The sequence below is a fragment of the Dermacentor albipictus genome, chromosome 5 (assembly GCF_038994185.2).
Source record: "Dermacentor albipictus isolate Rhodes 1998 colony chromosome 5, USDA_Dalb.pri_finalv2, whole genome shotgun sequence".
Classification (NCBI taxonomy): Eukaryota; Metazoa; Arthropoda; class Arachnida; order Ixodida; family Ixodidae; genus Dermacentor; species Dermacentor albipictus.
Window position 1 is genome coordinate 86,856,003 of NC_091825.1, and position 132,539 is coordinate 86,988,541.

At 46.2% G+C, this 132,539-nt stretch overlaps 2 protein-coding genes across 3 annotated transcripts; both read right to left on the minus strand.

Annotated features, from left to right (window-relative positions):
• Positions 1–13,210: 13,210 nt before the first annotated feature.
• On the minus strand, positions 13,211–57,526 carry LOC135906901 (peroxynitrite isomerase THAP4-like). 2 transcript variants are annotated; one of them, XM_065438534.2, is made up of 3 exons: positions 57,342–57,526; positions 34,575–34,946; positions 13,211–13,549 (listed from the first exon to the last, which is right to left on the minus strand). In XM_065438534.2, exons 1-3 carry the CDS (start codon positions 57,402–57,404, stop codon positions 13,448–13,450), a joined length of 537 nt encoding a protein of 178 aa, XP_065294606.2. In that variant the 5' UTR covers positions 57,405–57,526; the 3' UTR covers positions 13,211–13,447. The 2 variants fall into 2 exon arrangements, with proteins under 2 accessions (XP_065294606.2, XP_070395773.1); XM_070539672.1 differs by lacking the exon at positions 57,342–57,526 and adding an exon at positions 57,121–57,291.
• Positions 57,527–68,117: 10,591 nt separating this feature from the next.
• On the minus strand, positions 68,118–91,013 carry LOC135906903 (uncharacterized). The gene is made up of 9 exons (XM_065438535.2): positions 90,661–91,013; positions 89,831–89,906; positions 87,898–87,983; positions 86,032–86,073; positions 79,354–79,458; positions 77,525–77,605; positions 76,218–76,280; positions 75,025–75,254; positions 68,118–69,823 (listed from the first exon to the last, which is right to left on the minus strand). The coding sequence occupies exons 1-9, from the start codon at positions 90,715–90,717 to the stop codon at positions 68,773–68,775; spliced, it is 1,791 nt and encodes a 596-aa protein (XP_065294607.2). The 5' UTR covers positions 90,718–91,013; the 3' UTR covers positions 68,118–68,772.
• Between the last annotated feature and the right edge of the window lie 41,526 nt (positions 91,014–132,539).

Here is a 132,539-nt window from a genome sequence, read left to right on the forward strand (position 1 = left end):
CAAACGCTGCGTCTCAGAGACTGATGCTATCGGCAGGCGGGAAAAAATTCGCGCATGCGCACGAAGGTTCAAGGTCAGCTGATGCAAGCGCGCTTCTTTCATATCCATCAGGTGTTCGCAAAAAAAAATAAGATCGGATACTTTTCTAACAGACCTGGTACATCTTCATCAGCGTCGCCACAATTGCATTGCGCACAATCACCTCTTGAAATTTTATGTAGGAAGTGCTTTGTGTACTCGGTACCGAGACGCAGACGGTGAATCAGTGCTTCAAAGGCTCTGGTTGTATTTAATATGGACGAGATTTTAAATTGAAGTGATGGGTCAATCAAAAATAAATCGCAAGATTTCGTGTTCTGATCACACCATGTCACTTTGCAACCACGGGCTGATATCTGTCTTAGTATGTGGCGCAATTCGCCTTGTGTTAGAGGGAGACCATGTACGTGTGGCGTTAACATGCGCTTGTCCCGCTGCCTTATCTGCTACAACATTTCCAGGGATATTGCAGTGGCCAGGTATCCATCGTATCCATCCATCGGTTAGTGTGCGATTTTCTTCACTTGCTTTTGTGAGTTTCATAAGTTTCTCGTCAACTAACGCCATGTTTTGTGAATTGCCGATGTCACTATGAAGTAAGACAAAGCTGTCTGTGAGTCACTAAGGATGACCCTAATTCCCCATTTTTCATCAAATTTAAACCCAAAGAGGCAGCGCATCATATTAATAATGGTACGGAAGGAGCATCAGAAGTAGGTTTCGCGGCTTTGCAGCTATTCCTTCCTGTCTACGTCACTCTTAATATCCATCTCTCAAGGACGACTGATCCCATTGATAACAAAAGCCCCTTGATAACGCGGCCGAAGCGCCGCTCTGACCACGCACGATACGCGAGAAGCAATGTAACGGGCATATCATGTTTCAATATCCTAGCTTTGCTCCCACCGCATCGACAGAGTGCGCACACAGCTATATTTCAAGCCAGAAACTTGCTTAAAGTGATGGTTTTAGTTTTCATGAGAATTATACGTGCTGCAAAAACAGGTTCGTGTCAAAAAATAAAAGTGAAAAAAAAAAAACAGACCGAGAAGCGAACCACGTGTAGAGAAAAGGCAAAACCGATGCGTTCAAGAAAGTAAATAACCACTTCTAAACGAACCGAACTGGCAATCAGAACCCTGCACAAAAAGATACATCAGATTTCAGTGTGCTAGCACACTGAAATCAACTCAATTGATTTCAACGGCGCTTACGAATTCGTAGATAATAAGAGCTCTTATTATCTACGAATTCGTAAGCGCCGTTGAATAGCAGATGCTGCCTAGAGGACGTGTTCGAATAGGTGTATTTCTGCAGCTATATACGCAGTACTGAGTCCGCTTTATCACACCTTCAGTGGCTTTCTTGATGACCTACCCTCGAATTCTACGGCAGACATCTGTTATCCTTGTTTTGAGCTAATCTGACGTCCGTCTCGACCATGTAAGCAGGATCTTTCACATAACCCCAAAGAAAGAAATCGAGTGGCGAGAGGTCAGGTGACTTGGCTGGCCAATTTACAGGCCCGTGCCTTCCGATCTATTGCGCATGAAATGTCGCATCCAGCCAGTTTCGTGCTCGGCTGCTACTGTGTACGTGCTTGTGCTCCATCTTGCTGATACCACAGAAGCGGAAGACGTGTCAGCGGGACTACACTGAGAAACACATCCACCACTCCTTCAAAGATTTCGTCCACGTAACGCTGTACAGTCAGTGTGTGATCGAAGAAGATGGGGCTCATTATAGCACCGGCGGAAATTCCGCATCCCGCATTGAACGACCACTGGTACTGGTGCCGATTGCGCTTTACCCAGTGTGCATTGTAGTAACTCCCATAGTGTCGTCGTGACGACGAAATGTCTTTTGATACAGCGCTGTTCTGTCTAGCTCCGGTTTATTTATGTGAAAATCTGAGTTCATGCGCTGGTCCTCGCTCCCTGCTCGGTCGTGATGGAAGTGGACGACGCCGCACGTCTGCCCACGACGGCGGCGTCAGCGGTGGCCGCCTCTACGAAGAGGATCGGTCACCAGAGCGACAGAGACAGCGAAAACACCCATGTTTACCCTCTCAGCAGTGAAGACACTTCCGATGACGACTTCCAGATTGTGCAGAGCAGGAGAGCGAAGAGATGTAACACCAGGACGTCCTCATCGTCAAGCACGCAAACAGTAAGGGCCCATTCACACCGACGACTGACAGTGGTCGCGCGACCAAGTTGGACGCAAAGCGACCAGTCGCAAATGGTCGCAAACGGTCGCCTTTCTTGAAAAGCGACCATTTTGGGCCAGTCACTCTCTGCGCGATTTTTCAGTCGCGCGATCGTGGTCGCAAAACTGATAAACCAATCAGTGGCGCACCGGAAGTGATCTTTCATGTGTCTACATCCGGCATCCTCCCGCGTCGCGTTCAAATTCCGCGTAGATTCCGAGAGTTCTCGCTGAGAACGATAATCTCCGGGATTGCGACTTGCGGGTCGCGCTTAGCCGGGCTTGCCGGTGTGAACATCAGTCGCTTTCGGTCGCTTTTTGATTGCGAGTCGCAAATGGTCGCGCGACCTCCTCAAGTCGCCGGTGTGACTGAGCCCTAAGACAAATGCAGAGGCCGGACGCCAATACCATCATATTTGTGCCCCTGCTTACCACTGTCAACATGAAGCTACTTAACAGGCAATCTTTGTCGATGTCACTAGAAGTCCTGGTGCCAAATGAGAAAATTGGAGGACGCTTAAGCTTCGCCTTCAAGAGTGGAACGCGATAGCGTTATCGCAGCCTGTTCGCACCGCCCACTCATTCGCTCGCCATGCTCTTGACGAGACGAAGGGGAGAAGCGGGCGAGTGGCGCACCACCTGTCGGGGCAGCGCTGTACATTGCGATGAGGGGGTCTTCCGTGTTTGCCGCTAGATGGCTCTGCGTGTGCGCCAAGTGCAGAAGAAATGTAGTGGAAACGTACTTCGCTACTCGTTTACCTGCGACTTCTGTAATTTACATGCCCATAATTACCGATGTACACCGCAGTATAACTTTATACGGCGCGTTTCTAAGGCAACACCGCATTCACTAGAGGCGCTTTTGTCCCTCTTTGGACCATCGAACTCAAGGACCTAATTGACACTATGCTCCCTGTACCGATTTACCGTATGTCTAACCGTGGAGGCCCAGGAGACGTCCTCAAAAGGGTTAAAAGAATGCCAGTACACCCTTCGGTAAAAACCTTTTTCTTTAAACTACACACTAACACATTATCAGTTAAAACATGGATGCATAACAGGGGTATTTTTGTCCCGTGGTCCATTAACTGCTTCTTATGCAAAAAACCTGAAACGATAGAGCATGCGTTTCTAGATTGCTGGGATCCCATCTTTTTCTGGGATGTGCTACAAAGGACTTTAAAAAAAGAGTTACCTTTAGATCCACATGGAATAAGATTCTTACCGGTAGAAACGGAGGCTTTTCCCTATGACGCTATAATGCTCCTGGGCCTCCACAGTTTGTGGAAAGCTCGAGCGCAGTTCAACAATGCTGATGTCAATTCGCGACCTACACGTGATCACTTCATTGAATCTGTAGTACGGTTCAGGGATGTCCATCGGGCACTCCCTGAACAACCAACATGGATTGACATGCTAGATAAACTTGCAGCATTGAAAAAATTTTGATATGTCGTGCCAGCAAAATCCTTGTTGACATATTTTTTTTCCTTTTTCTGTATTGTTTGTGTGTGTCAAAGCCGGCAATAAAGAAAAAAAAACTCATGGCTGAGTGGCAGCGCCTCCGTCTCACACTCCAGAGACCCTGGTTCGATTCCCACCCAGCCCATCTTGCAAGTTGTTTTTATTTATGAATTGTTTTCCGGGATATTTCGCTCACGGCCAACGCCGCCGACACCGGCTTTTCTGCGACACGAGCTCCTTAACGCTATCGCGATAATATCAGACATTCGAGTGAACACCCGAAAAAATCTGGCGGTTGATGTCCAGCATACGGCTGCTATGACCACTCTACGCAGCGTAACGAACCTCGAAGGCATTCAGATGCGCTCTTACATCCCTCTGAGATCTGACGTAGTCACCAGTGTTATCTACGACGCAAACGTGGCCATCCTTTATAACGACCTGCCGATTCTTATCAAGCCAGCCATTGATGAGGTCATTGTTAATGTTAAGCGGCTAGACAACTCACGCTGCCTGAAGATTACATTCAAGGGTAAATATATACCCTCGCATGTTAAAATGAGACACTTCAGACACGCAGGGCGGCCTTTCATTGCGAAACCTCTTCAGTGCCGCAGAGGCATGGAACTGGGACACGTAAGCAGCGTCTGCGAAAATCAGGCAGCATGCCCCCGCTGAAATGAGCCCCACGCTGCAGATAAATGTGGCGCGACTGTAATGAAGTGTTCAAATTGCAAAGGGTCACATGAAGCTTCATCGAAGAAATGCCCACATATTAGAAAGGAAATGGCCATCTTGAAAGAGATGGCGAGAGATCATTCATCGCGAAGCCGCCGATAAAATCAGGAAGCGACGTTCCCATTGCCGGCGCTTCTCAGAAAGGCTGTTGCCTCTGCGACGCGCATGCCAGGTACTGCAACACCACCTCCTCCGATACCGCCTAGGCCAGACACTGTAGAAAGTACCGCGAAGAACAAGGCCACTGAAAAGACCACATTAGCAGAATCTTGGCCAGCTCTACCGAAACGACAGCATTCACGAACAGAATCACAGCAAGCTTTTCCTGTACAACCCCCAACGTTTACTGTCGGTGATTTGTGCGACAAAGACAGGCAGGTGGCTGATATGCTGCAATCCCTAATTAATACAATGCGCATCACACTGAACAAGCTGCAAACACCAGCAGCTCGAAGTGGTCTGCAAATACTGGACGCACTAAATCCAGTGCTTGCGAGCAACGTATAAGCATCGTGGCTCGACCAACAGTTCCCTTCCGCACTGAAGTTAAAAGAGAGTTGATCTTTCAGTGGAACGCCAGCGGTCTAAGGACCCGTATAGCATACTTTCACCAATTCATTTTTACAAATCGCTTTCCCATACTGGTCATCCGCGAACCAAATACATCAACTCCACTCAGACTGTCCGGTTACGAATCTTTCGTCTCGTCCACATGCGGTGTGAGCACGAAAGTGATGATCTACATCCGCACGGACTTTACATATGTCGCTAACGCGGTAGAGCCTCATGACAACCAATATGTCTGCCTTAATGTACAAAAGAAGGATGTGTCATTTACACTAATTGGAGCCTACATATCCCCAGTTGGTCACTTTGATGGCGAATGACTTAAGAAAATATTACTAATGAACAATGGCCCCTGGGTCATCCCAGGTGACTTTAACGCCTATGATCATCTATGGGGAAGCACTAAAATTGACTCCAAAGGCAGGAGTCTTGCCTCCTTTGCTGCCAACCATGATTTGTGCTGTGTGAATGACGGAAGCCCTACATTTCTGCGAGGCACAACCTATAGTAGCTCCTTGGATTTAACTTTGGTGTCACGGCGCTTTGCCTCAAGCGTCCAATGGTTTACGGACATAGAAGCACACGGAAGCGACCGTATTCCGACATACGTAAAGATTAGAGGGGTTGAGCAACACTCCCCTACTGTCTTGCGTACAGTTGATTGGTCAAAGTTTAAGAAGTATATAGATGACGCATGTTGGGAAGGCCTTTCACACACTGTCGAAGATGCAAACGCCGAGGCATTGAAAAGATCCATCTGCTCGCTTACAAGGTCAGCAAGGCGAACAGACTTGGACATGGAACTGAAGAGGCTGGGTGCGGCACGCCGACAGGCGGAGAGCAGGTGTCGGCACACGAAGTCTGTCTTGGATCTGAGGGCTTCACAACGCATACAAAAGAAAGTCCAGCGTCGTATGGATAAATTGCTAGACAAGCGATGGGAAAATTTCTGTCAGCCGCTTGATCCCAGAAAATCACTCTCGCACATATGGAGAACGGTTAGGGGTGCATCTCCGCATCAAAGGAAGCCCTTTGCTGGTCTGGCCCTCTACCAACTCCTCTCGAAACTTCAAGTGGCTGAAGAGTTCTGTGCACATGCAGGTTGCTGGGTCCATGGCCATCATTACTGACGCACCACTGAATGACATCCCTGAGGCACGTGTACCAGAAATAAACGTGCTCTTTTCACTCGAAGAGTTCGATGCTGCGTTGGCGACCTGTAGGCGTTCTTCGTCACCAGGACCTGATGGCATCATGTATGCTGCCCTATGCCACCTTGGACATGACGCACATAATGAGCTGCTCAACTACTACAATGAGTCTGGGCAGTACGGTGCTGTTCCTAAACAATGGAAATCGAGCCGCTTGATCCCCATTCTGAAACCTGGATAGTCTCCGCTTGAGCTCTCATCATATCGTCCGATTGCGCTTTCGAGCTGCGTTGGAAAAGTGATGGAAAGGATGATTCTTGCTCGCTTGGAATGGTACCTAGAACAATTCAACGTCTATCCGGACGCCATGACGGGCTTTTGTCGAGGTCGCTCGTCCATCGACGTCATTGACATCGTAACCTGGGTCCAAAATCAAAAAAGCCTCAAGCGCCTACCAGTTGCACTTTTTCTAGATAAAAAAGGAACATATGACTACGTCGCCCATGAGGCCATACTTGACTCACTTGAGGCAGTTGGAGTTGGTGGCCGGATGAATAAATGTATTCGGGACTATTTGACTGAGAGATGCTGTTTCTTACAGACCAAAGACGGCCCAACTTCAGAATATTACATCTGCCATGGTGTGCCGCACGGTGGAGTGTTGAGCCCTATTTTGTTCCACCTCGTCCTGGTAGCACTAGCGGAGTACCTACCGCAGACAGTTGATGTCTCAATATACGCTGATGACATTTGCATCTGGGCCTTTGTGGTGACTCGCCCTCAGGCTTCAGCGGGTGGCAACCATGACGGCGTCTTAGTGTGTCTCCTGAAAAGTGCGCTTTGGTTTGCTTTACGCGTAAACAAATCTCACTGTATCCTGTTTCAATCAGTGGTCAAGCTGTCTCCTACGTTAAGATGCATCGCTTTCTGGGTGTAATCATCGACCGCAACCTGTCGTGGAGCCATCACTGCGTCTATCTGAAGAAGAAGTTAGTTGCCATTGCTCAGGTCTTCAAATTTCTCTGCGGGGAAAACTGGGGTAAACCAGTCCATTCTATGATGCAGCTGTACAGGGTACTGCTTCTCGGACTCCTACACTACAGTCTACTAGTGTTGTCAAATGCATGCAAGACGAACTTTCGTGCTTTGGAGAGCATACAAGGTCAAGCCCTATGCACGTGTTTAGGGCTGCCTCGGTGCACCTCAACAGCAGCAACAATTGCCATCGTGGGAGACCATATAATCCAGACACATGTAGCTGTCGACTCACTCAGAGCGCTCATTCGCCATCTGTCAAGGATCCTGACCATCATTTGGCATCCCTACCAGCCGAGAGACTTCAAGCGGCCTTTTCAAGAGTGATTAGTACTCATCAAGAGTGCATACTATCATCTTTTACACTGGCGGCGAAGCCTTCATCTCCGCTGTGGCGCCTGCGACAGCCTCAAATGAATTTTGCTATTCCTGGAATTACAAAAAAGTCCGATCATCCATCACCGGCTCTAAAGCAACTTACGCTTCTATTACTGCACGAGGCGTGTCATGACCACATACATATATGTACCGAGGGTTCAACCTCACTTACCAGTTTAACTGCCGCATTCGTCGTTCCAGCTAAGCAGGTTACAGTTAGATTCAAATTGTCATATATGACATCTACGTCGGCAGAACTTGCAGCTCCCCAAGCCGCTATGACGTAAGTCACTGAAGAGCCAATAGAGAAATGGGTCGTATTTTCTGATTCTAAGGCAGCTCTTCACAGTAGCAAGTCTGCATAACAACACAGAACTTACGAGCAGATATCTGACATCAGGGAAGTGCACCACCATGCTCTGGAAGGAGGGCGCAACATTATATTTCAATGGATTCCTGCTCACTGTGGCATCGTCGGCAACAATCTAGCTGACAAGGCTGCCGGTGTGCGCACAAAGATACCAAGACGCGTCCAAGACCTTTGGCGAGGTCGGACGCTGCCAGAGAAATTCGCCTACTTGCACACAAAAAGTCGCAAGGTCTCTGGATGTCATGTGCCTTCCATTGCCGATTGCATAAACTGGACCCCACGCTACGGCTACAACTGCCATCTAGCCTTTCCCGCGGCGAAACAATCTTGCTGTGCGGCTTGAGGCTGGGAGTGGCGTTCACGAACGCATACTCCTATCGTTTGGGAATGGCTGAGAGCCCGATGTGCGACTCCTGTTGGTGCGAGGAAACCATCGAGCATCTATTGTGTACCTGCCCTCGCTACGATGTACAACGCCTTTCTCTGCAGGCAACTTTACACCAACTGGACTCAAGACCGTTAACCGAGTCAAAGATATTCGGACCGTGGCCACACCCGTCATTGGCACAAAAGGCAATTCGTGCACTAGTGCAATACTTGAAGTGCACCTGCATAAGCGACCGTTTATAGTGCCCCTGTGTATAGCGTCCCTCCTACACGCACTCATGCTTACTCTCCTCAGTGCTTACTCTCTCTCCCTTTTTCCTCTTTCTATTCTCCTTTCCCCCACCCCCAGTGTAGAGTAGCAAACCGGGTGCTCTTCTGGTTGACCTCCCTGCCTTTCCTGTCCTTGCTTTCTCTCTCTCTCTCCCAATAGAGTACATTATGAAAATTTACTTAGGCGTTTCTGTGAAAATTGGCTTCATCTGTGCACATGATATTGCTCAAGAAGACCGGTGGCTCGTCGGCTTTTGTGAGGACTCAATTCGAGAAATTTAGAAGATTCTACAGGTCCCTATCTTCCAAGCATTGGTGCTGGTTACGGTGGTACGGGTGAATGGCCATCGTTTAGAACCCTCCAAACTGATGACTTGGCAATTGGTACCTGGGTGGCCCTGTCTCGCATGCTAGCACGAGGGTTTGAGGCCATAAATGACAGAAAATCCGTGCGTAGGCTAGGACTCAAGGATGGAGTCCTACGCCGCTTGGTCTACGCCACACTTCCATGACTGATACATATTTGTGGCCTTCCTCTTGTTGTCATTTGCAGCTACCAAGGCAAGGAAGATTTTTACCTTCTGCTCATTAGAGAAAGACATGGAGACTGGGACGAAACAAAACACACCTTTAAACATTTGCACTGATGTTGTGAACAAAGCGGGCGTGAAAAATTCGTGAACAAGGGTGCGATCTTGTACGCGTTCCAAAATAGAACGGACGCGGTTCGTTCTTTACGTCACGAAATAGGCGGTATGTTCCGTTCCGTTCGTCCGATAGCAGACGACACAGAATGATTGACAGCAGATATCACATCACAATTGACGTCATGGCGTTCGGCACGGTTCAAATCGACGAATCGTATTTGGCTCGGCGGAACGAACCACCTCCGTTCTATTTTGGAACGCGTACAAGATCGCACCCCAAATGCGTTCTTCGACGTGCACCTCAGGCGCTTTCACGTTTTGCCCACATGGAAATTTGGCTGCAGTGATCGAACCCGTAAGCTTGCGCTGAGCAGCTCTTGGCTGCTAAGCAGTCATGGTTGGTGCAGGATGCATGCACATTTCGATGGCGTATGTAACAGTTTATTTATTTATTTATTTAAAAATACCTTACAGGCCTCAAAGTGAGGCATTGAGTAAGGGGGGCAGTACATAGAAAATACATTGAATACAAGGCATCTATAAACCGCGTCTTTTTACAACCTACAACCAAAGTACAACTGAGATGAAAAAAGAATTATTTAGATCACGATTCACTAGGGAAAAGAAGAAACATAAAAAACATAATATAATAACAAGGAATAAATCACACAGATTTTTCAGTTGTGAGAATAGTTATGCATAGTTTTGGAATGCTGCAACCATCTGGAAAGAAAGTTTGTATAAATAAAAACGTTACTTGGCTCCTTGCAATGCAATATCTCATGGAATGTCTCACCGCTAGAGTGTGTTTTGCATAGGAGTTCAACTGAAGCCGACTTGGTACGTAACGATAACGGCGATTTCTTAAAGGTTATGCTTGCTCGCGAAGCAACCAATATACTCGTATATATATATATATATATATATATATATATATATATATATATATATATATATATATATATATAATGTGTGTGTGCCAGCTTTCCATAATTATGATGCAGCATACGTAGCATACGTCTGATTAATCTTTACAGTACATTAAAACGGCTACTATATATCTATGAAAGCAGTCATCGAAAACGCCTATTGGCAGAAAGCGCTGGCGCAACCGAAAACCGAAACCTCGAGCGAAAGGTTCAGCCTACTTGGCGCAGCAATACATGTACATAGGCTCCACCCACGTAGCCTTTGCGGCACTGCCAGAGGAAGTTGTCGCCAGGTATATACCTCTACAACATAGGAGGCCCTCGAAGTACAGTACAAACCGCTGCAATTGAAAGTTTAAAGGACAGCTGAAACGAAATTTCAATCTCACTAAATTTGTTGTAAGTGAGTAGTATATACCAATAAAGCAATCGTGGCAAAGCCACAGGGCTGGTCATTGCGTAGCTTCCTTGTTAGCAGCTTTAAAAAGCACGTAACGAGACGACGCGTGCAGCTGGTGGTGGTGACTATATGTGACATAAGTCTCCGCACGCCGCCTCCAAAATTTTATTGCGATAGCAATTATATGGTCACTCCAGGCGCATTTCCGTCATCGTCGTCGTGATGATCCACAAAAAGTTCAAGTGCGATAACATTGTCGCCGTGCCCCATATGCTTCATGTACGGGTAAGAGAGTGCGAGGGTAAGCCGATGGCGGTGGCTCAATCTCGCGCGCGCAAGGGAGGAAAGCGGGGATATAGCGCGCAGTCTTACATTGCGCACAAGGCACAGGAGATTGGGGAGAAAGTAGGGGGGAGGGGTAGGCAGGGCAGTGGTAAAGCCCCTTAAACGGCGGCTGTGTATGGCGCAGCTGTGTGGGCCCTATATCGAAAGGGGTCTACGATGGGGACAGAGTGCGCTAAATGCCGATATCTTCGCGTGCGCTGTGTTCTCGCCGCTTAGTTCGCGTTGATGTGAAAAGCAGCACGAAGGTCAACTCGCTTGCTGCTGGTGCCGCGCTTCCTCACACCAGCAATTTGACATCGAGTGTGCGCGGTCACCTCATTCGATGTGTTCATGTTTGCTTCTGCACGTGACACGCATGCTTAAGTTAGTAAGCGAATGTTTACAAGTTTATACGGCTGATAGATCTACGACCCTTAATTCGTACAGCTGTCTACTAATTTGCTATCGCAATCAATACTTCGCTTTTCCAGCAAAATTGCGACCTTATTTTTTTTTTTAAGCACGCTGCAGGCAGCCGCAGATAGCACCTTATCCGGAAGATGACGCCAAGCAGCCGCGCGCTCTTGGTATTGCGTCCCTTCTAGCGAGCGGAAATGGCAGCGATTTTTTTTTCTTTCAGTTTCGATATTTCTTTTTCAATTTCAATATTACCCGCCATGGTTGCTTAGTGGCTATGGTGTTGGGCTGCTAAGCACGAGGTCGCGGTATCGAATCTCAGCCACAGCGGCCGCATTTCGGTGGGGGCGAAATGCGGAAATACCCGTGTGCTTAGGTTTAGGTGCACGTTAAAAAACCCCAGGTGGTCTAAATTACCGCAGTCCCCTACTACGGCGTCCGTCATAATCAGAAAGTGGTTTTGGCACGTAAAAACCCCATAATTTGTAGTTTCAACATCAAAAACGTGTTTTTGAGAGCTTTTCGTGACGCTTCCGCTCGTACTACATACGCCACACTTCGCATGGAATCTTTCCTATATCTACATTATCTTAAAATGGGCTTTTCACGCGTTCCAAATTTCGTTGCAGTTGGCCGTTACGACAAAGCTTTAGCTCGGCACCTCTATTTGAATACTTATGAAAACCGTGAAATTGCTTTTCTTGGCAACCACTGCTCCGAGGTTATGTTTGTTGCATATACTTAAAATCCAGTGACTTCACGAAACTAATTTTTTATTTACGCTATCAATATCTTCAGAAAAAAATTCATATTTGCAATATTTCAATAAACTCAAGTACCAAGTATTTACTATTCGTACTTAACAATAAGAAACGATATTGCAATTCCGTAAGCGGCGACTAATCATACATCTAAATAAAAAAAGAAAGGAGAAAGATCAATTATATGCGTTCTGAAGTTTACCACTGAAGTGTGAGTAGAACTTTTGCAGAACCCTCGTAAGTATTGCAACACATTCCTGTAAGGCTTGAACTCGCATATCAAGTCCGCCTATTTTAGATTCTTTAACAGACGCAGTTTCATAACTGTGGTATTAGTTTTGGGTGCAGTATTAGGGATCTTAAACTTCATGCTTAACTTTTTTTTTTAACTTCCCATTCTTGGAAACTTTTGCAAAAGGTTCCGAACCCCTAATTAAGTACCTGCTTTCTGGAGTCATTAGAATTTAACTTTCCCTTTCAAATTCAACTAATTTCATACTGAAAAAATTTGCGCCAAGGTACAAAGACAAGCCGAGAAATAACAAGGACGATCGGGAGTTTCAGTTATTGGCCAACTCGGGTACACAGGGTAACACGTGATGTTCAATATTTGTTCTCTTTTGGTTTTCCTATTTATATGTGCCTGTGTTTAGCGCTCGTCTTTGTGTCTCCACGCAAACTTCTGGAGTCTGCATTTCAACCAACTAGCCCTAACTAATTTCATTCATATGACTTCAGTGGCTGTCTTATAGAAGCACTTCTGCATTTTACATTACTTAAATATGGAAATTGCAGTTGGCCCCGAGCTAACAAGCTTCTTAATGCTTAGCAAGAAGTTTTTTACAAGGTAATATACTGCGAAATGGACATGAGGAAGGAAGTGATGAAAGTTGTTGAATATTGAACCTTCCGGCTGCAGCAGATAAGTAATAGGCGTTAAGCTTTGAGACAAATTGGATTGCATTTCAATGAATGGCCTTAACACGTAGTGTATTAGACGCTTTGTTCTAGAGAAATGAGAAAATGGCTTGCAACAAAATGCAAGAGCTTGCGAGCCTAACTGGTCCTGAATGTGGCATGTCATATGTATAGCTTGTGGAGCATAGTTTAGACACAACTGGCAAAGAAAATGTGAACACATTTTATTGTTATAAAGATCTCTAACAATGAAAGATCCTGAGTATGTGCTTCATCTGTGCAATCACTCAGGGGTACTGTATGCAGCAAAAGTAAGTCCCGCGCTGACAGAGGTAGCGATGAAGGCACTGAACTTTGCACCACGTTTGTACAGTCTATCACACTCACACATCACATAACTGTAAAGTTTTTGGAAGAATAAAAGAGTGGCACAGCAGTCAGTGACTAGACAAGCTCACACCACTTCTCCAGTGTCTTGAGCGTCTCGAGGCAGAACTTCTTGGATGTCACCTCGAGTTCAAAACACTTGTGCTCTAGTCGGCAGATCTGAAACAGATAAAAAGAAACTAGAGGATTGCTGAATAGATAAATTACAAGAGATGCTAACTGAAGCCAAAAGGCATGGATGAGGTAGAATGGCCCACCAATTCACTTTTAAAGGCCTATTTATTTAATTGTGCAACCAGAAGACTACAATTGCAGTGCCTAGTGCTGCAGGAACAGTGTTAAAAGCAGCAGAAAATATTTTTGAAGAACTTTTCTAACCTGTGGACACACTTTGGTTTTTGTGGAAACACTAAGGTTGCACAATAGTGACACCTAGCCTGCATAAGTAAGAACAGGAGAAAAGTTCTAGTTTCATCAAGAAGAAGTCATTTGTTTGGTTTATTAAGGCGACTGTAACTGTGGCTTACACCTTCTGAACTATTAAACTATTTTAAGCTAACCTACATATGTATTTACTGGACATACAGAGGGAGAGGCATAAGCCATATAGGCAGCTCAGCAAAAACACAAAAACCTTGCTGATCATCCTCTTTATTGCCCAGCTGGGTGCCTTCATCAGCCCCCGTGTGAGAATGGCCCGAAATATAGTATGTATAAGCCCTGGCAATTGGAGCATCATCCTAGCAGTTAAAGAGGGGTAAGGTTGTTGTAGGGGAAGTAGGATTTCAGACAAGCGAGATGCATGGACTTTAAAAGAGGGCATGGCAGTTAAGCTATAATCTTACAGGTGACCGTGGTGAATTGACGTAGGGCCTTAGAAGGCCAGGTGTAGGGGGACGGAAGCTTCCAAGGCAGGCAAACATAATGGCAAAGCATCTAAAGGACTAGAGAGCAGGAGGTGAATGAACAGATATGTGGTTGCTATCGTGGCATGCCCCCTGAGCCCCAGCAGTGGTGTCACAGGCATACTTTGTAGCAGCATAGGTAGCCAAATTAGGTAGGGCCTCAATGGGCAAAGCAGGGTGGCGGCCAAATGCTCTCAGCCCTAGAGGCATTTCGCCATCATTGGAACATGTTAGTGGCCGAGTGCTCAAAACAGTGTTTTCAGGTTTGCTGTTATCTGCCTGTGTACCACTCTATTTCATGTATAATTTCTGTAATCTTTTGCTCTTGGTTAGTTTGTGTTATTTGAGGTTAAAAATGTGCGCTTTGTATATTATTTCTATTATAAGTGATGAGTGTGTATACGTTATAAACATTACAAGCGTGTTGTTTACAGAATTTCAGCTCGGCATTCATCCCCAATTATAACAATAACAATCGTGCATGTACTTATACAAAAATACTCATCAAGTATTTATAGATATAAAAATTTTGTATTGTGAGAAAGTGTTGCGTCCTTGAGAGGAATGCTACAAGTGTCGTCTGCTACGACGCCTGCTTGCTGCAAACGCAAGACTTTTCTCGCAGACGACAGGCACTTGCAAACTCTCTCCCTCTTTCAAAAGGATGCGTCAGCTGTCACGATTGCTGAACGTCTTCAAGTACTTTTAAGCACATCTGCTGCAGTGATAGCTAGGACGCTTGTGGCCTCCTACGAGTCATCATCATCATTAGCCTGGTTACGCCCACTGCAGGGCAAAGGCCTCTCCCATACTTCTCCAACAACCCCGGTCATGTACTAATTGTGGCAATGCCGTCCCTGCAAACTTCTTAATCTCATCCGCCCACCTAACTTTCTGCCGCCCCCTGCTACGCTTCCCTTCCCTTGGGATCCAGTCCGTAACCCTTAATGACCATCGGTTATCCTCCCTCCTCATTACATGTCCTGCCCATGCCCATTTCTTTTTCTTGATTTCAACTAAGATGTCATTAACTCGCGTTTGTTCCCTCACCCAATCTGCTCTTTTCTTATCCCTTAACGTTACTCCTATCATTCTTCTTTCCATAGCTCGTTGCGTCGTCCTCAATTTGAGTAGAACCCTTTTCGTAAGCCTCCAGGTTTCTGCCCCGTAGGTGAGTACTGTAAGACGCAGCTATTATACACTTTCCTCTTGAGGGATAATGGCAACCTGCTGTTCATGATCTGAGAATGCCTGCCAAACGCACCCCAGCCCATTCTTATTCTTCTGATTATTTCTGTCTCATGATCCGGATCTGCCGTCACTACCTGCCCTAAGTAGATGTATTCCCTTACTACTTCCAGTGCCTCACTGCCTATTGTAAATTGCTGTTCTCTTCCGAGACTGTTAAACATTACTTTAGTTTTCTGCAGATTAATTTTTAAACCAGCTCTTCTGCTTTGCCTCTCCAGGTCAGAGCATGCATTGCAGTTGGTCCCCTGAGTTACTAAGCAAGGCTATATCATCAGCGAATCGCAAGTTACTAAGGTATTCTCCATTAACTTTTATCCCCAATTCTTCCCTATCCAGGTCTGTGAATACCTCCTGTAAACACGCTGTAAACACGCTCCTACGAGTATGCTTCATATTTTCTATTGATGTACCGCTTCCGAAGCATTATGGCATAGATTTTCACTTACCCATATTGTGACACTAGATTACAGCCAGGAAGCAGCAATCTTTCCTACCACAAGTAAGTTTGTGTTCTCAAAGTCCTAAAACGCGCATTTCAATGAGAACATAAACGAGCAATGCATAATGATGCCTTCAATAATATGTGATTGTCAAGCCACGAGAAGTACAACCGTCTATGTATTGTATCAGCAGTGCCTTCTTTTTAATATTCTGAAGTTTCATAAATCACGTAACGCTACAGCGCCAACCTAACACACTTAACAAACTAAGGTCCAAACGGTCAAAACATGTTCTTTCAACGTTTACGATGCCGTCGCTTTCTCATCAGGGCTTCAACATTGCAAAACAAACATCGTCCCAGTCACTAACCCAGCATGCTATCGCCACTTCGAGCAACAGAACAAAGGCAGAGAGCTTTGTGTTCCACTGTCCCACTGCAGGATATAACAACTGCACTTAAAGTGAAACCAAAACTGCCAAAAAATACTTGTTGACTAGTTTGCCAGTCAACAGAATGCCAATCCGTAGCCTGTACTTCCCATCATTCCCATGATGGTTGAACGATCGCAGCACCAGATTTCCCTCTAGTTATACTAATATGAAACTCTATGACGTCAAGCAAATAAAGTTATGCTGTGCACCTAACAGCTTCAAGAAAGATGCCGACAAGAGGACAGAGCTGCTCTGGGGAGAACTACTCCCTAATAGCTACCCACACCAAGCCTCTTTGACCATTAAACGCTCACTACCAATTCACTGTCGAAGCTGTTAAGAACTCCATCAATCCGAAGCCATCCAAGCTGTATTTGAGGTGCGTCTTCTCAAAATGAGATCAGCACGACAGTGAATCTGCGGCAGACTAAGAGCTACTCCCTGATAGCTACCCACACCAAGCCTCTTCGACCATTAAACGCTCACTACCAATTCACTGTCGAAGCTGTTAAAGGGAAGCTGAAAGGCTTTCCAGAAAAAATGAGTGAAGAGCAGTACGCCGTGGTTTTCAACCTTCTGAATTCGAATATCGCATCGAAATTGAGTGAAAGAAAGTGCAAACATATTTTATCTCGACGAAAAGTGCAGCAGCAGACACGCCCAGCTCGCGTGCCTCGTTTCCGCTTGTGATTGGTCGGGCGCCTCGTGACGTCAACAATGGTTCGGCTTGCAGACGACGAGTGAACGCGCAGCCATCGCCTTGCTTGCAGCGCTGTTGCTGTCGCGTGCAAGATCACTTGTAAGGGGTTCATACTTGTACATACTACACGTACGTACATACTTGTACATACTACATGTACGAGCCGATTGCGAAGAGCCGGCCTCTCCAAGAAGCAAAAAATGCTGGTGCAAGCACTGCTTTCCACGCGAACGAAGGCGAAGTGTTAGTATCTCCTTGTATTGGAAATGTTCTTTGGCGAGTATGTTTATTGCTAAGCTGCATTCAGCGTTCCAGTAGGTACGTTTCCGGGCAAACAACTGTAGTGTTATGTTCCTGCATGCCCCCTCGTAGAACATAAGCGGTGATGCGATCTTCAGCATTTGTGCGCTGCCCCAAAGCTGTCGGCAATCTACACAGATGGTTTAAACGCGGGAAAAGTTTACCGGCTGTTGTAGCACATGTAGTATAGAACCTTCATCAGCGCGCCATCGCACGCTACTCGTAACCAGCGAATTCCGTCGGCTACGTGAGATGGTCGGTTTCTTATGTGTGCGAGAGAAGGGGGAATGCAGTGTCTTGGCGTGAGCGGGCTTTCCAACACATGCAAACTTTACGCTTGCACTGCGTTATGGTAGCTGCATGCAGGCTGTTTCACAACACAGGTGCGAATAGAAAATTCGCGGCGCTTGGCGATGAAACCTGCGTCAAGGGTGGGCGATAAACATGCACCTTCCATTCAGCGTGCTAACAATATTTTTTTTAGGAGAACCCAAAGCACGCATTATTGATAAACTCCGGTAGTAATCGTCACGGAAGTGGTTAGAGCACAACACTTGTTCTTGAGCGCTTGAAGTTGTTTCGCTTCACAGCAGCCTCCCACTTAGCTGAAAGCTTCTTGTCTTGCAGGAACTAATGGAACATCGGAACATCGTCGCGACTGCTAGTGTTCGTGCAAGCGTAGGCTGCACAGAACGCTGGCATGATCGGCCTACAAGTTCAATTGATGCTGCGCACGTCAACTATCACTCCTACATACACACAAATAAAGGAATTTAGGGTCGAGCGAAGCAGATTAGGACAGCACGCACGCAGAAATAAGCCCAGTCAGGCACAGTCGCGGAGACTGCAAAGGAGCAGAACACCAGTGTTGACGTCACTAAGCCGCGGTTTCCGGTCTCTGCTTGCATCGTCAGCGTCAGCAGCAGCGCGCGGCGCTCGATGGGGGGCGGAGCTACAGCGCAATTTTAACTGATGACTGCGTCGCTCCTAAGTGAAAAATCCCCCCCAAAATTTTACCTTCATGGTTTATAAGGTTCCCGCATCCGTATATGAGCGTCTTCTTGAATTCGACAGACTCTTCAGCTTCCCTTTAAGAACTACATCAATCCGAAGCCATCCAAGCTGTGCTCGAGGTGCGTCTTCTCGAAATGAGATCAGCACAACAGTGAATCTGCGGCAGACTAAGTTACAGCCTGATGTAATCTACCCTTGAACTGCGGATTCAGTGACAAGCGGCTTCCACTCAACAAAATGCTGATGAATGGGTTGGTTTTTGGAATCTACGACAGCACAGTACAGCAATGCTTCTAGGGAGAGAAGAATCTGACTTCTAAACAGCTTCTGATCCAGCAGTCACAGCTGAATCTGCTGCAAAGCATCAAAAAGTTATGCGCAGTCAGCATCAGGAAGACCCAGAGATAACAGCCAAAGTGGAAATGCAATGTATGAAGTCGCATGAAGAAAGGCAAGATGAAAAAGCATCAGGTGAGTGTTCGGAACGCCATTGTTTTTGGTGCCTGGCCAAGAGCATTGTGTAATGATGAAAGTTTAAAAGCCGGGAAAGGACATTTAGCCAAAGCATGATGGAAAAAAAACAGAGGGCAAGTGAACCATCAGTTGTAAAATGCCTCAAGTTTATGCCAATCAAGAATGATGATTTGCTAAGTGATAGCCAAGTGACTAGTGGTTGCCGCAGGTTTATCATTATCATAAGCATTGGCAGCAAAATAGTGCCCATGGAAGTGGATTCAGGAGCAGGCAGATTGATTAGTATCAGCGAAAATGTGTCCAGAAATGTGAAGGTGGTGAAGGGAATTACTCCTCAAAGAATGAGACATATAAATACTGGAAAAAAATTCACTTTCTGTAATAAATAGGCCAATCTAGTTGAGGATAAGCATATTCTATGAAAAAAAAAATATTCGCGAAAACTTTTTCAGCAATGGGAGGTGGGGGGGGGGGGGGCAACACCAGACAGAAACCTGGAAGTAGGCTTTAGCCCAAGCTATCTATGGTTTCATTTGGAATTTAAACAGCTCTCGGCGAACGTGAACCATAGCTGTACATTGCATTTGCTTTACATCACATGTCCGATACTACAGCAGCCAGATATCTTGCAGTGGTATTCTTGTCTATGTTATCTTGTTACGAGTGGTACCTTGTCTACCAGGAAATCTTGTGTCTCCTCTGAACATGCTATCAAAAGAAAGCAAGTTGTCTTGCTCATATTGTATTCCTGCTCTAAACGAATAAATGATGCTTGCTGCCTGTCATTCAGTGATGGCCAAAGACACTTAGCCAGAAACTTTATGCTCTATAGAGGAACTCGTCAAGAAAAAATTTTCTGGTATGTTGCCTGTAGGCAACACTCATCCATAAAGGTTTAAGCTTGAAGAAACTGACGTTCAGCTCATAATCTGGGCCATAATAGGGCTCAACATCGTCGGGAAGGCCACAATTTCAGTCAAGTTCAAAGAGCAATACTTTCAGCTGCCGCTACTCGTAAGAACCAACGGTGGCATATTATTGAACCATGACTGGTTCAGGCCCTCGAGCATCAATTTAAATTAAGAATTTTTAAAACAATTAAACTTTTCTGGACGTTTATGGCGTTCCATTTTCAGGCGCCACTCTACCACCAGTGCACATCAAACTGAAGCAGGATTCACAGGCAAAGTTTCTGAAACACCACGGTATTCTTTTCGAACTCAAGGATGACTTCATCACTGAGCTGGACAAACTGGAACATCAAGGTGTTCTGCAACCGATGCAGTACACAAAATGGCCCTCTTCTGTGGTCACTGTGTGAAAAAAGAATGGTTAGTTGAGAGCATGTGGAGGCTGTCACAGTATATTCAAACAGGCAGTAAGGAGCAACCTTTACTGCTTACCTACTAGTAAGGGAATATTCACAAAGTTGTGAAAGGACTAATAAAATTTAACACAAGCGTACCAGCACCTTGTGGTTCATGATGCTTTGGCCATATTTGCTCACAATAAATATATTAAAGGGCCTGTACAAAATGCTATGTTTACCATTCTATATTCTGGTGACACCCTGACTCTTCCAAAAAGAAATAGATACGGTGCTTGCCAGTTTACCCCAGGTAGCTGCATACCTCCACAACATCCTGGTCACCAGCGAAAAGGCCAAGGAGCACCTAGGCATCCTCAATGAAGTTCTCAACCAACTGTCAAAAGCAGGACTGCATGCTCTAGGCACCAAGTGCTAGTTTTTTAAAGAGAACCTGGAATATTTGGGCCACTGGATAGATGCATAGGGAAACTACCCGTCAAAAGCTTAGGTCAAGGCTATTACCGAAGCCCCTGCACAAAAGAACAAGGGACGGCAAGCTTGTCTATGTAAGCTGAATTCCTACAGTTGCTACCTCAGGAGTCGTTCTGAAGTGACTGAAGTGTTGTACCACCTACTGGACTGTGACCCTACGTGGATGTGGGCAAAAAGCAGCAGTGAGCCTTCAAAAGGTTCAAGATGGTGCTGACATCAGAGTCGCATATAGTGCACTCAATCCTGATGTATTGTTATTTATGTATTGCGATGCATCAAACATGGTTGTGGGAGCCATATGAGCTCAGTGCAATGCAGAAGCATGCAGGCAATCTGTAGCTTATGCATTAAGAACCCTAACAAAGACAAAATGCAATTATGCCCTGACTGACCATGAGACTCTAGCTATTGTCTATGACAATCATCAATTTCACCAGTACCTTTGTAGGCGAAAATTCCGCATCTTTACTGATAATAAGCCACTCGTACGCCTGTTTCACTGCGGAAAGCAGATGCCAGTTGTACTGTGACCGGGCATGTTGCTATGGTCTTTGATGTTAATGGCTTATGACTACAAATTGGATTATAGAAAAGCACTATACAGTCGACTCCCGATAATTCGAAGCTGCTTAATTGGAATTTTCGGTTAATTAGAAGTCAAGTGCTGGTCCTGTCAGTTTTGCATGTAATCCTATAGAAGAAATCGCTCGATAATTCGAAGTCCTCATCCAGTAATATTGTTTAATTGGAAGTTAATTTTCAGCCGGGATCCTCGAGGTGACCGTCATTCTTTGGTAGAATGTGCAATTTTTCAAGTGTTGCAACAGGTCCGTGCTCCGCGTTGGTGTCATCGCCACTGCAGCCGCTCGCAACGCCATCCTTCTTGGAGCGGCGCGATTATTCATTGCTACGGCTGCCGTGGCCTCCGCGATCAACTCCGGCGGGAGGCGAAGCGGCTCCCACGCGGGTGCCATAGGTCACGCGTGCTGCATACTGGCAGTGGCGAGATTGTGCGAGATTAGTCTTGCAGCGTGCGCAACGTATGTCGAGGCATGTGTTGGTCAAGCGCCTTTGTGCGGGTAGCTCATAGGCTAGGTTGTTCCACGGTTGATTCGGAATTGACTGTACCTAGTCGCGCAGTTTATAGCCATGGCGAACCGTGGCTCCTATCGCACGCTCGACCTGGCAACGAAAGTCGAGGTTTTGAAGGAAGTTGAGAAGGGAGGTGCCGCCAAACAAGACATAGCGTGGAAGTACGGGATCAAGCCGAACACGCTCTCAAACTACATCAAGAACAAGCGCACAATAATGGATGCATTTGAGAACTACAAGTTCAAGACTTCTCGGAAGCGAATGCGCACCGGCACTTACCCAGAGTTGGAGAAGGCTCTGCTGGTTTGGATTAGGGAGGCCAGGAGCAACAAACTTCCTCTCAGCGGAGACATCGTTGCGATGAAAGCCCGAACGCTTGCAGCAATGTTGGGGATCAATGACTTCGTTTCGTCAGATGGATGGCTGACGCGCTTTAAAGATCGCCATGACCTGGTTTTCAAGAGCGTGTGTGGTGAAAAGGCGTCCGTTAACCAGGAAACATGCGCCACGTGGAAGGACGGAAAGCTGCGTGAATATCTCGCCGAATACAGACCAGAAGACATCTTCAATGCAGATGAGACTGCACTCTTCTATCCGCTTCTACCAGAGAAGACCCTGACATTCAAGGACAACGACTGTGCTGGGGGCAAACACAGCAAGGAGAGAGTGTCGGTGCTGATCGCGGCAAACATGACTGGCACGGAACGATGTCGGTTACTTGTGATCGGGAAAGCCGTGAAGCCGAGATGTTTTAAAGGCGTGAAGACGCTGCCTGTGGACTATGAGGGGAACAAAAAAGCATGGATGACGGCCAAAATCTTCAAGAGCTGGATAAGCAAATTGGACCGCAAGTTTGCTGCTTCGAACCGCAAAATGTTGTTCCTTGTCAACCACTGCAGTGCTCATGTGAATGTGCCAGCCTTGAGTGCAATACGCCTCGCATTTTTGCCTGCAAACACAACGGCTGTTTTGCAGCCAATGGACCAAGGCATCATCAAGAATGTTAAAATCCTGTACAGGCGGCACCTCCTCGAGCGCATGATTTTTCTGTATGGATAGTTCCACAAAGTACGAGGTGAGCTTGCTTAGTGCCATCCACATGCAAACTGCTTCAGGGCTTGCGGTTTTGTGGCAGCTTCTTTGGAGGACGCCTCTGAAATTTCAGCGGAGGAAGCGTCAACAAGCGAGCTTGACGGCACTGATTTCGGTGATGCTCTCGGGGACGTCAATTTTGAAGATTACGTTGCCGTAGACAAGGCGGTCGAAACGTGCGGTGCGCTGACGGATAGCGAAATTGTAGAGATTATTCGGCCCCAGGAAGCGGCCCAGGAAAGCGACGATGACGTTGAGGGCGAGCCGCAACCTAAGGCTGCCGATGTAGCTGCGGGCCTTGCTCTAGCGGAGCGCTTCTTTGCCGCTGAAGGTAACGCGGAAGAAGCGTTCCGCCACATCTACAGCCTGCAGAACTTGCTTTCAGCAGCGTGATTCGGCAAGAAGAAGCAAAGCAAGATGACCAACTATTTTTCTTAGAGAAAATACTCGATTTCGCCACAAATAAAGTGCTGTTTTTTGTGTTTTGTGCTTAATTGGAAGTTCGTTTAATTCGAAGTTTTTTGCGGTCCCCGTGAACTTCGAATTAACGGGAGTCGACTGTATTATGGTAATGCTGACTGTCTAAGCCAGCCACCAATACTCGGAGACCAGTGGAACACTGAGGCTCTAGGCAACATCATTCTGCTAGAAGCAGTGGAGTACTCCCCTGTGAGTGCAGAAGATGCCACATATTCACTGTTCCCTTCACTGTCCAAAGTCAAAAATGGGTGGTCATAGCTGGCTGGCCAGAAGAAGGTGTGCACCTAGAATATTCCTCCAAGTGAGGTGTGAAAAGTTGTCTCTTCACTGTCACAGCCTCTTGTTGGTAACTGAGTAATATTACAAGAACTACAAAAAAGTTCTTGTCATTCTGCATGCAAATCACCCTAGCTTAATGGGCATGAAAGCTCTCCAAGGTCACATGTGTGGTGGCCAAATATTGATGCCTAGATCAAAGAACTTGTGCGTCCTTACAAGCCCTGCCAGAGAATAGGCAGAGCGAACCCAAGATGTCTACATTTTTTTCGGATTCCAAATGTCTATGAAGCAGAATTCATACAAATTTTGCAGGACCTGTTAGGGGCCTTTGCTTTTGTGTTGTGGATACCCTATCAAACTGTGCTGACTGAAATACTGTCATTGCTTGACTTGTCAGCAATGACTGAAAAACTTTGCAGAATGTTTGGCTCATAAAGATTGCAAGAGTTGGTTGTTTCTGATAACGGCACCGCATTTTCAAGGAAAGAAATGCCATCCTTCTCGAAACTAAACGGCTTCCTGCACATATTCACAGCACCATACCATCTTGCAAGCAATGGAAGGCATAAACGCATGGTTTGCAAGCTAAAGCAGAGCCAGGGTACAGTGGCGTGTAAAGCCTGTCGTTTCTTTATTAAAGCAGCACTCCATGCCACATTTGGAGACCAGGAGAGTGCCAGAAGAATTCATGCTGGGCAGGGGTATCTTGTTGTTTCACCTTGTAAAGACTGCGGCCCGACGTTGATGACACCAGGTGTAGCAAACTGCCCCCCTTGAAGAAATTCCAACACAGTGATTCTGTGTACCTGCGGGACTCCTCTAATGCTTTGCAGTGGCTAGCCGCACAGGTGCTAAGGTGTGTAGGTCACGTTATGCAGGAAATGGACACATTGGATGGGTGTGTACATTGAAGTCGTCGCAACAGATGCAGAGAGCATGGGAAACTACCTCGAGCCAAACACATCAGCCTCTACTTCAAGCTTGCAGCAACACAAACTACAGTGTATCGTCTGGGCCAGAAGCTCTACAAGTGTGCTGCAGGTCTACCCGTGAACGTCGACCTGTGCTTCATTATGGCATTGACTACTAGAGGGCAAGGGATGTGGTAACTACCTGAATCGGCTGGATAGCCTGTGCACTGCTCCTCTTTTCTTAAACGCATCGTCCGTGTGCAGATAAGCAAGCCACTGTACCTACACAAACCCATGTATTTCACAGAATCAAAGTTGTCTTACAAGAGATGCTGCAGCGTTAACATTGGTGATTACACATATATAGCAGCCTGAGGTGAGTCAAGTGTAACGGAAAGCGCATGCAATTGAGGCACAACAGGAATGCAAGGGAGACAAGGCAGGTCAAGCTGAAGCATATCACTAAATGTGGAACAGGGAGAGAAAAAGCCCAGGTCAAGAACGATTTTGTGGGAGCACTGTTCAAGAACAACAAGTGCAATATAAGCTGGAATATAAGTCAAGATATTTTTTTGATAAAAGCACGCTGATGCCGCTCGGTCTTTAGCAGAATGTGCATCCTCGTCTGACAAACCATGGCATGCACGTCGGTAAATGCATAGGCAAAGCTGCATTCATATTCAAGTACTATTGCTGTCATTTTTTTTTTCTGTTGCTGTTGCTGTGTCTTCTTGTATGCGCTCTTCCAACTGACCTCACTTGTGATTTGTTTTTTGTTTCTTGTCTGGTGGGCAATGAGTTGTGGCACGAGAAAATGAACACGTTTTGAGTATTTGTTTTCGCTTTTTTTTTAATTACACATAAGGAGTTAACCTATATTTCAGCTCATATGGTCCAGTTTATATGGCAATAGAGTTGTCGAGTGGCCAGCAGTAGGCCCAAGGGTAAATGCTTCAACATTGGCGACCTATATGACTGGCAATGTTAGTCATATCATAAGAAGCCAACAAACACTGACACGGAGGACAACACAGGGGAAATTACTTGTGCTTAACAAATGAAATGAAGAAACGATAAATTAATGGAAATGAAAGTGGATGAAAAAACTTGCCGCAAGTGGGGAACAATCGCACAACCTTTGCATTTCACGTGCAATGCTCTACCAATCGAGTTACTGCGACGCCGTCTCCCCATCCACTTTCTTGGGTATTTATGTTTCCTAGCAGAACCCTGGTAGTGCTAGCCAGCATCACCACTCACAGACCTTGTCGGCCGACGTGGAACATCCTTTATGCCACAGGCATCACGAGAACGTGATCTTTTTGGGTGAAGGCAACTGGTCAATAAAGCCACACATGCTACCTGAAGGCATCAATGTTGCCGCATTCGAGACCCTCGTTATGTAATAAACGAGAAGAAAGGAGGTTAACCAACAGGCCTGATTTTTATTAGTCATATGTTAGGGGAATGTTGGGAGTATAGAAAATTGTATTTACAATATATATATATACCATACAAAATGAGTCAGAGTAGTTAAGATGGCTGACCACCAACAACACGCAGCAGCCAGCATCCCGCAATCTTCTTCTTCCTCTCTTCTTTGATTCTTTCCTCCTTCCATAACAGGACCCCCAGGTGGGGAAGCCCCGTCTCGGTGCATGGTAGGTGAAGAATTGCGAGCAAAGTATGGCTCCAGCTGCAAAACGTGGACGACGTCAACAGGCATCGGACTTGAGAATGCATCAAACTGTAGCGGCCCAATCTCGTAATTTACGTCATTAACTTGACGTAGGATTTCATAAGGCCCTGTGTAGCGAGAGAGAAGCTTCTGGGAGAGGCCAACCCAACGACATGGTGACCAAAGGGGCACCCAAGCACCTGGCACAAACTTAACATCGCGATGGGACCAGTCATAACGCTCTTTTTGTATATGCTGCGAGGCTAATAAATGAGATCGGGCAACTTGACGTGCCATGTGAGCGCAATCACCGACTTCACAAGCGTACTCAGTTGCAACACATGGCACAGAAGGGAGGATGGTGTCAAACATACAAAAGACACAAGGGTGAATATCCTGTGGTGTCATGTCGGGAGGAGTTATACGCGAACGTCACATAGGCCAGCATGGCATCCCAGTCTCGGTGATCGTTCCGTAAGACCACTCGTTCGTGAGTGGTAAGCGGTGGAGAGCTTGTGCTCAATGGCACAAGAGCGGAGGAGGTCTTTGACAACTTGAGACAAGAACGAGCGGCCACGGTCTGTAAGTAACTGTCGAGGTGCACCGTGGTGGAGAATGATGTCGTGAAGGAGAAAATCGGCGACGTCTATTGCGCAACTAGTCAGCAACGCCTTTGTTAGCGCATAGCATGTCACATAATCAGTAGTGACAGCAATCCACTTATTCCCTCTAGTCGTTGTTAGAAAAGGGCCAAGCAGGTCAAGGCCTATGCGAAAGAACGGTTCAGAGGGAATTTCAATTGGATGGAGTTGTCCAACAGGTGGCAGAGGAGGCTTCTTCCGGTGCTGACACAATTCGCAAGTTGCAACATAACGATGCACGGAGCGGTAGAGACACGGCCAGAAGGACCGACGTCATATGCGGTCATATGTATGCAAAATGCCAAGGTGTCCCGCCGTCAGTGCATCGTAAAGTTGTTCGAGAGCGGCCGATCGCAGATGACTAGGAAGGACAAGGAGCAACTCAGGGCCGTCGGGGTTTATATTGCAACGAACATGCGGCACGTGGTGTCAGTGCTGCCAGATTGCACTCCGGCGATGATGGACTGTAAGGATTCATCGCGTTGTTCAGTGCGCATGTCGGTCATGTCAGTAAAAGCCAACACGCAGGTCACCGGATCATGCGCAGCAAGCTCAAGGGGATCCACGAGGTGATGAGAGAGGCAGCCAGTGTCCTTGTGCAGACGTCCAGACTTATAGTTAACAAACGAAAATTCCTGGAGCCGCAAAGTCCAGCGATCAAGCCGTCCTGTCGGGTCCCGGAGGGAAGACAGCCAGCTGAGCACGTGGTGGTCTGTAACGACCGAAAACGTGCGGTTGTACAAATACGGCCGGTACTTGGCGACAGCCCAAACTAAAGCCAAGCACTCCCGCTCGGTGATTGAGTAATTTCTCTTGCCAGGTGACAGCAGGCGGCTGGCGTAAGCTATCACACACTCAGTACCATTCTGTTATTGTGTGAGAACAGCGCCGATGCCATGGCCGCTTGCGTCAGTGTGGACTTCGGTCGGTGCACAGTGGGCAAGTATTGGAGGAGTGGTCAGAAATCCGATGAGAGCAGCGAACGTGTGAGCCTGCTCAGGGCTCTATGAGAATGGCGTGTTCTTCTTTATAAGATCTGTCAGGAGCCGAGCAACGTTGGCGATGTTTAAACGGCGAATGTAAGAACACAGGCCGACGAAGCAGCACACGTCAGAAGCATAACGTGGCACAAGGAAACTGAGTACAGCGGAAACCTTTCCCGGATCTTGTTGGACACCGGATGCGTCAACGAGGTGTCCCAACACGGTAATCTGACGGCACCCGAATCGACACTTCGAGGAGTTCAGTTGGAGGCCAGCTTTTCGGAAGACTGCAAGAATGACAGCGAGTCGGGTAAGGTGGCTGCCGAATGTGGGAGAAAAAACAATAACGTCGTCAAAATAACAGAGCCAGGTGATCCATTTGTAGCCTCGCAGAAGAGAATCCATCATACCTTCATATGTCGCAGGAGCATTGCACAGGCCAAAGGGCATGACTTTGAACTGATATAAGCCATCCGGTATGATGAAGGCTGTCTTCTCGTGGTCCATTTCATCAACTGAAATCTGCCAGTTGCCGGATCGAAGATCGATGGACTAGAAGTATTTAGCTCTGTGTAAGCAGTCCAAGGTGTCATCGATGCATTGTAGTGGGTAGACGTCTTATCGCATGATATTGTTTAAGTGGCGATAATTGACGCAAAAACACCAGGTACCATCTTTCTCTTTTTCACAAGGTCGACAGGCGAAGCCCAAGGACTGGCTGATGGCTCGATGACCACTTTGCGGAGCATTTTGTCCACTTCTGATTGGATAACTCTACGTTCAGCATGCAATACACGATAGGGACGCCGACGAATAGGATTCGTGTCTCCAGTGTTTATACGGTGCTGAACAACAGATGTTTAGCCTAAAGGCCTGTCACTGAAATCAAAGATGTCACTGTACGATTCAAGCAGGTGACGTATGTCTGTGGCCTGCGCAGAGGTGAGGTCAGGTGCAATCATTTTTTTCAAAGTCATCCGTTAAGGAACCAGAGCTGTGAGCTGCAATTGGCGCTAATAAGCCACTCTCGGCATTCAGACTCTCAATGTCACATTTGGAACCACCAGAAACGCTTGCCAAGAACATGCCGGCCAGAATCACTTGAGGGCACAGGCTGAAATTCAGAAGCGGTAGAAGGACGTCATTGTTAGTAACCGTGACCAACGCATGCAGGGCAGCAACATTCCGGTTCAAAATCACGTCGATGATGGGGCGAAGCACATATTCACCGTCAGGAACCTGTGGCTGGGCAGTCAAAGTGACGTAAGTAATTGCCTGGGGTATTAGACGCACATCGTGAAGTGAGCACAAGTGCGGTGGGGTTGTGCACAGAGCATTGGTGAGTTGAGGCAGTTCTAACTGAAGAACGCCGGTCGCGCAGTCAATGAGAGCAGAATGAATGGATAAAAAGTCCAGTCCAAGGATAACGTCGTGAGGGCAGTTGTCAATCACAGCAAAGAGAACAGAAGTAGGGCGTCCGGCTATACTTAAATGCACAGTAACCATACCAAGAACAACCAGCTTGCCGCCGTCAGCCATACGAATCAGTCGGGCAGGTGCTGCGGTGAGGACCTTTTTTAAACGTATACGTAGGCTAGCACTCATCACAGATACGAGGGCTTCAGTGTCGACGAGTGCTTGAACAGGTACACCGTCTATTTTAACGTCAATTATACTTCTCCTTGTGGGCACAGACAGAGGATTTTCTGCAGTTGTAGGCAATGCAGCACCACCTCTGAGGGCTGCATTTCCTAGTTGTCCGAAAGGGTGCGGCCAAAAGCCACAGGGGTCGAAAGGCGACGTGGCTGCGGTGAACAGGAAGATGGGCGACGTGTTTGCGTCGAAGGAGACTAGTGTCCACGTGGCAATGGTGAGCGGCTGTACCACGCGTTCCAAGCAGAGTTGTCGGCGCTGTTAGACTTAGCAGTAGGCAAAACATTGTGGGCATTTCCATTAAAACGGCTCAGGTTGGTCGGCGTGCGAGGTGTTGAGGGCCGCGAGTTGCGACAGCATCAGGCGACATGACCAATGCGGCGACAGGTGAAACATATCGGCTGGTCGTCCACAGTTCTCCACTCAGTCTGGTTACGATAACGCAGAGAGAAGTGTCGGGGTGGAGTGAAAATAGTAGAAGGGCGCTCGTTAGCTCTGGGATTGGCAACAGCACACACAGACTGTAAACAAATGTTTTCAAGTTCCTGGAGAACGATGGCTTGTACGAGGGGAACTGAAAATGTGGTAGCATCAGGGCTACGCGAACAGAAAGCTGCGGGCGCCCATTGCATCCAGTTCACGTCTAACAATTGGCACCACGTCCTCTGATGGCGACACATGCTGCTGCGCGGGTTGATCTTCACATGTCGATGTTGCGGCAGTATCGAGGAGTCTGGTGAATGGTTGCACGACGCGTCAGCTTTTGGCCTGCTTGAATTGGCAGCACTCTTTAATGATTGCATCAGCTGTAGAGCAGCTCTTGCACTTGAGCAGATTAAAGGCATCATCAGCAATACCCTTAAACGCCCCTGAAACGGTTCGGACAAATTTTGTAGGCGCATAGGGTACAGCTTAAGTAGAACATTCGCACCACAATTTAAGTGAAGTGTTACGTATTAATGGAGTTACAAGCGATTAGAAGTTACCCTCCTCCCTAGCCATGCCTTTCCTCCTCAACTCGCTCGCCGAGCGAGCGGCGCTAAGCTCCGCCTTCACTGGTCCTGCGTCACGATGCGACGTCACATCGTCCACTTCCGGTTGTTGGAGCACGCCTCCACCCGCGCGAGACCTCTCCGCTGGCCGCTTGGCCGTCGACCGAGAGCCATCGAAGCAGCGTGCGTTGCGAGCATTCTGTCGTAGCGCCAAAGGTGGCCGGTATTCCGGTAACCACAGGCAAGCTGGTCATTTCGGCAAATGACTGGAGGCATAAACTCAAGCTGATGAAGGAACTTCAGAGTAGACGTACGTGAGCAGCCTGATCGGTCTGCACTGTCCAGACACTTGTTGGCGCAGCGCTTAACCAGTCAAACGAAGCGCTAATACTGCTCTAACCAAGTGTAAAACATTTTAAACATTTATAAGAACAACGTGTTGATGATTACACTCCTGCGAAAAATACACACCAGCAGCAAAGAAGAATGCACTTCGTTGCTGCTACTGTGTATGGTGGAGCTCTGTGCCACCAGGTGGCTGCACCGTGCAGACCGTTCACATTTACATTTCTGCTCATCTCATGGCTCATCCCGGCGCAGTCAAGCGGCCAGACCCTGTCCCCTTGCGCTTGTGTTTGCCCTAATACCGGACTTGCAAAACGCTATTGCGTTAGTAATATTCCGCTGTAAAGTGACGGACACAAACGCGCAAATCCTGGCGCCTATCGGATAGCCGCAGTCCGATGCGCAGCAGCCAGTTCGCTCGTATGCTGCCTTGCAGAGAGACACGATTTCGCAACTTCACATCTTTCCAGTCGCTACGTCTGCAGCCCACAACGCAACAAGGGTGATTCATCGTGCTCACGAAAAGACTGATCGACACTGACGGCGAAGCTCTCGTCAAAGACTGCGCACGTTGTAACAGAAGCAGACGACACTTGCTATGTGCCGGAAGTGCTCAAGTGTACTAAAAAACTATTCTTGTGTATTCTCTTTAAGTTATTTTCTTTTTACAAAAACAAAGTAACTAACATTCCAACTATTACGAGCATCATTTGTTCACCATAAAGTTGGAAAAATTATCGACCACGCGCCCTGGTCAGCCAATCAGATAGCTTGCCCATGTGACGTCATATGGGTTATTTGCATCATATGGGTAGGGGCGGCTTAAAATTCCGCCGAGCAGTGCGCTGCGATCGACAGCGATGTGCATTTTTAAAACCTTATAATAAATTATACGCTTTACGCAGAGCACTTAGATGTGTCAATTAATGATCAGAAGGACCTACTCTAACGACTCAGTACGTTTGCAGAAAATCGCCAAAATCGTTTCAGGGTCCCTTTAAGCACGTGCCCGACCTTCTCAGCTTCTGTCATGTCGTGATCGGCTTTACAACAAAGTGCCAGCACATTCTGGATGTACGAGACATGGGACTCCGTGGGGGATTAGGCACAGGAGGCCAGTTCCTGCTTTGCAGCAATTTTACGGCTGGCTGGTTCGCCAAACAACTCCGGCAATTTCTCTTTGCATTGGTCCCAGCTGGTTAGCTCCTCTTCGTGGTTTTTCGTACCACACCTTTGCAGTGCCTCTTAGGTAGAACAACATGTTAGCTAGCACAAGCATAGGGTCCCATCTGTTGATTCCACTCACGCATTCGTACATGGCCACCCACTCCTCTACGTCGGCGCCATCAGTCCCGCACAAAGTTCCAGGATCCTTGGGTTGCACAACGACAACCAAAGGTGACAGCGACGTAGCATGCAACGGTGATGTAGGAGGCGGCAACGACGTTGATCCCGAGTGCTCACCGTCTTTCATGGTGCGGACAGTGATGCAACGTCCACTGCGGAGCTCCGTTTCCAGCCGTGGTACTACGCACCTCCCACCAATATGTTACGGGGATGTTGGGAGTATAGAAAATTGTATTTACAATATACATATACAAAATGAGTCAGAGTAGTTAAGATGGCTGACCGCCAACATGCAGCAGCCAGCGTCCCGCGATCTTGTTCTTCCTCTCTTCTTTCATCCTTCCGTAGCAATATCATAACAAGCCAACAAACACTGAAACAGAGGACAACATAGGGAAAAGTACTTGTGCTTAATAAATGAAATAAAAAAACAGTAAACTAATGGAAATTAATGGAATGCCATGCAAAAGTACAGCACTGCACTAGGTGCATATCAAACTCCCGTTCATCACTACATTCAATATACTGAACGCTGCGTCGCATTGTGCCCCTGCAAGAGCACTTCTCCCAACAAGGGTGCTATCCTTTCTTGCTTCATCATAAATATTCACGTTAATAAAACGGCACTGTTTTGACATGCAGATGCTGTCAAAGCATTGAAAATGAAAGTCAGTACATGCCATGGACGAAAAATGAGCAATGTGCATGTCTCAAAGTAGGGAGGGCTTGAGCAGCAAGGGTCTTGTTTACTCTCCGTAAAGCCGGAGTTACTTCAGTAAGCTTACCCACATCACAGCCGTGTATTGCGGCGAAGCGTGCTACCAGCAGATGTTCATTATTGGAAGGAGGATTGCCACACTGCTTCAAGAACAGAAAAGGCACGCTGGCCCGATACATGCGCACCACAAGGAATGGATGGCACTTGATCTTTTCACTGAGTGGCTCCAGTCATGAGATCAGTAAATTCCCGGTTTTCACATTCTTTGGAGAGCGCCCAGGACGTGCGGGGTTTTCAGATAAGCTTCAGATATTTGATATTTTTGAATTATCAATATATTAGCACTATTTCACTATCCACTTCAAGTTCAATGTATTTTGGTCCGACTGTAGCACAAGTGCATTCTTCGTGTCACTGTTTAATCATGCTAGCTGTGCTTGCGTGCCTTTACTTGAAATGTGCAACAGATATGACATATCTGCTGCACATTTCAAGTAAAGGCACGCCAACACATTGTGTTGGGCCGATTTCACTGTTGTAGTTTTATATGCTATATTTAGCAAGAGCATCTACATAGTAAGGTATTCTAAAGAAAGTGGTTGTACTAAGCTGTACAACTGGTTAGCTGATGGACGATTTGCACAATGAACATCAAAGAAACTGAATGATTGGTGTACTGATGGTCCATTCGCAGAACAAATCAGTAGTGATGGGAGTGAAAACACCTTGGGCAGAATTTTGAAGGCTAGGGCTGTGCAGAGATATCACTAATGGTGAAAAAGTTAGTCGAATGTCCGTGCACACGCTGCATAAGTTCCAAGGAAATCTACTGAAACCTCAATTTCACCAAAACAAGCAGTGAATCTGACGGTACAGTACAGATACCGAAGCATAATATATCATCCATTCTGTCTTGCATGCGGCACCTAAATAATCCACAGGGAGATAAATATATTGCTTCGAATCAAATTATTACTGTAGGCAAAACATGTCATCTAAAACAACAACCACGAAAAAAAAGTTGTGCTGCAGCCAGTATGGGATATGCCACTATGTTAATTTTCTCCTACAGGTCTGCACACATAATGAAGTTTGCCATTCGCATTTAACAGCAGTGTTGCTACCTAAGTAAGCTTACCACTAAAACGAGCGGAGTTCTAGCTTGGTTTACAGCAAATGTGCTCCTAGCAGATCTCACCAACACCTCTTATGAGGGTTTCAAATTTGCAAGAAATTTTAGTAAAGCCTAGAGGATGTAAAAAGCCAGCAATTAATCTCAACGTCTGTTTTGCTCGAACGCACCCGCATAATTCTACAGACAAAGGCTGAGCTTACACACATTAGAAGTGGCCACCATGCGTAAAATAGAAGCCAGGGTTTTCCTTGCAACTGTCATAGATCATAACTCGTGTTCAGCTAAAATTTTTTTTTTGTATGTGTATGAAGCACAAACATTTAATGAAGACACAAAAACAAGTAGACACGAGAACAAGTGTTTGTCCAACCGCCTTCTCGTTTCTGTGTCTCCATCAAACATTCACACTTTGCACAAAAAATTATGCAGCACTAATTAGCCCTCAGTAACAATCAAATTATCTGTCACCCCCATGCCCACGTAACTGGCATATTAGGTCTTTCTCTGGTAACCAACCAACCTGCTGCTGTAGGTTCTCAATGATCATGTCCGAAGCCTGCAGCTGGTCTTTCAGGCGTGCAATCTCCTCGTCCTTGTGGCAAAGCGCCTCGACTTCATCTTTCGGCTTGGCCACCTCCTGACCAGAGCTGGGTGATGCCGTCTCACCAAGGTACCACTTAACAGTACCATCATGCTCGTTGGGAAGGCACACCTGCGGCATTGCTGTTGGGAGGAGCCTGCGGCCATGCTGTACAGTTGGCACAAAGTCCTGGTCTCTGAAATGCCTCGAGCAAATTCGTGCTTTGGTCCAGTTTGAAGGCTGCTTCTGCCCCAGTGCAGCCAGCCACAACTTGCGACGGCGGGAGTTCCTGGGCAGTGCATGATAAGACACCTGCGAGATGATTAATTGAGAAACAATTATTAAGTTATTACAGTGAAGCCTGTTTACAGCAAACTCCATTCTACCCTAACAAGCAGTAAGAGGAACCAAGGGGCAAAATACTTTATCACTAGTTTGAATAACATGAAGAAAGCATACAGGAAACTTACTGTTCTTTAATTTAAACATAGAAATAATAAGAAAATGGAATTTAAAAGTGGAAAAGAAAAACAAGCTGCCACAAGAGGGAGACAAACCTACATATTTCGTATTGTGCATACAATGCTCTGCCATTGAGCTTGTGGAGAAATCCGAGTTGTGAATCCCGGCTAGCTGGTACACGGCCAATTTTTGTCTTGCACTTCCAATTCTGCCTCTTTCTTGCTTGTGATGTCACTACTACTGTTCAGTACAGAGGCTTAATGGGCACAAGTACAGACAAGCTGCCATGCCCATTTCCCAAGCCACTATTTTGGGTATTTGTAAATTTATTTGAATAGCAAGATTTAAAAACGGTACAGCGGGTTACGAGGGATGTCATAGTAGAGTGACTCCAAGTTAATTAAGACCATCTAGTGTTCATTAGAACGTACCCAAAGCACACTAAACGAGCGTTTTTGTAAGTATTGGTGCAGAACTTACTCAAGCACAGCTTTCTTTCTCTGGCCATCTATTTTTATTGCAACATTGTATTGTTTATGGCAAAAATGAATTCTGTGGTTGGCTAATTGTTAAAAATCACTATGCTATACTTAAATTTAGACTTGGGAGTGTTAACCAACATAAACGAGTGTTCACTACAAGAGAAGTTCATCATAATTACACCTGTTGTATGAAAGCTGCTGAAGGATTTTTTGGTTATGTTTCCACATGACTACATTAGTGAAACATTGCTTATTTGTTTTCCTTGCACTGTATGTATGTTTAGTTTCTTGTTTTCACTTCCCTGGCTTTCCACATGCTCCTCTAATCATTGTTAGTATATATACATGTGCTTTGATTAGAGAGAGAGATACAAACTTTAATGATAAGCTGGAGATGTTAGCCTGGCTAATCACCTGGAATGCTGCTCCAGGTGCTCAATGGTAATTATGGTATACACAGTGATCACGCAAACACATAACCAGCACACACAATCAGAGACACACAAATGCACACTAAAGATATTCACACAGCTTTGTTAAGGCCTGTGGCTCTCAGAAGCACCAGCAGCACTTTCATGGCAAGTAACGCGCAGGTGGTGCTCTTCTACGGGCTGAGAATGTATTGCAACTCTAAGCTCAAATAGAGCTGCAAGTGAAGAGTGGCCTTCAAAAATTGCTTCTTTAAAAACTAAAAGCAATAGCCACACAGAACACGTTGCATGTCCTCAAGAAGGTTACATGCCAAGCTCATTGGCGAGCCTATTGTATTTTGCACTTGAGCTCATTTATGTTGGCCATATTGGGTCTGACGCAGCGAAGGCATGCTTTATCTCACCTATTGAGGCCTTCTTGCAGCACAAAATCACAAGATGGGTTTTGAGGCGTCTGCACTGATAATTCCCAATAAACCAGAGGGATTGCTGCAAATGCTAGCTGCAGATACTAGAGTCTCCACATCTTTTCTCCAGCGCAGCATTTGGATCAATCCTGTCAAAGTGTAGCATGCACCTCTGGCGACACAGTCAGCCTAGACATTGCCTTTTAGTATACACCAGTGGGCTGGTAGGCACTGCAATATATTGTGATGCAGACATAGTTGACAAACATCACTTTCTTGGGTATCACTTGGCTGTGTAATGTCTCGTTTGTGTTCAAAACATCGTCGAAACTTTTCAAGATGCATATACTGCTGAAGTTTGTCATTCCTGCCATCGTCATCCTTTGATCAGTTGGGAGCCGCCACAAACATTTCTGCAAGCTATCACCATCACAGTGCAAGTGTTTCCTGCAAATGATGAATTGTTGAGCTTAACAACACACAACCATGCTGTAGAAAGTTATACCTTAGTCGGGAAATGAAAGTGCATCGAGAGATAGCCTGCACATATTACATGGTGCTTAAATTTGCACATGAACTACGTAGATGTTCTATAGCAACACAGCTCTTTGTGTACGCAATCAAGATGAGAAATAGGATAAGATGGCTAGTTATGAAGGCTAAAAAGGAAGGTTAATAATGAAAGTGGAATTAATGGAGAACTCAGGAGAATGAAAAGGGGTTAACTGTCTGGAGTAGTAGGTATCTCAGAGAAACCTTAGAAGGCAGAAGAAGAAAAGAATATGGGATAATGATACTGTAGGACCTAATGCACATGACATTTATCTGGGAAGAGTAATGCTTTGAGATAATGGAAATACAGCACATTCATTCCACCCTATAGTGAAATGTCAGTGGCTACATTCTGTGCTTCAACATCTACTTTGGCATGAAGCTTATGTCACAATATTGTTACGTAGGAAGACAGAACGTAGGGCAGAACTTCACAATCGCCTAAACTAGGGCTAGACACTCACGCTCAGTGATGGAATAGTTGCGCTCCACGGGTGAGAGGAGCCTGCTGGCATAAGCGATAACACAGTCGTGGCTGTGCTGGCGTTGTGCCAGTACTGTGCCGATTGCGTGACCGCTGGCATCAGTACGGACTTCAGTAGGTGCAGAAGGATCGAAATGGGCCAGAACGGGAGGCGTTGTGAGAAGGTCGATTAGATGCGAGAATGCAGAGCCCTCATCATCGCCCCACTGGAAAGGGGCGTCTTTTTTCAAAAGCTCGGTTAGTGGTCGTGATATGGCCGCGAAATTTTTCACGAAACAGCGGAAGTACGAGCAAAGGCCGATGAAGCTGCGCACATCCTTGACAAACTTTGGAACAGGGAAGTGCGTAACACCATGGATCTTGCTTGGGTCCGGTTGCACTCTGTTTGCGTCAACGAGATGTCCAAAGAGGGTAATTTGGCGACGGCCGAATTGGCACTTCGATGCGTTCAGTTGCAGACCGGCTCGACGAAAAACGAGCTGACGAATGCCGAGATGTGCTCGAGGTGCGTAGCGAACATTGGGGAGAATACTATAATGCTGTTCATGTAGCACAGGCACATGGACCATTTGAAACCGTGAAGAAGGAAGTCCATCATACGTTCAAAAGTGGCAGGAGCATTACATAGACCGAACAGCATAACTTTGAATTGATAAAGACCATCGGGTGTTACAAAAGCAGTCTTCTCGCGGTCGAGATCATCCACGGCAATCTGCCAGTAGCCGGAGCAAAGGTCAATAGAGGAGAAGTAGCGAGCACCGTGGAGGCAGTCAAGGGCGTCATTAATCCGAGGTAGGGAATACACGTCCTTTTTGGTAACCCTGTTAAGGTGCCGATAATCCACGCAAAAGTGCCATGAGCCATCCTTCTTTTTTTACCAGTATAACAGGTGACGCCCATGGACTACATGACGGTTCAATAATGTTCTTGGCAAGCATTTTGCGAACTCCAGCGGGAATAACTTGACGCTCAGCCAGCGACACTCGATACGGGTGGCGATGAATAGAAGGGGTATCGCTGGTATTAATGTGATGTTTAACAGCTGTAGTTTGGGCCAAAGGACAATTATTAAAGTAAAAAATATTGTGGTAGGAAAACATAACGCAGTAGAGCTCACAAGCATGCTTGTCGGCGATGGTACAAGTTGCCGACTGCGATGGTAGAGGAGGATTGACTGAATTGTCGTCTACTGCAATAGATGCTACTGAGTGATCCTCAAATGAGCAAAGCTGGGCCAGAGACATCCCGCGTGGCAGCACTTGTGTCATTAAGCCAAAATTGACCACTGGCACGCAGACGCAATTCACCGTAATAGATAAAACTGTATGAGGTACTGTGATCCCGTGTGTAAGGAGGACATCTTGCATAGGAGCCGCGATGTAGTGACCATCGGGGACTGGTGGGGATGACACTAACTCAACGTAGGTCAGTGCCGAAGGTGGCAAGCGAACGAAGCCGACGGAATTGAGGCGACTGGGATGTGGTTCAGTGGGATCCAGAACAGGCAGGTCAAGGCGGAGAGTACTGGCGGAACAATCGATGAGAGCAGAATGTGCAGAGCGGAAGTCTAAGCTGAGGATGATGTCGTGGGGACAGTAGGCGATGACTGTGAATAGCACGACAGCGGAACGATCGGCGAAGGAGATGCGTGCGGCACACATACCAATTACAGGGGCTGTTCCGCCATCGGTAACATGAACAACAGGTGTCGTGGCGGGCGTGATTATTTTCTTCAGCCGGTTATGAACGTCAGCACTCATTACTGACAAATGCGCCCCAGTGTCTATAAGAGCAAACATAGAAACACCATCGACTTGCATGTCAAGAAGGTTCAGATGAGTGCACAACGTCAGTAGAGGATTTGGCGGTGTAGGGAGCAATTCAGCGTCACCTCGAGGCGCTGCATCGTCTAGTTTTCCGGCTGGGAGCAGCGTCCGAAGGGAGTCGGCAAATGGGAGCGACGGGGCTGGGGAGAGCGAGATTGTCGTCGTTCAGGTGAAGGCGAACGAGAATTGGGGCAGTTCGGCGCAGGAGAATCAGTGGCGGCATTATCGGAGCGTACGGCATGGGAACGAGAAGGGCCACCTGGGGGGCGAGAGCAGGCAGTTGAAGTAGACCAGGTCGGGGAACTCCAGCAACTGCAACAGTGCCGAGGAATGTGCCCGATTCGACGGCAGTGAGAACAAATGGGCTTGTCATCAGCAGTGTGCCATTCAGATGGGTTGCAGATATGTGGTGGGTAAGAAGATGCTGGACGGGGCGGAATCAAAGAAGCCGGGAGAGTATCGGGGCGATGGTCCGAGCAGATGGTGTGAAGACCCATGTTTGTGAACTCCTGGCGGACAACTGACTGAATCGGGGAAACCATGACTGCAGGTGCGTTGGAGGGGCTCGAGTCGAAGGCAGCCAGATAGGCGGCCTCAATCTCACGCCGGACGATCCTGGTAAGATCGCCAGTGTTGTTGGGACAAGGAGCATTGCCACAGGAAGATGTCGCTGGGGTGTTGGGCAGACGGGCAAACTGCTGGTCGATACGTCGGCACTCTTCTATAACTGCATCCACCATCACCACGTTGTTGAAAACGAGAAAGTTGAAGGCATCATTGGTAATGCCTTTGAGGATATGGGAAACCTTGTTTGACTCAGACATGTGTGCGTCAACTTTGTGGCACAGAGCCAAGACGTCCTGAATGTACGTGACATAGGGCTCTGTTGCCGTCTGCACACGGCAGGAAAGCACCTTCTGCACGGCAAGTTGGTGATCGTAGGGGTTGCCAAACAAGTCTCGGAGCTTTTGCTTAAGCGAATCCCAACTGATGAGCTCATCTTCGTGCGTCCAAAACCAAGCTCGAGGTGTGCCACCAAGGTAAAAGACTACGTTGGCGAACATGATAGTAGGGTTCCACTGGTTATTGCGGCTGACGTGTTCGTACAGGCTGATCCAGTCCTCAACGTCTTCCCCATCTTTGCCCAAGAATACGCCAGGATCACGTGGAGCGGGGAGAGCGATGTAGGTCGTCAGAGTGGCAGCAGGTGTCGGAGCCGGCAGAGTCGAGTTGTTGCCGGGAACCATGAAGGAAGGCTCGACGTACCGTCCACTGCGAAGCTCCGTGACGAGGTACAGGGAGCGTCCACCTCTAGCAGATGTTACGTAGGAAGAGGCAGGCGAAAAGCTATATACAAGTATATTTACAAGGAAATACGCCGCACTTGGCCAAGAGGCAACAGCCCGCGCTAGCCTCTAATCGCCATCGTCGTCTTCACACTGCTCACCTCTTCATCATCGCAAAGACTGTTCCATAGCAATAAAATCTTCAAAAGGGCACTGGACAGACATTTTCAGAGCAAGGCAAACCCTGCACCTCAGCTGCTGCCATATCCAAGAAATTGTGCATGGGCAGTGCACACATTGGTTGTGGTGGGTGCTGATAAGTCGTGATGCATGCAGCTGAACTGGAATGGGGACCTTGAAAGCTTGTGCAGTAATTGCACTTTTGTCTTGAAAGGGCTAACTCCAGCGTGGATCCATCGGGACATTGGGAGAGGTCACAAACTCCCCCCTACAAAACAGTAAAGTCAACTGCCTCATTTAGGCGAGGGCAGAGGAGCATCAAAGTAGACATGCATTGTGGTAGGCACCGCAAATTCAGCATGCAAGAAAACATGACCCACGTGAAAGATCATGCGAGGGCAGACTGCCGGCTCTGCATTTAGGCAATTGCAAAGCTGGCAAGTATATTGTCACGTGGTCATGATGGTGAAGAAAGCAAAATGGTGAATGGTGAAACTAGCATTTTATTGGGCAAACTTGTGCCCACAAAAGCAAGTTACACTCAAAGGAGAGCAATGGCGGGAAACACGATCGGCGGTCGTCGAAAACTGATCAGCGGGTCAAGTGCGTCGGCTTTTATACGTCAATCATCGAATGTTCCAGAGTAATCGCTGGGACTCACGTGTCTTCAGCCAAGTTCGACATTATTTGCGTCGCACATACATGCAATCGGATTACACAAGGTTCGGTCACAGACAGCAGATGGAACCATCGATAACATTCCAGAAACTTCCGCAACATGCAGGTGCGTTTTGTGCTGTGCCATAACATTTGTTAGGCAGTGAAACGTGGTCACCCGATAAACAAGTGCATGTGTCAATATCAAATATCTCTGTACAGAGCATCCCTACCAATGAACTTGGTTTCCACAAGGTAGGTGCCAAATTGCTGATCCATGAACAAAAGCGCACGCATGAACAAAAGTACATGCACGAACAGAAGCACAAGTATGCACATCTAGAAATAACCTGGAGCTGTTCAGAGTAAATTCTGTGAACTTCATTGTGTGGTATGTGACTGCTGACGAAATGTGGGAACATTACTTACGTTCAGAAAGTAAACTGCTGTTAAAGCAATTTAAACATGTGCCTCCTCAACACCAAAGAAATGTCAGTCTGTTCTGTCCACAGGCAAAGTGATGGCTACCATCTTCTGGGAATTGAAGGGCCTATTGCTTGTGAATTTTCTTCAAAAAGGGGGCAGACGATCACTATACAATACTATGCGACCCTGATTAATTGCCTGCAATGCACCATTGAAGCTAAACAATGCGATATTCCTTGAAGAAGGGTCAGTTTTCACCAAGACAATCCACCTTCACACCATGAAGCTGTGGTGACAGCGAATACCCATTCCTGTGACTTCTCTGTACCTCAACGCCCATTGTACTCATCAGATCATGCCCCTTCAGACTTTCATCTTAAATGAAGAAGGAACTTTCAGGATCCATTTTTCCAGTAATGTCATTCAAGCCACAATGCTATTTTTGGAGCACAACGTTATCAATTTCTTCATCCTGTGTTCCAAGATCTGGAAACACACTAGCCCAAGTCTGTGGACCATGTAGGGGACTACACTGAAAAGCAAGATGTGGTTAGTCAGGTAAGCCACTTTCTTCTGGTTAAGGCCGATAACTTTTTTTACAACCCTTATAAATCTGGATATCTGGCTTTAATTCAGCACAAACCAACAAATCGATGGCCTAGGGTTAGTTTCCTCAGAGAAGAAACAAGTTGAAAGTTGAACCTCACTTTAACATACACTACGAATTTAACAATCTAGATAAAATTTGGTATACAAGATTACATTATAAACAAGTCTAAAACAAGCACAATTCAATGAACTGTCAGAACTGCCAGACACTTACTTGAACAAAGCCAACTATTGAGGTGGAAAAAACAACTGCTTCTTCACTTCTTTTTTGAAAATCAATAACAAGCCTTATTAAACCGAGGTTAGGGCAATCCATGACATTAAAGGAACACTAAAGAGAAAAATGATTAATAACTGTGTTAGTAAATTACCCTTTCACAAGGCCAAAAAAGCACTCATACTGCAAGAAGACGCTTGGCAAGCCAGAAAAGACAAAAGAACGAAAGACTACTGGTGCTGCCGCCTTTTAATTCCCACACCGCACTGCCATAGATTTTTACGCCATCTGCACAACCCTAGTTAAAGTTAAATGTTTGTTGTTAAAAATGGACTGCACTGCATTCTAAAACAACCAAAGATTGAACATTGGAAGTTCCAAGAACTTTTGCTGAACCACAACAGCCAAAATGGGAAAAAATACTTTGCAATCTGTGACATCACCCTGACGTACCAGCCACAGGGTTCCAGCAGAAAATAAAAAAATGAGACTGACAGCCAGTTTCTCTCCTAATGTTCAACTTATTACTGCAATATCAAAGAAAGTAGTTTTTCAAGAATACTGCATCAATCTAGACCAATAGTGTTTCTCTTAGGTGTCCCTTCAAGTCCAGGATAGCATAACATCATGGTCAAGGCAAGTTAAATAAAATCCAGGGTTTTACGAAAACTAATTCGGTCAGGGATGATCACGGTGCACATAACAGGCACCGACCAGAGAAACAGAAGTTTAATGTCATAAACGAAAGAAACATTGTTCCTTTTAAACCTTTATTGCTTTGGCTGGTGCTTATTTTTCCATGCCACAGTATTGCAAGAAGTTGGCATAGCAACATCCATAGGCTGTTCATGCACTACCTCCTCAACAGTTGACACATCACTTAGCACGACCACCGTAGTTTCCGACATGCTGTCATAACCGAAGAAGTTGATTCTTATCGCTTCAACCAATCACCCACAATACATCATAATCTACACTGCCCTTGAGCTCGTGCAGCTCAATCACCTGGATACTCAGAACCAGTGGAAACGGCACAACACAAAACCACACTAACAACAGTTTGTATCACCCGGCCTGAAGCAGCATTTTGTGTGCTCTAGACGTGAAAATTGCATTCATGTTAGAGAGCAAGTCAGAAGCTAGCTCCTGCGCCATGATCGTTGATTATCAGTGTGCTGTGGAGAAGCCTGCCATATGCGTCCTGAAGAGTGAACGCTCTCGCAATGAAGAATTCAGTGTGTCAATTGCCAGCTCAAGAAGCATGTTCAGGATACAAAGTTTAACATGCAAGTAATCCTTATAAAATTTTCGCTATCAATACAGCCGATACAGAAGTGGGACAGATAGAACTGCTTTTCGAGCAATTTTTAGAGCAGAAGTATCTTCATTTTAGAGAAGAATATTTAGAATTTGGAGCAGGTTGTGAGGAAAAAATGGACATTTTTGTAGCTACGAATTTCCAATTTGGAGCAGCTTATTTGTTGAGGAACAATATAAATCTCTAGTGAATCACTTAATAAGAAATTGCAATTTTTCCATCAACATCAGTCCATCCTCCTTGGACTAAAAGTTCTGCAGTGCTTTTTGTAATTTACCTTACATTTGTCATAGCCCTTTCAAAGGACAGAAACAACACTGCTGTGTTTCACTGTTTAGTTTTCACCAAATACATTAAGTCCCAATAATTCAGAGGAGTGAAATTTTGGACCAGCAGGTGATGCATATTTCTGTCAATGAGGTGCGAAAGATGGGAAAATGTGAGGTGACACAGACAGGACATGTGCTTGTCCCATCTGTCTCACCTCACATTGTCCCATCTTTCACACTTCATTGTATTAAAATATCCTGATAATCCCAACTACCACAAATGAAACCAACCAATAACTCAAACTCTATTTTCTGTCCTGTCACGACGTTTCAATAGGGAAAAACAATCGGTATTCAAACAAATACAGGTGCATGATGGTTACTTCAATCAACATTCCCATTTCCGTCTGCTGCTTATCATGCAAGTGTGATGCCCAAACACAAAATTAATTTCTGGTTGAATGCCAGCGTGTGTGGTATTCTTTTGTTTTGTTTTTCTGTGCTATTATCAGGATTCTTCAGCAAAGGTCTGGTGTATTTCTGCATATAGACTATTGGTGAGGACTGCATGATGCCCATACAGCAGCAGAATTGCAGCACCATACGTGTTTCACTAGATGGTTACTTTTTATTTATTTATTTATTTATTTATTTATTTATTTCAGTACTCTCAGGGCCAGAGGCATTACAGAGAGGAGGGGCATACATGCATGCTGTAGACATTCTTTCAATAATTTAAAAGATGATTTGTTTAAAAAAAATCTATGACTATATAGGGCCGAAATAGTCATATATGTTACAACCTAGTAAGGCTTCCAGTGCGAGTTATATTGCATGTATAAGACTATATCAGCACAAACATGTCTCTACTCTTTCGGTGCATTTCTACATTAAACATTTTATCTGTAATGGCTTACTGAAATAGATGTCGTGGCCATTGCGTGGCCAATAACTTTGCAAGGAGCATCCACTAGCCTGCTTCAAGTGCAGTTAACAAACTTGCAATCCAGAAATTTGTAGATTTCAGGACAGCGTTGCATCAAATGTATTCTCGTTGGATAAAACTATATATGCTTTATTTCTACTACTCTCTACCAGCACCCACCGGGCGGTACAAAAAAGAATGTTTGACATGTGGTAACATAGGTGCCTCAAATGACAAACGAATGTCCTTAGACTGAAATACGTATTCAGTGCTGCTGCGATGTTCCTCGCAAGTGATTCGTTCATTCAAAGCTTTTGCATGTACAGTATTTGTACGATTCTACCGTGCCCCTTATTCTAACATGCAGTTATATCACCGCCTAAATATTAAAAAAAAAATAACCTGGTGCTGATTCTACCGCGCACATCAAATAATGAAACCGGAGTTGATGCGTACCGAGTTGAAATGATATTATGGAACACACAAAGGCACAAAAACACAGACACAGCTGAACCATAGCGGCCAGTGGTGGTTGCACTCTGTTATAAAGCAGCTCGGGCATAATGGGACGCATTTTTACAGTTTTGGTGCCCCTTCGCACAGCAAGTTGCAAATGTAGCAGGTTGGCACAATCGGTACAGCTGTGCCACCTGTGTAAATATCTGTTTGCCATAATGACGTTCAACTGCACTCCTTAAGTTACCTGGTATCATTAAACGAACCTCAAATGCCACGCGTTGCCAGGGGCTGTGCAGAACTTAATGATGCAACATTTATTTCTCTTCAACCTAAAATATGAGCCACCTTGCTAAGCTTTCCAATAAGGTTTTCCGGAATGTTAATGATTTCGTTATATTCCTCAATAGTGACATTCATCCAGGGGGTGTTGATAAAATTTTGACAGTACTCAGGCAGCATGGCACAATCCTTGATTTTACTTTCAAAGTCCCTAAACATCATCAACTGCAGTTTACAGACCTGAGGTTAACCTTTGGTAAAAGTTATGTTGCTGGAAATATGATCCCAGGTCGGTTAAGACCATTTTGAACTATAAATTCGGTCATTCTAAGGTAGTGAAGCAGGCTATAGCGAAGACTATCCTAAATGTTGCATTAAAAAAGTCGTGTTTTCATATGTCCAAGGCTACTTTTTCTGATCACGTAAATCGTTTACTTGACGCTGGTCACCCCAAATGATTATTTCATCTGTGTGTGAAAGTATGGTTCGTGGCGTCAAGAGTATAAATGACCAAGGTGGTAAAAGCAAATTAGAAGAAAAAAGGAAAAACACAGTAGTACCGTATCTACATAAGTTGGCACATGGGCTTAAGAACGTTGGTTCAAGGTACAGCCTTGATGTTCGTTTTTCTGCAAAACATAAGATAGGTCGCATATGCCCGTTAGTTGATAATATGCTGAAGGATAAGCAAGTAAAGGAAAAGTGCACTGTCAACCATGTGATCGGGTACATCACTTGCGTTAAGCAGGTTGTATATGCCATTCCATTATCTTGTGGTAGAGAGTATGTGGCACAAACGAAGCGCTGTGTGAATGTTCGACTTAGGGAGCATGAGCTATCTCTTCAAGGGGTTGGGCCACTTCATTTTCTGGAGCATTGCAAGTCGGGCGGTTGTCACCCCTATGTTGAAAAAACAAGCGAGCCAACTGACAAGAAGAATCGCTGAGGCTTACAATACAAAGATTAGGGACACAGCATGTATCAGCGAACCGCCTATCGTTTTTCATAACAAGGAACTGCATTACTTTTGTCAATTTCAATTATGTGTCAGTTGGTCACAGTTGCCTCGATGTATCTCTATGCCTCGTGCATGTCATGGTTTATGAAGTGGCACCTACATATATGTTAGACATATCTTCAATAAAATATCAGTTGAGAGTCAGCGCCGTGTCATCGTTTTTACCCTCCTTTTGTCCGTGTCCTGTGTTGCGCTGTTGCAAACCTTACAATGAATCCTAACCAAGTGGCCCAACTTGCAGTCTTTATGCGTGGGCAAGATGTCTCTAGCAAGCAACAGTAAGCATACAAGTAACACTTGCCTGAAACATTTGTCTTTAAACAAAATGCTCTGCAGCATAATGTCACTTGCATAACATTCTTTCCTCACAGGAATTTATCTGCCGACTTCATTTCTTGATTTGTGCAAGCGGCCCAAGTGCCAGCTACCCACCATAGAAGGTGTTTAGTGTCTTCTTTCATGGCAAAAGCAGCGCAGCAGCAATCAGAAGGCACGTTTGCTGTTTTAAGCAGTCATTAAAGCTATCCGACCTGACTGTCGCTTTTCCTACATTATGAGAGTCCATGCACTCTTTAAAGGCTAATAAATCCCACAATTGGTGTCGAAACCCCAGATACAATGATAGCCAGGACCACTACAACAATTCGGACGGTTCCTGCTGACAGAAACCTTTCTTCGAGAATGTGACCGCATTGGAAAGGAAATCGCAACATAGGACCGCACAATAAGCGAACTGCACGGTATCCTTGGAGAGGAACAAGTGCATTTTCGAGCCCATCCAGAAACTTGACGAGGCAATCTACGTGTACACATCTGACAACATCGTGGAAGAGACTTCTGACACGACGACATTCAGTGACAAGGTCATCCAGGTCATGGCACAGCTTCGCGAAAGATTTGGCGACACGTCAATCTTTGTGCAAGATCATTTAAGAGCACTCACTCACCTACAACCTGACTCATCATCATCCAATACCCCGCAGCTTCGAATGCTATACGGTGATGTCCATATTCACTGCAGGAGCCCCAAGGCTCTTGGAACCAGTCCTTTGACTTACTGCTCAATGCTAAGCGAAATTTTTCTTTGGATGCCCCCTTGTGTCATGTTTCTCCGTTATCATCGGCAGTCAAAGATTAACAGCTAACTCAACAGAATTGTCTATTGTTGAACAGCATGAACAACAAAAAAATTAAGTTACGGGGTTTTACGCACTAAAATCACATTCTGATAATGAGGCACGCCATAGTACGGGACTCCGGAAATTTGGAACACCTGGGGTTCTTTAATGTGCACCTAAATGTAAGTACACAGGTGTTTTCGCATTTTGCCCCCATTGAAAAGCGGCCGCCGTGGCTGGGATTCGATCCCGCGACTTCTTGCTCTGCAGCCTGACACCATAGGAACAACATGAATAGAACCTTCCAAGTTGATAAGCTTTTTGCAGACACGACCTTGAGTGTCTGGGCTCAAGAACGAGGTTCAAACACCAGAACACCCAAGTGACCAACCACAATTGTCATACACCCGCTGATATCCTTCTGCAGCAGCTCTTCATGGAAAACTGACAAAGACCTGTCTATTTTGTTCAGCATAGCACAACACATCTGAGTGCATGGCACAGAAAATCAGCCTAGACAAAAGAAGGTGAAGCTATAAATGCAGGAATGTTGTTTTAAATGTTTGAGGCCAGGATGTCTTGCAAAGCACTGTAAATGACGTAGTTTACGGGCATCGCATGCATCGTCATGTGTCCTCCATGTGCATCCTAACGTAATTACACAGCCTGACAAACACATAACTATGGCAATAGGCCTTCTCTTGAGATAGTCTGGACTAGTGGTTGTACCTCAGACCCTCACGACAAAAGCATCCGAATGGAGATCTGCGACCGTAAGAGTTCCTGTGGACAGAAGTAGCCAGTGAAGCTTCATCCCAACCGACTTATGCAGAAGACTTGGCTGTGAAGTAACCAAGAAAGAAATGCTGACAGTAGGAGTTTTTTGAAGGCAAAGAGACCCACAAGGCTATGAATAGAGTTGGTTTTACCCTCCAGAATTGAAATGGCAGGACCACTGTTCTAACCAAAGCTTTGGAAATTAAATCAATATTCAGTCAACTGATTCTTTTTCCAGACGAGGCGATCAACAGCAAGCGAAGCACTTCAATTGACATCAACTCCATTTTATGCGACCAGCGAGGCAGTAGTTCCATTGCCATTTAGATAGGGTAGGACTTCTTCTGGGACACTGTAACTGCTAGAGTGAAGACGATTTAATGCAATATGAAAGCCATCAAGACAAGGCTCAGCTGGACAGTGCAGGGTCCCAGAAGAAAATCTGCTCGTACCACTACAGCTGAGAAAGAAAATACATTACGTTTTTACTCAGGCTTGTCGTATAACATGTTCATATGGGCCACAACAAGTGAAAAAAACTTAAACAAGAAGTTATTCAGAAAAAAGTACTCTGTTTATTCGAAAACCCTTAAAATGATCCAAGGAGATATAAGGGCTCACTTGTTCTTCAATAGGAGCACCTCAAAAGACGGCCGAAAGCGAGAAGGTGATAGCGACTCTTGCAAGGAAGGGTGTGAGTGATCCAGCAATCCATTTTCCATGAAACACCACATGTTTAAGGCGAAACAAGTTTATGACTACAAACTATTACATTACTTTCATAAATACAGATCCAGTATTCTCCAGTAGATGAACCTACTCACAATTACCCACTGCATAGAAAAGGAATTCAGGCCACTCAAGGAATCCTGACCCCTACAAGGTCAGGAAAAAGTGAAGCACTAACCACATATTGTGTGCCTCTGCTTCTAAATGATGCTGGTAAAAATATGAACTTCTACTACTCATTACCGAAACTTGAACCCCACATCAAACATCTTTTAAAGGTGTAAGCATTTCTATGCTTACCCAACGAGGGAACCCGTCCTTCTATCACCTAAGACGATCGCTTTCGAGATAGGGCCTGCAGCAGCAAGCGAATTGACCTTCGCACTGCCTCTCACTTCACCACGAACTAAGCGGTGAGAACCGAGCACACAAAGCTAGTGTGAGCACTCAGTGACCACAGATCACTTTCAAGATAAGACTCGTGCAGCCACACCATATGCCGCCACCAGAGTACATTTCACAATGGTTTGAAGTGGATGGATAAGGCACCAAATAGCGATAATGGCTTATAATGATAGGAACGTAATCAGTGCACCTGGTGCAGCCACCTACAGTAGTTTTATTGTGTCATCAATTCATTTCACCTTGTGCCAATTTCTGCAGCAGTTCGTGTCACTGCAGCGCTGTTTTTACTGGTTGGATCAAGTTTCGCAACACTGATAATGACAGCAGGCTCCATGCAAGAGGCACAATGCTTACGCATACTTGGACAACTCCCAGAGGAGTTTCTGCAGAAATTTTTTGGGGAATGGATTACTATAATATAGTAGATTATCATTTGTATTTGCCATTACCAACATTTATTGCCTTACGTGTGATGTTTTGGTCCACGAAAAATAATTTGTACAAAGCATGCAAAACACTACATCTTCCTGGTTTTTAAACCTGCTTTTATGTATGTCTATCTTGCGTAAACATTCATGAGAACTGTTCTGTGCATCTCATGTAGATGTTGTCAATGAGCTTTCTTATGTATCTGAAAATATCTCTTTGCTGCCCTTTTCATTTGTGTGTTGTACAATACTTTTTGTTGAATTTATTTTAGTATTTTTCTGTTCAAGTTTTTGTTTTACCTCGTGGTAAAGCCCTGTCAGGCCGAATGGCCCTTAGCTTCACTTCAATTTTCTGTGTACAGATATGTGCAGAAATAAATAATCATCATCGTCAAAAAATAATAATGATAATAATACAGGAATTGTTAATTACTCGAGTGTCACCATGGTCCACTGGTGTACTAGAAGTGAACAACACTCTCACAAAGTTTTGGAAATCTGAAAGCGTCGGAATTAAAAACCAAACCAGGTTTCAGAGGTAGATCCCATTCTTAGTGAGCTTGAAGCTAGCTTTGCATCAGTGGTGGAAGATATCAAATCACTCTTCCCTAGAAGCAGAAAGTCGACCTATTGGGCAACCTAGATGTTTCTGAGCAATGGTTAAACCAACTGCTCCACAAACTTTTCCCGAGTAATTCTGCCATGCAAACATACAATGCTATTTCCCAGTATGCTGAAGAGGGCACAGTGGAGACAGTGCCTTCGACGCAACTAACAAATGGGGGATATATTGTGCAGGACATATACTGTGCATTGTGCACCATCAGAATGAACCTACAGTTGCGCAGCTGTGCAGCAACGATGTGACATAATGGGCAAGGTACAGAGAGCGCAGTTGTCAAAGTTGGCAGATGCCCATGCTGCACAGCTTATAGCGCATGTCTCTTTGCATCGGACAGGCCGCCATTGGAATATGAACCTGGCAACGTTTAACGCTAGAACGTTATTTAGTGAGGCGAGTCTAGCAGTGCTATTGGAGAAATTAGAGGGCAGTAAATGGGATATAATAGGGCTCAGTGAAGTTAGGAGGCCAAAAGAAGCATATACAGTGCTAAAAGCAGGCACGTCCTGTGCTACCGGGGCTTAGCGGAGAGACGAGAACTAGGAGTCGGATTCCTGATTAATAAGAATATAGCTGGTAACATACAGGAACTCTATAGCATTAACGAGAAGGTGGCAGGTCTTGTTGTGAAACTTAATAAGAGGTAAAAAATGAAGGTTGTACAGGTCTACGCCCCTACATCCAGTCATGATGACCAGGAAGTCGAAAGCTTCTATGAAGATGTGGAATCGGTGATGGGTCGAGTGAAAACAAAATACACTATACTGATGGACAACTTCAATGCCAAGGTAGGCAAGAAGCAGGCTGGAGACAAAGCAGTGGGGGAATATGGCATAGGCACTAGGAATAGCAGGGGAGAGTTATTAGTAGAGTTTGTGGAACAGAATATATACAGATAATGAATATCTTCTTCCGCAAGCGGGATAGCCGAAAGTGGACGTGGAGGAGCCCGAATGGCAAGACTAGAAATGAAATAGACTTCATACTCTGCGCTCACCCTGGCATCATACAAGATGTGGACGTGCTCAGCAAGGTGCGCTGCAGTGAACATAGGATGGTAAGAACTCGAATAAGCCTAGACCTGAGGAGGGAACGGAAGAAACTGGTACATAAGATGCCGACCAATGAGTTAGCGGTAAGAGGGAAAATAGAGGAATTCCAGATCAAGCTACAGAACAGGTTTTCCGCTTTAACTCAGGAAGAGGACCTTAATGTTGAAGCAATGAACGACAATCTTGTGGGCATCATTAAGGAGTGTGCAATAGAAGTCGGTGGTAACTCCGTTAGACTAGATACCAGTAATCTATCGCAGGAGGCGAAAGACCTGATTAAGAAACGCCAATGTATGAAAGCCTCTAACCCTACAGCTAGAATAGAACTGGCAGAACTTTCGAAGTTAATCAACAAGCGTAAGACAGCTGACATAAGGAAGTGCAATAAGGATAGAATTGAACATGCTCTCAGGAACGGAGGAAGCCTAAAAGCAGTGAAGAGACTAGGAATTGGCAAGAATCGGATGTATGCGTTAAGAGACAAAGCCGGCAATATCATTACTAATATGGATGAGATAGTTCAAGTGGCTGAGGAGCTCTATAGAGATTTATACAGTACCAGTGGCACCCACGACGATAATGGAAGAGAGAATAGTCTAGAGGAATTCGAAATCCCACAGGTAACGCCAGAAGAAGTAAAGAAAGCCTTGGGAGCTATGCAAAGGGGGAAGGCAGCTGGGGAGGATCAGGTAACAGCAGATTTGTTGAAGGATGGTGGGTAGATCGTTCTAGAGAAACTGGCCACCCTGTATACGCAATGCCTCATGACCTCGAGCATACCGGAATCTTGGAAGAACGCTAACATAATCCTAATCCATAAGAAAGGGGACGCCAAAGACTTGAAAAATTATAGACCGATCAGCTTACTGTCAGTTGCCTACGAACTATTTACTAAGGTAATCGCAAATGAAAAAGGAACACCTTAGACTTCTGTCAATCAATGGACCAGGCAGGATTCCGTAAATGCTACGCAACAATAGACCATATTCACACTGTCAATCAGGTGATAAAGAAATGTGCAGAATATAACCAACCCTTATATATAGCTTTCATTGATTACGAGAAAGCGTTTGATTCTGTCGAAACCTCAGCAGTCATGGAGGCATTACGGAATCAGGGTGTAGACGAGCCATATGTAAATATACTGAAAGATATTTATAGCGGCTCCACAGCCACCATAGTCCTCCATAAAGAAAGCAACACAATTCCAATAAAGAAAGGCGTCAGGCAGGGAGATACGATCTCGCCAATGCTATTCACAGCGTGTTTACAGGAGGTGTTCAGAGACCTGGATTGGGAAGAATTGGGGATAAAAGTTAATGAAGAATACCTTAGTAACTTGCGATTCGCTGATGATATTGCCTTGCTTAGTAACTCAGGGGACCAACTGCAATGCATGCTCACTGACCTGGAGAGGCAAAGCAGAAGAGTGAGTCTAAAAATTAATCTGCAGAAAACTAAAGTAATGTTTAACAGTCTCGGAAGAGAACAGCAATTTACAATAGGTAGCGAGGCACTGGAAGTGGTAAGGGAATACATCTACTTAAGGCAGGTAGTGACGGCCGATCTGGATCATGAGACGGAAATAATCAGAAGAATAAGAATGGGCTGGGGTGCGTTTGGCAGGCATTCTCAGATCATGAACAGCAGGTTGCCATTACCCCTCAAGAGAAAAGTGTATAACAGCTGTGTCTTACTAGTACTCACGTATGGGGCAGAAACCTGGAGGCTTACGAAAAGGGTTCTATTTAAATTGAGGACGGCGCAACGAGCTATGGCAAGAAGAATGATGGGTGTAACGTTAAGGGATAAGAAAAGAGCAGATTGGGTGAGGGAACAAACACGAGTTAATGACATCTAAGTTGAAATCAAGAAAAAGAAATGGGCATGGGCAGGACATGTAATGAGGAGGGAAGATAACCGATGGTCATTAAGGGTTACGGACTGGATTCCAAGGAAAGGGAAGTGTAGCAGGGGGCGGCAGAAAGTTAGGTGGGCGGATGAGATTAAGAAGTTTGCAGGGACGATATGGCCACAATTAGTACATGACCGGGGTTGTTGGAGAAGTATGGGACAGGCCTTTGCCCTGCAGTGGGCGTAATCAGGCTGATGATGATGATGAACTTTGCATTTGCCCAAGGTTGTCAATTTTTCTTGGTGCTAGCTTAGTCAAGTTCTTGACAGAACAAACTTGAAGGGCATGACATTCCGTGCAAGACTGATCGAAAATGTACAAACAAGGTTAAAACACCTACGGAAACTTTTAGAGGGCAAGGAAGGGGTGGAATATCAGTAGACACACAATAGAGCATATTGCCTGCAACGCAGTAAGCGACATCAGTAACCACTTAGACAAGAATCGACTTGTCACATCAGTCCCTGTACCTTGAGGCAGATATTTTGCTGCTTTCCTGTGGCAAAAAGATGCCAGTCCAGCAGAAAGGCGAGCGTGCTACACAACAGATCGGATGACCCCCAGGAATGGTTTGCTGGAACTCTGACATCTCCTAATCAGCGGCTGCAGGTTGTAGCAAAGCAGACACATCCATCTGGCGGCAAGGACAGCTTTTGAACAGCTACACTAAGAACCATTGCATAAAACATCACAACCAAGTTTCAAAACATAAATCATGGATGCTCTGGCCATGAAATGAGAGGCAATGATGACTTAAGCATGCTAAAGCCGCACATTCTAGAATAATACCTAAGCCAGGAACACTTGACAGACTGGTTAATGGAAGCTGGAGAACTGAACAAGAAATGCAAGAACGATGCTCGTAGAGGAAAGCAGGGCAATGCCCTTCATGCAACGTTAGAAGTAGTAAAGGCAAGGCGCAGAAGACCAGGACTTAGGGAGAAGAACACAAACGACAGGACCGGCGCCACTCGAGACGGGCAAGCTGAGACGGCGATCAGGTTGACGCACAAAATGGCAGGATCGGTGCAAAAGCTTTGATGAAAGAAAGGGCCCAATGTAGAAGAAATATGCTCAAGTAAAACTCTTGCTTGGGCTAGTTGGTTCATGCTTGAAGTAGTAAAGGCAAGGCGCAGAAGACCAGGGCTTAGGGAGAAGAACACAAACGACAGGACCGGCGCCACTCGAGACTGGCAAGTTGAGACGGCGATCAGGTTGACGCACAAAATGGCAGGATCGGTGCGAAAGCTTTGATGAAAGAAAGGGCCCAATGTAGAAGAAATATGCTCAAGTAAAACTCTTGCTTGGACTAGTTGGTTCATGCTTGAAGTAGTAAAGGTAAGGCGCAGAAGACCAGGACTTAGGGAGAAGAACACAAACGACAGGACTGGCGCCACTCCAGACTGGCAAGCTGAGACGGCGATCAGGTTGACGCACAAAATGGCAGGATCGGTGCGAAAGCTTTGATGAAAGAAAGGGCCCAATTTAGAAGAAATATGCTCAGGTAAAACTCTTGCTTGGGCTAGTTGGTTCATGCTTGAAGTAGTAAAGGCAAGGCGCAGAAGACCAGGACTTAGGGAGAAGAACACAAACGACAGGACCGGCGCCACTCCAGACTGGCAAGCTGAGACGGCGATCAGGTTGACGCACAAAATGGCAGGATCGGTGCGAAAGCTTTGATGAAAGAAAGGGCCCAATGTAGGGCCCAATGCATGAACCCAAAGGGCCCGATGCATGAACCAACTAGCCCAAGCAAGAGTTTTACTTGAGCATATTTCTTCTACATTGGGCCCTTTCTTTCATCAAAGCTTTCGCACCGATCCTGCCATTTTGTGCGTCAACCTGATCGCCAACTCAGCTTGCCAGTCTCGAGTGGCGCTGGTCCTGTCGTTTGTGTTCTTCTCCCTAAGTCCTGGTCTTCTGCGCCTTGCCTTTACTACTTCAAGCATGAACCAACTAGCCCAAGCAAGAGTTTTACTTGAGCATATTTTTTCTACATTGGGCCCTTTCTTTCATCAAAGCTTTCGCACCGATCCTGCCATTTTGTGCGTCAACCTGATCGCCGTCTCAGCTTGCCAGTCTCGAGTGGCGCCGGTCCTGTCGTTTGTGTTCTTCTCCCTAAGCCCTGGTCTTCTGCGCCTTGCCTTTACTACTTCAAGCATGAACCAACTAGCCCAAGCAAGAGTTTTACTTATGTAACGTTAACAATATAAACTGTACGAAACGACGTCAAAAAGGTAAAATTGTTTGCACACACCTCATAAAGTCTGCAATATTTTGTTTACTCTGCGACGCATTCTTGTCCTTTTTTGCGACACAATAGGCTGCTATAGTAGTAGAGTGAACTGGACGGCAGTATGAAACATGTTCGCTGAACGCCAGACAAGATTTTAATATGCGATCAGTACTGCTTTAAGTTTGAGTGTTCGTGACACACACTGCACACTTGCCAAACACGTCACTAAATAATCCTTCCTTAAACGTCACCGCTTGCATCATGTACACACTTAAACTAATGTACACCCTTTGGGTCGTGCCTTGCCACACAACAATAATCACCTGGCTTGCTTGCGTTTCCTTTCTTGAAAACGCTGTGCTCGCTACTTTCTTGTCAAGGATTCTCTGTCATGCTGATAACACGCATGCCGTTCGTGACTTGGAAGTACCGGGCTCGCAGCGTTAAAGGAAACGCATCAAGGCAGATGACGATTATCGTTGTGTGGCTGAAGGGGCACTCCAAAGGGTGTAACTTTGCCTAAGAGTGTAAGAGTGTAGGTGGCACGCACCTTACCGTGGATCATACCTGCAGCCACAATTTTAAGCTAAACTGCACCCTTTGGGTCGTATCTGCCTCAAAACAATAATCATCATCTGCCTTGTTCGCATTTTCTTTCTTTAACGCTGCGAGCCGGGTACTTCCAAGTCACGATTAGCATGCGCGTTGTCAGCATTACAGAGCGTTCGGGACAGGAAAGTAGAGCGCGCAGCGTTTTCATGAAAGGAAACGCAAGCAAGACAGACGACGATTATCGTTGTGTGGCAAATATACACCTCAAAGGGTGTACATTTGCTTAAGAGTGTATCAGAAACATCGGCAACATTGTAAGCCATGTGACTCCCTGGCACAAAACGAAACAAAGCAAGCTAAATTACCAAGCACACAATGTCACCAATAAGCATCAAGGCACAACTGTCTTGCAGTGCAGCACAGCCGGACAACGAAAACTATAAAGCAAAGAAAACTCATAGCGAAGCACCCAGGGATAGCAATCGAGGTTTCACGTAGCGTCCCAGCGTCCACACGAAACGATGATCACTGCCACCTCCTACGATCTTTCGATACAGCGCAGCTGGCTCAGGGAGCATGCGATTACCTTGTTCCCGTAGCCGTCCACACGCCCCCGCTGCTCACACGAAGTCAAACAGCACTCGAGCATTATTAAAACATTAAAAAGGCTGTGCTGCTGCGTCAAAAATCTGCGTTGGCAGCGCCGCGAAAGCACATGCGTACGGACAAACGCGGCGCGGCTGTCGCAAAACAAAAATTATATGCAGACAGCTGGACAAATACAACGAGCAGCCGATGAAGCAGTGATTCAGTGCGGCTAGTAGTACGGCGGATTCGGTTTAAATATTTAAATTGTTTATATAAAATTAACGAGTACTTATTTATTTATATGTAGTGAGTGTGCGTACTGTACAAAGAATGTTGTATCAAACTTATGGAGGGGTTCCTGCAGCCACCTAAGGGAGCGAGGGAAGCCGAAGCGGCCATCTTGTTAAAGACAGAAGAGGGCGTGTCCACAATATAGGCGGCCTTGAAATAGGCGCCGGATTTCGTTGAATTGGTAATTCCGCAATAAAATTTGAGAATAAACAATTATATATATATATATATATATATATATATATATATATATATATATAAAGCAGCCGGCAGAACGCGTCGTCAATCACACTTCTTCGTTGTGTTATACGGGTGTGACACAGCGCACTTATGATCGCAATCGAACCCGATCCGGATCGAGCAGCGGGATCCTGGGCAGGCGGGCACAAAACAGGCTGCTGCTGCTGCTGCTGATGATGATGAATTGCATAGAATTCTTACTGTGTTTTCTGGCGTATATGAAAGTGGGCTATGCTTGCATTTATTGGTCGGGAACCTCTAGCTTCTTAATTATAAATATAAGTCTGAACTCTATCTTGCCAAGTTGCAAGGCCTAAATGCTGTCAGCAGGGAGGGGGTATATGAGTCCACCTAGTGGACTGTCCATTTCGGCCGCTGCTGATTGGATGCAGCTGTACGAGCGAGGAGGAGCCGAGCGGCTCCAGCCAATCAGCAGTGGCCGACTTGGACAGTCCACTAGGTAGACTGCTAGAGAATACCTCCCCAGCTCTGCTGGTCTCTGGTGTTTGCGATAGCAGAGCCACGCATAATTTTTTTCGTTACAGTTTCGAACGATAGGTGCAATTTCTATGGAGATGAATTCCCGCACATATTGCAAGGGGTGATGGTAGATCTGGTTACATTTTTTGTTCAGTTAAATCTAGCTATAACGAACTTCAAAATAACGAAATCATCAATTTAATGAACAGTTTACCTTTTCACTTCCCGTTGTTATACAAACCCATGTAGTTAAAACCTCACTATAACGAAGTTCCGTATACGCAATTTCAATATAACGAAATTTCACTGCCACCGCAACGGAATACCGAAACAATAAACGGGAATTGCGGCGGACGCAGATGGTCAAATGATGGAATTACAAGCGGCTGCTTGCGAATGCACCTCTCAAATCGCGCGCCGCGCGACAAGAGCAATTAGCCGCCGAAGCGGAGCAGCGTCATATTCCGTATAGAGTCCAAGTGGGATAAGATCCTATCGCGTTCTGCGCACTGTGTGCTTTAGGTGCGAAGGTGCGAGTGAAAGTGTGCCAAGGGGAGGTAAGAAATATGGTGGCTTTGCGAGTGCTGCCTACCTGCTCAAGCAAAGCGAAAAAGGGGGGGGGAGGAAGCGAGCTCGCGGTAATGCAACCAAGCGAGCGCGAGGGGGCGAGGAAATGCGGGGTAAGTTTGCGCGCGTCTGGGGTGGAGGGTGGGGGGTGGGGGGGGGTGGCATGGCTGCGCTTGGCTGAAGCGAGAGGCACACGAAGCATTCGCTCCTTGCTGCAGGCGCTTCTCATGATAGCGTCTTTCCAGTGCGGGTGACACTATCAGCCACGGGGGTGGAATGGACGCGATAGTGTGGCTGGCTTCGATTAGTTCGTACCGCCAAATTGATGATATCGTCGACGTGGCATAAAACCGTATCATTCGTCGCCTACTCCCATATTCAACAAAATGACGACATGTTTTCATTCAAATCTGCTTTTTTCGATTGCCCGATAATTCGGAAAATTTGCGGCCCCTTGTAAAAGAAATTGATCGGCGACTGTACTTATTTATGTAAAAGGTCGGATTTCAATACAAAGAAATTTTGATATACCGAAGCAAATTACCGATTTTATTGACTTCGTCTTATCGAGGTCTAACTGTACTTTGTTGGGCGCGCAGACCCATATTTGTGCATATGGTAAGTGTTTCGGCAGGTTTTGTTTGTTTTAAGCATGAAATGCTTTTGGTGCCCGCCGTGGTTGCTTAGTAGCGATGGTGTTGGACTGCTAAGCACGAGGTCGCGGGATCGAATCTTGTTCACGATGGCTGCATTTCGATTATTATTATTATTAATATTATTTGTTTTGAACACATATACACAGTTAACAGGAAAGGGAAAGCGAGGAGCAGGCTGGCAACTGCCACCGGAAAGGGCACAACGCCTGCCTACTCTTCTGAAGGGAGGTGACAGCAACACAGAAATGGAAGATAGGAAGGAGGGGAGGAAAGAGGAAAGGAAGAGCAACAGGACAAATCTAAAGACTAAAGTAGAACACAGTACACTACGCACGCTGTTCTGCCGAGTTTCGACTCTGCAGCGGGAATTAAAATGACGTCGCGTCGAAACAGCCTCCACAATTATCAGTCACGTCCATGGCTAGTTCGCTATGCGGTTAATTGTGCGCTCCACGATGAGACGCCAAGTACAGCTGCACGCAATCATGGTTTCACCGGTAGTCGGTTCACAAGATACATTACAAGGTGTTTGAACCCGCCAACTCTCATCTTCGAAGGAAGAAGCGTTAGAACACAGTACAGATCACATACAGTACGGCCGGTCACTGAAGGTCACGCTACTACAGAATGTTGAATGTTCACGCTACAAACGTGAACCTAAGTTAGTTAACTCTAGAAAGCTTAGTAGGGCGCGATGTGCCCGATCCAGTTTAGACGCACAACAACTGTGGTATAAACATTCCTCGAGTGTCGCACACCGCAGGCCAAGGAGATGATAGTTTCTCACTAGCGACATGCGCTGCGCACTGAAAGCGGGACGCTCAAATATGAAGTGCTGAAGTGTCTCGTAGCAGCCACAAGACGTACACAATGGACTTTCCGCACGCCCTTGTCTGTATAAACGTTCGTGCACGTTCACGCAACCAACCCTTAGATTGAGCAGTTGTGCTCTAGCGCGACTAGGCAAGCCACGAACACGGGGCGGGAACGTTCCATTTGCGACGCGCTGATCTGGATGCTGCTTGAGTAGGTGGCGACGAATCATCAAACGAGCGTCATCAAGCTTGCACAATATTTCTGGGCAGTCACAGTTATGAGCGCAACTCATAATTCGATGAGTTATTTCGCCTCCATCGCAATTCGATGGAGGCGAAATGCGAAAACACTTGCGTACTTAGATTTAAGTGCACGCCCCGGATGGCCCAAATTTCCCGAGTACCCCCCTACCGCGTGCCTCATAATCAGCTCGTGGTATTGGCACGTAAAACTCCATGATTTAATTTTTTTAACCCTATAGGCACATGACATCATTATCTATCCGACATCGACCCTGCGTTGCTCTATATGTTTACAACGGCGGCAAACGACGGATGGCAACTTCGTCGCAAGTCAGTTGCGCGCTTAATGGTGGGAACGCCATGTTCTAGCTTAGTTAAATTGCTGAAGTGGGCCTTTACACATTGTGCAAGTCAGCTGCGCGCTTAATGGTGGGAACGCCATGTTCTAGCTTAGTTGAATTGCTGAAGTGGGCCTTTACACATTGTGCTAGTATCCTTCGAGCTGTATCGGTAGCTCGGTTCCATGTAAAGCTGTTTCTTGAGTAGAAGGCTAGAGCACATATACCAGCTCCTCCCTCCCACCCGTTTCCCAGTAGCAAGCTGAATTTTCTGTTCTGGGTAACCTTAACCTTAACCTGGGTAACCTTTACACATTGTGCAAGTCAGCTGCGCGCTTAATGGTGGGAACGCCATGTTCTAGCTTAGTTGAATTGCTGAAGTGGGCCTTTACACATTGTGCTAGTATCCTTCGAGCTGTATCGGTAGCTCGGTTCCATGTAAAGCTGTTTCTTGAGTAGAAGGCTAGAGCACATATACCAGCTCCTCCCTCCCACCCGTTTCCCAGTAGCAAGCTGAATTTTCTGTTCTGGGTAACCTTAACCTTAACCTGGGTAACCTTTACACATTGTGCAAGTCAGCTGCGCGCTTAATGGTGGGAACGCCATGTTCTAGCTTAGTTGAATTGCTGAAGTGGGCCTTTACACATTGTGCTAGTATTCTTCGAGCTGTATCGGTAGCTCGGTTCCATGTAAAGCTGTTTCTTGAGTAGAAGGCTAGAGCACATATACCAGCTCCTCCCTCCCACCCGTTTCCCAGTAGCAAGCTGAATTTTCTGTTCTGGGTAACCTTAACCTTAACCTGGGTGACCTTTACACATTGTGCAAGTCAGCTGCGCGCTTAATGGTGGGAACGTCATGTTCTAGCTTAGTTGAATTGCTGAAGTGGGTCTTTACACATTGTGCTAGTATCCTTCGACCTGTATCGGTAGCTCGGTTCCATGTAAAGCTGTTTCTTGAGAAGAAGGCTAGAGCACATATACCAGCTCCTCCCTCCCACCCGTTTCCCAGTAGCAAGCTGAATTTTCTGTTCTGCGTAACCATCTGTATTTCTCCTTCCTTTCATTTCTCTAGGCACACCTTTAATAAGCCACAGCCGTGCAGCATCGAGGCCGAAGATGACAACGTGCTAGAATTATGGGATAACTTTAAACAAGAAGTCAAGATCAGTGCTATAGAAGAAGCCACTAAAGAGAAATTAAATAAAAGGAAAAAGGATAATGAAATACAACGCGAGCTTGATTTTTTGTACACCATGGAAAGCGAGAGACCTGGGAGCCGAACAAAATAAATAAAAGAACTGAAAAGCCAGCTTGAGCTTATCAAAGAAGAGAAGTTCAAACGAGCAGTTATAAGGGTACGAGCTGAAAGGTTGTGGCTAGGTGAGACACCGACAAAACGAGCCTTATCTGAGGAAAAGACGTACGCGAGGCGAAATGAAATAAGAATGATTCGATACGAGAACGAGAACAGGCGTTTCTTGATCATTATAGCAAATTATTCGGAACTATCAAAGACTTCACAGAAGAATACAAGACGGACTTTTTCTCAAACATGCTGCAATTAGAGGAAGACATTCAAAAGCGTCTGGAGTGGCCTCTGCGCATCACCGAAGTGGAAGGAGCCATATATGATTTAGTTGTAGGCAAGTCCCCGTTTATTTGCACATATATTACATGAATGTCCCTTGTTCATGCCCGTATTTATTAAATAAAATCAATAATACTTCAGCAGAGACACTGACACGCGTATTCAGAAATGCATCTTAGCTTGAATGCCACGCTTGACTTGACCTCAGTGACGTCTGGCGTGAACGTGCCTTGGACGCTAATTGCGTTTACTTCGGCGCGTTGAAGACAGGCGTCATTTAAATCAAGTCAAGCACGAGCTTCAAGTTAAGATGCATTTCTGAATACGTGGGTTAGGACTGGTTACGTGTGGGAATGCAAAAGCATTATAGTCGCTTTGGTGAAGTGTTCTTTCTCTTCTTCTGCGCGTTCCTTGTCCGCGCAGGCGCTCGCCTGCGTTCCAACTGCGTCTCGGTAAGGTCAAATCCAAACGCGTCAAGCGTCTCAACGCATTCGCTTGGTCGCGAGGAGTTCGCAACCCGAAGGAGCGCTCAATTCGTTCAGTTAGACATTAATACGTTTATTGAGATAGTAATTTATGGACACTCTAGGCGGACTTCTGCCGTCGCTGTCGCCGTGAGATTCCGCATGAGTGAAAGCTTGTGAGGGTGAGCTGGCGAACGCGGTTCAATGGGCGTCTTGCGCTGGAGTTTGAGGTATAGTAGCGGCGCCTGGTGGCGGCTCGGGAAACGACATCTGGGTCGTACCAGCTTGGGTCGTATTGAGCCCTGGCTGTGGCGAAGTACGTGTCTCGGCCGAGTTTTGCGTCGATTCGCACTTTTTTCTGCCCTGTTGCGAGTGCGAAAAAGCTCGTCACTTCTCGCAGACCATGCCGACCACGCTGCGAGCTCGCCGCAGCCTATAGTTTAACGAAAACGGGCTCTCCGTGAGCCGTTGGAGGTAATGCTGGGAGCAGACGGAATCGGTGACGCCGATCCGGAGAGACCTAGGCCAGCCTCGAGAAAGCGTCACCGTCATTACTTCTGCGTCGGGGGCTGCCATGAGCAAGAAGACCTGAATCCCAACATCAGATTCTACCGTTTTCCTTCAAGGCCTCACGAAGTGGAGCGTCGGGCACGCTGCATAGCTGCAGTTCGTCGCGCTGAGTAAGCGAAACTTCGCGCCATGCTGACTGCTTCGCCTGTCTTGAAGCTTGCTTGATTATCTGCGTTCTAAATTTCGGTCTTTTGCACCTACAGTCCCGACAGCACACCGCCATAGCAGCAGGCATGGATGGTAATTCACGATTCGAGACCCGGCCACAGCGACAATTAACAATTCGACCGATGCGAAGTGGTTAAGTGACCAGGTGTGTGCAAATGACCACAAATGGCCGGGCTGATTCGGTGACGATTCACTACCCCACTACGAGCAGCACAGGCTAGAGAGTTAAATGTGCTCATACTTGACCTCAAGTCAGCATGTTGAGGTAGCGCAGCAAGGTAGTATTGATTACAGCAGATCGATGTTCGAGCGCTGTCATTAAAAGCTACGTCAAGCGAGCAGCGCACGAGCTCGCGCTGCAGCGCGATTCGCACGTACGTGCGAGCTCATATGCATTGCATACATCAGTTATTAGCAGGTACTAAAAGGGACAGATGGCCGCTACGACAATGCAGGTATAACTACTTGTTTAGCGGCATGCAGTCAACAAAGATTGCAGGAGGCCCGCCGTTTCGCGGCATGTCGAAAGACCGCTGCCTTCGCGGCGAGTACGATCGTGTGCTCGAGCAGTTCCGTACACATGATGTCTGCTTATCGCTGCTGTGGATTCATTTATATCAAGCATTTCCTTGCGTTTGTGCGCCTGAATCTAGCAGCGTGCAAACCTAACCTGAAGTTCCACTTCGTACGCGACTCGCTTCACTTGCGATTGACACCGCGCTAAAACTTCGCCGCTTAATTCTTGAACGGTATACAGGTATTCGGCACTGCATAATTTCTTGCCTTTACGCAGCGTGCCACCCCTGAAAAAATCTTCGGCACCGGATATTCGCTGCAGGCCGTGATACAACACAACCGAAAGTGGCGGGTCCATATTGTAAACGTGCTTTCCGAAGCAGACGACCGAGCTTAGTACGACCCATTTTAGGACAGAGGGCGCTTTTTAGCACCTTTTTCGCAGCGCCCCCTGGGCAATGCAAGAGCCCCATCTCGCGTGCGCGAGCGAGGAACGCGGCCCGGATGCGTGCTCTTTCCTGCAGCGCGTGAGGCAGGGCGGCGGCTGCCTACGGTGCCTCGATGTCCTCCTCGCCCGCCGCTTCGTAGAGAGAGAAAACAACCGCGGCGTTCTCTGCGGCACTGGGCACGCGAATGGCGGACGCTGTAGTAGACGCCTTTGACGGACGCCATGGGACGTGTTGTCGGCGTTCGTGCGTCTCCAAAGCGGTGTGCGACGTGGCTAAAGTGGGCGCCTGTTTGGGCCTAATCTTCAAAGCGATCTGCGATGTTTGCAGAGTGCACCTAGTGCCGGTAGCTTCGTATGCTCTGTGCTTTCGACGTTTCATACGCGTTGAAATGACAGATGCACGGAGGTCAATGGGCTCGCGGCTGCTGCTGCGATTCCTAACTCCAGCATTTTCACCGTTTCCGCTGTCATCGAGCGATGTGTATTCACGTTTACCTGTGCGCGCGTGACACCGTGTTGGTAATTTGGTTAAAACACGTTGACGGGCTAGTTGGTTTGAACCCATGATAGAATGTGTAAGCACGACTGAACAAGGACGTGCAAAGAAACAGACACACAAAGACAGCGCTGTCTCCATGTGTCTGTTTCTTTCTACGTCCTCATTGAGTCAGGCTCACACATTCTGCCATTGTTAATTTAGTCTGTAAACTAATGTTTACAAGTTTGTGAGGCCTACAAAACTACTATACTTTCTTTGTACAACTATCTACTAATTTGCTATCGCAATCGGTGCTTCGCCTTTCCAGCAGAACAGCGTATTTTTTTATACTCATTTTATACACAGACGACTTGACGACTTGGCGCCATTTTCTCTCCCTTGGCAACGCCGTCACGTGACCAATGACGCACGCACTAGGTACATCTTTAGTCAACCAGGACCATGGAGCTCCCGTCGCGCTGGGGTAGCGCGCTCGTCTTGCACCCCAGAGGTTCGGGTTCGAATCCCACCCCGAACGAAATTTACCGAATTTTCTTTTCAAGGCCATTAATTTACATTATGTACAAGAGCCTCCGTGAGAAATTTGACGTTAATCCGAGCAGTTCTTGACGTGCCTTTATTAACGCGATAGCGTTAAGGAGCTCGTGTCGCAGAAAAGCCGGTGTCGTCGGCGTCGGTGTCGGCGTCGTCGTCGGTGTCGTCGTCGGCGTTTGCGGCGTTGACCGTGAGCGATAAATCACGGCAGGCGCTTCATAAATAAAAAGCAACTTCCAAGATTGGCCCGGTGGGAATCGAACCAGGGTCTCCGGAGTGTGAGACGGAGACGCTACCACTCAGCCACGAGTTCGATGCTTCCAAGGGGTGCAAACGCGCCTCTAGTGAATGCGGTGTTGCCTTCGAAACGAGCCGTGGAAAGTTATACTGCGGTGTATATCGGTAATTATGAACATGTAACGTACAGAAGTCACAATTACACGAGTTGCGAAGTGCGTTTCCGCTGCATTTCTTCTGCGCTTTCCGCACACGCAGAGCCATCTTGCGGCAAACACAGAAGACCCCCTCCTCTCAATGTACGGCGCTGCCCCGACAGGAGGCGCGCCGCGCGCGCATTGGGACCGCTGCCAGGCGCGTCGCGGGACTCCCTCTCCCCTGACGACGCTTCACCGTGCTCCCGGTCCTTTCTTTAGATTACTATCTATCTCTCTGCCCGTGCCGATCGCGACGTTTGGCTGGCGTAGATCGTTTCCCCTCCGAGACACCGAGTTCTTTGGTTCGTTCCGTTCGCTCAGGCGCACGTTTCGTTGCCGCGCCGAACGCTGCGTTGCTCGACGCTCACCGCGTGATAGGTGGGCGCTAAGTCCGATGCGGGGCGCATCGTAAGTGATCGCTGTGCCGTAGCGCATTGTCTTATACCCCTTGGCGGGTCGACGGGAACGCTGTCGCGTCCCACTCTTGAAGGCGAAGCTTAAGCGTCCTCCAATTTTTTTTTTTGCGCCGTCGCGCCCCTACCTAAAAATATGCATCCTATCTACAACAAAGAGAGGAGAGCTCACAGGGCTAAGGCTCTAGTAAATAAACTTAAAGACACACCGGCGCATAACGTAGCGTACGTGGACGCCGCTTGCGGCAGAGACGGGGCTGCGGTATCGACGGTGGTTGATGGCGACGGGTGCGTTAAAATAGCGTGCTCCACGTGCACGAGGGACGCCTGTACAGCCGAGGAGGTTGCAGTAGCGCTCGCTTGTGCGGGAACAAAAGCGGGAGTAATATTATGCGATACCAAATTAGCTATCCGAAATTTTAACAAAGGGAGAATCTCGGAAGAAGCCCTCCACATTCTACTCAAAAACCCTCCCAGGAGGGACATAACTTTTATTTGGGTACCAGCCCATGAAGAAGTCCCAGGCAACGAAGCCGCTCAAGAGCTCGCCCGAGCACTCTACCACCGGGCAACTCTAGAGCAGCCAGTTCCAGGGATAAAAGATAGCCTGATCACGTACAGGGAAATTGTCGACCACTACAAAGCCGAAAGAAGAATCTTTCCGCCTCCGCATCGGTCTCTCGCTCTGGAGGACGCTCGCATTTGGCGACGCCTCCAGGGAAACAATTATGCCTCACCACATTGGATCTACTTAACACAGACGAGGGACTATAACGACGCCCTCTGCAAAATTTGTAAGCAAAAAGGTACGCTAGACCATATAATATGGGAGTGTGCTGGCTCTCCAGGGGCCAAGGAAAACATTGTCAGTAGAGAAGCCTGGGAGGCCTTGCTCCAGAGCGAGGCTGAAGACGACCAGCGTCGAGCAATCCGCCTGGCCGTTGAGGCCGTGAAGACTCACCGTCCTCAACGCGCGGGGACTGCTTCGTCCTCCTCCCCTACCTACGTGTAGGTTAAGAGGCGGGCACCCCAGCTCGGTGGAACAATAAAGTTTTCAATCAATCAATTGCGCCGTCGACCGTCTCCGGCACCATCTTTCGGCCACGCCGACTACGTCCACAGATTTTCGTGTAATGGGTAATACAATACTTTGGCTTCAAAACATTGAACCTTCGAAACTAACGCCCTCTGCAGGCTTCAATGACAAGAATTCCAAAGTAATGCACAAGCACAGGTACTGCGATGCATGAGAGTGAGCGTGCTAAATTTGGGCGATTCATGATGCAGATTCACAGCCCGCAGTCTAGACGACGACGAGAGCATCAACGAGGATAAGTGTTTGTCCTCGTTTATGTTCTTCTCGTGCTGATTCTCGCGCTGCAAATTTGGCATTGTGAAGCACTCTTTTCTCATAGGGCTTAAAATGCCCACAATGTTACGGTGAACACGAGCGAATAAACACCGCATACAGACCCTCCTCTTTGGGGAAAACATGATTGTGCACGGTGACGGCGACTTCACCTGTGTTGTCTTTATTGCTGCGGTGCTGAATATCAGGTCATAGCCACTACAAAGTTCAAAGTAGCAATTTCGTGAAGACACCTGCTCATAGTCGGTTGAAGCTGGTCTATCTGTGCTAGGACGAACGTTGGTAGCCATTGAATCTGGCAAGAAATATACAGCTAGCTGATGATTAGGCATTCACAAAAATGCACTAAATTCATTCAGTCTTCGCAAGTGACGTATTCTGTCGCTTAACAAAAAAATACGAAGAGGTGGTGCTGTATCTTGCGGCACATTGAGAATGACGTGAATCAGCATGTGATTAAGGGAAATATACCGGGGGTAAAGAAAGTGTCTCGCGTTCTTCTTTTGTACGAGGCGCCAGGAAGTTCTAAATATGCGAGACAGCTGCAGCAAAAGTTCCCTGAACTATCTGCTTTACATCACAACGGCAAAAAGAGCACTGTGAAGTGAAAAAAGTCGCGCAAAAAAAAGAAACATGCAGATAAAGATACGGTTATTTACGATAGGGTGGTTACGCTAAAGGATCAATTATTAACATCCATAAAAAAAAAAGTCAGGTAGGAAAAAAGCGCACCCAAAATATATATATTACTTTGATGCTCTAAGAATATGTAAAAGACCACGGATATTTAGCGCGTTCTAACACATGTCGGTCTGCACGGCTTGCTCTCTTTTCTCTACGACAGGTGGCGCAACAATGAACGCACCACGTGCACGGTTAGAGATTTCGGACAACTGAGCGACGTCCTCCGGCGTTGCCGGCGTGGCTGCCGCCGAAGATGGAGGCGTACGAAAAGAGAAAGTTACTAAAGGCGAAGCCACGTGCGTGCTGCCACTTGTCACCGACCCCACCACTTCACTGCTCGCTTCCATCGAGGTGACGCTCCCAGGCGTAGGACTGCTGCCGTGGACACCGTCTTCATCGACAGCCCGTCGTTGTGAGTCGTCCACAGCGAACGGGTGGTCGTCGAGAGGAACCATCCCCTTATCGCTACGCCTCTTTCTGGCGGGCGAGGTGGCTGTAGGCTTAAGGGGCGCAGCACCGCTTTCAAACGCGTGGCGACCTCCGCGCCGCCAGCGGCTGCCGAAAGGGATGCTTTTACCCTTACTACGTCGCTCGTGTTGCTTGTGTTTCTTCGCACTTTCGCGGGAAGGCTTTGCGGCAGCCGCCGCTTCGCCAGCAGGCGATGGTAGGGGCGTTTCGGCGGCCTCCCCCACTGCCGCCTTCGCAACGTCGTTTTCTGAGTGGGTCGGCGACGAATTGCGGGAAGCGTTGCGGTTCAATTCGCCGACGGGCGCCCGCGGTGCTTCAACCGACTGCGCCTTGGCAATGTCTGTCTGCGAGCTGTTCCCGGATGGACCAGGGGACGGAACTGCGAGTGACGGCAGGCGCGTTCCACCGAACCTCCAGTGCGCGGTTCCGAAGATGGACGCGAGCGTGGCCGCCTGAATGGCGTCGAAGCTCGCCGGCGCCGTGGCCGACGGGCTGTCTTCGCCCGAGGGGACGCCGTCGACACGCGTCGAGTGTTGGATGTTCGGTGGCGACACAGAGCACACGTAGGAAGGCCTCTTGAAGGTTGGACCGGGCACCACCCGCAGCGCGATCCCGTCGCTAAGCGAACTCATTGTGGGCGTGACGACGACCGCTTGCTTCGGCTTTCGATGGTGCGTGGTTGAGGTCTCGACGTGCCTGCGCAAGGCACAAGGAGGAGGCCCGAGAATAGGGAGTCTTAGATGAAGGGGACACAAGCGTTGGGGCCCCCTGGCGCTTGGGCCGACGGTACTGCGCATGCGCAGAGGGGTCTGGGCATGCGCAGTACCACTGCCCCAAGCGCTAGGGGGCCCCAGCGCTCGCGTCCCACTAATCTAAAGCTCTCTAATAAGGAGAAAATTCGAAGCGTTGAGGAACCGAAACCATAGTATGGTAATTTAGCTGCGTGCATAATAATGGTCTGCAGCTGTATGTTTATCGGCACCGATGTTACAAAGACAAATTAAAGTGCTCTAAGTACGTGAGCGGCGCGGAGAAAGAAAGGCGAGGACAAGGGGGGCTCACATGTGTGTTAATTGTATGTGCATTTACTCTTCTCCATTTATCAGGCAGTGAACCAAGAAGCACGGACTAAAATTTTGAAATCAAAGGTGTCCACTCAGCAGCAAAAATGGCTAAAACTAAAGTTGAATTCTTGAGGTTTTACGTGCCAACGCAACGATCTGTCTATGAGGTACGCCGTAGTGGGAGACTTCGGATACCGCCTGGGGCTCTTTAGCGTGCACCCAGTGCACGAGCATTTTTCAATTCCACCCCTATCGAAATGTCAAGGCCGTGGCCGGGATAGAATGCAGGAAAGGATGGAAGTTATGTGGTATAATCAAATTAATGTTACGTTAAACAACATAGAGTTCCTATGGAGGATGAAGTGAACAAGTATCAATTGCTTAACTTCCTTACCCCTTCGGAAAATGTGTCACTAGCTACTATCTATTTAGCGACAACACACATGGAACCTAGGTGTCCGATGTATTATTTTCGGTATATAGTCTACCGCAGTCGGCGCATCTATATCAAAGTGTTTTAGAAATAGGGAACCTGAACGCTACTCGCCAGGCGTACAAAATAAGCTAAAGGGCCTAGAACGAAGATCGAGATATCGGAGTGTTTTAGAAATAGGGAACCTGAACGCTACTCGCCAGGCGTACAGAAAAAGCTAAAGGGCCTAGATTGAAGATCGAGATATCGGAGTGTTTTAGAAATAGGGAACCTGAACGCTATTCGCCAGGCGTACGGAATAAGCTAAAGGGCCTAGAATGAAGATCGAGATATCGGAGTGTTTTAGAAATGGGGAACCTGAACGCTACTCGCCAGGCGTACAAAATAAGCTAAAGGGCCTAGAATGAAGATCGAGATATCGGAGTGTTTTAGAAATAGGGAACCTGAACGCTATTCGCCAGGCATACAAAATAAGCTAAAGGGCCTAGAATGAAGATCGAGATATCGGAGTGTTTTAGAAATGGGGAACCTGAACGCTACTCGCCAGGCGTACAAAATAAGCTAAAGGGCCTAGAATGAAGATCGAGATATCGGAGTGTTTTAGAAATAGGGAACCTGAACGCTATTCGCCAGGCATACAAAATAAGCTAAAGGGCCTAGAATGAAGATCGAGATATCGGAGTGTTTTAGAAATAGGGAACCTGAACGCTACTCGCCAGGCGTACAAAATAAGCTAAAGGGCCTAGAATGAAGATCGAGATATCGGAGTGTTTTAGAAATAGGGAACCTGAACGCTATTCGCCAGGCGTACAAAATAAGCTAAAGGGCCTAGAATGAAGATCGAGTATTTTTTTGCGAAAGCAATGCCGCTGGAGTATGCCAGCCATAAGACTATAGTCACGTGGGTAGGACGGTGCATAAAGTAGGCACGGGGGCCTAGAGCCTGACTAAACTGTAAATTCTTTACTGGGTGAACTTGGGACATTATGTTATGGCACTTGATCGCGTACAGACCTAAGATCGAGGCGTAAACGCGAGAAATGGGACATCCGCTTCCCCACCAGAAATTACGTACAAGGCACTTCAGTCGTTACATTATTGCAGTGGAGCTGGGATATAACATAATGTTCGGAATGGGGGTTCGCGATTCCTCACGTCGAAACGTCGAAAAAGCGTCCCACATCGGGGCCGCTCTAGGATGGCTAATCGACGGATTCGCAGATGCTCGCTCAGTTACCATACGTAGCAATTACAAAGTGGGGATATAGTTAACCTTATGAGCTCTAGGTGCACGGTGCCTACCTTCGCGAAACTCTCAATTTACCGTGAATGAAGTCACACAAAAAAGTTTTTTTTTTATTGGTCCTGATGGCCTGTTCAGTGCGAAAGTGAGCTTGGTGAATGCTAACGAGGAAAATTGATCTACTATGGTTTTCCTGAGTTCATTATGAAAGATACACGATACTGTGACTGCTATGGATGCATCTTGTGATAGTGACACTTGCACCATTCACAATCTGCAGGTCGAGGACATACGAGACGAGTGACACAAGCGACTTCAAAGTCCTTCACCCTGACATGAAATATGGACAGCAGAGTCGTGCGAGTTCGCATAATCGCAGCCCAACTTCCATAGAAGCTGTTTTACTCGGGCAGTCGAATTAAGGTTTCAAGTTCCGTGTAGTTAAACCATACAAATTAGAATTTGCCTGCACACAATGCAACCGCTGACTCACCCGTTTAAAACGTTGCCCTCATAATATATCACTTACCAGTATTTGCGTAAGGCATCATTTTTGCAAAGGCTCTATTTTAAGCGCACGCATTAACATTCACATCCATATTAACTACAAGGTGTATCCCCCTATTTTCACGAATTTCATGTAGGCGGCAGTCATTTTTTCGCTCAGTACAGGTAGCTAAATTCCACGCCATTCGTAAAACACTCGAGGTGGGCGAATATCAGATATACAAATCGAATACGAATAGTATGTAACGAATATCGAATCGTGTATTGAATAGCCAAAGACAGACGCAGTCCACAGCAGGAATATTAGGCACAGCAGGATTACTCATTCCAGTATAATTAGGTGTCGCGTATACACTGACTACGTTTGAAGTGTAAGACAGCTAACTATATCCCATAAAAATGATCAGTTTTGAACACAAAATTGCTAATTTGTTATTGACTCCGCAAATAATCCTGTCGACCACTTTTTCAGGCTGGTTGGAAACAAGCTCGCTGCGATGTATGCCTGCTGTATGAGTAGCTTTCTAGAAGCGACAAATAAAGAGTTGCTGAAAGAAGTTACGAAGTCAAGTGAAGACAAGAAAAAAAAAACGGTCGGGGGCGACTTACGGGTTGTAGACATATGTGAAAGGGTTAGTTGCAAGCAAAACAACGGTGGTTGTAACGCAAAGTACGGGCATAAAACTGCTACACGACTAGACTGCCCAAAAACACTAAATGACAGAACATAAACATTAAACACAGGTTCTCATGTAGGCTTCCGCCACAAAAGCTGAAACAGGGCTCGCATTGCCCATTTTTGTGTCTGCATTTCATCGGTAACTTTGGTCGTTCTTTGACTTCTGATAATTTGCGATACATTATTTAGGAAATACAACAGTTGTTGCGAAATATTTGGTAGTTTTTTTAATATTGGGAAATACCGAGTAGTTCCTCTTTGAATAAGAATATGAATTATTAGTGTGAAATATTCAATTCGTATTAGACACTTCCAATAATAGCCCTTCCCTATAAAACGCATTTAGCTCTGCATAAGAAATTTGTTAAAAACACCACACTTAAAAGGGCTCCTTACCAGCTCTGGCCATATTGAGCTGACAAGTGCAGATCATGCAATGCGCGCTAACGATCGTTTCTGCGACGTATTACATCGCTACGCGCTGCGGAAAGATCTGAAATTTCAAACCGAACGCCATTTTTATCTTCTCCTCGCGGCCGCCGCGCTCCAAGCAGGACGGTGACGTACACGGGCTAGTGCGCCTACGTACATGTGTTTGTGCTGTGACGTCGCTCGTAGTGACGCGTGACTTCGAGAATTATTCAAGGCAAAATCTGTTATTTGTGTAATCTGTTGCTTGAATACACGAATTGAAGCGTAGGGAAATAATAAAACATACAAACCGAATGTCTACGTGTTTCCGTTTTACTTAGCACCGCAGCAAGAGGGGTATTTCCGTTTCGTCTGCTTGTTCCCACGTCGTGCAGTCGCGCGCGCGGAAACCGAAACTATGTCATTTCCTACCATGTTCCAGCGCGGGACTACGCTCTGACATCCGTTTGTGTCCGCCTCAGTATTCGTGTAGCACAGACTTATACCGCTAGTCATGTGTCCTCGTGCACAGCGCGCAAAATCGGGCGCTGCACGTAACGAGACAATCGTAACAGCTTGCGCGCGACGCCGTCAGCGGAAGTGCGCCGCGCCGCAAAAAAAGCGATGACAAAAAAAAATGAAAGCGGGGCCTGTGACGCATTCGTCACGTGAGCGGCGGTTTGGGAGAACGCGTGGAAGTAATTTCGCTTGCGCAGGCTAGACAGGGCAAGCGGAGAGAGGGTGTTCCTTGGCAGTGGCCCTCGCCTCCTGAAACCAGGGGTTCGCGGCACTGAAATATTTCTACCTCGGCTAATAATGAACCGATCTGAAAAAATTTTTGCAGCAGAACGCTCCATAGGGGACACGTAACAACTTCCAGCTTATAACCGAAATTTGCTATGTGGCCTGGTGAGGGGCCCTTTAACCCAAACACTGTTAAACTTTACTACACATCACACGCTGCTCCTTATTTTCGTCATACATGAGTGAGGTGCCTCGTTGAATCCACCGAGGACATTGGGTAAACCTCATTAAGCGCATTAAATTAGGAAAAATCAAAGAGGTGTTTTGTAATTTCTGCAACACTCATACTTGACTTAATAGCATAACTCCCATTTTCACCGAATGGAAACTTATCTATATGGCCGTTATCTGCATTCGGAGAATGCAGATAACGGCCACATAAGCTTTCGAGCACTTGCCTATAGAGCTTTAACATGGCTAAATATAACTTGTAACATGCCTTTCATTTCTCCAAAATAGAAACTTAGTGAATGATCCTGTTCTCCCAGAACACCGTGAAAAAACGCATATAACGTTTCTGAGCGATTATAGTTGCAGTAGCGGCTTCACAGTAAAAAATATCAGAAATAATAGGTAAGTCGGTACAGTAAGCAATACCACGGCGAAAACGGAAAGAGATACAGTGCCCTGGTCCACAGAGAGATATTCATTTCTGGTAGTGACGCTACGGCTAAAAGTTGTCACTGCATGCAAAAGTCGTGACACCTGAAAAATCAAACAAACAAAACAAAGGCGCAAGTAATACGGTGCCCTCACTGTGTGTCACTAGTCTTCGTCTGAGCCATCGGCGATGTAGAGGCGTAGGACAGGTTTCTGGTAGAAGTCCTGTATTCGCGCGGAGCCAGTGTGGACGACGATGGCCGCACTGACGACAAAGAAGCAGTCGAGCTGAAAATGGCGTCCATAGGCGCATCGAAGACACTGTCGCTGGCGGCGTCCGACAGCAAGCCCAGGTAGCCCACGAAACAATACACCAGGACGAAGACCTACGCGCAAAGCGCGAGTCTCAAATTAATAGAGCCCCAAGTTAATACGGATATTTATGGAATATCCGCAATGACATTTTATGCGAAGCAAAATAGCCGCACAACCACGCTCTTCCTTGCTGCGCCGCGCGCGGCCGCGTAGCTACCATATGACGTCATAACAGCTGCAAAAGCAGAGGCTCAACTCGGGCGTTCGCTTGCGGCCGCGTAGCTACATAGCCGGGTCTCGTGCGCTCGCCTGCATGAGTTGTTTCTTCGTCTAGCCGAACCAAATATAGCCAAGCAACAGCAGTTCACCAGGCTAAACAGTGGTTCAACAACTAAAATAAAGGCTAGTATGCTTCGCATCCTGGGCTTAACCTTAGCTAAGCCACAGCCATTTTTTCTTGACGGACATACGAGTGATATATTTATTGCGTGCTCAAACATCCTCGCATAGCTGAATAAAAACTAAATGTGACGATAATTGTTCTGTCTTTGTTGCAAGCATGCGAAAATAATCAACGAGATGTCCTCGGAGATTTCATTGTAGACTCTGACGGATTTTACACACGTGCCTTCTGAATTGTCAGAACGCAAGTACACATCACAACATGCCCTTTCCCCTCAGGCAGCACCTGGCGCGCTCGCGTTCCGCTTCTCCGGCTGTGCACTGTCGAGGGGCGCTTGTGACGTGGCGTCGCAGCTATCGGGAATTTAGGCCGCTGCAGTAGTCTTCAGAAGAGCATAGGCTTGGGCTGGTTGGTAATACATAGTTACAACGGAAGCATAGCGCGGGAACGACGATCGACAAAGACAAGACAGGACAAACGCCAAGTTAGCACTTGTCCTGTCTTGTATTTCTCGATCGTCCTTCCCGCGCTATGCTTCCAGTTTAACATAGCAGTGGGCCAGCTTTTCCGCTCAGTGAGACATCTGACGCTTTCGCATCAATATTCATAAGAGCATGAGCGCACGACTCACCCTGATGAAAGCTACTGTCGTCAAGACAGCCAGCGGAGTCCAAAAGGGAACGTGTCCTTCAGCCTGCAATGACAATGAGGAGCTTAAGCTTAATTTATTTGCAATCTGAAGCCCCGCTCCCGTTGCGCTATAATTTAGGACGAGAAGAAATATTCCCGCTCTCTTCAAGTGAGAAGCAAGTTTATTAGCGATGAGGATACATGTGACAAGTGAAATTGTCAGATTGTGAAATTCTGCGAAATAGAGACAGAAGCTCCAAGATTGCTTTCTGTTCTTTCCCTCCAGTGATTTCTCTGGAATTTCGGTGTGGTTGCTACTTGCTCTGTGTTTCTCGAGCTACCGAACTGCTGTTGCTTGTGTAATGCGAAATAAACTTTTGTTGTGTTTATGAAATTGATGGAAGAAAAAGAAGTGCGCTGGTCTTTTCTCGTGTTATGAAGTTCTTCGCAAAACATTTTTGATGAATTCTTGCCATGAACTTTCGTCTAAGGCCTGAAATTCAAGGTAAAAAGGATCTGTCTGCACAGCAGTTCGTTTGTCTGATCCCCTGTGAAACTCTGACCACTTCTGAAAAGATTGCGTCGTCGGCAGTTGCTGTTCTGACGAAGATAACTCTCGTCGAAAGGTTGGCTGCAGTGATATTCCTTGTTCACTGACTTTTGATCACCTCAAGCTGTAAACTTCCGTCTTTATTGGATTGAACTGCAGGACTTGGATTTCTGGCTTGCTTGGAGCAAGAATTCTTTTTCTGTATTTGAACATGGCCGGCAAAAACACGTATTAGGAAGTTAGCAGATGAGGCAGTTTTTGGGAGCCTCACTTGAAGGCTGCGGTGGTCCTCTTTGACCTGTGCCTTTTTCGGGGTACATGAATGAATGACGGACTTGTGTTAAACGTCTTACATCAGACCCAGTTCTGGGGACCTGCCTCGAGGGTGCGCTGCAGCGCCCAGAGAACTTATACAGAGTAATGCTTTTACTAGACAGCCGAACGCCAGGTCCATCAATGATGGTGTACTATTTATTTGATAAGTGCGAGATTTAGAGAAACAACTTCAAATCAGATCAAATCAGTTTATTTTCATCTCAAGAATGAGGGAGATAATTGGTGAATATACGTTGCTTGTGTAGCAGTATTGAACATCGCTGCTTCTCGATCTTCAGCATATTAGGAGCCTTTCGAATGAGAAAAAATAAGAAAGAATAAATGCTTTCAACTAGCCTTTTAAATTCAAGCTTCATATTTTATTGGCCATTTGTAGTGATGCTGTTTACGACATGATACAACGGTGTTGTAGGCTGACTCACCTGCAAGCCTATCAGGGCACCTGACGTGACGTTGGCTTCAGGTGTTTCGTTTGTGTGATCCTTTCGAGCATAGGATCGAACCTGTTGATAACAGTAAAGCGATAAGGCATTTTAAAAAGTTAAACATATTTATTCTCAGTTTTCTTTCTTAGTTGATGAAGCGATGGCGTACTTAAATGCAAATAACCGAAATTCAGAGATTGTAAAGAATGAGGAGGCAATACCGTGCTTGCAGTCCGCAGAATATTGGAAATGATCATGCTTTTTTCGACTACGTGCACGAACTAGCTGCCTGCGGCACCTTACAGTGTGGGTGAACAAGAGTGTTCAAGACTTCTTGGAAAGGACTCGGGTCAAGAAGTACATGAATGTTGGTGGTGCCTCCGTGACGTGTACGAGCACTGTCCGTGGAATTCCGATCGATAAAAGGAAGAATTTGGCTGCGCTTCTGGGCCGCACGCCAACGCAGCCACCGTAAATGGCGCCTGACTGCCATTGATGCACGAGTGAAATCGTACCAGAAATCTGTGGTACGATCATTTTGTGTTAAGTCAGTACATGACAGACATCACAAAATCATTGCTTGCATGCATATGACCCGTACACTCTAAGAACAGTTTATACCCTTTGGCGTGCCCCTTCTGCAACACAACAATAATCGTCATCTGCCTTGATGCGTTTCCTTTCTTTAACGCTGCGAGCCCGGAACTTTTCAGTAACGAACGGCACGAGCGTTATCAGAAGGGGCTCTCCAAAGGGTGTAAACTGTTCTATGCTGATAACGCGCGTGCCGTTCGTTACTGGAAAGTCCCGGGCTCGCAGCGTTAAAGAAAGGAAACGCATCAAGGCGGATGACGATTATTGTTGGGTTGCAGAAGGGGCACGTAAAAGGGTGTAAACTGTTCTCAGAGTGTAAAGCAAGTAAGAGTTATCAAACCCCCAGCCTTCAGTGTCGGGGCTTCCCGTGGGCGATCTAATGTGCGTGGCTCGTCAAGGACGCAGTGGAGTGAAAACAGTGCAGGGGGGCAGTGCAGGTTGTGTGTAAAACGAAGCTCTCTCCGGGCGTCTCGTAGTCTCCACATTGAATTTCTCGCGTTTCAATGCCCAGGAGCAGAGCGCACGGTTTACCTGAGGTTTGCGGAGGTTTGAAGTGTCCATGATGCTAAATGAAGCACAAGAAACCTACTGTAGGCCGTTCACGCCAGTATACGTTGGTATAACATCATTCAGAGTAATACGGTACTGCGCTGAAGGCTACGGGGAATATTGTGGTGCTCGAGATGCTTGAGATTGAGCAGGCAAAGCTCTGACAGTGGTGGGCGCAGGTGCATAAATCTCTTGCTTGGATCATCCCATCTGTAGCTTGCACCAGCTACTACCGAATGACTGAGAAATGATTGTGAGGCTCGTTTGAATCTAATCGAACCTCGGTGTCCTTGCAATGTGTCAAGTACAGCACAGCTTTCTTCGCTTTCATATTTTCTCAGCTCTTTTTATCTGGATGCCCTGGCAATAGAATTTTGATTCTTCGAATTGATAAAAAATACAGCCTTCCATGTCTGAGAGACATATTCCGCTGGCAAGACACACTAAAAAGGTAGAAACCTTTTTTTTTTTGCGTGGGGGTACATCAGGGCCTCTATGTCTTTCAGAAAATACCGACTCCGCCAAGTAGTAGTTCTCAAAAATGGACAATCTGACTGTAAGACTTAACCGGATCGGCTCGTTCGCTGACTTGACCGACAGACTCACCTATTCACTCGCGCACTCTCTCCCATTTTCCCTCACTTTCACCCACTCACTCTTATCAGATACTCTCTCACACTTACTTGCTGGAGAGTACTCCGCACTGAAGTCACGCATGAAGTGCTCCAAAGAAGGAAGATGGCGAAGCCGTTCCATATGATGAACAGCTTCAGAACGCGTCTTACCAGCTGCACCGAGCAAATGTAAAGAAGTCAGTATATCCCGCATAATTTCTCTCTAGTAAGTCGGGCTGAGGCGCTGGTTTTACGAGCCGCGCATTCGTTGTGATTTGTGCAGCCTTCTTGACTGAACCAATATGCGTGCAAAACGAAATTGGGTAGATTTCAAGCACGAGTATGAATCGACGTTATGCAAAACATTTTGCAGGTAGGTGACACTCTGGCATCCTTCGGGATTCTGCAAAGTGTTACCAGATGGCGCAACACGTCCGCGTTTGGCGAGCAATTTTGTGCATGACGCGAATGTATGTGCGACGACAATGACAGGAGGACGGCACGATGATTACGATGACGGGGACGACGATGGCATGACGAATAACTTATTGTAGTCATTCAGGAAATGACACGCGTATTATGCCTGTTCTGTTAGGACCTGGGTCTATTCAGAAAGTGGTGTGCCTGATCCAGGCGCGTACCCAGGATTTTTTTCGGGGGAGGGCCCACCACGTCCACCACCATCATCATCATCATCATCATCATCATCATCATCATCCTGTTTTATGTCCACTGCAGGACGACGGCCTCTCCCTGCGATCTCCAATTACCCCTGTCCTGCGCCAACCGATTCCAACTAGCGCCCGCGAATTTCCTAATTTCACCGCTCCACCAAGTGTTTTGTCGTCCTCGATTGCGTTTTCCTTCTCTTGGTACCCATTCTGTAACCCTAATGGTCCAACGGTTATCTAACCAGCGCATTACCTGACCTGCCCAGCTACATTTTTTCCTCTTCATGTGAATTAGAATATCGTCTATACCCGTTCGCTCTCTGATCCAAACCGCTCTCTTTTTCTCTCTTAACGTTATGCCTAGCAATCTTCGTTCGATCGCTCTTTGCGCGGTCCTTAACTTGCTCTCAAGTCTCTGCCCCATATGTCAGCTCTGGCGAAATGCACTGATTGCATGCACACCTTACTTTTCAATAATAATGGTAAGCTTCCAGTCAGGAGCTGGCAATGCCTGCTGTATGAGATCCAACTTATTTTTATTCTGTGAATTTCCTTCTCGTGATCAGCGTTCCCTGTGATTAATTTACCTAGGTAAACGTACTCCTTCACAGTCTCTAGTGGCCGACTGGCGATCCTGATCTCTTGTTCCTTTGCCCGGCGATTTATCATTATCTTCATGTTCTGCATTTTATTATTCGACCCCACTCTTACACTCTCTCCGTTAAGGTCTCCAATCATTTGTTGTAACACGCCTGCATTGTTCTTGAATAGAACAATGTCATCAACAAACCGAAGGTTGCTGAGAGTTTTGCCATCGATATTTACTCCTAAGCCTTCCTAGTTTATTGGCTTGAATTCTTCTAAGCATGCAGTGAATAGCTTTGAGAAATTGTGTCTCCCTGTATGACCCCTTTCTCTATAGGTATCTCCCTGCTTTTCTTGTGTAGAATTAAGGTATCTGTAGAACCTCTGTAGATATTCTTACGCGAAGGATGAGTCAGTAAGACGAGAAACTATTTACATATTATATTTACAACAACGGTTGCAGCGAAGACCGGTCAGATTCATAGCGCGAGCCCAGTTCGTTCTTCCTCCTCTTTTCTGGAATGATGGCGCCCACACGCCTCGTTCAAACAAACAAATACCACACGCATGTAGCAATATTTTCCAAGCTTTTTACGTAAGCGTTCTGTACTGCTTGATTACGTAGTGCCTCTATGACTGCTGGTATCTCTACTGAATCAAATGCATTTTCGTAATCTATATAAGCAACATAGAGAGGCTTATTGTACTCTGCAAATTTCGCGATAATCTGATTGATGACATGGATGTGATCCATTGTAAAGTATCTCTTCCTGAAGCCAGCCTGTTCCCTTGGTTGACAAAATCCAGTGTTAAATTTATTCTATTGGAGATTATTTTGGTAAATATTTTATATAATACTGGGAGCAAGCTAAGGGTCCTATAATTTTTCAATTCTTTAACGTTTCCTTTCTTGTGGATTAGTATAATGTCTGCATTCTTCCAGTTTTCTGGGACACTTGCAGTCGATAGACACTTCGTATAAAGAGCCGCCAGTTTTCCAAACATTATGTCGCCGCCATCTTTGATTAAATCGATAGTTATTTCACCTTCTCCTCCCACTCTTCATCGTTTCATGTCTTGCAGGGCCCTTCTGACCTCATCGCTAGATATAGGAAAGTTTCTGTATCCTTTTCATTACTGTTTCTAAGTGAGGTATCGTGACTTCTCTGGGTACTATATACAGGTCAGCTTAGAATTTTTCCGCTGCTTTTACTATATCGTCGAGATTGCTGATGACATTATCCTTCTTATCTTTTAGTGCATACATCATGGTTTGTCCTATGCCAGGTTTCTTTTTTACTGATTTCAGGCTGCGTTCATTTTTTACGGCTTCTTCAGTCTTTCTCATGTTATAGTTTCGAATATCAGTTATTTTCGCCTTGTTGATCAGTTTCGACAGTTCTGCGAATTGCGTAACGCTGTGCGGCCGCCAGTCCCATACAACCGCATAGAGCGCAGGACTCTGCGATTCTAGACGTACTGCGCTCACCGCGAAAGGTTAAAAAACACCCACATAAGCACAGCAGAGAAGTGGCTACGTGAGGCGGTTCGACCGATAACTGTAGAAGCGTCATTCAAAACAAGTAATTGTTCCCCACTTCCGGCGCCGTTTTCTCTACTTCCTTTCTAAATAAAAAGATGTTGATCCATAAATATTCTCATAAACAACGGCTAACTTTTTTATTATTCGCTTTTGCTTTCAGTTTGGTTGTTGCCTTGGCTCTTAGTAGATCGCTTAATTTCTCAACTCCTTGCGATTTTTGTTTCCAGTTTCCAATTTGGCACGAAATGTGCTATAGAATTAGGGAAAGACAGATGAGGTAACGGGCGACAGTCATCTTGCTTATGGGTTTAAGGGTTATTGCAGGGTTTCACGATGGACATTCTTTCACATTATTTTATTTCCTACCTTATATAACCCATACCACGTGTATATGGTTCCGGGCATCTGCCAGCGTCGCGGCGAGCCGTAACTCAAGGAAATAATGAAGCAAAGGGAAAAGCTAAACGCAATTGGCGTTTTCTCCGCGGCCGCAACTCGTTCCATGAGAGTACAGGCCAGCTGAGTAACAGCCGCATCCCTCTCCTGGTCCCAGGATCAGCCTAAACAAAGAAGGTTGAACTAACAAAAGCAACAGCTATGCGCGTGACGGTTGAATAGATGGTGACAACTGAACGCATCTCGAGTTAATCGCGCGGGTGCGGAATCTACTAGAAAACTGTCCTTCACATTACAAGAGATGCCGATAACTACCGCCATCTAAAAGGAGTGAAAAAGGCAGCATAATGCTGACCGATGAATAGCTGCCACGTCTCAACATTGATCTGGCGGCGCTTCAGGAATGTGTGAGGAGTGGTGGCGTGGGTGGGGAGGGGGGGGGGGGGGATGAGGCATCTGAAAGCACTCTAGCTGCCATGAAGGAAGCAGCGGTAGGGGAGGTTAAACTGGCGCACTTTTGCACGAATAGAGACAAATAGCTAGTACTTGAAGTGACGCATACGGCAACAGTCTCAAAGTAGCAGTCGCAAAGTCTCAAACTTTCCACATGGAAAGGAGTATGGTAAGGTTGTTAGTAGGTTGGCATGTGGCTGAAAGAACCGAATGTAACCTGACAGGCAGATCATGGGGTTTTTGAGCCCCAGAATCCTGTTCTAGATGCAAGTATCGCACAATTATATATATATATATATATATATATATATATATATATATATATATATATATATATGTATTAAGAGGTACCAAACGAGGCGAGACGGGAACCTACCTACTCGCGATAAAGTGGCTTGGTAAGAGGCAAATACTGCTTCGCATTAGAACAGAACCAAACTGAAGGGACCACGTGGAGTAGAGGGCACCGTAACGACATTTTGAGCAGAACGTACTAAGTTAAACTGGAAGAGCCATCTGTTGATCTACTACAGGATTGAACGTTTGACGTCAAGGCGAAACATCTGCTCACTACTGCATTGGCTGTAGCGCGATGGTAGGTGTCGCTTGTAGGTTATCCCGACGACCATGCGAAAGATTCGGGGAAGTAGCTACGAAGGCCTTCGTATTATTATCAACCGCGTTGTTTATATGCTTTCGACAGCGACGAACATGTGCAAATTATGGCTGCGTGCTTTTGGACCCGTGTTTGCAAACGTTTCATTTCGTTTTCCATTATCTTCCTTTATCACGCGTCGTAATGAGTGACCGATTCCGGCAATAGCGGCTTCACGGCGGCGTCCGAGTCGATGACGAAGGGCGAACGGGAAATGAAAAGGATCGTTAGAAAAACACGAGCTCTCATTTGCAGCGGCTCTGCTCTTTAGGTGCGTGGGTTTTGGAGACAAGGCAAACGTGAAACGAGACGTTTATTATTGGCGTGAAATGTATGGACACTCCAAGCCCATTTCTGCCGTCGCCGTCGCCGTGAGGTTCCGTATAAAGTCCAATGGCGAGAACACCGTCGCCTCGCGCTCTACGCTGTATGTGCGAATGAAAGCGTGCGGGGGGAGCCGACGATGGCAGCTCAATCTCGCCCGTGCGAAAGAGACGAAAGCGGGGAGGATGCGCGCAGTCTTCCGTGGCGCGCGAGGCACCCAACGTTGCTAGGCGCCCAACGCTGAGAGGCACGGAATGGGAGAAGGAAGGGGGGCGGCGTTTTACTGCGACTGCAACTGCACACGTGGCGGCTGCGCTCGGTCGTGCGGCCGTATCCTTAGAACTATCTGCGGCGGGCAGAGTCTATGTGCGTCGACTGTACGTAGCTTTGTGCATGCTGTGTGTTCGCGGCGCTCACTTTGCATTGAAGCCATGGAAAGTACAAATGTCACTTCGCTCGCTGCTGCTGCCGCGTTCCTTCACGCCAGCGCTCTGACAGCGAGTTTCCGCGGTAATCGAGTGAGATGTGTTCATGTTTCCTTGTGCGCGCGTGACACCATGCTTGTTAATTTAGTCAGTGTGCCTTTGTTTCCAAGTTTATACGGCTTTTAAGACTATCCTTACTTTGTATAGTTGTCTGCTAGTTTGCTATCGTAATCGATGCTTCGCCTTTCGAGCGAATAAACTGCGACTTCGTTGTTTAATGGGACCAAAACTGTTGCAGTTTCGCCCGAAAGGCTAAGCATTGATTACGATAGCGAACTAGTAGACAACTATACATAGTAAGGATAGTTTTAAAGGCCGTATAAACTTGGAAACATTCGTTTATTAACTGAATTAACAAACATAATGTCAGCGCAAACAAGCAAACAAGAACACTTCGCACTCGATGAGCGCGGACACTCCCTGCAAAACGCTGGACGCTGGTGTCAGGAAGCGCGGCAGCAGCCGCGAATCGTCTTCGTGCAGTCTATCCCTTCATCGCAAGAGCGGCGAGAACGCAGGGTGCACAAAGGTATCACCCGTCAGCAGATGCCTTTGAAGATACGGTGCGCGCTACCGTGCAAAGTACGAACTCGTTGGCGGAGTCTAAGCCTCCCGCGCTGCCTCCCCGCCTTCCTTCATACACTCTTAAAACTGTTGCACCCTTTGGGGTGCATATTTGTCCCACAACAATAATCGTCATCTGCCTTGCTTGCGTTTCCTTTCTTGAAAACTCGGCGCTCGCTACTTTCCTGTCAAGAACGCTGCGTCACACTGATAACGCGCATGCCGTTCGTGACTGGGAAGTACCGGGCTCGCAGCGTTAAAGAAAGGAAACGCGGGCAAGACGGATGACGATTATTGTTGTGGGACAAGATACGCCCCAAAGGGTGTAAATTTTTCTAAGAGTGTATTTGGCGCGCGAGAGAGCCGCGATCGTCAGTTCTCCTTGCGCCAGGTCGCAACATGCGCAGTTGCTGACGGAGCACAACGCGCGGCGACGGCGCTGTCGCTCTTGGACTTTATACGGAACATCACGGCGATGCCGACGCCAATGGCAAAAATGCACAGGGAGCGTCCACGTAATTGCTCGCAATAATAAGGTAAGGAATCTGGCAGAATTAACGTACAGCTGGGCAATGCAAAAAGTGACGCCACATCGCCATGACAATTATGAATAAACCGTTGAGCCTTCCGTCGGCAAACAGCTGCAACTGCTTCTCGTGAGCGACATTCGTACTCCCTGTCTTCCCCCTCACACCCCTTTTCTGAGTGTGCGCTCTTTTTATATGGTTATCAAAAGTGAAACGCCTTCTGGTAAGAGTCCGTTAAAGCAATGCTGTGTATACCGACGGCATTATGTACTAGACGTTCCTACAGGTAATGTAGATGACTTTTATGAACATTACCTTTACTAAGGTCTGCTGGCTGGCGATATCGAGCTCTGTATTTTTACTTTCTTGCTGTTTATTTTCGACCGCTAAAATTCGCAGTTTTTGCTTATAAACCGACGAGACGATACGAAATGGCAGATAGCGTGTCCTACTGAAGGACTACAAAAGCTGCGAAAGCGGCACGTATATGTTCGAAGGCTTTCATGCTTAAAATACTACATTGCGAAAGTTTTGATTGACTTGCCTTCGAGTCAGCCATGGCACCCATGTTAGGTTGACGGGTTTGCTGCGACGAAATAAGGTTTTGTTCGTGGTCATTACAGAGACAGCTAGCACATTCCAGGCGCTGTTATGTGTAATCGCTTTACTTTTTAACTCTGTAGATTTTCACAAAACTCATGGAAGTATTGCATGAAACAAGGCTTTGGTTTTCCCGGCGGCACTGCGAAATTTCCCTTCACGATTGAAGTGTTGACGCCGCTTTTGATCACGTTAAGCAGAACTGCGTCAGAAAATATAAGAAGAAAAATTTACACGTTTTCTCGATTGATAGAGCATCTCCTTCATCGAGCTATTGGCGAGAGAAGAAAAGCGAGCATCTATAGCAGGACTGGCTCGTCACCATGGAGTGACGTAGGCAGAAATCTCGTTCGGGGTGGACACATGACAGCTCGGCCTCCTCCTTATAGATTTTATCGTGGGATCAAATACATGAATAACTGCACTGCCGTTGCCAAAGATGCTGCAAACGAATCTTTGAACGCTACGCACTGTCAATGAGACAAGTAAAATCTGTATTTTCTCATAAAAGAATATACTCGTATACCCCCAAAATTGTGGCCGAAATAAGTGGTATCAATGGTTCCATGCTTTTTGTCTATTTAATATGTAAAGAAAATATCGCACGAACTTTACAACGATATGAGTTCGAAACCAGCTAGGCAGTGCACGCCGCTGATATAAAAAATGTACCCGCCGTGGCAGGGGCGTAGCCAAGGGGCGGGGTGCTTATGGGGCTTCAGCCCCCCCCCCCCCTGTTCCCCCCCGATATATTTTCGTGCTCTCATGCAGCGCCGACCCAACCAACCTCCGGCGCCGGAAATCATTCTGGATTTTGTTTAGAATGCTTTTTTTTGGCTCTGGAACAGGCATTTCGGCACAAACATTGCGAACTCAAGCTGGATTTCGCGGCGACGCCCATACACCGTAAGTCACATAACGCAAGGATCCGCCTCATCCGAGCACAAAGCTTCAAGAGCGTTTTGATGGCGAGCTTATGGCGAGCGAGCTTGTCGCGGCATCTCGTGGAGGCCGCGAAATCTACGGAGGGCATGGATTTCAATTGCGAAACTTTATAGGCGTAATGTTCTCATATACTTTTGATGCGAAAGGTGCACTGGTATTTCCATGCTTTAGATTTTCAATTCCATAACATTGTGGGTTTTTAATGTTCTTATAAACATTTGACACCAAAGGTGTCAAATGTTTATAAGAACATTAAAGTATTCGCGGGATTGTAAGAACATTAAGTGTATTCGCGGGATTTTCTCACGCATGAAAGAACGCTAGTATGTAGCACGACTTGATCAACAAAACGCTGTATGCGGAGTTTTTCATGTCCTACAATTTTCTCATTGACACTTTTCATCTATAATACTTGAGAAGTTGACCTATTAATTCAGACTCATGATGTAATTAGGCGGAATGCAAACAAATAATGTGAGTATCTCCAAGTGACGGCAAACAATATTACCTTGGTTCTGCCCAGCTACGTGGCATTTGCATATTTTAAATCTTGTTGCATGGTAGTTTGGACACCCTGTTTAAGCAGTGCTTCAGCGGACGGAAGATTGAGGAAGAAACGGGACACGAGAGAGTGACACAAGAACAATCTCGCAAAGCAAGCAGGTAATCGTAGTGGTTAATTAGGTGGTCGATCTAAGCGAAAGTATTTCGTGTTTAGGCTACTCAATATTACACGAACGTTATGCATTTCAGATTTGTATCGTGGGCCCTCTAATATTACACTGGACTGAAACAAACGTAAATTTATCGTCGGTGATAACATTTCGCCTTCGTGACACAAAATACAAAACCTTTCAGCACTTACGTAGTAAATGACCAGTATCAGGAGAATGTCGCTGGCGGCGTTGGTGGCGTACACGAAGTCAATGATAGCATTGACAGCTACTGACTCTGTTATTAAAAAAAATAAAGGGAAACGTGCAGAATGACTGTTATCAGCGAGAGACATTGACTGTGAAAGATGAAACAAGAAGCAGAAGCATGACTCCTGCGTGACGCAGCTAGTCATTGCAAAATCTTCCACGTGTCCCTTTTGTGAAATCTACATTCCTAAACAATATGCACATCAATACTTCATCATCATCATCATCATCATCATCATCATCATCATCATCATCATCATCATTATCTGCCTGGTTACGCCCACTGCAGGGCAAAGGCCTCTCCCATACTTCTCCAACAACCCCTGTCATGCACTAATTGTGGCCATGTTGTCCGTGCAAACTTCTTAATCTCATCCGCCCACCTAACTTTCTGCCGCCCCCTGCTACGCTTCCCTTCCCTTGGAATCCAGTCCGTAACCCTCAATGACCCTCGGTTATCTTCCCTCCTCATAAAATGTCCTGCCCATGCCCATCTTTTTCTTGTTTTCTAATTACATATTTATTTTCTTTCTTTTTCTTGATTTCAATTATGATGTCATTCACTCGCGTTTGTTCCTTCACCCAATCTGCTCTTTTCCTATCCCTTAACGTTAAACCCATCATTCTTCTTTCCATAGCCCGTTGCTTCGTCCTCAATTTAAGTAGAACCCTTTTCGTAAGCCTCCAGGTTTCTGCCCCGTACGTGAGTACTGGTAAGACACAGCTGTTATACACTTTTCATTTGAGTGATAATGTCAACCTGCTGTTCATGATCTGAGAATGCCTGCCAAACGCACCCCAGTCCATTCTTATTCTTCAGATTATTTTAGTCACATGATCCAGATCCGCGGTCACTACCTGCCCTAAGTAAATGTATTCCCTTACCATTTCCAGTGCCTCGCTATTTATCGTAAACTGCTGTTCTCTTCCGAGACTGTTAAACATTACTTTAGTTTTCTGCAGATTCATTTTTAGACCCACCCTTCTGCTTTGCCACTCCAGGTCAGTGAGCATGCATTGCAATTGGTCCCCTGAGTTACTAAGAAAGGAAATATCAGGGAATGGCAAGTTACTAAGGTATTCCCCATTAACTCTTATCCCCAATTCGTCCCACTCCAGGACTCTGAAAAGCTCCTGTAAACACGCTGTGAATAGCATTGGAGCGATCGTATCTCCCTGCCTGAAGCCTTTCTTTATTGGGATTTTGTTGCTTTCTTTACAGAAGACTACGATGGCTTTGGAGCCGCTATAGATATCTTTCAGTATTTTTATATGCGGCTCGTCTGCCCCCTGATTCCGTAATGCCTCCATGACTGCTGAGGTTTCGACTGAATCAAACGCTTTTTCGTAATCAATGAAAGCTATATATAAGGGTTGGTTATGTTCCGCACATTTCTCTATCACCTGATTGATAGTGTGAATATGGTCTATTGTTGAGTAGCCTTTACGGAATCCTGCCTGGTGCTTTGGTTGACAGAAGTCTAAGGTGTTCCTGAGTCTATTTGCGATTATTTTAGTAAATACTTTGTAGGCAACGGACAGTGCGCTGACCGGTCTATAATTTTTCAGGTCTTTGGCGTCCCCTTTCTTATGGATTAGGATTATGTTAGCGTTCTTCCAAGATTCCGGTAAGCTCGAGGTCATTAGGCATTGTATATACAGGGTGGCCAGTTTTTCTAGAACAATGTGCCCATCCTTCAACAAATCTGCTGTTACCTGATCCTCCCCAGCAGCCACTTCCTGCACTTCCTCCACTTCTACACTAATACACTTCCTCCAAAACTCCCTACAAAGCCACTTCCCCTATAAGAGTGTCAGCTTCAGGCAGGCGCAGTAACTAACGCTGTTCGCACGTAAATGCAAAACGAAGCTTACCGGACTTCTTAGCTATGCCGAAGGTTTCTTGGCTCCATGGCTGAGAGCGCATCAGGAGACAGAGGCAGTTCCACCCCTAGAAGCGCCAAACGGTCTTTATGTATCACCGTATTGTAGCAGCAGTCACACAGCACACTGCAGCGCAAGGCGAAAGTGACAGGGCCCAGCTGGCATTCTGCTCGCTCTGTTTGAATTCCTTCACGGGAAATGCCATGCGCTTCCACCGAAGCTAAACGTTCGCCTCTAAGTGTCATTGTAGTTATTCATCAGCTTTTTACTACAGAAAGCTGTGCATTAGTATGTCAGATGCCTTAGCGATGGAACTTGATGTGACAATGGAGCGAAATTTCGGCGCAAAGTGGCACGTAATCTCGAACACAATGCCCAGCCCACGCAACCTGCAACCAGAACATGCGTGGCAAATAACAGCAAAACGTTGAAGCCGTAGAGCTGTCGGGAATAACAGGTATGACAACGTGTAAGCAACATTACAAATCGTCTACAGGATTCTCTGTTTTAAGACGGCACATTGTAAAATAAGATTCGTTCCCGGCTCTGGTCAATATGAAGAATACACGTAACAGGGTCAGCGAGTGTGTGTCAAGAAACGCCGAACTGTGCCTTCGGTCGGAGCCGAAATAACGCCTTAACTACGGTTCCGTTCCTTATACCATCTGACTGCGGGAGCTCTCAACGACATTATGAGCGCCTCCAAGGATAGCTAATCTTTCTGGACCACCGTTAAAATCAACATGGCCCAATAAAATAAGAAAATTGGCGTTATGTTGTCTCGGTCCAGGGAGGTTTACAGCTACAGAGATAGTACTTACGAGGCAGCAGCTCGTGACGGCCACGGCGATGCGAGTACGGTGTTGTGGGGTGTTCATTGCCTCGTCCGGTGGCCGCGACAGGGCAGGTCGGCGCGGGGGAATTGAATGCCTCACTCAGTAGCTGCGCCTTGTCTTCTAGCAAGCGTGGCTGAAGTCAAGCACGCGGACACGGCAAGAGGCAGAATGGACAAGTTGAGACCTCCTGCAGAAACGAAAATTGCTTGCTCGGGAAGAAATACCGAGGTTGCTCCTCGTCGGTGTCGTCTTCTTCTCCGTGCCTGATTCGTTGCTTGGTTTGTTGCTCTCGCGCCAATTAGAGCGCTCCACTCGGGGGCATCGGCCGTGAATTGGGCAGTACTGGGGTTTAAGAAAATAAAGGAAATAGAGAAATCAATTGGAACGAAATATTATTTAGAAATTCTGAAATTAAAAGTTTATTGCTACAGGTATGGAGTGAAAGTGCAACTCAGAGGATGAAAAATAAACATAAGTTTGCACTCAGTCGATTTTGTCTTGCGCAGAAGATTAAGAATAGCGTCACGAGCGTTCTCATGGTTAAAACACAGATCGACAGCAGCAAAGGCAAGCATTCGAAAGGCTTTATCCAAAAGATATATTACTTTGCACAGTTAAACGGCGACATGCTAAAGAAATATTCTAGAGATTCACTCTAATTGCATTTGTGACCGAGACTTATATAATGGCAAATGTTGAGTACTGGGACTCGGCAGCACAATCTGGTTGGCATTCTACCTTAAAATATGCTTACCCAATTCGGATCTCAAAGTCGAATAACATTAGAAATATAATTATTAGGGAGTTTTAGATTTTGCATATGCAAAACGGTTTGGGCACCCAGACGGACCTTTGCTTATGCAATACGCACCGCCCGGCTTGCGTTCATTTTGTATTGCTTTGGGGTTCTTTCGTATAACTTTCTCCGTTATTTTGTAAGCCCGGCGGTTTCCGACCCTTAGCTTTGAGTATGCGAAATATAAAGCTCCTAATTAGTGAAGTCTAAAAAAGAACTTACGAAAAATTCCGAGACACCCGAAGTAAACGTAAAATAATGTTTTGTTCGAACAAATTAGCAAGGAAATCTTGAATGCGGACACACACACACACACACACACACACACACACACACACACACACACACACACACACACACACACACACACACACACACACACACACACGCACGCACGCGCACGCACGCACACGCACACACACACACACACACGCACACACACGCACGCGCACGCACGCACACGCACACACACACACGCACGCGCGCACACACACACACACACACACACACACACACACACGCACGCACGCACGCACGCACGCACGCACGCACGCACGCACGCACGCACGCACACACACACACACACGCACACACACACACACGCACGCACACACACACACACACACACACACACACACACACACGCACACACACACACACACAAAACTCATTGAATTTCAGTATTATGCCCTGCTGCCTGCGCTAAAGTTCGCGCACGCGGCGAGTGGTGGCTTTTCCAAGCATTTCCGTCTTATAGGGTCCCTGACACGATTCTGACGACCTTTTGCAAACTTACTGAGTAGTTAGGGTACATGCTTCAGATCACTGGTACATTTAAGTGAACCGTGTATAGCGTATAACTTATTTTAGGAGGAGAAGGAGGAAATAAAGAGAGAAGGCAGGGATGTTAACCAGAAACGCGTCGAAGGTTTCAAAGAAAGCTATGGGGCCATATAAGCAATTCTTATGATGTGTAAATGCGAGAGCATTACTTTTCGCTGAGTTATGTGGCTGAGTTTAGTGTTGCGGCGAAATGTTACTGAGTTTAGTGCTGCTGCATCATGTTCGCGAGTGTGATGTTGCTGCTTATGAGGTCACAACACAAGACGACAGACCGGCCATATTGCGATCTCTCGGCTGAGTTTTATTTGAGGAGTTGTCATTAGTGTTGCACGCACATTGCGTTGAGTGTTCTTCCTCGATGGCACCACTTTTTACTACGATGACACCACTTTGCCGAGCGATGGCAGTACTTTTCCGAGCGGGGCTATGGTGTTGACACTACATTTCTTCATCGGGCATATAGGCGAACTCTGCCTCATACTCCGGGGGGATTTCGTAGTGGTCATCATACGGGTACCTTATGCGCGTTGCATCTCATTCGTTGTCGTTGTCGCCCATAGACTTGGGCGATGGCGTCTGCAGGTCCAAGTGTGCGGGACCCTGGGAAGGGTGCCCAGACCCGGCCGAACCGTGTAAGGTCGGGGGGGAATCTGGCGTGCCAATACTTCTCGTGGCACTGTGACTTGTACTTCCACGCTATGGGTGGGACAGGCGTGTTCCTGTAATTCAAGTGGAGCACGGGTGGTTGGTCCAGTCACAGGTGAATCTCCACACGTTCGACCGGATGGGGCATCACGCTGTGTTGCATAAGCCATGTGATCTGGTCTGGAGAGACACGTCTTGGCAGCTGACACTGGAACGCGTGGTATGGTAGGGTATAGTATGGTGAAACATTAAAGCAGTCCTGCAGATCGTGAGTCTTCACGAAGCGGGCCGCTCTCACGTGGGAACCGGAAGGCCGAGCCTCTCGGCCGCATCGTGGGCCTGCTGGACAGCCCAGAGTTGGTCAGCCAGAAGAGGGCTGCGGGGAACTGCCTCCCATCTGGCCGAGCTGTCAGCGATGATAGAGCGTGACCGGGCACACCGCCAGAGCATGTGTTCTAACGTGGCTATATCTCCACAATCGTGGCAGGTAGCGTTGGTGTAAGTATCCGGATAGATTTCATGTAAGAGCGACGGATTCGGATAGGTATTCGTTTGTAGTAGGCGGAGCGTTAATGCTTGAGCTCTATTGAGGCGCGGATGAGGAACAAAGTAGGTCCTGCGGCTGAGATAGTAGTGTTTAGTAATCTCTTTGTAGGTGGAGGGCGTGTCCCTGTTCTCTGGGCAGTCGGCTTCCGATTGGTCGAGGGTAGCGCGGTGGGCAAGTTCACGCGCAGCCCCGTGAGCCGACTCGTTGAGGTTGGGAGGAGCACCCTGTATCTGACCCTGATGTGCCGGAAACCAATAAATGAAGTGATGCGTGATTGCCTTGCCCCCAATAAGAATGAGGGCCTGTTTGGAAACGATGCCTTTTTCAAATGCTCTGACTGCAGATCTTGAATCACTATAGATGACATCCCGTGAGGTCTTGTTTACATCCCGAAACCTTGTTTACATTTTCGTTCATATGCAACGACCAAGGGAAAATATCAATGACGCTGTTTTTTGTTAGAATGTATTGAGCAGGAGCAGCTGTCACCGGTTGTGTATTGCGAGTAATATCTCGGAAATTATAGTCGCAACAGAGAGCACATATAAAAAGCAGGAGTTCTGCAAAATATACGAGGGCGAGTCAAATGAAAGTGAGCCAATGCGAATATATGACAAACGGGGTACTTTATTTAAAAGTAGTCACCATGAGTATTTAGACACTTGTCCTACTAACGAGTCGCGTGATTCCCGTCTCATAAAACTCCTTGAGTTGCTGCCTCAAAAATCTGTAAATGACTACACGTCCTCTTCCGACACAAATGTGGTTCACTTGAGCAGTTTTTTCAAATTTTACCAAATGTGGAAGACGCAAGGCAACAGGTCTGGGCTGCATGAGGGATGTTGCAGCGTTTCCCACTTGAACTTTGCCAGTTTTGTATTAACCACATCAGCGACGTGGGAACGGGCAATGTCGTGAAGCAAGATGTTCCCAATGCTCAATTTTCCCCGTCCTTTGTTCTTGATTGCGACACGCAGCCGATACGACCTTTCACAATATCTGAAACGATTTAGAGTTTCTCCAGGTTTAGAAAATTCGATCAATAATGGCCCCTAACGATCTAAAAAGGAGTCAACATGACGGCCTTTGTTTTTCTTGGGAATGGTGAATTCAAATGTTTCCACTGTAAGCTTTGCCGTAGTGTTTCAGGCTAGTAGTAGCGGCACCACGAGTCATCCCCAGTCACAATTGCAGACAAAAAGTCGTCACCCTCATCTGGGGTTCTTTGACGTGCACCTAAATCTAAGTACACCGGTGTTTTCGCATTTCGCCTCCATCGAAATGCAGCCGCCGTGACCGGGATTTGATCCCGCGAACTCGTGCTCAGCAGCCCAACACCATAGCCACTGAGCAACCACGGCATTTTGAATTGTGTTGGGGGTGATTGCACGGTGGCTTTGGCCCGGCCATGGATCTTCTTTGTAACTTTCATGTCCTCCTTTGAACAGTTGGCTACAACGCTTCGCAGTAGCCAATGAAACGCAATGTTCAACGTATACGGCAGCCATACGGCGAATAATTTCTTTTTGGGAAACATCTTCATTTGTCAAAAACCTAACGACATCAAGCTGTTCAACTTTTGGAGTGTCCATTATGCCACTCTGAGTCGTAGGATCGGCGAGCAACTGATCGCCGGCTCCAGAGCTACTGCTGGCCCGGACGTGCCCGGGACACGTCAGCGTTCACACTGCTGAACGTGGACACGTGAAGGTTGGCTGCAGCCAGTTGCCGTCCACCCTACGGAGCTAGACTGGGTCAGAGCACGCCAGGAGCGCCAGTCGGCACGAGTCCCTGTCTGCCGGAGTGCGACAGTCGCCGAGCGACGGTGCCTGTGCCCCGTCAGCCGAAGCAACGTTGATACCAGGCACCAGCGGTGATTGACCACAGACATCCACAGACACGACATCCGCAATGGACATTTGAATAGTATTAGCACCATGGCCCTAGCGTGTAAACAATTGTCCCTTGGCGTTAAGTAATGCGGTGGTGTGATCGCGGAACTTATCGAGGACGCATTCCATGTGGAAAAAGTGTTGCAACATAACTTCATGTAATTTAAGATATGTTACGGCTGTTTGTACTGCACATTCAATGAAGGTCGTATTTGTGCTGCACCTTGTGTTCATGTGCTCAATCTGCCTGTTCAAGCAAACATACCAGACGCTGACTTACGCGTGGCAGTGTTATAAACAATATTTCTAGCGATCCACGATTCATTCATTACGCCGATACAAGCACATTTTTTAGTGTCTGCACCCTAGACAAGCTTATAGGCACAGGCTACGCTATTCTTGAAATATTGAGTGAGTGGCGCAGGGCAGATGGCGCAGGGCAGATGTTAATAAACACTAAAAAGACCAAAGCTGATTTATTTCTACCTGTAAATTATGTAGTCACCTCTAGTAATCAGCTTGTGCTTTACAATAATGGAATAGATATGCCATAGTTTAAAAACACTTGGAGTTGTTTTTGATTCCTCAAAGAGGTAGAGAAATCATATAGCTGTTATCGAAAGAAAGTAGTCAGTCAGTTGGTTTTCTTTCTAGATGTCGATTGGATTTCCCTACGTGACTACAGCCAAGAATCTATCACGCCCTTTTTCAATCTCACATTAATAAATTTCGTTTGGTCAGGGGCACGACATCAAAAACTAACCTTAACAGACTATTGGTATTGCAAAAAATGTCGCGAGGCATATTGCTGGTATTAGTAAAAGAGCACACGCTAGAGATATTTTGTACAGTATAATTTTATTTGCATTACCACTACTTTTGAATATGAGCTACACTATTAGATGAGATTTTCACCACCTGGAGTGGCTGAGTTTCTGAAACCTCTTGCGGTCATAACCTAAATGATAAAGTTGTTCGTATTTGATGCGCTCAAAAGTAGACTGTTCCTCGAACCAGAACGAACTGTGCTAATCAACCTTTGCATTTTCTGATGCCAACGATCGTGAATACATACGAAACGAATGAAAGTAATATATTTACCCTCACGCTTAAATATGTTAAGTGACATTTTGTAGTGTCCATATGTAGGCCTTGAAGTTCTGTGTAAATTGTTCAGGAGATACTTCTTGAATATTTGCTTTATTACAACTTGTATTCGAGGAATTCGGATTTTATGATACTGTTTTTAGATGTTAAATCATTTTATTGCCGTACATATCAATGTTTACTCTATCAATAGTTATTAACTTGAATGTAATCTTGCGTGTATCACGTTATCAGTTTGATTGTTGACTGTGTCTTTGTTTCACTGTCATGCATTTAATTATGTTAGGCCTCAGGTGCACTCAAGCTGCACCTTTGCAGCTTTTAGTATGTGGTCCTTTCCAGAATTCTGTTGTATAAAATAAAAGGCCCTTTTCAAAGTTTCAGATTATCCGCTATCTGACCAAACGAAATATCACTAGCGCCTGTAAGTCTTAATTGAAATAACAATCATTCAGACGTTCATATGACTTCGTGTCTTAAGTGGAAGGTTCATCTCAGGGAGGACTTCAATTTCCTTATTCAAATGCATGGGAAACGCAGAAATGTTGTCATCTGCAAAGGCACGTACGGCGGATCTCATTTGATAAAACTTTGAACTCGTAAAAAACATGATCCTTCAGATTTGGTGAGCAGAGCGCTTCTAAGTACAAAGCGAATAATAGAAGGAACAAAGGACAACCTTGCTTTACCGATGCCCTCAGGTAGATAGATTTGGATAGACGACCATTAGCTATTAGCCTTGTTGTGCCATTAGCATAACAGATAGTGATGCCTTTAAAAAGAAGAGACCCAGTGTTTATGTGCTCTAACACACGAAACAAGAAGTAGTGATTAACCTATCAAACGCTTTTGCCAAATGGACCTGAACTATTTCGACCTCACCTGCACTTTCTGCTACACACTCTAGCACAAACCGCGCAACTTGAATATTTATCTGAATGGATCTTCCTGTAATGGCACATGTTTGATGGTCTCACACCACTGATCCCATTACGTCTTGAAGGCGACTAGCTAATATCTGCGTAAATATTTTATAATCCCCTTGGAAAAGTGGTGTGTGGCGATATCGTTCGACTTTCCGCAATTTAGTTGCATCACTGCTTTTTGGGATAAGTACTGTCGGCCCTCGATATAGCGTGGCGGATAGTTATCCAATCCCGTAAGTTTCTTTGTACACATCAGGCAGAAAAAGAACTAATGTAGAGCAAACACACTGATAATATTCCGTGCTCAAGCCATAGAACCCAGAAGTTTGGCCTTTAGCTAGCGAAGCAATGGCTGCTTCAACTTCTGTGATGCGTATGTCTCTATCAACATCATCACATTCTTCTTGACTGAGCTGTGGCAGCAACGAAACATATTGTCCCGTTACAGCTTCACTGTTAATAACATTATGGCACTGAAAAATATTTTCGTAATGATCAGTGAACGCTTTCGTTATTCTAGCCTGGTCATTAACAATCGCTCCGGCATACTCTATCGCTAGCACAGGCTTCGGCAGGGCATGCCGACGCTTATCACCAAGTGAACGACTACAGGGCTGTTGCTCCAAATACCGAGGAGTACGTGCTCAGACTAGTGCACCTCTGTATCTCTCAGTGCCCATTCTCTGCATTTGTGCCTTAATGTTGTGAATTCCTTCAACGTACTTGCCAGGATGCAGGTATTCAAGTTCGTGTAGCTGGTATAGCAACTTGCACAACTTTTTATATTTTCATTTTTTCTCAAAGGACAATATAGCTTCTTTAATGGCTGTCATTCTAAATTATTGCTTGAATATCTCCCACTGCGTAAAAAAGAGATAAAGAACTGCGACTTGATACTTCAATAAGATTTTCCGGGACACGCTTTCAAAAACGCTGATGTAAGAGTAACATACTAGTGGAAAGAAAGGGTAAGGCGCACAGACACGGACACAAAAGAAGTGAAGTGGACAACACGAATGCTCTGAAGGAAGCACTGAGGCGAAAAAATAGGAAGAAGACACAAAACTCATCTGCACATGCTCTGGAAAGGTAGCACCACGTGTCAATCGGGTACACGTGCCGGTCTACGTGATAGATAACTGTTAAGGCATTTGATCCCTTCCTTATGTAAGGTAATCAAAAGGTGACTCACGTACGCATTTCCGCCTTTATTGATACACCATGCTTCGACCATAAGGCATGTATCTTCATTCCTATGCCTGTACAATATCGCGCATTCATCGAGCTTAAGCGTCCAGTTAAAATCTTGGAAGTCTTGGCGATGTAAGGAAAGATTAGAAGGTGATCCACGGGTTAACGACCTTTTACGTTCCATTAGCCTCTGATTGATTTGCCCAACGTAGAAATGGTCAAAGCTAAAAGGAACTTTATATACCACACCCATACGACAGTAAGTGAAATTGTTGTTCTTGATGTGTTTCCCTGGCCAAATATTTGTTCTTTTTTTTGCCTTTCGCCTGCTCCTTTTTTCTCTTCACTGCAGCGTATATCTTACAAAGCTTATCGGGTGCAATGAAAACAACATTAACACCATGTCTACTTGCAAAGTATTTAGGCCTGCGCGATACTGAATGAATGTCAAAATCCCATGCGCATGCGCATGGGTTTTGTCTTTTACCTGCTCCTTTTTTCTCATACTAATAATTTACCATAAATTCCAGCTCATCCGCGAACTTTGAAATTTCCGGTTGCAAAAACGAAGCGACACCAAACATTGATCATTGAAGAACACCAGGTGCACATGGTAGCCGTATAGTCTAGGCAGGATAGGTTATGATACATAAATACGATCGAGCGTTGCATGAGTTGTACCTTGAAAGTGTGCGTAGCGAAATGGCTCTTTTTCATGCTCCCCTACATCAACAAGTTGGTAATCACATATCATGACATTCAAAAGAGAGAGAGAGAGAGAGGAAAGGGGAAAGCAGGGAGGTTAACCAGAGGGAAGACCCGGTTTGCTACCCTATGCTGGGGAGAGAGGGGAGGGGGAGGTAAAGTGATAACAAAGTAGATTCAAAACGTCAACACTGGCATCGTGGCGCTGCCTTGTAGTAGACCGATCCTGTGCACTACATGCGCAATTAAAGTCACCTAAGACAACTATAACAGTCAATGCGTAAGTGCCGGGTCAATGAGAGAAAGTAGTCTTTCCTGTCACATGCTCTACTTGCCACGTACACGCAAAGGAACCTCCAAACTTGACTTTCCCATAATGACATCACACCATAGCTGCCTCGGTACCGTTCTTCTAGCAACTTTTTTGGTATCTATAGTTGTCTGTGTGCATGATTAGCCCTGAGAATTTAGCCAGCGTTCCTTTCAGCCAGGGAGGAGCATCTTTTTAACCTCAGGTGGCACGTAGTACGTGAGCTTAAAAGCAGGCACTTGCCCAATAAACCTTGTGTGCTACTTCATAGCATCAAGGCTGCCAATTCCAGTTAGGCAATGATTCTCGATCAAAGCGCTTCAGCACTTTCTCAATAGCCCTGTTTATAGACATAGTACTGTATCGCTGTACAAGAGCCCATCGTTCATAACTCCTGATCACGGTAAATTTACAGTTATCCATCAAAAACATATTTATTCGCATGGTAAAATCGAAAAATGCATTGTTGTGTAAGCTCATATTGTCCAGTCACGTAAAATCGAAAAGCCCACAAATAGTAGTGAACGCCAAATGTACGTGCAATACCGGCAGATGTATCTGTGAATAGCAGGGAGCATGCAAGTGATCAGAAGGATCTAGAGGAAAGCTTCTGCGCGTACAATTGATTTTCTTTTTCAAAAAGCTGGGACCTTGCTTTAAATGTCATGACACCCTTATTAACGTTAGATATAGAACCGTCCTTGAACACGCCGAAACCGTTCACAGACGTGGTACCCGACGTTCTTTTTTTTTTAATACATTGGCTGCTCAGCTGGGAAGTAGCGGCTTGCCTATAATACAGAGAAATCATGCGAACTATTGGCTCTTCATAATGGCCGAGCAAACGATATGTCACGGCGTCTGGAATGGGCTGAAAACTATAATGTCAAGCTTTAAGTATTGCGCGCTTTGAAGGACACCGAATATTGTACGGCCTCCGAGATGTATCAAACTTGTCCCAGCTGTATAAACACACGTGGTCTAATACTGTAAAATAACGAACAAAATGTCCAATTCCTGGCGACGCATAAAAGCCGGCGTGCAGCTCAAGGAAGCAGCAGAGATGCTAGTGTTAGGAATATTCCTGATGCTTGCCTCAGTCCGCGCAATCTCCTTCGAAGATGCGGTTGGGTCATACTGCTGTGAGTAATAACATTTCTAGAAAATATTTATGTGTGGTTTTTCATGTTTTGGAAAAGTAACAAGCGCTAAACGGGCAAGGACTTCGGCAAAGAAGAACACGACACGGGCGCTCACTCACAACTGAAGTTTACTTCGAGGAATATCACATTTATAAACATTGGCGGACAGGGCAACAACTAAGCGACTCTACATGACCAGCAGGAGCCATCCTGGTGGCGTGTCTAACTACGTGGGATAAACCAGTGCGTCATAGCAAAAAACAATAACAAACAAACAAAAACAATAGAAGATTTTCTTTATCAAACTTAACAACGCTCTACCGTGATACACTTTTTTTATAAATATCTCAACTTTTTATTACTAAGAGTGGCAGACTGTTTGCTAACACATCTTGTCCCTTCCAGTTCAATATAAAAGGCTTCCATAAGTTCCCTCGAGGTTTCATCCTTCGGCCAGAACAGACAATAAGTTTTTTTCTGCTATCGGTCGGCACCCACGCTTTCTAACTATACAGCCACACGCTGTATAGGAAACAACAGCGACAAAATATGGATGCCAGGTACACAGCAAAGAGTTCTTTTTTTTACGCTTGGTTTTCCACGCGTCATAACGTCTCAGCGGAGCTAAGTATAAGCATGCAAGCCTGTTTCACAGAGATATTTCAACAATGACATAAAACGTGTTGTCCATATTCCATCTTTCATCGCCTCCAACTTGGTCACGGTTAGATTTTGCACATTTGAGCAGACTTTCAAGAATAGCTAGTTTAGAGTTGTATTGCTCCCTATTAAGTTGCTAGGAACGCTACATTAAACATGCACAAACAGGAACTCGCAAACAAGCACAAATACACATACATACACACACGCACGCACGCGCGTGTTAGATGGGCAAAAGCTAATTGCACATTTAAGGACATCATTGTGTAAAGTTTGACATCTCAATGTTATTGACAATTAGGAGCCTGTTTTATGATGGCTACGCTGTTTTAATGCCAGTGCAATATACAGACGAATTAAGTAGCGGGGATGCTACGCTCTATAACAAGCACTAAAAATGTGAGCTTGACATGCTAATGTTAAAGCACACTCGCAGCCACTTTTCATAACTGCTACACATTGCTCTTTAGATGCGGATGAAGTTTCCATGCATGAATTCGTCGTCTGCGTCATAAACAATTTTCCACCGAAGGTACGTAATAAATTCCTATTTTCCCTCATACCAGGCTTGATTATTCCCTAGCTCATGCACGACGTTATTGACCCAGTGTCGAGACGCGTCCAGCAGCTCGAACCACTTTGTCTTGGCTTGCGTGCTACGTCACGAATCGTGACCTTTGTGTGATTTATTCCGTCCGGGCCTCCACCGGCACATGCTACGTCTCTCCCAGAGGTCATTGCACGAACGCTTTTTATGCAACGACAGGATTGCAGGGAGCTGCATTCGCTCAGGTACGGAAGCGAATGCCTCTGGAAGCGAATCGGTTGACATGCGGTAGCTAATGGTTGTCGCTTATTTGTCGCTTGCAACGCCTGTGTGTGCACATTTGCGTGTCATAGGCTACCGCCATAAGCGAGAAGATATAGGGAAACCGAGGGGCTCGATCTTCTATTAGTCGAAACCATACCAAATGACAGCATGTAAAACCATAAAGGGTATCAGGGAAGTTAATGTAAAATTTAAATATAATTATGGGGTTTTACGTGCCAAAACCTACGATCTGATTATGAGGCACGCCGCAGTGGGAGATTCCAGGCTAATTTCGACCACCTGGGGCTCTTTAACATGCGCCTAAATATAACTGCACTGGTGTTCCTTTTTTTCGTGTGGCGATATTCGGTCCCTCGACCTCGTGCTTAGCAGCGCAACACCAAAGCCACTAAGCAACCACGACGAGTTGAAGCTAATTGCTCTGTTTATTCGAAATATAGAAATAATCAGGTAAAGAAAATGAAAGCGAAGGAAGAGATCACTTCCGGCAGATGGCGAGCGAACCCAGATTCCCGGCATTACACGTGTGTCGCTTTACCAAACAAGCTACCGCGGCGCCATCTTACCTGCCACTTTCTTGGTAATTTTCTGGTGTACTAGATGGTGCTAGGAGCGTTAGCCAGAGTCGCTCACGTCCAATGCGATAGACACTGAAATCCCCTTCTGTAGCCGCAAGAAAATGACCATGTAGGTGGCGTCGTGGTGTCTGAATTGGTGGCGTGTAATTCGGAAAACGTGGATTTTGTCTCCACTTGCCATTAGTTATATTTCCGACAATTTTCATTTCCATTTACCTTTATGCTTCTACATTTTATTAAAACATAACAATTAACATTCCTTAAGCTTTCCGTGGCTTCATATTCTGTCACTTGGTACAGCTATGTTATAACTAACCCTTCCTCTACGTCTCTCCCGTGCACTTGCGTTTGCTGGTCAGTACACCGACTAATCACCACCTCACGTTGCTTGGGACCGCAGCACATCTGCTTCCTCTTACGCCGTTTGTCTTGCTATCTCGCCCTCTATCAAAACTAGTATTACGCTCTGCATAACAAATATAATTTCCGGTGCGATATATATATGCGCCTGTATTACTCTTAAAGAAACATCGCTGAAAAAGTATGGACACCGAGACTGAATATACATATCTGTTCCGGCCAGCAAAATTTACGCGTAGCTTGACCCTCCATGACGCCCAGAGAAAAGCTCATGACCTATTTGGGGGTCATGAGCTGCAGTTTGAGAAACACCGATGTAGATCGTAAGCGGCGCATAGACACGTAACTCCCACATGAAATGCTCATTTTGCGTGCGTTCTTCAGATGGACATTACTTGCTCTTGTGATAAAATATTGCAAGGTGGACGCGTGCGCCAGAAAGAGCCAGCACTGTACTAAGATTTAGCTTCGATGTATTCACTGTAGTGGGCTTGAAATCGCGGGCCCGCAAAACATTTTCACTGCGCCGATTGCAACAAATCTCCGTCAGAGGGAACTGCAATATTCTATGGCAGCCTACACAAAACACACGCGCAATCAGTCACGCAGGGTCTGATGCGATAAGATTGAGAAGCGTGGGGGCGCCGCTTCTGTTTCAGGTAGGTCAGAAAGTCCAGGAACTCATGGATTTGTTCTCGGGAATGACATTTTTCGAAGCTGTACAGATTATGTGCAAGGCATCGATGGATTCTTCTGCGGCAATGGTAAGCGAAGTGCCGTGGGGATTATTGATTGAAAGTTGTGCTCATTTCAATGTGACAGGAGGATGACTTGAACTGTCATTGAAACTATACCTCCCCACGAGTATTACCAAGGTCATGTAGCGAAGGCCATCGAGCTTATCCTTAAAGTGGTTCGGCAACTTTATCAGCGATTTTATTTCTTTGTTTGTCTTTGTGATATTGTTCAGTTTTGTATTTCAGGAAGTCCCTAGTGGCTACGTACCAAAGACTTTAAGTCCTTTAACATGGACGTCTGTAGGTGAAGGCTGTCGCACCCAAAGAACGTTTGCAAACGTTACCGACAGTCAGGCTTTCTCGCGAAGAAACTTGCGCAGTTCAACGAAGAATTTAGCATCGGTTGACTTGAGGCCAAGCTTACTTAAAAGAATCACTTTCAAAGAGTGTTACCACTTATCCAGGCCACATTTTAAGGCCTAGATCAACGCTCCGCAACATCAAAGCAGTGTATCCTCATTATTTTGGACAAAGGATAATCTTAACATATTCTTTTGTGTGGTGGTGAGTTCAACAGAGTGAGCGACCATCACAAACTGGGCGGCATCCGCACGCTGAAGAAACCACTGGGCCGCGTCCAGTGCTAAACGCTATAAAATCCAGTGTTTGTCACCACCGCCGTCCAGAAGTCTATGTGCAAACAGTGTCGCTGTCCGAGTTTCGAGAGTCCTTGTAAATTGGCAGTTGAAAACATAAAAAAAAAAGAACGCGGAACTTGATATACTAGGGATAGCAAAGTATCAGACAATTACATCATATAAGGTTGGTGGTTTTATAGGCCTTATAAGCTTACTAACTAAACAAGCTGGCGTCACGCGCACAGATGAATATTTGTTTATTTATATTGTTTGTTTATTTTGAATACCCTAAAGGCCCCGAAAGACATTACATAGGGGGGGGGGGATACAATTCACACTTGACATGTCAACTCAATAAAAAGACTGAAGACAACAATAAACCACAGATTTCGGTAAAAGATACCATTTGTAAAAAAAAAAGAAGAAAAAGAACGAAAAGAAATTAGGTTGAGAGTACAGGGTACACATCATATTTGATATATATGGCACGCATCAACAAGGCACACGCGGCAGGTGGGTGTTCGAAAACTACACACACACACACACACACATATATATATATATAAATATATATATATATATATATATATATATATATATATATATATATATATATATATATATATATATATATATATATATATATATATATATATATATATATAACACAGGCCAGGCAAGGAGTGGCAGCGGAACATTTTATACATGTAAAAATGTGCGCAGGGCAGATTGGAAGGCCGACAGGTCAGTGATTGTTGCAATATCTTGGGGTAGGGCGTTCCATTCATTCACTGATAACACTAAAGGGTAATTTTGGAATTTTTTGGTCCTAGCAAATATGGGAGACACTTTGCTACATGGTCATTGTGGTTGGACAGATAATGGGCGGGCAAGATGGGAGCAGGTGAAAAAGATCAACCGCTATAATAAAGACAGTGAAAAAAAGACAGACGAAAATATTTCCGTCGTGTGCCAAGATCCGGAAGATTAAGGGTCTGCTTTAACACCGACACACTACGGTACGGAGAGTAGGAGCGCAAAATAAAGCAGGCAGCCTTATTTGAATTGATTTGATGCAATCAGAAAGGTTAGCTGTGTGAGGGTTCCAAATAGTTGAGGCGTAATCGAGGGTTGTTCTTATAAGGGAAATTTATGCACGAAGTCTTGTGTCACTGTGGATAAGATAAGATAAGAAAAGAGCAGATTGGGTCAGGGAACAAACGCGAGTTAATGACATCTTACTTGAAATCAAGAAAAAGAAATGGGCATGGGCAGGACATGTAATGAGGAGGGAAGATAACCGATGGTCATTAAGGGTTACGGACTGGATCCCAAGGGAAGGGAAGCGTAGCAGGGGACGGCAGAAAGTTAGGTGGGCGGATGAGATTAAGAAGTTTGCAGGGACGGCGTGGCCACAATTAGTACATGACCGGGGTTGTTGGAGAAATATGGGAGAGGCCTTTGCCCTGCAGTGGGCGTAACCAGGCTGATGATGATGATGTCACTGTTTGCAAGGTACAGACGGCACTTTAAAAAGCAAAGTTTCTTCAGTGCCTTGTTTGTAATATGCTAAACATGCATGGTCCAGCTTAAATCAGTAGTAAGAGTAACGCCCAGATATTTGAAAGAAGAGGTTCGTTCAAGCATGCAATTGCGTAGGGTGTATACGTTGGACGGAAATCTTAGCTTGGAAGCAAATGTCATGACCTTAGTTTTATCCTAATTAATTTCCATCTTCCATACGCGACACCACTCAGCTAATGAGGTTAAATCTTTTTGTAATATGGCAACGCCATATATGAACAGATCGCACTCGATGACTGCGCGCACTTGTTACAAAGCTGGCTTGATGAGGACCCCCATCGTGCTTGTCACAAATGGGGAGCTTGATGCATGCCGCTGGCTTCACCACATCAACTGTGCCATGCCTTCAAAACTCAGATTACGAGACCTCCAAAACTAGGCATGCGGCAAAAAAAAAAAAAAACACAATTGAAGCCACCAGCAATCTTGGCTCGCCATTAACCCTCGGATCACCTCCAACATACGGCACGCGGACGCGTATGCGTTAAGCAACGTGAACAGTAGCGACAGCCAAGCGGAGTCACGGACACGAGACGTTCATTTGGGGGATCGCCAGTCGTTTGTGTGCAGGCGCTAGTAAGAGTGGGCGCGAGAGAGAAAATGTGGGGGGCTTTTGCTCCTTGAATATATGACTCTGCCTAGGCACTACGGAGGATGTTTCTTAGCGCGCGTTGTATGCGTTTGTCCCCTAGACATGCCGGCATTGCGGAGTGTGGTCTAGTTTGTTTATGCTCCGCCGCTGACTGCCTGCGCCCCATGAGACAGTGGGCACGGACGCCCCATTTGGTGATCACTGTGTCTGGAAGGGCAAGGTTCTGACTGGTGTTCTAAAGTCGCGGGTCGCTTTTTTCGTCGGGACCATAAGTCGGATTTTTTACAAGCGCTGCTCCAGGAGGGCACATGTAACCGACAAACAGAGGCCTCAGGAGAGCATTATAATGAAGCAGGCGGCGTAGGATCTCCAGGGCACCCTAAGGGTAGCGAGGGGATCAAAGCCGGAAGCAGGGCGGCCCGTGGGTTGGAGCCGCGGAGGCCGAAGCGTGTAGTCTATGCAGTCCGAAATAGTCTTGAAAAATTTCATCTACGCAATATGTTGCGAATAGCAGTGCTATTCTCGACCTAGTTGCGCTGTTGCGGCGTGGACCTTAATGGGCATAACAAGCACCAGGGCTCGTGTTCACAAAACGCCCGTATGCTAGAATTGTTTGTTCGTAAAAGAAAATTCCAGCCATGTTGGCTGGCGAATGACAAAGATTACGTACGATCAAGACGCTTTGTGAATTCGACACCAGAACAATCTGCGGTCGTTCTTGCCCTGGCGTATGATGCTGCTTTATGCTTCTTTCATAAAACTTCGTCAGCTCATAAGACTTTCAAAGAAGCACCCTTAGACGACTGTCCACATTTTAGCTGAACATGTTCCACAGCGAAGTTGATTCAAGGGGAGTTCCACAATGATTCTCCTGCCGAGGCGTGTGGCTGCGGAGTTGGTATCAAACGTCAGATAGTGAACAGGCAGCAATAGACTTCGGAAACCTGGAAATACCGTATGAACACAGCGTCAGTGAAAACGCGCAGCCGGCGTGGGTGGTGCACCATTACTAAGGACAGCCCGCGACTCACCTTCACCAGGTCGTCGGAAAGCCAGGCCAACATCGTGACGGAGCCGGGCCCCGCTGTCGGTACAGAAGCCGCAGAGTATAGAAACATGTGTCGGATGTAACGAAGAGTATAGCTAAAGTCATCAGCGTGGATATAGAGAACCAGTTGAAGGAGTACGGGTAAACAGAAGAAATTGGATTCTCTAAAGCGAAAGCTTTTTTGGAGTCTTGGACAGAGATTGAGTAGTGGCAAAGTAGAACCCCAGGACTTCCGAGCAGTGTGAGAGCCCCCCTTCTGCAATTTTGCTGTAATTGATATATCACTTGTTCGGATTGGTGTGCAGCTGCGATCTGTATCTTTTTTTTTTTGCTTTTTGACCGATCACTGGTTCTTTAAATGATGCCAGATATCTCGCAATTTAATTTTGCAAGGATAATGCCTCCTTGAGGTGTCGTATCAAGTATTTTTATAACGCAAGTCGGAAATGTGGAAATTATTGGGAATTGAATATTCATGAGAGATTTCTCCTTAATCCGGCAGATTCTGCGCAGTTGCGCAGTTATTATACCTTTCTCGTATGACTTCAGGATGTTATAACTTGCACCATCAAATCTAAAGAGGGTGTAGCACAATATGTAAAAGCTTACTGTGGCAGCGCACGTTGAATGAGCACGCACGACAGGTTGTCCGGCTGATATTTGCACAGATGGTCGCTCGGATATACAGGTTCTGTGCATGTGACGAAATAGACTAAAGCGCAATAATATTATGTCGATACGCGTTTGATTTAGTATACTCGAATACAATGTAATACTGATTAGAGACGACCGCGCATGCATAACATTATAAAAATACACTCAGAGACAGCCAGTGGCGCTATTACTACCTACGTAAGCTTCTAGTCCAGATTTTGTACGTGCAGGCATGTACCACAACTAAACTAGTGAATAGTTTTGTATTTATATTAGCTGATTGGAATTTAGTGTTACTGAGTGAATACTCATGTATAGCAGCTAGATGACACGTGTTTTTAGAGCCAAGACAGAAACTCGGGGGTGCTCTAATTTTATTGGATTGACTGGAGTGGTTACCCCTAAGTACATGTTGTACCAGAAACTGAAATATGACTGGCTCACTTTTGTTTTATTACAGTTTGATGACTTTATCACCATGAATGTAGTAAGTACGTTATTGTTTCTAGATAAAAACGTATATACTGTTGACTTATTTGCCAGCGTTGGAATATATTCGGTATATGTTGAATAAAACAGCATAAGTATTGAGGACAGTTGTACACAGAGCTGCAACCTGCAATTTTCGCCGCTTTGCTGCCTGGGCCTTAGACGAACGAATGAATAAAACATGCTACATTTACTGTAAAGACATGAATACTCCACGCTAATCATCTCAGATTATCATATCGAAGTTGTTCACTAACGCACGTACAACCATTCGGAGTCATGTGATCTGGGGAGTGGGCGAGTTATGGTGCGAATTACGTAGGTATTTTTAATGCAGTTTTTACCGTATGCTGCAAGTTGTATGGCGAAAGTTATGTGCGTGAAAATTTTCTTTGGAATATTTTTTTTCGCTATGTGCGTGGAGCGGCTAGCGAGTACACATGTCGTTGCAGACGCCTAATATTCTACGCTGAACACAGCGATTTTGGGGGGATAGGTTCAAAGTCAAAGCCAATGCTTATTTGACAGCACGCGCATAAATACGGATACGCAAATTTCGTTCTTCAGCGCAGAGGCGTTGTGGGATTTCTAACAGTATAAAAATACATTCACAATAGCCCTAATGTATTTGAAAAGAAAATGCAGAGCGAATAAAGTAATTGTACATTATACATACACTATAATGAATCGCAGTACTCGTTGACAAGAAACAAATACATCAAATTAGAGAATGTTAAGAAGTAATTTGTACATTTTAAAGACAGATTGATTTCAGAAGCAATGTCAGTATCTATCATAACATTTGAGTACCGTAGTTCTTTCGTATGTGGAGAATGTGCCATGTCTAATGCTGACATGTTGTGTAGTTGGTTGTGGTTTTTGCTAAGTTTGACAGCGGCTCAAATAAAGGGTTATTCTTGCGCCCTTTCCCAACTCGCAGCGCTTCGATAATGTATGATTGTACAGGGAATCAATTTTCTACAAGTCAAGTTTAGTAAATAGTGGTTCTGTATGAGCATCACATGGTGTGTTTGTAACAGCGCGCACGCCTGTTTTCTAAAGTACTTGACGTTTCTGAATATTTAACGCAGCTGCTTTATCTCGACTCAAGAAGAAAAAGTTAATAGAGGAAAGAAAAAGTGTATTATAAATCAATAATTTTATGTGCGTTGGCATCAGTGAAGCAAAATTGTTAGCACTTGACCGCATGAGAAAGTTTTTTTGGTAGCCATGTGTGCATGTTGATTTCAAGCCATGTGCTCTTGAAAAATAACTCCTAAACTTCTGATTGGGGGCCCAACTTTAATAATTGTATTGACTATCATAAGGCCACCACTAACGATATCAGGCTGAATCTTTGGTTTAAACAGCGTATATTCAGTTGTTTTAGTGTTTATGAGGTGTAAGTTTAGTGCTCTCCCACTCGTGCAATTTCTACAATACATCGTTGGCGTGATCAACCAATTTGCTGATATCGGCGAAAGTTATTAACATGGCGCTGTCAGCTGTATAATTTATAAATTACGCAGTCTTATCCACGTCAAAAATGCCATTGATGTAAATAATGAAAAGCAAAGGGCCACGGACGCTTCCTTGTGAAAGTCAGATTTCTATCGCATTAAGACTGGACATTTCTTCATGTATATCAACTGCCTGCTTGCGAAATTCAAGGTATGATTTCATTATTGACAAAGATGCACCTCTGAAGCCATATATCTCCAGCCTATTAAGAACATTACATGAATAATGCGATCTGACACCAAAGAAAAATCAACAAAAATGCAAGAGTTAGCATCGTTTATTTAATTGCCTGTAATATGTGTTCTTTTTGCATTTGGAGTGTGGTCTCACTTGAGCAATTCTTTCTAAAACCCAACTTACAGGCCGTGACTATACGATGTCTCGCGTAAAATGATCCCATCCTACTACGAATTAATTTTTCTGGGACCTTAAAAAAAGACGTTCAGGGCAAAAATAGGCCTTTAGTTGGACAGAATGCTTGCGACGCGACTTTTAAAGATAACGGTTAGTTTTGCTATCGGCATGCCTCTCGGAAACTGACAATACTCGAAAGAAAGATTATACAGGCGTTTAAAGACAGGGTAGAGAATATCTAAAACGCCACTGATAGGTCGTATCTACAAGTAGTCTGCATCACCACATTTGTTCTTTCGAAGTGGCAAAAACGTGCTCTAAATCTGGTATGTATTTGTTGTTGTTGTTGTGGTATGTTGGTGGAACGCACTTTCATAACGCGTCGGTTAAACGTGGCGTGAGCTGTGTGGATTATAACTCGCATTATGATTGTTACTCGGATTATGAAACGCCGGCATGCGAGGTTATAGCTGAATGTGCGACAGAGTATGAAATGCGACCAAAGGAAACGCAGGTAGCTGTAAAAGCCGTACTTATAAGTCTGCATTAAAGGGGGCCCTTCAGCTGGTTTCTATACCACAAACACACAATGAAGCTGCTTAGATAATGTGGCAACAATCGTGTGTGGAAAATGAAACACGCCGCAAGAACGGCTCAATATTCAAACAATAGCCTGAGCGTTAATCTCCTCTCAAGAGGCACTGCAGCCGCGAGTCACAGTGCGTCGAACGCGTAGTTTGCTTCCTCACCATGTGCAGGCTTAACAAGATCCTGCAGCAACGGGAACAGCTTGGGGAAAACGACATCACAATGCGCGCAACGCCTTTTTCGTTTGCTCTATAGACCATCACCTGCTGTCGCCTTCGAAGTACACGCGCGGAGACTTTCACACTAGAAGTCTACGTGACGTGCCACGTAAGCACCAAGCAAAGTGCCGAGCTTCGAAGATACCTGGTGGCGCAGCTACTGGCGCATGCAGCTGCTAACTTTCACACTGCCACAAAAGCAGTTCGAGGCCCACATTACACCAGCGCAACCGCAATTTCTTGAGAAAATATTATAAACGAATCGTCTCGCGACATGCTGAAAAGTGGTGCAATAGCGTTTTGTGTCAAGCCGGAGTACTGTGACAATGCAAGTTGTGCGTTTTAAAAATTAAAGTGAGTCAATTGTAGTGCTTGCATGAAAGTCTTGTTCCGCGTCTATTAGATCCCCAGGCTGCAATATTTTTTTTCCCAGAGCAAGGTCATGCAGTGCGACTTGAGAGATTATGTATGGTTAAATTAGACGCAACAGAAATGACTTGAGTGAAATTATATGTTTTGATGGGTTGAAATAAGCAATAAAACACGTGCATTTTAAAACTGGCTTACCATTGGCCGAGGATGTGGGAAGTTTAAGTAATCAATTATGGGGTTTTGAGTGCCAAAACCACTTTCTCATTATAAGGCACGCCATGTAGTGGGAGAGTGCGTAAATTTCGACCACCTGGGGTTATTTAACGCGCACCTCAATCTATAGGTACACGGGTGTTTTCACATTTCGCCACCATCGAAATGCGGCCGCCGTGGCCGGTATTCGATCTCGCGACCTCGTGCTTAGCAGCCCAACACCATAGCCACTAAGCAACCACGGCGGGTTGGGGAAAGTTTCTTGTGTGGCGCTGTCTTATCTTTTATTGAGGCACTGTTTCTCAGAAATATTTGTGCCGATAGGAGAGAGCTGCGAACGAGCGATCGTAGCAAACTCCATGGTGTGGCCGTTGAAGGAAGTGTGTGCTTTATTCTTTCTTACAGGAAGACCAGAAGGAACTTGACAAGACTAAAGAGAAATTATTGGAGTGTCATGTGAGGGTTTTCAAAGAATAGATGGTGTGTGGTGCTGCCTGCGGCTGCGGTAACCATCACTGCGACAAGCACTGTTGTAATTGGTATTTCAGTGCAAGAAATATGAAACGTGAAAGAGACAGCGCACTCCTCACTACAATAAATTATGTTCCACGTGTCATGTCATTAGGAAAAAACCGATACTACAAAATGCCTATTACTATTCACATGTGTATGTGTGCATGGTAACCGTGTAACGTGAGAACAGCTTGGATGGGATAACATAAAAGTGTATTGTTTTCGGGATGGGTGGAATACAATTGAGATCATTTTGGAGAGGCCGATAATAGTCAAAACAATTGGGTCGTGGAGACAAGGACCAGCGGCTACAGACGATATATGTGTGTCCAGTACGATCACAGGAAAAGCGCATAGGCCGGAAGTTGTTACTGCTACATTCACTCGGATTCCTCCGATACCAGCCGGAAGTGCGAGGTATGCGTAGCGGCAGCAGCAGCGAGCGAATTCGCCTTCGTGCATCCTAGCCTCAACACGAACGAAACGTCGAAAGCACAGCACATATGAAGCTGCCGGCACTACGCGCCCTCTGCAAGCATCGCAGATCGCTTTTAAGATGAGGTCCGCGCGGCCGCGCACGTCGACCACCTCGCAAGTCATTTTCAAGATACGGCGCTCCCACGGTCGCGCAGTACGCTGCAGCCGCCCCTGTGTGACACACCAGTGCACGAAGGTCGTGATCGCCCTTCAGAACTTGCCGTGCGCGATGACACAGATATACCGCCTGGCTCCTTCGCTCTCGTGCCCGTATCCTGAGGTGTGATCAATGATGCAACAGTCCCCTTACGCCGTCCGACTTCTTCGTGAGCCGTAAAGCTCTACCACTAACCTTCGCAACGCTTGACATCGCCGGCAGCTGCAGCTATATATACTTCTACATTCACCTCTGTGGCCTATCAGGCTGCTCGTTGGTGAATGCCTTGGCTTCGTGGAACACCTTGACTCTTCGTCTTAGATTGACGTCCCCGGACATTCTTTTGATGTCGACATAGGCCAACCATCTGCGATTTCGGGGCTTGAGGAGACGTCCAAGGATACGTTCTCTAGTGCGATCGCCGATACTCTCAGACCTGCCGAACGCGCCCGCCTTATTGATCTCCTGCACCACTTTAGAAGTTCATTCGACATTTCACAACCTCAACTAGGCCGCACGTCGGAACTGCAGCACTACATTGACACCGGTTCGCATCAGCCGTTACGTCAAAGACCATACCGCGTCTCTGCCGAAGAGCTTCGTGTCATTACTACCCAAGTCGAAGATATGCTGCGCCCTGACGTTATTCAACCTTCGCACAGACCTTGGGCATCTCCTCCGGACTAAGATGTTCACCGAGCAAATCGGAGCTTCTCATACTCCCACCTACGAACAACGGCAGAAGCAAGACCAGACAACGCGAATACGAAAAAACTGGCAGTGGCTTAGCTCGGCTAAGCCGAGATATACGTAGCGAAAGCTAAGGCATAGCATGGTTAGCCTTGGTTAATCTTGATTGCAAGTCAAGGTTAGTCTGGTTGTCTAGCTATGTTGCGGCGTTTAGCCAGTAGTTCGGCGCGCTGTTCGTCTGTTGTTTCCTGTGCGATTCATTTCCTCTTCATCTCGTTGCGATGTCGATTCCAGGATTCCTCCTGCTTATCAGAATTATCGCCGTCCATACTGCCACCTCAACTGTGGTTGCGGCGCACGCGAGCTCTCCTTTTCAATCCTCCGACATGTTATCAGGCATGCGACGCAGCTGGCGAAGCAAGCGAAGGCAAGCGCAACGACGAGGAATGTGGTGTGACGTCATGTGCCTCCTTGGAGCACGGTCACGGCGAAATCGCAAGTTCGCGGCCAGTAAAGCTTTCGCTTTAAAAATCCGAATCGTAATCATATCTGGCAACCTGATCCCCGAAGTCGGAAAAATCAGAATCCTAGGCATGGTCATCGAAAAGCACGGAAGAAACGGCAAAACCATCGCCCGTCTCGCAGCAAAAGCGGTCAACGCGATTCGACTCCTCATACGAGTCAATTCCCGGAAGGCTGGTATGAGAGAGGAGAGCTTAATTACGCTCGTCCAATCCTTCGCCATCAGCCACGTCGGGTTCGTTGCAGCCTATCACAGATGGCTGCAACACGAGTGCAACGAAATCACCGTAACCAACATGAGAACGTACAAGATGACACTGGGCCTGTTCGAGTCCACGAGCACGACCCGCTTCTTACAACTCGGCATACATAACACGCTCGAAGAAATAGCGGAAGCGCAACGGACCTTTTAACTGGAGCGGCTGTCTACGACCGGAGCCGAGATGAAGATACTGGACCACCTGGAAATAGGACGCTCGAACGAGGCGGAGATGAAGCTCCCCGTCCTCGAAGAGGTCCGAGGCCAGACCGGAGTCGACCCCATACCCAAGAACATGAATCCCGAGTTCAACAAGGGAAGAAGAACGGCGAGGGCCTAGGCTATCATCGACCTGCATACCTACGACGAGCACGCGCGGTATGTGAACGCGGCCGAATACCAACAAAACAGCTTCGCAGCGGTCGTCCTAGGGGCAGCAATCAGCGCCACGAGGACGGCAGCGAGCGTGAGAAGCGCCGGAGCGGAACAAGCGGATGAGGTGGCCACCGCCCTGGCCATCGCCGACGAAGACGGCCACATGGTGCTGAGTGATTCGAGACAGGCGGTGCGAAACTTCGCCAAAGGCCAAATCTGCAGGGAGGCCGAGCGCGTACTGCGAGCGGCCAAAGTGCAAGACAGAAAAGTATGAATCAAGTAGTTCCCGGCGCACGCAATGAGAACCACAATGAGACGGCACACGCAGCGGCGCGAGCGTTAACCAACCGCGCCCCGGCGACAGACCGTCCGACGAGGTTTGGAACCAAGGACCGCATGACGGACTACAACGACATCTCGAAGCCCTACCGCCTGGCTCGCAGGACTCTTTCAGTCTCGCAACCTAGGCTGAGTTGAGCGGAGGCGGTACTACTGAGACAGCTCCAGACTGGATTGCTACCGAGCCCGGGACTGATGCATCGCATGCACCCCAAGACATACCCGACCGATAAGTGCAGGGTCTGCCGGAGGGAGACGAAAGATGACACGCAGATCATGTGGGACTGCATCAAAAATCCAGACGAAGCAAGATAAAGAATGATCCCGCCACGGCTCGAGGCAGCCGCGAAGAGCTACGACCAAGACCGATAGCTCTGGGCCGTTCAGCAGGTCCTCGGAGCGCTCGAAAGGCAGGGACCCAGCGAGCCGGCAACGGCGAGCGGAGACCCGCGCCGAGTAACGGCAGCCTCGTAGATGATGTAGGCCCTCGTCGGGGCAAGCGAGCACCCAACTGCAGGCACAGAAAAAGTTTGCTCCAATCCAATCCAATTGGGCATCTCCTGTCGTTCTCGTTAGCAAGGACGGGTCTATTCGCTTTTGCGTCGGCTACCGTTGGTTAAATAAGGTAACGCACAGAGACGTCTATCCTTTGCCGCACATCGACGACGCTCGACAGTCTTCAGGAGGCAGAATTCTTCTCGTCCCTCGACTGGCAGGTCCCGATGGCTGCGGCCAATCGTCAGAAAACCGCATTCATTACGCCTGACGGCTTATATGAATTTAACGTGACGCTTTTAGGGCTTTGTAACGCCCCTGTCACGTTTGAACGACTCATGGACAGCACGCTGCGTGGCCTCAAGTGGTCTATGTGTTTGTGTTGTCTCGACGATGTCATGGTTTTCTCGCCTGATTTTCAGACTCACCTGCTCCGCCTCGGATGTGTTTTGACAATTAACCTCAAGAAGTGCCCCTTCGCCGCGCGGGAGCTCACCATCTTAGGCCGTGTTGTGTCCAAACAGGGCGTTCTACCCGGTCCTGCAAAACTTCTAGACGTTGCTGAGTTTCCGAAGCCTAAGACCATCAAAGAACTTTGAGGCTTTGTGGGCCTATGCTCATATTTCCGGCGCTTTGTTCGTAATTGGTTCGTTGGCGCCATTGACTCCAATTCTACGCGGTGACGCCGACCTCTCCTCCTTGTCCCCTGCATGTGGCTCCGCGTTTGCTGCGCTGCGTCGTCTTCTCACCTCCCCACAAATTCTTCGCCATTTCCCCCCGTCGGCTGCAACTGAGGTAGATTCAGACGTCTCGGCGCTGTCCTCGCCTAACGAAAGCCCAGCTACTACGAATACGTAGTCGGAGTAGACGAAGTACGGAGTACGTAGACGAAGCCTGAGGCCAATTACAGAGAATGTGCTTGGCTTTAGTACGTGCACATGGCAATTTCCGACCTATATACTGATACTGGTTCCCATTCGACTTGGTCACAGATTACCATGCGCTTTGTTGGCTCGCCAACATGAAAAATCCCACTAGCCGCCTAGACAGTTGGGTATTACGCATCCAGGAGTAGGATATTCGCGTCGTATACCGCAGCGAGCGCACGCACTGACACGCCGACGCACTGTCCCGTTCACGTTACCTCCAGACTCTGCCTGCGAAACAACTTGCGCACAGTCCGTGTCATCTCTCGGCATAGACTCCTTTGCCACCGCATAACATCGTGACCAGTAAATTCCTTTTTTCGACTATGTATCTGGATCATCGACCATACCTCTATCCCGAACCCTCCGACGCCCAGCCTTTCATTTCGCCATTCGTGACCAGCTGCTCCACCGGCGCAATTACGCTACTGAAGGCCGTAGGTGGCTTCTGGTGATTCTCCGCAGCTTAAGATCGCAAATATGTGCCTAATTCCACAATGATCCGCAGTGTGGCCACGCCGGAGTTTTAAGACGCACGATAGAATTCACCACCACTATTACTAGCGCGGCATGTACAACTTTGTACAAAAGTTTGGTCGGTTCTATCGTGACTGTCAATGCCGCCAATCGCCGCCTTTATGCCAGTCTGGTGCTTTGCAGCCGCTCCCGTGCCCTGCCAAACCCTTCGATTGCGTCGCCATCGACCTATACGGCCCGCTTCCTATGACACCAGACGGCGATCGGTGGGTTGTAGTTGCGGTTAACCATTTCAAAGGCTAGGCCGAAATTGCTGCTTTACCAAGTGCTACAGCGCGGGATGTAGCCTCTTTCGTCCTTCATCGCTTCGTCCTTCGCCATGGCGCACCTCGAGAACTCCTCAGCAACAGAGGTCACACCATCACCTCCCTAAGTCGTCGAAGGTTTGCTTTCGGAATGCCACATTATTCGTCGGACAAGCATGGCATACTATCCCCGGACTAAAGGGATCACAGAGCGATTTAACCGCACACTTGGTGATATGTTGTCGATGTATACGTGGCATCTGATCATGGTAACTGGGACCGCATCCTGCCATTCATCACGTTCGCGTACAACGCCGCGATCCAGGCCACTACGGTATTTTCACCTCTCTTCCTCCTGTATGGCCGCAAGCCTACGCATACCATCGACACGGTCCTTCCATACCGTCCTGATGCCTCCGAGTGTCTACCTGTGTCCGACGTCGCCCGACAAGCCGAAGAATGCCGCCAGCTAGCGCGCTCCTTTACGGCCGAGCAACAGCAGCGCCAGAAAGAAAACCACACCGACTCGCTTCCAAACACCACCTTCGCTCCAGGCGTTCTTGTGTGGTTGTCTGTCCCTTTCAAATACGCCGGCGCTTTCCTCGAAACTCATCCCGAAATTCGAAGGGCCTTACCGAGTCTTGGAGCAAACATCTTTGGTGAATTTTCTCATTGAGCCACAGTCACCACCGGCCTGAAGACTTGCGCCGGCGTGGACGTGACATTGTCCACGTCACGCGTCTCAAGCCCTACCATGACCCTCTGCCTCCCGATTCTTCAGGCGCCAGGATGGCTCTTTTTGTTCGGGGGGAGATTGTGACGAAGAAGACGCATCTCGCTGTACAGCCGCATCGCCAACGCGCGGCTAGGCTCTGCTTGCGCTGCTGGTTGTTGGCGTCTTTTCGGATAATGCTTCGGGCTGCCTCGCCGTTCCCGGTCACTGTGCCCTTTGCATAAGGAGCCTCTAATAAAATTATTCTCACTATCGCAATACTAACTGAAATCGAAGCCAAGACGCTGTCATGTACTTGCGGAAGTTCGGTGGCTGGCGACCCTCCAGTTTGCGACCATTCATCACGGGTAAAGCTCCCTATAGTTGGTGGTGGTTGAAATGTCGGCATAAAACCACAAGAAGTCGCAGCAATGTTGGGTAGTCGAACGAAGCGTTGAACTACAAGCCTACTTCTGGCTCGTTAGAAGCGTCAACACTCCGTAATTATCACCTCAACTGCCGAGTTGTTCTTGCAGAGCAGAAGGATGAAGGCTTCCTCGGCAATATCCTTATGGATGTGGCCAAATATGTTCACTTCTACATATCTTTGTGCACTTTCGGGAGAGATATCTCTTGACTTTAGGAGATGTGCTTTTCTGTTGACGTCTGAGCTCGGAACGTGCGTTACTTTTGTGCTGATCGTCCACCACTATTCCAGAATAGGTCGCGCAGCTTATGCTTACCAATGTCCCAACTGATCATGTGCTCTTCACGAGTTTCATACCATACGCACACTGTGCCTCGTAAGTAAATGATGACATTGGCGAGCACAAGCATTGCGTCGAGTTGGCGTGGTTGTTGACAAGCTCGTTCATTGCCAGCCAGTCTTCGACGACCGCGCCAACGGGGCCGATGAACGCCCCCTAGTCGCGGATAGATAGGGTGGTTGGCCGAAATGATGAACCAGGAATGGACTGGTCGTCACTGTAGCAGATGGTGACGGAACCAATGTGGCGTCGGCTGCAAAAATACAGTGCCTTGTACTGGCGAGTCTAGCTAGCACGTTTAGCAAATGTTATGAAGACATTAAATGATTCAAAACGTAAAGACACATGGTTGTAGCTGAGGCTAAGGCCTGTATATAAGAGCTCAGAGCTGTAGTCATATAGTCAAGTAACTTTAGAGTCTATACGGCACTTCAATAGCGCGGTTGAGAGGAAGAAGTGCGAATAGTGCAATACATCCTCAGGGTCGGGGTTTGGGCGAGCTTTTATTCCGTAAAGTTAGCTTGAATTAGCGTAACTAAGAAAAATTTGTGGAAACAAGATACAAAAAGATACGTATGAGAAAGAGCAGGAGACAGGCCAGTGCTAAACATCCAGCTATATTAAAGTGTGATCCCTTACATTATTGACAACGTTTCCCACATGTTAAAGGAAGTCGTTCAGCGCTCACATGTTCACGTAGTTTCTTCTACTCTCAATAGGTTACTAAAGCTTTGCAATCTCACTAATCCTAAGAAAGTGGTAAGCCGCACCTTCGAAAAAAGCCATACAGTTCGATTTCTTGTATGTGCACGAAGGGCGGTGAGTTAATTTCCTTTGCCTATAGAGGCAAACATTACGTTGGTTAGACCGGGCAATGTCTTAATGACAGATTGGATGGGCAAAGCAACATTGTTAAAAATAAATCTCAGCTGGTGGATTTCTTTCTTCTGAATGTAATACTGGTGGCTCTGCCCCGATTTCTACAGATGTGTTGTTGTCGAACGTCACCATAATCAGCAGGCTGGCACGTGAAATGAGATAAGCTGAAACCATCACAAAATTGAGAGATGTGCGTAAGAAGACCTACTATGCCATCGACTAGTAGAAGATTGCTTCTTCGTCGACTCAGCTGACACATTAGAAATGAGCTGTGTCATGGTTTGTTGCTTTTTACATCAAGTGTTAAAGCTTTGACAGGTATCACGAAGTAAACCAGTTGAAAGTTTAGCGCCCTCTGTCTTTTGTTTCTTTTTGTGTGTTTTGTTTCCTTCACTGTGAGTTGCACTAATTCAAGAAAGCAACATTTTCAGGACTTTATCGTAGCTTTTTTTATATGATTAACTGCCGATCCGGAAAGCTGAGTGTGCCTGGTAAAGGTGAGTGTCTTGCAATGAACTTGTAGTCTTTCGGTATTAAGAAAGAAAACCGCGGAAGGACAGAAATGAACTTTTGCATTTAGCCTATATTCTATAGACTTTATATGTTAAAAAGCCAGTGCAACACATGTCATCTCGGTGATGACGCAGCGGCTTATTAAATATAGTGTCATACAATGTGTACCAAGGTTGCTCAATATTTATCTCCTGTGAAGAATTCGTGTCAGCAAGTGCAACTGCGTATGCATACTAAATGCAAGCCTATCTAATTGCTTTCAAAGAGCAAAGGTATTTTTGGCGACATATCTTGAAAAGTAAATCTTCAAAGTACTCACGTAGCTCTGACACCGGACATTTTAGTACTCTGCACTTTAGTAACCGTCCTTATATCAGAGTATAGTGGGAAATACGCATGGGACATGAAAACGAAACTCTGTTGGGGCAAAAAAAAAATTAAGAAGCTTCCACCGTTTATACTAGACGATAAATGTTTCCAGGTAGAAGCAACTCTATAGCGATTTCAATACTAAAAATTCAAGCGTCTCTTTTTCTTCTCAATGAACATGAGCGTTTTTTTTTATTATCATGGGTAACGCCGTGCGCAGAGGAAGCAATGTTCTGCTGATTACGTCGGCGTACCACTGTCACTATTTTGAGAAGCTGTAGTCACTCATAGAAAAAAGAGACAGGCCGGGTAAGCCAGGGGGTAATGGCTTACTACACTACTGCTACACTACGGCTTGCTACACTACGGGAGAAAAGGGTAACAGTGATGTGAAGAGGTAAAGAAACAAGGAAAATTGGTAGTTACTGCCCGCCGTGCGGTCGCGTTATTTCCCATTCAAAAATTTGGTTGGCTGTTTCGGGGAGGCGGTCGCAATGCGGTATACGTGAAACGCCTTGTGCGGGCTGCTGAGCGTGTACCGGTAGTAGGATATATAATTGACGTCACCAAATATGCAAGCGACATTTATTCACACATTACAAAGCTCACATGCTCATCTTATGATGGAGAAAAGGGCATGGAAGGTTTACAGTCTCATCTTTCAATTGCCCTCGCTCCCTATTCGCAGTTGGTTCTCCTGGTCGAAGGTGGTGGGCGCCGTATTGGTATCCCTCTGTCTTGTTGGCCGAGTCTGTTCACGTCATTCTAGACTTTATGTGTTGAACGCGGGGACGCCATAGCCGATTAACCATCAAATTTCTGCAACAACGTGCAAACTAGTAAGCCTTTCAACTCCTGATTAGCGCGGTTTTCAGTTTAGTCGATTATACCAACTGCGACAGGGTGACGAGCTCCTTCAAAGGCGGCTACTCCCGCTCGGGTCGACGAACGTACCACCGAGCGATGCTACTCTGAAGGTCGTGCGTAAGGTTCAATTTAGCGCCGATTGCGTCCTGTTTGACGCAGCAACGGCGCTGTCTGTATATGCGATAGATGCATGATCGTGTAATGGATTCCCTTCTGTACACAACGGTGCCGAAGCAGTGCGCGTGGCTAATACGGTTACAAAGGTGTAAGCAATAATATGAATACCAGTTTTCGTAACGCGCAAAGCAAGACAGGCCCTAGGCTGGCTGAACTGAAAGACGCTTCGCGTCAAGAAACACACCATAATATCCTCACAGTAAGAAATAATGGCCGCAGTTTTAAATGCTACTGTCAGAATTTGCGAGCAGCTTAAGCAATGTCACTGTCGAGGTTTTAAGACAGCGTAGTCTGTGGAACCCGCTGCACACTTTTTGGACAACTGCGTCTAGCAGTGCCTATTTCGTTCTGCGCATTCCTTGCGCTGATTTTCAAAATGAAGGAGCTATTTTACTGGACGTTGTACAAGAGCGCTCGCGTGATCGCATGTCGAAATGTAACGCAAGAACGCCTAACAAAAGACAGGCGTAGTTTCTGCACATTTATACACATAAAACATTCTGCAATCGCATCAAAACGCTGCAGAAACTGGTAGTACGGACTATCCTCCAACGGGGGGTATTGTTTAGAGACGCAATGCTTCCTTTGCGCTACAATCGGAAAATAGGCGACTTTCGTTTGCCTTCTTGTTAAGCAGTGCGAAACCACACCGAAAAGACGAAAGGGAGCCGAAGAGAGGAACTAGTTTTTCCGAACGACCCATACTTCTAGGTCTGAACACGTGCTTAGTCACTAAGATTCGAAATAACACGCCATTGATCGCAATAAAGCAAAAAAAAAGTATTACGTTTAACTGCGCGCACCACTTTGCACACATGCCATGACAGAGCTATGTAAGATTTACCAACAGCTCTTGCTTTTTCTATAAATCGTGGCTTCTGTTATAGTTCATGTTGGTCACTTGCAAGTTTTGCGTTCTACCCGCCGTGGTTGCTCAGTAGCTATGGTGTTGGGCTGCTGAGCACGAGGTCGCGGGATTGAATCCCGGCCATGGCGGCGGCATTTCGATGGGGGCGAAAACACCCGCGTGCTTAGATTTAGGTGCACGTTAAAGAACCCCAGGTGGTCAAAATTTCCGGAGTCATCCACTATGGCGTGCCTCATAATCAGAAAGTGGTTTTGGCACGTAAAACCCCATAATTTAAAAAAAGAAGTTTTGCAGTCAACGTGATGTCATACTAGAGGGGAGAGCAAACACATTCAAAATAATGCAGTTCCAAAAAGCCATCCCTGCTGCCATTTTCGTCATGTATGGCATGTAGGGACTGGGCGGCGTAGATTGAAGGAACGTTTGCTCATGCTGCTTGGCAGGCAGCAAGCAGGTTACATACTGAGTGCGGTGGGCCCGTGCAAGCGTTCTTTTCAAGCCAATACGGGCTATCAGATAAGGGATAGCCGAAGAGTGCGCATGCGCATAGAGTACGCGCTAACGACACGTGTAGGTGCTTTCGAGTGCATACAACACTTTTGAACTTTTTGATTGCGATATTGATGGTGCACGTTGAGACACCTACCAGTTTCTCCAACATAAAGGCCAGTGAGAAGGTGTTTGTGTTGTGCTTTCCGCCTTAAAATAAGTTGTCAGGGTTGTACAAGTTCGCATGCACAGTGCAAAGAGAAAAACAAAGAGTACAGCGTCAAGCATAGGAAGCCGTCCGTAGGCTGTATCAAGAATATGGTGCGCAATTTCTCTCTCTCACGTGGTCAAAAATACGTGAGATAAAAAGTGTGAGACCAGATAGATTGAGACCAAAAGTGTTTTTTTTTTTATTCGCTAGCCGGAAGCTAGGAAATAAAACCTTTCAAATATCACCTTTCTCCTGCGCTACGGGAGAATGGTGACAAAAGTAAAGAAACGTGTGGCGTACTTTCGATCTCCATCGCTCCAGACATTTCTTACTCTTTCAAAAGACGGTTCAATTACCTTTCTCGTGCCACATTTAAACTTACGAACTTCGACAGGGTAGCTACCTCTTTATTTGCCTCTGTATGGATACTTTGATATTTTAAGAAAATGTCATAAATATCTGCTGTGCTCTTTCCGGAAGCTGCACACGGTCAGTCACTCACAAATTTCCCCTATAATACCACGTCCTGAGAATCAGGTTGTCTTATACGGGTTCAAAGAGCAATGCTCAGCATTGCTCTTTGAAAGAGAGAAGTCCGATGACTTCTCTCTTTTTGGTTTCGTTCTTTGCTGTTCAAAATAGTACCGCAGCTCGTTTCTTCTCCATCACCCCTGTTCCCTAGGTCTTCTCACTCCCCTCCCCCTTCGTTTACCGCATTTCCTCTGCCGCCGTTCACACGTCCGGGAACGTAATATTCGCTGGGCTAATTCCGCGACCCATTTGCACATTTTCTCCAGTGTGAGTAAACGTTTTCCGTAAGTTGGCAACACTAGGCCCATGTCTTTCTAGTACCTTTTATGAAAATGCGAAAGACGAGGGCGTTGTCAAATGTGAGCGACCGACTCAATCTCTCGCACCGTTTACAAGAATATTATTGTGATAATCTATCTATCTATCTATCTATCTATCTATCTATCTATCTATCTATCTATCTATCTATCTATCTATCTATCTATCTATCTATCTATCTATCTATCTATCTATCTATCTATCTATCTATCTATCTATCTATCTATCTATCTATCTATCTATCTATCTATCTATCTATCTATCTATCTATCTATCTATCTATCTATCTATCTATCTATCTATCTATCTATCTATCTATCTATCTATCTATCTATCTATCTATCTATCTATCTATCTATCTATCTATCTATCTATCTATCTATCTATCTATCTATCTATCTATCTATCTATCTATCTATCTATCTATCTATCTATCTATCTATCAAGATGACAGGGTTGCGATGAGGCCGAGCCAGCGCAGTTAAACTAGATAACCGGATGAGGATGGTAGCGCCGGCGTCTGCTATTGGTCCGATTCCCCTTATTTAGTTTGCGATAGCTGGCCGAAAATCGGGTGGTGTATCATCAGCAAAGAAAAGTTTGCATAGCGATCTTGTATGCTTACCGAAATGGCTCGATAACGATGCGCTGTCACACAAGAAATGTTTATTATACGCAAATAAATCAGTGTTCTCCGGCAGGTGCGAGAAGACAGTGCCTGAGTGATCGGCGGGCAGCCATCTTCCATTCGTTTCGGAGCGGGGCAGTCTCTGACTGCTCGGAAAAAAAAGAAACGTTTTGCTTGGCATATTAATGCATCTTTCAGGAGTAGATGTCACATTAATGAGGTGCATGATCGCGGTTATCTGACGCCACTTGACAGACAGGGGATGTGGAAGACAGGGGATGTGACACACAGGGGATGCGGGTCTGGCCGATCGAAGACGGCTCATTGCAGAATTCGAATAGAAAACTTTGAAATTGTTTTATGTTATAGCGCCCCTCGTTTCGTATGCTGACGCACAGTCATTGTGGTACCAAATTCGCTACTGCTGTCAATGGCAGTTTCGGTTTTGTTTCATAAACCAGATGCCATTTATCTCGCAAGTGTTTTATTAAAGAAGCACAGCGTTCAGTCGTTTGTGAAAGACTGGGCAAATAGAAGTCTTATAAGTCTGGAGCTGATTTATTTGCTTCAGGAGGAGTTTTCGGGGCTAACGCCGTCAATCCGGACGGAAAGCGGACGAAAAATAAATCTGAATCAGCGTGGATTACATCGTAAACCAGACGTTCCTATATCCCGATTGAGTGCCAGATAACCAGATTCTGTGCCGCAGCAGGTCTACTATAATTGAAGTGCAATAAAACTTTCACTAGCGCATTGAATGAATTCTCGGGTATTACGTGAGAAGGACTCCAGAATAATTTTGACCACCTGGGATCCTTAACCTGCCCCCAATGCACGGTACAGGCGTGTTTTTGGATTTTGCCCCCATCTAAATGCTGTCGTCGAGGCCGAACTTCGATCCCGCGACCTCGTGCTTAGCAGCGTAGCACAAGCCGCTAAGCCACCAGGGCGGGCTCACTAGTGCATTAGATAAGGAGCTAAAAGACGCAGGTGACCAAAATAGAGTTGGTTGGCCGGTTGAGCGTCCCTCTTTGCATGTACATATTTTGCACATGAGTTGCTATGAATTAGTTAATTGTATTTATTCAGATAAACATTTCTACCTTTGCAAACTCATATATTATTATAAGAGCATGTTAGTACAGGAATCAGGCTTTTGTTTTCGGATGAGTGGGTTAATCACGGCGCCCTGTGACATATGTAACACACGAACGGTTTTTTTGGACGATATTAATGCGGAAGCTGAAACCTTTTTGAACGTCTTCTTTACTCTTTCTCATTATTTACATACACTTTGAGTAGGAAGGTCGCGTCTCTACATACGTTCCTCGATTAGGCTCTTATGTATAGGTCAGCAAATATGGTTTCGAACGTCAGCAAATGTATTTATTAAGGTATATTAACATTAACTCCCTTAATTCTTTTCTGACAGACCATGAAGTACGTTATTCTCGCCTGTGTTCTTTCACTGGCGGCAGGAAATCATGCTAACGGAAGCAGCCTTAAGGACTTAGTCCACGTAAGCACTCAATTCTATGCATTTGACTTGTCGCTACGCGAAATAGAATTCATTTTATTTCTTCATTGGTTGAATTTAGCGATATGCTTGCTTCAATATCTGTGGTGTAAAGTGGCGCGAGTGTTTCGAACGAATATGGTGGGCTAGGCTGCCTCGTTGCTAGACGGAATTAACTTGACTGAAATAATCATTTAAGCATCCTAATCTCGAGCTTACTGCCCAATGTACCCCTGCATACGCATACCTGCCTGCACACGCGCAAGGTCCTACAAGTATGCAGTCAGCGAAAGTCTGTTCGGTTATTTTTGGTTATGGACACTGCTTTCATAGTTCAGCACCATCGGATTAGAATGTGTAGCAAGCAAGTACACACAATGTACATAGTCACAAAAGCTTGCAGCGACTGTCCGTCACTTCGCCTTGCCTCGCCGTGGGTGATATTGCCCTTGCTCCGGATATTCAGTTTGCCTCGCCGTGGGGTTCATTGACCGCTGGTCTTAGAACCGAGTTGGCTGCCTAACTGGAACTCAACCACTGCCATTCGGCAAACCTCTTTTTACTTTAGAATAAAACCAGTCGACTCTCCGTTCTCAACCTGCCAAGGCATGTATTCCTTGCCACTGCTAAAATGATCTCCAAACAAGCTCATTGTTGAGTTTTTGTCTCTAACACGTTTACGCAGCAATAACTGAGGTACCACGAGATCCTCCAATGTGGCGAGTTCACCACTGCTCCACTCTCAATCACTGTTGTGTTAAGAGGAAGCTTTAGCTCGGGTGCTCCTGCTTAAATGCTTGTAAAAGGAAAATTCGTTTTTCTCAGCTGCCACTGCACCAAATTTGACGAGGTTGGCTGCACTGAAAAGAAAAACTTAAAACCTAGTGACAATTGGTTTAGAATTTTTTATTTATATTGTCAATATTTTATTAAAGATTGGCGAAAATCGATAATTTTTAAAAAACGGAACTATTAAGTTTACAACTTTGTAACTCAGCAATAAAAAATGATACCACAATTCTGTGAACTGCATATAATTTTACATCTAAAGCGAACAAAATTGATATGTTATGCATGAATATAAAAAAATTTGGTAATATGGAAATATAGCTTTTGCAGAACCCTTGTACACAACGTAACGAATTCACGTAATATACAATGTGAAGCATTCCATTTCTTCGCTGTGAATGGTCTAATGGATGCCGTTTACAGAACCGCAATATCTGTTTTGTCGCAGTGTTATTAATTTGTCAACTTCGCGCTTTTGTCTTTTTCAATCCAGTTTTTGAAAATACTTGTAACAAAATTCACGCCATAAATCGAAATTACGCTTCCAACAGTAACCAGAATTTACCTTCTTTCTTAAATGCAACAAATTTCAATAATATTGGTTCTAGGGTTATCTCAGAAAAACGTTTTGGCGTTTTACACGTATTTCAACAGGCCGCGTCGGAGTTGGGCCCGAGCTAAAGTCCTCTTAAGAGCTCCTTTCTTGGCTAGGGCAAGCACTGGTACGTGGAGCTCGGTATTGACAGGCTTTCATCTCACAGCTTTGTTTAGCTCATCCGAATTACCTAATGTTCTGTTCGACAGTCGAATTGCTCGTGGGGTACAGCAGCCTTTCGCAAAAAGAACTGTAGGCACAGCAGAAGGTCTTCGAATGCTCTTAGTGATTTTAGCGGGACTTGGGGCGCTATGACGCAGAGTTATTCCAAACCTTTCTATTCCATTTCGGCAATTAGTCCTCTACGACTGTTCAAACATTTTTGTGGCCACTCCCGATTCTCTTGTCAGTCACGCGACGTCAGGGAAACTGCGAAAGCTCGTCAACTGATCTAACGTGCACAGACTGATTATGCACTAGACCGAACCAAAGAAATATTATTAGTTACAATTTTATGCCTTTTTTCGAAATCAGCCCTCCGCTATTTGCCAAAACTTTTCCGGCTGCACCCACTTCACCTGTTTATCACGCGACGTCACCAAACAGCGAAGCTCTACCCCGGCATTGTGACATGCACCCAATAAATGCGCATTAAAATACCGAACAAAATTCAGTTGTGTTTGTTTTTGGAGCTAGCCGGAGACTGGCCAGTTCACAAATTGATAAGACATGCCTGGTCGTCTATCCTACAACACTGACTGCTCAGAGCTGCCAAGGGGAATGGATTTATTTGCGTATAATGAAAAGTTTTGCGTGGCAGCATAACGAACGTTGTAGAGCTCTTTCGGTGCGTACAGGACATCGTTTTTCCAACTTTTCTTGGCTGTGAATTCGTTTTAGCGGCATTCAACCTTTCCGTTAACACGCCGCCGCAATCTCGTAGCAGCCACCGAAAGAAAGCTAAACAAGGAGACGCGCGTCATCCGGCGACACCGCCGCTACCTTTCTCATTGGATTATGCACGTTCATTGCGCTATCCTGGCCCGACAGACACCCTCTCCACTTCTGTGTACTCCTTGGCACTTGTGAGCCTATTACATGAGAAACATCTGTCGAGGTGGGCAGTACTATTCGCTTTGAAACAAACAAAAGTCACTCCCTAAAAACGAGGAGACCGTTTCATTGGCCCGTTCAAGCAACGCTGCGGATATAGTGCCTGATTCTTGTGTCGGTGGTTACGTAAATGTGACGGCAGAAAATTGGAATAGAAACATATTCGAATAGTTTTTCGTTATAGGGCCACCAATCGGGCGGCGACCCACAGCGTTGTCTGAACAGTCCAATGAAACGCTGTCGTCGTTTATAGGAGGTGAATTTAGTCTGCTTCAAAGCGAATAATATTGCCTACGTTGACAGGCTTTTTAAATCTAATTGGCTGAGAAGCAGCGAAAAGCACACTCAAAAGGACAAGGTTTCGATGGGGCCGAGCCAGCGCAGTTAAACTAGATAACCGGATGAGGTTGGTGGTGCCGGCATATGCGATTGGTCCCTTTCCCCTTATTTAGCTTGCGATGGCTTGCCGAAAATTGTGGCATTGAATCCTCAGCAAAGAAAACTTGGCATAGCCATGTTGTATACCTACCGAAATGGCTCGATAACGTTATACTGTCAGGCAAAAAGGTTTATTATACGCAAATAAACATGTGTTTTTTGGCAGGTGCGAGAAGCCAGTTCCTGAGTGATCGTCTGGCTGCCATCTTCTATTCCTTTCGGAGCGGGGCAGTCTCCGACTATTCAGAAACAATTTCAGCTTTGCTTGGCATATTATTGCATCTTTAATGGTACATGTCACATTGATGCGGTGAGTTATCGCGGTTTTGTGACTTCGCTTGACAGACAGGCGATGTGAGGTTGGCCCGAAGATTTCTTGACCAATTGTGGATGGCTGATTGCAGAATTGGAAAAGAAAAGTTTGGAATTGTTTAACGTTATAGCGCCCCTCATTTCGTACACCGACGCACACTCCTTGTCGTGCCAAAGTCGCTATGGCCGCAAATGGCAGTTTTTATTTTGTTTCATAAAACAGATGCCGTTTGTCTGGCAAGTGTTTTAGTAAGGAAGCACAACTTTAGATAGCGTTGGCATAGAAAATTGGCAAGTCATTACGTTTCCCATTTTTCAGCACGCTGGCAGCTCACTCAAAAGGTACGCGTCACGCTATCGCTTAGCGATAGCACTGAGGCAGCAATGCATGTTCAAAATATTCTGATCACCAGAGAGCCACTTGTTCTTCTAAGATGTGTGTTCCTAAAGCAAATGAGAAACAGAGTAATTAAGACCCAGGGAGGTTTTCTTTAAAGACATCTACTTCTACAAGGTTCTTATTCTAGGCTAAGTAACCTGATCATAGTTGTGGTATGCCTACACTAATAGTGCGTGATTTGTATTTTCCATTTATGGACGCTCAAGGAGAGCATTGGCTCGGACGACGTTTCTTGCGTACCAATACAGCGGCTGTCTCTATACGAAGGATCCAGAACAGGCACGCGTGTATCGGTAGCTGCAAGTTTACCCTGGTGGATCGTATGTGCAGAACTTCGAAATTCGTCAATGTGCCGTCCAGCTTCAGTTTAATGAGTTCGGTTGTTGCGACCGCGTGATCAAGGCTCTTCGCTCGCTCATTTTGCACTTGGTAACCTGCGTATAATCAACGAAGAACGTATGCCACATGATATAGTTTTCGACTGCACCAGAATTTAGCGCTGCTTCGGTTATTCCCGTGTACGTAGACATACGGGTATCGCTCTTCTAATGTCATCGTTTTGAGAGCGCTTCTTCTTCACATCTTCGGGTACCTCGGGTGCAGACCATCTTAAATTTAAAGCTGTTGAAATAGTACATATGCCTAGGCTATTTGGGAAACAGCTATAACTGATTATTTAGTTAATGAACAGACATAATAGGCGAGCGTATTAAATATTCCGGATGTCGTTATGCCCTCATTTCTTTTTAGTGTCATTGCGTCTAATATACCAGTATATAAATCCTTGGGAAAATAATAGCCTTAAGTATCATTTCAACAAAACGCGTGTTTAAAAGACCCCCCACCCTCTTCCAGGGTTGATAAGTTGTTGCGCGTCCTCGTGGTGTTAACATGGCTTTGTTTTTGATTACATTCCTACTTAACAGTTAAAGGAAAAGGTGGTGGCTATGAAAATACACCCAATCGTACGCATTGCGTTTAGCTGCATATCATTTATTACCCCCTTCACGTTAAACTGCAACACGCTGCTCATCAACAGACGGCAACAGACTGCTCATCCTGCTTGACGGCGCTCCTAGTGTTATAAGTCATCGTAGACGGCAACACACCACCGACGTTGTTGAACAACTGCTGCCCCTTTGCGGTTCAACCTATCGCCATTCGACACCATACCACCCGCAAACAAATGGCTTCACGGAATGCATGGATCGTACGCCTACCAAGATGTCACTGTACGCCTCAGCGGATCACAACAAATGGGATGTCGTACTTCCCTTCGTCACAAACGCATACAATACAACCAAAAACGAAGTGACCAGGTATGTGTATTTCTATATGTTGTATACTCATAGACCCCAAACGTTCTTGGACGCAAGTTTGCCATTCCCACTGCATGCGTAGACATTGAACAAACGTTGTGTAATTCCAAAGGAGAGCACCGACTTGCTCGCCTTTTCGCACGTTTCAACCAAGGCACGCTACCTTTCACTTTCACTCCAGGTAACCACATTTTACTGCAGTCTCCACTACGGAAGAAGGGCTTGTATCGCCAGGCTTTTTCAACGTATTGCGGTCCATTCGTGATTCTCAACCGATCAAGTGACCCCAACTACATCACAGCAAAATTGACCCCCAATAATCGCCAGTCGCCGAAGACACAACTGGTTCATGTAGCCCGCCAGAGCACTATACCAAACATGTGGTTCCTTAATCCACACGGCGATGTTCATCTGTGCCGGAGGAAGATGTTACGCTGCTCGGCGGAGCCGAATAAGAGGAGATTAAAGAACTGCGCACGGAGTAGGAGATGCCTGACAACCTGAGATCTTGTCTCTCCGTCTCCTCGTTCATCTTCTGAACAAAATATATTATCCTCAACAATACATATTGAGAAAACACAGTAACATTAAGGGTGGAAGGTTCCCCAGCAGTTCCCCAAGACAGAATTCCGGTGCTCAAACCACTAGGCCACAGATGCATACATATAAAAAATGAAAATGAAAGAAAAAGAAATTTAAGCAGAAACTCCTTTGGGGGTCATCTAAAACATGCGGAAGCATTGGCTACTAACTGCGTGGTTTTCGTCGTCATCGTATGCTGCTGGTGTCTTTAGTTTAATGCAAGGAACACCACGAAGTCGTATAGAGAAACAGAAAAACGCGGTTGTAACGGCGCGGTGTTAATTAGACTAGCGTGAGACAACGGCGTCATGCTCATCGCTGTCGGGCAGCACGAGCTTCTTTCTGCTTGTTCTGTTGCTGTACCTCTTGGTCGCCATCACCATCCATTGAGTCC

What these genes read in the sequence shown, in the direction of transcription:
- LOC135906901 (XM_065438534.2), bottom strand. Translation starts at nt 57,404, where the DNA reads ATGCTCGAGTGCTGTTTGACTTCGTGTGAGCAGCGGGGGCGTGTGGAC. An exon ending in TGGACGGCTACGGGAACAAG is followed by an intron (nt 34,947 to 57,341) that starts GTAATCGCATGC and finishes ATCATCTCGCAG; the next exon opens with GTGTCTTATCATGCACTGCC. An exon ending in TTGAGAACCTACAGCAGCAG is followed by an intron (nt 13,550 to 34,574) that starts GTTGGTTGGTTA and finishes TATCTGTTTCAG; the next exon opens with ATCTGCCGACTAGAGCACAA.
- LOC135906903 (XM_065438535.2), bottom strand. Translation starts at nt 90,717, where the DNA reads ATGAACACCCCACAACACCGTACTCGCATCGCCGTGGCCGTCACGAGC. An exon ending in TGATACTGGTCATTTACTAC is followed by an intron (nt 86,074 to 87,897) that starts GTAAGTGCTGAA and finishes ATTTCGTCGCAG; the next exon opens with CAAACCCGTCAACCTAACAT. An exon ending in ACGAAGACTAGTGACACACA is followed by an intron (nt 69,824 to 75,024) that starts GTGAGGGCACCG and finishes TGCCTTGCGCAG; the next exon opens with GCACGTCGAGACCTCAACCA.